The following is a 124,188-nucleotide window of genomic DNA, read 5'->3' on the forward strand; positions in this document are numbered from 1 at the left end:
ACGCACTGACGAAACCGCGCGCCGGTCACAGCCAGCAGGTCCGAAGGGCGGCTTCACCCATCGCAGCGCTTCCTCTGCACCTCATTGCCCTGGGGCCGGGCCAGCAGCTCTCGCCCCACAAACAAGGGTTCATAACCCAGAGCAATTAAAGCGCAAAGTTCTCCAGCCGCAGCTCCTGCTGCTGCCGGTGCCGTCCCTTCGTGCGCCGTGGCGGTGCGACAGAGCCGGAGCACGGCGGCCAAGCTGGCCTCTTATCTCCCCGCCGGCTCCAGCACCATAGGCCCATCCCAGGGCATTGTGCGTGCGCACGGTTATAACCCCAGGGAACCGACCAGCCGGGAGGAGAAAGAGGAGAGGAAGATACCTGAAACAAAATGACCCGCACATTTGTAGAACTGCTCAATATTTAGAAGTTAAATCCCAGAAATGAAAGGCAATCACGCTCACGCTCGGTGAGAGGCAGCACGTTCAAACGCTGTGACAGACAGGCTGATGCAGGTCTTTTCTGCTAATCAAACAAGATCCAAACGAGGCAACCACAGCTGCGCTTTCCTCGCTGCAACCCCGCAAGGAGCCTGCAATAAAACCCCACACAAACGAGAGAAAGCCTGGGCTTTTCATTGCATCCAAGAGCTTTCTGGAGGTCGCGGCTGGACGGTCCCGTCACACAAGCCGCCTGCCTCTTCGCCCGTGGGGCTGGGCAGCCACAGCGATGGTTATGCCGTCGGCTGGGGTCTGGGTAAAGAAGTCTTGCTCCTCCGTCGGTGTGGTGGCTCTTGAAGAAAATGGGCCAAGGGTAGCCCAGGAGGAAGTGCTGAGATGAAGGAGGAAAAGGCCACTGTGCTTAGCTAAGGAGATTTTGTTGTGGGCAGAGAACAAAGCAGCCGAAGTGAAGGGAAGGGACAGGATGTTGAAGATTGTTTGGCTCAGGACAGAAAGAAACCCTCTAATTGTTGTGACTGGGGAGTGCTCTGGGGAAAGGCTCAAGGGGACTCAGGACAAACAAAGGATCTCAAAGCTGAGGACAGCCTGGGAGGGAGGGGGGCAGCCTGAGGCTTTGCCCGCTGCCTGGAGAAACAGCCCTGCTTCACTGGCGGTAGTCCCCAGATCACTTTACTCCTGTGTCATTTGGCGTCAGAGACCAGCAGCCAGGCGGGCTGCCCCGGAGGACAGCCATTAAAACAAGCAAGCTCTCTTTTTTTTTTGAGCCCCCAGCTGTCATAGCGATGGGGCTGTTGCAGGGACTCAGAGAGACTCAGCCCGCCCTGGCCCGGTGACAGCCACATTCAGTTGCTGCTGCTGAAAAGAAATGGTGAGATTTGAAAGCAAGGTGTTTGCTCCCTGCTCTGGCTGAGCTGTACCTCGGGCTGGGCAGTCAGGCTGCACACAAGGCAGAGCCCAAGGAAGCCGTCGGCTCTGTGGAAAGACGCTGCCACTGCAGGACGAGAGACCCCAGTAACGCAGCAAGAGAACAAACGATGAGGCATGGCTGCGTGGAGAGTTGGCCTTCTGAGCCCTAGGAACAAACATTAGGAATACCCCAGGAAACTGAGGTTCCTTAGATGGTATTTAAGAAATGTAATAAATACAAAATTCAATATTATTAAATGGTCTGGGGTTAACAGTGCCATGAACATACATACATGTAAACAGTGTGGAGCGCTGCCAGCCCAGCCCCGAGGCTTTGATCCTCCCCAAGGATCCAGATCTGCCAAGCAATTTGGTTTGGCTGGGGGGAACTGCTGGGAGGGGCAAGCATCTTTTGTGTTAACTCATCCCTAAGTATCTGCACAACTGCAATAAGAGCTAAGCATATGCTTGCGCAGAGAGAGCTGGGAGGAGTACGAGATTTGCAGATCATCTAGGGTGCTCTGCATGGTGAACAGGGTCTGGAGGAGAGACTCCGTTGCTCACTGCTACCAGCCCGCAGCTCGTTCCAAGTCGAGGAAGGCACTCGCCATTATCCAGGCCCATACCAGCACCTGAAGAGACTGGCCATTTCCTTCTCTGTTGAGGTCAGACGGAAAACATGTCGACAATAAACAGGCCAGAGAGTACAGGTCTGGAAACTCAACTACCTGCCCCCACAGAAGAGGCACAGCGACTCAGTTTGGGACCGAGTTTGACTGGTGATTGCACATGGGGGGCCCGTCCCTCTCTGCACTCCCCTCCCAGGGGCCTGGCTGCCAGGGGCACAACCACTGAGCCAGTGGGGACAGCATAACTTTTCTCCCTGCTTGCTTTAGGATCTCAACAGAGCTCACGGGGCTACGAAACCGGCACCCCTCTCCCAGGTCAGATACCCCTGGACCTCGCTGGCCTCCCCGGGCACCGAGAGCACCAGCGCGGGCAGGCAGCGGGCTGGAGGGGCGGCGGCCTGCGCTCCCTCTGGCACAAAGCCCCAGCCAGCCGGCCTGCAGAGCCGCCCGCCGCCGCCCGCCCCCGGCCTCTGCCAACAGGGATTCCCTCCCGCCTTCCCCAGCAAGCCCGGCTCTCCCGGGGGCTGGAGGCAGCCTGGGGAAAGCGGCCCAGCGCTGGTGAGGAAGGGGAGGACGGGGAGGAAGCACCGGGCACGGGGGGGCGATGCTCGGCCCCCCACACCACGGCCCGCCATCTCGGGGCCTACCGCCCCCCTCCTGCCCCGCGGCGAGGCCGCCCGTGACCGCTCCGGCCCACCCGCCCTGGCCACTGGCGTTTCGGGGCGCTCGTTGAGGCCCATACCCTGGCCAGGCCTCTGACACCCCTCGCCCGCGGCCTGCACCGCGCTCCCGCTGGACCCCTCAGGCCCGGGGCGGGGGACGGCAGGGGACCGTGGGGCCTGGCGGCTACCCGGGGACGTGGCCCCCTCGGCCGGGCCCTCGGCGGGGCCGCCGCGGTCCGGGAACCCCCGGCCCCGGGGCCGGCCGGGCCCACGCCCGCCGCCCCGACCCTGCCACGGGGAGCGGGAGGTGCCGGCGCCGCGCAGGCCCCGGCCCCGCCCCCGCCCCTGCCGGCCAATCCCGGCGCTGTTGCTGGGGCCGGGCCGACCGCCTGACGTTGCCCGGGAGACGGCGGAACGTTGAAAACACACAAACCTGTTGACGTCGGTGCGTGGTTTCCGTAGAAACGGGCCGGCAACGTCATCGCCCTCCCCCTCCCTCCTCTCCCCGCCGGAGCTCGCGGGCGACGCAGGCGGCGGCGTCAGCCGCGGCGGGAGGGGCGGGGCCCCGTCGCCATGGCAGCGGCGGAGGGTGGGGCTCGGTCGCCAGGGCAGCGGGAGCGGCTGTTGTTTGTTTGGGAGGCGGCGGCGGCCGACGGCGGCCGGGAGCCTGCGGCGGCCTGCGGCGGCCCCGGCCCCGGCCCCCCTCGGGCCCCTCGGGCTCCCTGCCCCCGCGGCTGCCGGCGCCCGGCCCGGCCCGGGGCAGCCCCCCAGCCCGCGGGCAGGGGCGGGCAGTCAGGGGTGCGGGCTGGCAGAGGTCCCTCGCCGGCAGCCCCCGCTGAACCCCTGCCCGGCGCGGCGGGAGGGCGGCGGTTGGTAACCTGAGGAGGGAAACGGGCCCAGGGTTAAAAATCATCCCACTGGAAGGGAGCGTTTAGTTTCCACCCCGGTCAGCCGTGCGGCCCGGGAACATCCCAGCTGGAGACAGAGCCTGGGGCTGGGGCAGGCTGGGAGGGACGGATGGATGGACAGACAGACAGATGGATGGACGGATGGCCGCAGAAGGCCGCGCTGCAGGCAGTGCTCTGGGAGGAGCGGGTGGGAGCTCCTGCCCCGCTGCAGGCGCGGGCTGAGCACCCGCCGTGCGTTGCTGGGGTCTGTTGTGCTCGTCGCCTGGGGTGCCGAGGGGGGTGCGCGTGTGAAGTGGACATACAGGCAAACCTCAGAAAGGCGGCCTCGAAACAAAAAGAAAGAAGCCAAAAAGTGAACCACAGATGTTGCAGCGTTTTCTGGTCCATCTCTTGAGGAGAGGCCGGGTCCGTCCCCTCCCCTCCCGGCAGCATCCTCTGCAAAGCCTGCTCCGCCAAAACTGCCTGGTGGGCTTTGCCCGGTGCCAGCGCATGGCGTTGCTCCTGTGACCGGCAGCGGCGGCGCCCAGCGGAGGCCAGACAGACCAAACACACCAAACACTCCTCCCGGTGCCGGGGAGGCATGGGCTGCTCCCGAGAGCCCTGCTCCTGGTGCCCTGCTCCTCCCCAGCTGCCAGCCTTTGGGTGTGCTTTGGGTGTCTTTCCCTCTGACATCAGCTTCCTCCCCTACAACGCACGGCAGCCAAAGCCCTCCTAGGTAAAAGGCCTGGCGAGGAGACCCGGCTGGCGGGGGGACCCACCCACTGGCATTTCCCCCCCGTGCCAGGGCCAGGTGGGTGGGTTGCACCGGCCGGGGGCTCCCCTCAAACCCCAAACGCTGTCTTTGCACTGGGCGTTGCACAACCGCCACCGGCAGATGGGAGAGGAGGGAACCTCAGGGCCGCCCCGGCCTTGGCCACTGCGTCGGGTGCCTGCAGGGTGGGAACTCCCAGCGCCTCTTCCCGCCGCCGCCATCTGCTGAGGCCAGCAAACTGGAAACCAGCTGCTTGCCCAACCCTCACCAGCAGCCAGGCTGTTGTCATTGCTGTTTGCTTTACATCAGCTCTGTTTGGTTTGGCAGGCTGAGGGCAGCAGGTTCAATCCGGGTGATTTTACGAGGGCTGGTTCCTGTCCCACACCCCTGGTCGGTGAATACGCGTACGTTGAGGATACCCTCGCCCCGCAGCCCTGGGGCAGGAAAGGGTGCGGCTGAAATTAGTGTTTGCTTCTCAAGGGCAGGCCTGAAGTGCTGGTGTTTGGGAAGGTAATCACCGGGCGTGAGAAAAGGCCTTCTGCATGGTCATGGCAGCTCTCTGCGTGCTGCGGGTGCCCGGTCACCTGTGCCCAGGGACCGCTGGCCACATGGGAAAGTGTGGGTAGGTGGCCAAAGGGAGAGATCACGCCCAGGGCCTGGCCGGCTGCAATGCAGAGCATGTCCAAAGTCACCTGCCAGGGGACTGAGGCCAGCGGGAGGGATGTCCCACCAGGACGGGTGCCCTCCCACAGCCCTTGCCCCAGGCAGCGCCTGCTACTGATGCCGGGTACGCGGCGGGGTGCTCCGTTTCCCTCTGAGCCGCATCTTGTCCAGTGGTAAGGGGGGTGGTTTCTCCTCCACATTTCACACTGAAGTGAGAAAGGTAAAACGCCACTAGTTACTCTTGCTGCTCCCCTTTTCCCAGGACAGGCTGCCTGCCCTCTGGCCCTGCCCCATCCCAGGGTGCAGGCAATGAGGCTGCCGGCATGGGCGCTCACAGCTCCTGGGCTGCAGGGAGCCACAGAGGCCAATTAGCCCAGTGTTCTCCTCCTCGTTAGCGCCTGCCTCATCTCAGTCAACCAGGCAGCCTCAGTGCCCCATCCTGCCCGCCAGTGACACCCCTGCCCGCCAGTGACCCCGCCGGGGCTGGGATGCCCCCCCATTTGCCGCAGGACCTCACCCGCGGGGAAGGAGCAGCGGGGCAGAGGACAGAGTTCAATGCGTGGCAGCAGTTCAAGTCACCTCCGCCCAGCCCTGCCCCGGCTGCTCCTTCCCAAACCCGCCCTGCCCCACGGCGTGCCAGCCCAGCTGAGCAGTGACTGGGCCGAGAGCAAGCAGCCGGAGATTTGGGGGGGGAGGCAGCCATGCAGTCCTCTGTCACTCCTGGTCCCCTCCTGCCTGAGTCATGTATTTCTTTCCTTGTGCTGGCCATAGGGGCACACAGCTGTGTGGCAAGCCAGTTCAGAGAGCTGACCTGGCTGGAAATGGAGCATTTTATTTCAGCAGGTTGGAGGCCAGCTCAGGCCGCTTGCTGCTCAGGCTTGCCACGGGCTGAGCTGCTGCCAGGGTCCCCTCCCCACGGGGAGAGCCCATTCCTACTCCTTGCCAGGGCCAGCTCTCGGCCGTGGGGTGAGGAGCCACTCTTGTACTACCCTAGCAGAAAACCCTTTGCTGCCTTTTGTCAATCAGTCCTCTGCCAGTTTAGCAAGGTGAAATGGCTGGGAGCAAAGTGAGGAGTCAGCAGCCGGTGCAGGGAGAAGGCTGGGTCCTGTGCCAGGAGGAGTGGGAAAAGCCAGCCTACGGCAGCTCGGCTCGGACTGCTGCGGAGCTGCAACCTGGGCGGCCAGGCACTCGGCTGTGCAGGCGTGACACAGGGCGCGGTGCCAGCAGCTGCCCAACTCCCTCTAAATCAGCTGATCCAAATCTGGGAGGAACAGCCGGCACCTCCCCAGCTGAGCTGGGGTGCACGGCGCTGCTCTGGAGCCTTGCGGTGAGCTGCGCTGGCAGACAACTAACCCCTGGAAAACAGAAGATGATGGCTTTTCTGCCAGATCAGCTACTGGGTCTGGTTTGCCAAGCAGCTGCGTACAGCGTTGCACTGGCACAACAGAGAGGATGCGAGCGAGTGCCGAGCAGTTGGGATTGCTTAGACCACTTTGAACAGCTCTGGCACCAAAAAAGTGTAACCATGGCCACACAGATGACCCTGAGCTGATAGGACTCCAGTTGTCTGCAGAGCCTTTGTGAGTCCAAGCCTGGGACAAGTCCTTAGTGAATTGGCTCGCTAGGACAGGCTTTAATGAGCGCTGGATCTGAGCTCCAGGGGGAGGGCTTGGGAGGGGGGGTCACCTCTCCTTCTGCATAATATTTGAATGCATTCACATGCCCCTGCAGAACTGAGGGGTGGGTGGTTGGCTGTTCTCCCATTCCAGTTTATTGTGAGTCCATAACATTTTTGCTCCCTGAAGCATTTTAGTTTCTTTGTGCACTTCTTTGTTGCTCTGGTGCCAGTTCTGGTGGTTTTGGTGGCCTCTGCCCCCCAGGGAGCATTCACAGCGAGGTGCATCCGCAGCACCGTTGCAGGGGGCTGTGTAATAGCACCCCTCCTTTCCTCTCGCTTCACCCCGAGCGTGCACTGCCTGGCCAGCACTACAGGGGCTTACAGAGCTGCTGCGTTCTCCGTGAAGATCTTCTCCCTCCACACACGTCGAATCTGTTCATGTAATCTTCAGGATGCTCCCCTGTGTCCCAGGCTGGGCTGCACTCATTCACAGTGCTGATCGTCCTCTCCCTCCCCAGCAAGCAGGATCACTCTGGAGCGAGCTGCGAGCTGCGATCGTGACTGTTGTGAAACAGTTTAACTTCCTACGGGAGCGGCAGCCCTGGCCTGCCAGCCTGTGCCTGGCGCTCACAACGCCTCCAGCCCTCACAGCCCTGCTTCCTTCTCCCTGACGTGTGCACATGCACGCTCCTGCACGCACACCCGTCCCTCCTCTGGCATGCCTTCTGTGCCCGACGGTTTCCCAGCGGCCAGAACCTGCCCCAGGGAGCGTGCCAGCAAAGGGGATGTGTCGGCATGCCAGGGGGGCCATGGGTCCCAGAGCCAATGGAGGATGCATGAGGAAGATGGATATGGGTCCTGCCAGGAGGTCCCCAAGGAGGCAGATCTGCCACCCCAGCCAGCAGCTCCTTGGGTGGGGGGGGGTGGTTATATGTGGACCACAGCCCCCTTGCCCTCTTGGTTATCCCACACCCAGAAGTGCTTTCTCCAGAGCAGCTGGGTGGCAGGCATGGGCTTTCAGGCAGGCACACGCCCAGGGAGAGACATCGGATGCCGTGGCCGCCACGGAGGCTCGGCCGTGTTCCCAGGAGGTGACTCTTTAGGAAGTGGGTGCGTCCCACCAGTGCTGCCGCAGGAGGCCCAGCGGGAACTGTGTGGGAGCGAGGAGAGCCACGGAGGGGGCTGGGCCCTGGCCTGACCCCCCGGTCATTAGGGAGAAGGTGGCTTCGACGTGAGTCAGCAGCAGAGCTGGGCACAGGGGAAGCAGGGCCTGGAGAGCGGAGGAGCAGGGAGGTGCCAATTGGCATTGTGACACGTCCTAATTACTTTAGCTTCCAAACCCATGTTGCACTATTAAATTTGCTTGCTTGCACAAGAAACAAAAGCAAGAGGCATTCCCCAAAACTCCCTCCAGGCAGTGGGCTCCAGTGCCTAACCCAGATGTTGGCAGTCCCTGCCTGTGCAAGACAAAGGAGGAGGGAGTACTGGTCACACCACCTCCTGCCAAAAATTCCCAAACCGGCAAGCCCAAGGCTTGCTGCCCTGCCTCGCCAGCCTGGGACCAGGCACCGGATCATCGCTGACGAAGCCACTGCCCAGGAGGGCCAGGCGCGGAGGAGCTACAGCCCCTGCAGGCGAGTAGCCCTGCGTAATGCCTCCGCTCCCCGCAGTTGGGAAATAGCTATTGCGTGGAGGCCGGGCGCTGCGGTCAGCTAGCATGGGACAGGATCGCCACCAGCCACTTACCACGTCGTGCCTTACGTGCAGGAGGTCAGCCCAGGGAGCAGCCCCTGGGATCCCACAGGGGCTCAGCCACAGCGTCAGACCGCGGTACCCCAGAGTGCCAGGAAGCACAGGCAGTGAGGGCAGGAACCCCCCACATCCCCTCTGCCCCAATGCAGCACGTTGCCTGGCTCCCAGTGCCGGGTGCTGCGCTGGCCCTGCCAGGCTCCTCCGGGGTCCCACTGGCCTCCCTGCTGCTGCTGCTGCTGCTGCTGCTGCTGCTCCTGCTCCTGCTGTGGCTGCTGCTGCTGCCACCTAACGGAGCCGCTCCTCCAGCCCGGGTGAGATGAAAGCAGCAGTGCTCTGCACCAGGAGGCCGAAGCTTGCCCGCCCCGGGCAACCTGCTGCCCACCTGTGCCTGTGCCCACCTTGGCAGGGAGCATGGGTGACATGCAGGTGCTGGAATGGGTGAAACCCTTCAGCACATGGTGCACCACATGGCAGGGAGGAGACCCGGTCTGCCCCTATAGATGGTTGTCCTTGAATCTTGCTGACACGCTCTCTCTCCGTACGCACGCATGTACGGCACACCTGGCCCACGCAGCCGCCGCGCGCGTGGAGGTCTCGGCTGCCGGGAGCAAGCATCCGAGCCACCGGTTCGTGGCAGCTGAGATGGGGAAAGCGAAGAAGCTCCCGAGTGATGCAGGTCATGGCAGGATGCTTTATATAACCCACAGCCACAGAGAAAACCAAAATAGCTGCCTCCCTGCTGCTCAGTTCGTCTCTTCCATCAAACACGGATAAAATTAGAGCAAGCGGTGACGTGCACCTACGTCTGCGCAGGGACTCCAGGGAGATGGAGGGAGCCGGCTCAGGGCTCTGCCATTAGCAGCACAGCCTGCCAGAGCTTTCAAGTAAAATCCGTCAGCGAGGCTGGTGTGTGGCTGCAGGGGATAGATGTATGGAAGAGGAGGCGGCGGCGGGGGGGCACACGGCTACTGAAGGCGCTCCGGGACTGCTCCACGCCTCGTTGCTGCCTTTTGGGAATATGGGCTGAGCGCTTAAACACAAGCTGGGCTTTGCTGCCGCGCTGACCCTCGCTTTCCCAGCGCGGACACCACAGGGATCAGAGCAGGGCTGCTGGGAAGGCTGAGCTCTGGACTGACGTGTCTCAGAGGGCTGAGTCCCTTAGCAAGGGAGTGCCGGAGCATGCATACTTCTGACAGAGCTTTCGAGCAAACATGCCTCCTTGGGCTGGGGCCCAGAGCTGCCGGTGTCCCCTGGGCGGTGGGGACAGAGCTGGCCAGCCCCACTTCGTCTCTGCTGACTTTGCAACCTGGTGGAGCCCCAGGCTATGTAGTACTGGAGGGTGGTGAAAATCTGATTCAGAAAACACTGCGTGGAGACTCAGACCCCTTTAAGAAAAAAATGAACAGGAAAAAACAGCCAGGACAAAAGCCTGGGCTAGAAGATGGAAAACAGTCACCTACATCCCTGTATAGACACCCAGATGAGGTCTGAGCGTTTCACTGATGACATGAGAAACTGCAATTGCTGAAAGCCTCTGAATACCAGGTAAAAAGAATAGTGTCATTGTCCAAAGCACACGCAGATGGAGGTGTCTAACTTCAGCTCTCTCTTTTGGATGCGTGGGCTTTGATTTTTATTGATTGGTTTACTGGGTCTGAACAGAGGAGAGGGAGCCAGGAATGCGGTTGTCCGCTATGCTGTGACATTGCCCCAGTCTGCGACCTTGGGCACATCTTTCCCTGACGTCCACGTGTCTGCATGGGTGCTTTGGTGTCCCATCCTCTTCTCTGGGGCTGATCATCCTCATTCAGCTGACAGGGTAAGGATTTGGGAAAGTGAGCGAATTAATATTTGTCAAACACTGAAGATGACAAGAGCCCTGGAGAAAGTCTTTACCTTAACCTTTATTTATGGAAAAGCAACCAAAAAAAGAAAAAAAGGGACAAAATGTTTAAAATTGCTTTCCTGGTCTGAGAGACATGTGCCCGCTTGTGAAAGTAATTTATGCCCCGTCCCCTGCAGCTCTGCCACCTTCCCCCTCCACCTCTGTCACACGACAGTGCTGGATACCTCTGCTCTTGGAGAGGTAGCTCAGATCCCAGGCAGCTCCTGGAGGCAGGAATTGCAAATATATATAGCAGCACGGCAAAAAATGAGCTAGGCAGCCACAGCAGCAGCTCCTCACACTGGGCTCAAAAGACCCCCCAAAACCACACAGAGCAAATGAAATCTGTTCATCTCCCCCATAAGTTCCTGGACTTGAATAGCTCGACAGGGGAGAAGTGGCCAGATGAGAGGAGGGATACCTGTGTCATGCCTCGGGGTCCCTCCTCACGCAGTCCTGCCCTCAGCCTGCTGAGGCCACCTGGAAGTTGCTCACATTTCCTTGGGGACGTTGTTTGCTGAGTATCCATCGCTGCCTGTTATCTTATCTCACCGATTTCTGAGGAATTGCCCTGCAATCCAAATGTCAACAATATGGCGCAGAACAACCGGTGTGTCCCTGTGTCCTCTGTTATCTTCTTCTCCTTTGGCCCACAACAAGGCTGAGGGACGTGTGCGCACGCACAGCACACCAGAGCGTCTGAAGTGGCACAGGTTGCTTTTGCGTATTCAGTGAGGCAGTTCAGAAAGGGTGTCTGGGAATCCAAGGGCTTCATGTAACTGTACAGCAAAATCCAGCTTCTCTGGGTTAGTACCAAAGTCCGTGTGATTCCTCCTGGCCCCAAACCGCTGCATCTGCATCCCCACGACACAGCACAGCTTCGCACCCCTGCGATGCTGCTCCGAGCAGGCTCCTGCCCAGTGCTGCCCACACCGCCAACGCCGCGTGCAGGCGCAGCTCCTGGTGCTGCCTGCTGGCTGGGCAGGGGACATTCATCCCGTGGTTGCCCAGGTTACCAGGTTCCTTCATTTCACTGAAATCGCTGGTTTATTAGTAGCGGAAAACCTCTGAGAGAGCAGAGAAGACAGAGGTGGAAGGGAAAGGCCAGAAGGGCCCACACACCATGTCCTTTCCCCACAAGCCACAAATCACCCCTGCTCAGACCATGCTGGTTGTCGCTGAAGAGTTGCAAGACACCAAAGGCAGGTGAGACATCCATGGAGCAGCTGCAGGGAAAGCAGAGAGAGGGTCGCGTGGCTCAACAGCACAGAATATGTGAAGCCTTTGGTGCTTCCGCTGCACTCACACCTCACCCATGCCCTCTCCTGCACACCAGCTCTTAAGTTACGGAAGAAGTAACACATGAACACCGAGTATCAAATGTATTTCTTGCAGGCAAGGGCAGGAGAGCGCTATGATACAGTTTGGGATTCCCCTAGGGCTCTTGGAGGACTGGTTTTTACTAGTGGGATCTCTGCATGGATGAGATGAATGGGGAGCGAGATTAATTTGCAATCCCTCTTACGTCACTTGACGGAAGATTTAATGACTGGGATTTCCCTCCAGTTATCCTGGGGGAATTGGAGCTCATTTTACAAGCTCTCGCCCAGCTTCAGGCAACGAGCCATTCTCAGGTTGTTTCAGTCTCTTTAGAAGACGTCAGGAATAAAAATTGTTTCCCATGAGCAGTAGCAAGGAGCAGTCTGGCACAACTGTGGTCTGAAAAGGATACTTACAACAGGAGCATCTTTTTCTTCAAACCCTCAGCACATTGCTCTTTCATAACTGTTCTGTAGCCCAGAATAACCTGTCCTGGCAGCTGGTGTTACTTGCATAAAGAGGAAGCTGAGGCGCTCAATGAGGTCAAAGGGAAGAGCACCCTGTCTAGACTAACATCCCTGGGGATTTCAGCCCCAGCCTCCTGGAAACCCCCCTGCTCCAGAATTGCCCTGGTGAGTCAGAGCCACTTGCACAAAGCCAGCACCGAGACAAACTCCAGAGCTACCCCACCACCTCTTCTGTGACCTGCTCCTCTTGGGAAGGCTTCTGCAGGGCAAAGGAAATTTCCATGTTGCTCTCACCACTTGATCCTTATCAGCTCTTCCTAGCCATGCTGCAGGACGGATGAGAACCTGCAATTGCACATCCTATCCATCTTCATTGCCTGGTTTTCCCTTCCCTCCAGCTAGAAGGCCTTTCTTGCGCTGCTTACTAAAAGGCCTCTCTATTAACACTCTCCATGTCAGACGTTGCATGCAATGGTCACCCGTATCTTTGGTACTCGCTAATCCTGGTGCACCGACAGGGCTTGCAAGGCCCACCGGTCTTTGGTACGATGCTTAGGAGTGACTTCTTGCCTGTGGCCAGCAGTCAGAAAACCAATATCCCTGAGGTACCTCTTCCCTGGGTTTTGGGGTGCCTTCAGCACCCCCACTCAGCCCAGCAGCTCAGCTTGTCCTTGCAGAAGGAACTCCGCAATGCAGAAGTTGCCCATCTGCACCAAGTGGCTATGGAGGCTGTGGTTTGTGTGAGCCATCCTGCGCCGCAGAAGTCTTGCCGTAGAGGAGTTATTAATATTCCTGTTGCCCACGTGCCATGCTGACTAGCTTCCAGGGATAAGTGCTCTCCTCATGTGCCTGTGAAGAGAGGGGACTTCCCAGGCCTAATTCAATGCTTCCCATTCCTGCTTTCTTACACACCAATCTCTGCCGAGGCTATGAATATGTCCTGCTGAATCAGTGTTCATCCAGCCAACTTCCCCTTTTCACAAGGGGAAATATTTATAATCTAACACTCAAGCCACCACACAGTGCAGCTGGTGGAAGACATCCAATAAACATCCCATCTAACTGCTGCCTTCGCTGCCAAGCCTCCTCCCAAGAGTTGGCGACTTGAGTAGCATTCAGCTGAGCTGTTGTTGATATATAGGAGGTAATACTCATTAAGCCGTTCGTTAGATGCTGACCACTCTGACGAGTTGCATGAAGGAATGTTCTTCATGTAAATCTTCAAATAATCAGCAAGGGTGTTCTGAGCTGAAAAAAATCACGTCAGTCTGGAAGAATTCATTAAGGGTTGTCTTCAGTGGACAGCCTGGCTTGGTATTCTCCGTTGCATCTAGCATGAAGATATCTTTAAAATATATAGTGGCCATGTGCATAAATGTCCTCTGTTTATTATTGCCAGGCAATATGAGGATAATATCATTCAGAAATATTGGCTCTGTAGCTGCAGCTGAGATTAATTTTGTGTTTAAAATAGGGACTCGAGCTCTCTCCTGTCTTGGTGTTCCCTCCCCGGTGTTCTTGCACATATTTGCTACGTATAAAAAGGAAAGATCTGAGAACAGACAGATACAAATGTTAAATAGCTGAGAAGTTAAAAATAATTATACTTAGTCCTTGAAGAAATACAGCTTCTAGTTACAAACCTTTTTGACATTTAATCATCACCATAGTAGAAGAATTAAAACACTTCAGGCTTCCTACACAGTAAAAGCTTACTGCTATCATGTGCAAAGCCTACACAAGAATATTTATTTTTTAATTCCTAGGTATTTTTCACATTACTTTTGACAGTGAAAGTTTCTCTGGATGGTTACATTAAGAATTCAGTTCAGAATTTTTCTTTTAAAAATGCAACTGAAGTCACAACTCATCTTAACTGGGAATCATTGGGGAGAGTTGCTTTTAAACACAATCATACACAAGCCTTTCCTCATACCTACTCACATGTTTCTCTCAGTCACTGTCTCTCCTCCACCTTCCTTGAGAGCCAACTTGGCTACGTTCCCATCAGGTACAATTGGAGGACAAATTTTGTGACAGAGAAGCTTTCAGTTATGAAAAAGTGAAATTGATTTAAGGAAATACCTTCACAGACACTGGACAATGAGACTGGAAGGCATTTAATCAAGAATTCAGCAATTTTAAAAAGCATTGAGATGTATATGGCTGGTAAGAACATCCATATTTTTAAAAGTCAATGTATGTTTTAAAAAGGATAGTGAGTCTTCTTCTGAGGTCCTCTGGCTAGCTCTAACTAGTCAAGATTTGATGCTGGAGTAAATGTGTCATGTCTATCACTAGCCATTATCAGAGAGAGGACAGCGGAGGAGCAGGTCTGGGGGGTCTGGGAGCTGGTCTGGGGATCCCCAGCAGTTGGCAGGGATGAGGTGAGTGAGGACTCCACGTGATCTGCAGGGAGGTGGACCTAGCACCACCAACCACCTCTTATTTAAGGTGCTGTTCATTATAAATTGGCTTTATCTCTTCGTTTCACTCATCTGTTTCATGGGTGAGGAGACTGCTCAGTCAGACTTGCGCAGAGCAGCAATACACAATGTAACTGCTGGTTAGACCCCGTTTTCAGCATAAATTCAGTTTGAAGAAACCTGGGGTGGGATTTACCTCAGTAGATTTAGATGTCTGGTTCAGGACGAGATGACTTTCTCTCTAGAACAACCTCTTTCTCTCCACCACTTGGAAAGAGGATGCAGCCCCCGCGCCCCGTCAGATGCAGAGATGGGTGTTTGATCAGATGGATCTCAGCTCTAGTATTTTAAGAAAAAGTAACCGTAAGGTTATGCCCCAAACCTTGAAACCTACTCTCTTTTGTGTTGTCCCGAGCCTGCACTGAGTTTCACAACTGAAGAAAAATAATGGTATGACTTAACATTGGAGAGTTTGCCTGTTAAGACATGACAGTATCCCAAGCCTCTATTTTTTTTAGCGTTGTGGCTTAGGTAAGAAAATTGCATGCAGTGTTTAGTAGAGCTTCTTGAAAGTCTACGTAAACAGCAATTTCTTACACTCCCTGAGCAGAGGTGTGTTTATCACAGAGGTCAGAGGAGGACAGGACAGGGGCAGGGGGGTTGAGAGGAGGTACCGAGCCAGCTGCTTCTTGCAGAGGGTGAAGGTTTGCTGGGAAAGTTCATCCCGACGCAGCTGCTGGTGAGCAGGAGAGGCCAGTGGGCCTCTGCCAGCTGGGGAGCTCGCCTGGTGCACACTGCTGGGAACGTGGGAGAAGCAGGGCTTCGGCTGGAGCCGCCGGTTGGGAATGGCAAGGGGAACTGGCTCCCCTTGAGCCCCAGAAGGGCAGTAGGTGAAAGCTGCTGGGAAGTGAAGTGGGAGGTTTCCTCAAAAAGCTAGGAGGGAGCCTCGCGAGCCTGCCACGCTATTGCTTGAAAGTCAAAAACCTGCCTGGCAGCAGGCAAAGCGCTGGGGAGAGATAAGAGAAGTATCACGAACGCTCGCTTCCTCAAAGTGGTTTGTGTGTGACTGAACATGGGCTATCTTTGATGAAGGATGTTTTGCTTCCGTAAATGAACTCATGTTTTAGATCAAGCCCCATACACTTGATTTCAAGCAAAACCAATTCACCTTTATGCAGGATTTTTAATTACTTTAGGTAGAAATAACTTCAGTCACTGGGTGAAATGGAAACAGATACGTATAAATATATTGTAACAATAGTTTGTCTCCTCAAAGGAATTACCTTATATGCTTCTTGATGTCTGAAGGTTATTTTGTTCCATGCCTCTTATCCAAGCAGTATATATTTTAGCTATATGGCCAGCACACAGTACCTGGGGTCTCTGGGGCAGATTACAGGGGAGGCAGAGCAGCACGATACTGTTTTATGGCTGTTTAGCCACTGACTTATTTTTAGTTGATTGAATAACATGCCTATCTGGATTGCGATCACGATGGTGACTGTGATGGTTATATCCCAGCAATGAGTTCAAATATAGCCCTGTAAAAGAAGAGGACCTGCACTTCGCAGAAGAAGTGGATGAATAATTTTGCATGGTTAGTAAAAACAGCGATTAGCATCGTAAAGCATATGTAGTTTTTATAGAAGTTTCTTAGTAGCTTGTAGTGGATTGCCAGGTGCAAGGCAGAATGCAAAAGGATTAGAGCATAAAAGTAAGTCTAGACTCATTTTTAAGAAGGGAATTGTTTCAACTTTTTATTGTCTAAAAGAAGAACATGCAGAAATGCCACAGCAGCTGACGCAGAAACAGTAAAAAAAAGTGTAATTATATCATTCACACACATTCATACACATTGTTTCATGGAGACAGCAAATTAGTGTTGTTTTCTGCCATTTGCCGTAGATAAAAGATACATTTTGGTATGGCAAAAATCGACTACTGCCAACACTCTGCGAACTTCTTTGTCAGCTGGGAAAAAGTTAGAAATTTGGTGGGAAAGGCCATATTTTCCTTGATGGCCATTGCTGCCTCAAACTACAGAGATTCCCAAAGGTGTCCAGCACTTTGTTAACACAGGGCTGAAAGCTGAATAATTCATTGCTTCCTTCATTGTTTTCAAGGCAGCAATGAAACTGCATTAGCGATATTTGGAAATATAAAAAGTATAGATGACCAAAATGGTTTAAATTTTGGCAATGTATCATGATTGGCAGATGCCAAGGTAATATTTACTTTGGGGATACACCCATCTGTCCACGGATCAGCGGCAGTGAGAATGAATACCTGCTTTCGGCTAATTGCCGAGCTCCCACAACGCGTAACACAAACACAGCAGATTAGGCTGAAATAGGTCATCGCTTCATCTCGACAGTTGTGTAACGAGTTATCAATCTCTTCTTCTCCTCTGCTAAGTGTTTCAGAATTACAGGAAGCATTTCATTTTGCCAGCCTCTACTATGTGGAAACGTTAAGGCATGTCCCTGCAAGACTGTTATTTCTAAACCTGCAGCTGAAAGGATCTTAAAATGCTTTCCCTCTGCTCGAAGTTACTTTGCACACTCAAGGAAGGTTGCCCCATTGCATGTTTAAGTGCTTTAAAGAGTGAAAAGCTGGGGATTGTGAAGGGACTGGCAGCAGCTCCATACTACTTTCTTTCACAACACGCTAAAGCACTAAAGCATCTCTGATGGGGTTTTATAATTAGATCTGAACTTGCCTGCGTGGCAGTTTCTAGCATAACGCATCCACACGAGAGAAGGCTGCAAAAGAAACTGGGGAGTAAATTTGTCAGTCCTAAATGTAACTCATCTAAAAATGTACTGTGACAAAACGGCCACAATAGGAAGGGATTGTAGTCAGTTACATATTTGCTCTTCAATGGTTGACCTCACACTTTGATTTTAGAAAATGAGGCTACCTTAATATGAATAAGCCACTTTCTCTGATATTTGCCCCAGAAAATAAGGCATTATTGAATGTTTTAAACATGCTAGAAGGCTGGGTACGTGTCACTGGTATGAGGAATGTTCTGCACGGAGAGATTTGTCGTGCTGTGCATGTTTCATCAGGAATTCTGTGGTACAACATTACAACATTTCATATCTTCAGATTCTAGGAATCTAGGTTTCTTAAAGCTTGTGAAATAATATCTATTTCTGCCTTAAGTGCTGCAATGGAAAGAATGTTTTCGTTGTGCAAATATACTTTGACATATTGCAGAAAGAGCTAAATATTTATTTTGTTAAGGTTAAGCTTCCAAATAATTTAATTGTCCAAGTAAGGAAAGGTTTGTGAACCAATTAGAAAAAAAAAGATGTATTGAAATGTGCAAAAAGTGACCATAAATCCAATTTCAAAAAATAAACTGGAGCTTAAAGTAAAGTAATGGACCGGATATTTGAGCACAGTCAACCTTCGCTTAAAAGATACATGCTCTGCTAAGGAAAACTGTGTTCCCCAAAATGCCGTTTAAATGAAGGGCAAAGGTCTAGTGTTGGGAGGTTTTTTTTTTGTGAGGGTTCTCTTTATTTCGCTCTAAGCACTCCATCACTGTACAGTTGGGCTTAGTTTCTGTTCCTTCATACGTTGGGCTTCATCTCTGTAAATATGAGCACAAGGATGTGAAGGCACAAAGCTGTTCTTTGAAATGCTCTGGCCACGGCATGGCCTGTCTTGATCTCCACGTCAACATCCAGGCATTAAGTTTTCTGGTTTAAGCCTCTTAAGATTGAAGTTTGTACCGATTCCTGATTCCTGCTTGTCATTAAAGACATGTTTTGCACAACGAGAGAGGACATGTTTAAGAAATAAAAGTGAAACAATGGTGTAATATTTTTTTTAACTGAAGCTAATAGAAATAAAAGAGCTTTTTTACTTTCTAGCAACGTTACTATGCATTTCTTTCTCCCCACCTCTCCTTACGTCTCGACACACCCAGGCGGGTTGCTTCTCCCACTCGTGCACTTTCTGGCCAGCAGTGCCGCTCCCCGCGGTCCCTGCGGCAGGCCCGGCGAGGCTGAGGAGGGAGGGAAGCCGGTGGTGCGGTGCCAGGGGAAGCAGCGGTCCAGAGCTGCTTGGTGGGTTATTTAATGCCGTTTTCCTAGAGCGTAAAATAAAGCAAGAGGGGAAAAAAGTAGATCTGAGCATATGCTGGAAAGGGAGGGAAAAAAAAAACCCCTCCGAGTACCTTTAAAAATCATCATCATTTTATTTGCTGTCAAAACCACTCGCATACCACTGCCGCTATTGTATTTGCCGGATGCTGATCCAAAGAAGCCAGACATCTGACCAAACTGAATTTTCTTGGCTGAAGAAGACAAGAGGGAAATTACTCAGAAATTTAAAAAAATAATAGTTAAGCAGCAAGGGCACCTCCCGGAGAAGGGCCCGGGTAGGAAATTCGGGCCGCCCGTCCGTCCGCGGCACGCTCCCCTGCACGGGAGCACCGTTTGATTTTTTTAAATTTTTCCTTTCTTTAACGGAGGAAATTGTTATTAATCATTATCATCCCTTCTTAATGAATGAATGCCGCTGATCATTCACTACCCACCACGGAGCCCGCTGGAAGGGACGGCCCTCGGCGGGGCGGGAGGCGGCGCGGCCCCCACCCAACCCCCAGGTGCGCGGGACCCTGGGACGAGGCCCCGCCCCGCCCCGCGCGGCCCCGCCCCGCCCCCGGCCCCGCCCCCGCCGTGACGCAGGCGGCGGCGTTGGTCACGTGTGGGGGAGGCGGAGGCCCGGCCTGCCGCACCCGGAGCCGCCGCCATGCCGCTGCCGCCGCCCGGCCGCCCCCGCCTCGGGCAGGCCCCGCTCCTGGCGCTGCTGCTGCTGCTGGTGCTGGTGGGCCCGGCGCGGCCCATCTCCTTCCAGCTGCCGGGCAAGGCGCGGAAGTGCCTGCGGGAGGAGATCCACCGCGACACGCTGGTCACGGGCGAGTACGAGATCGGCGCCCCGCCGGGCTCCTCCACCGGACCCTCCGCCAACCTCAAGGTGCGGCGGCGGCGGCGGCGGCGCCCCGGCAGGCGGGGGGGGGGCGGGGGAGCGGGGGTAGGCCGGGGCGGGCGGCGTGGCCCCGCCTCCCCGCCCGGGCGGGGGCGGGGCGTGGGGATGGGTGACGTTTTCCACGCGTGACATCGGCCCCACGCGTGGGTTTACAGCCGGCCTGGCCTCCTGCCTGTGGCGAAGCTGGGGGAAGGATGGGGTCGCCTCGGGGCTTTGCCATCTGGGTACTGGGTAGCAAAGGGAGCGGGGTAGGATTTTCACTTGAGCCAAATACGAGCTTTTTTCCCCCCAAAGATCTCGTCGCAGCGGCCCATCCCACCGGCCGCCGTATAATCCTCACGCCGTTTGGCGTGCGGATTATACGTCGACCGGCGGGACGGGCCGCTGCGATAAGGCTGTCCTAAGGCTGCTGACACCGTGTAAGGAAGAAAGAATTACGGTGACGTGGCTTTCCAAGGGCTCCCTGCCGGCGCACGGCCTGGCACGGCGGGATGGAGCAGCAGGCCGCGGGGAAAGGGCGAGGTGAGGGCTCAGAAACAAGGTTTTGGTACGCAAAACGGCTCTTCCCATCTTGCTGTGTCATGGCTCGCGTGGATTTTAAGGAAGCAGGTGTTTGCTACCGGGGAAGAAAAGGATCCTAAAGGATCTTTAGGGAGTATAGGGGAAGGGTCAGCAGAATATCATGTGGCTAATACAACGATGTGACAAGCAGCTCTTAAAACTTCAACAGCTTCACTTTAATTCTGTCCACAATCTGCCTTCCCCAGGCTTTCTTCAGATTTCCCAGCTAGCTGGGTAAGGTCTGTTGCTAGGTAGTCAGTTCATAACAGCTTTCTGTCTGTCTTTTATTTCTGTCTAAGCTTCCAAAGGCTTTGAAAGCAAGCACACAAACAGAGACAGGATGGTCTGCTCAGGAGTCTCTGAACTCAGTGTTGTTGAGTGAGTATTTGAGATCTCCTGAAATCAAGTTGCCCTTCCAGCATCTGCCTACTGACGCCTGAAGGCCTTGGGTTGTTGGCAGTTATGGCTAGAGAAGGCTGTTTCTGGAGTCTTGCTTTTTTAAAAATCTTGTTCTGCTGTTCTTACAGCATTTGTAAGAGGAAACTTGTCTGTGTATAGGCAGAGCCAAGCAGCTTTAATGCTGTAAAATGTTGCTGTAGTATTTACCTGGTAAGGTGCATGTATTTCAGATCGAGTGCCACATTCCCATCTGTCTCCTACCACTTGGTGATCAAGCCTCCTGCTTCTCTGGTTGCCCACTCTTAGATCAACTGACCCCACAGTCTCTTCTAAAACTCACTTTTATGACAGAGGATTTGTCTCGGGAGGTGGTGAAGCAATGAATCCCACGCTTGGGTCTTAGTCTGGCTTTGTTGCTGAAGCTGGTATCCAGATAGGACTGCTCGTGAAAGTTCTATTTTATTCTAACTGCAAAATAAAAATTAAAGAGGAAAAAAAAAAGTCCTGTACTAGTTTGAAAAGCTACAAAGCAGAAATAATATTTTATGCAATTCTTGCTTTCCTTCTTATTGTTCAGGTATGCTGTGGCCTCCCAACATGCTGGGCCTATTGTAAGTGCTGTAACGCCTCTGCTAGGTGCATGCTTTCTCTTTGTGTCTGTGTGGGTAACGTTAGTTCAGGACATCGTGTCTGCTGGTGGTCTCTCTCCTTCTGCACTGGATGGTCTGCTTTGGTCCCCTGGGTCAGGCCACCGAACACAGGAGGTTGGTAGTCAATCCTGGCCGGGCTCAGTTCAGTTGCTGCCGGTGAGCTAAGTTTTGTGTGTGATACCCCAGCGCTAACAGTGGCAGCCTCTGTTTTGGAGGAATCCGCGGGCTCTGCCAGCTGGCTGCCGAGGGGCGGTGGCGGGGCGGCTGAGGTCTCACTTGGGCCCGGCCACGTGCCTCTGCCCCATTGTCGAGGCTGGCGATTTGGGGAACCGTCAGGCTGTTTGTCAAGGGCGAACAATGCCCTGTCTGTAGGGGATTGCGTTACCGTAAATAACGTTAGAATAGCATGAAAAATCCCTTTCAGGTCAACTCCCCCACAAGTCTTCTGGCTGGGCTATTAGCAGCTTCTCCTGCCCCCGCACGCCCAGCTGAATGGGCAGTGTATTTGGCTGATTTGGGTAATGCTATTCAGTTTTGATGAAAGCAGACAGCAGAGCTTTTACTGTCCAGAATCCTGTTCATGAGCAGGCTATTGCTAGAGCTGCAAAGGGCAAAAATGGATCAAGCTGCGTAATATCCTCTAGCTAAAGATTAGCTCTGGTGTCTACAAAGCCCTAAGGGGATAGTGCTCAAAATAATAGGGACATTTGAGAGCTTTCTTTACTGTGTTCTTGTCACCACTTCTTGGGATGGAGAACCCGGTGTGCAGATTATATGATATCACCCTGATGAGGCTAGTATCTTGGTTAATCAGGACCGCTCCATTGAACAGTATGCACCATATGGTGGCCAAAACACATGCTTTTGACAAGAGGAAGTGGCCTCAAGTTGCGCCAGGGGAGGTTTAGATTGGCTGCTAGGAAAAATTTCTTCACCGAAAGGGTAGTCAGGCACTGGCACAGGCTGCCCAGGGAAGTGGTTGAGTCCCCATCCCTGGAGGTATTTAAAAGATGGGTAGATGTGGCGCGTAGGGACATGGTTTAGTGGTGGACTTGGCAGTGCTAGGTTAAGGGTTGGACCTGATGATCTTAAAGGTCTTTTCCAACCTAAACGATGCTATGATTCTATGATTTTACACCGTGTCTGTGTGGTCAGATGCAGACAGTCTGGCATTCCAACAGGGCCTGCTGACTTGAGCTGGGTCCTTCTGACAGTCTGGTGGCTTCCAGACAGGAGGTGGCTTGTATTGGTGGCTTGTGGCAGGAGGATGGCAACGCAGCTGCCTGTGCCTGACTGCGCAGGCGTGCTTTCATCTGCTCGCTGCTTTAATACAGGTAGAGCTCTGAGCAGAAACTGCAGCGCAGGAGCAGAGCGGTGCTCCCCGTTCTCAGACGCTGACAAATACCATATGCTACAGGGGAAGCTACAACAAATCCCATAACAGACAATTATGGGATAATCTGTATGTAGAGGAAGCTTGTTCCTAAAGTCTTGCCTGCTATGGTTTATATCCTGAGGCATGAGGATCTATATACTTTATTATTTTTCCTGCCTAATGCAGCAACTCACACTGTCCACGTGAAGGTCTGCACCTGTTCCGAGTCCAGCAGGCTGCTGGCATCAGTGGTATCCTGTGGCAGGGAGTTAATTAGGTGTTCTAATAAGAAGAAAGAAGAGTGTTTCCTTAGAATAATTTCGGGTACATAGCCCTTTTGTGTGGCCTTTGTACAGGGAAATGAGGCTGTTCTTCTGTTATAAGATGGAGTAAAGGAGAATGTCTGACTTACCTTCTCCATACCACAAATTATTTTGTATACTTCTGTCTTATATACCTTTAAAATTATTCCGAAGCTTTTTAGTGTCTTCACCTCTAAGACTTTCAAATACCCCTAGTAACTTTAGCACTCATGCTTCTTCAGACATACCTGTTGAAGGGTAGAGTTGAGGGAAACTGGGAAGCATTCCGGTGGAACGCACACTGTTGATTTTCATGCAGTATTGTTATGCCTTCATTTTTTTTTCACCCCTCTCCATGGTCAGAGTATTTCAACTGGACGGAGCTTTTAATTGAGCACAATGATTCTCAAGTCTGTGTCATGAAATGTGTGTCCTTTTTTTTACTCTTTGTTGAAGCATTTTTGTAGACCTTCTACAGTTTTTGCCTATTCTTAGTAATTTCATAGACGTAGAGCAAGGCAGTCATTATTCTGTCTGTGTAGTCTGAATTGTCCTCTGAAGTGGGCACTTTTATGGATCTTGGCACCCAGACCTTGTATAACTTGGGGCCACACTGATGGTTCATTTCTAGAGGAATAGATGTGCCATCCTCCATTCCATCTTCTGGGGAATGAGTCTTTTTTTGTCCCGTAAATCTTCTCCGTATCTCTGTTGCTATGGGAGTTTATGAATTTTGCTTGCAAATAGAAGACAACGTGTAACAGTTCAGCTAGAGTTCCTAAATGTAGTCTCCATTCAGAGGTTATAGGAGGAAGAGGAGTTGGTGTGGTTTGGGGGTTGGTTGGTTGGTTGTTTTTTGGTGGAGTTCTTTTTTGTTTAATCTGAGAGTCAATAATTACCTTCGAGGCACTCTGACTTTGTCAGCTCCTGGAGTGGGGATGAGGAAGAGAGGAATTGATATAGTTGTGAGGAAGGAGCTGTTGAAAGGAGAGTGCAGCAGCTCCAAAGGGGATGCTACAAGAACTCTTCCCACGTAGCACAGGCAGTGTGAGCCCGTGGCAGTGAAGCACTGTGTTCTTCACCCTCGTTTCTTTTACAGATAACTGACTCAGCTGGGCACATCCTGTATGCCAAGGAGGATGCCACTAAGGGCAAATTTGCCTTCACCACAGAAGACTATGATATGTTTGAGGCCTGTTTTGAGAGCAAGCTTCCTGTGGGTAAGTGAAGTGAAAGGTCTGTTGTCTGCTTCTAGCTTCCAAGCAAGTTTATGTAGATGTGTGGATTAGGGGTATAGGCAAAGCGATCCTGAGTGTGATCCTCAGAGCACTGTTTGACTTTTAAAGCTGACCTTCAGGAGCTTGTGGGAAGTCTCACTGCAGAATATCTGCTGTCGGTGTTGCATTTGAAGTTAAGTAATCCTCTGTGGCTGTTGTGTAGAGCACTTGGGTTTCCTCTGAAAGGGAACACAGAGGGTGACCTCTGTGTTCCTCCCGCAGAGGTTACCACAGCTGCAATAAGTGGCAGTACCGGGGAGCAAACTACACCTCTTTTGCCCTTTTCATGCTTCTCCCCATCTTGCAGTCGAGCCAGGACAGAGCAGGATGCCATCATCTCCAGGACCCTGTCTTTCTCCCCAGCTGACCATCTCTCCCCATTTGGTGGAACGTGGTCTCTCCACAATGTGTACTTGGCAGCAATCCTGCTTTAGGTTAGCAACCGTTTTCTGGGGTTGGGGTGTGCGTGTGCGTGCGTGCGTGTGTGCGTGCGTGCGTGTGTGTGCGCGTGCGTGTGTGTGCGCGTGCGTGTGTGTGCGCGTGCGTGTGTGTGCGCGTGTGTGTAGAGAACGTGGCCTTGGTTTGCACCCGCAACTGCTCTCTAAGTGGTCGATAAAGGGAAGGGGAAATGAGCAGGACGTCAGCCTTGCATTTGTGCTGCAGGGATGGTTGCCTAACGAGCGCCGAGGCTCGTTTCCTGTGAGTGTGACGCATGTGCTGCTTTGAGTGGCTGGGCTCAACTTCAGGACGGACGTGCTGAAAACAGCCAATACATGGGCTCCAGTCTCATTTGCGGTGGTGTGAGTGCGTGCAAGTTCATAGGTGCTTGCATCTTTTCCACAGTCGCTGTCAGAGTTCTGCTTCCTGGACCTGGTTCTTCTTAGGTCTTATCCTAAAAGATCCCAGAGCATTTCACAGGGCAGTTACTAGCAGCATTCCTCATACCCATTGAAAGGCAGCCTCTGTTTTGCTGTTCTGCTCCAAGTATAAGATGCAAATAGTTTGCAAGTTGAAGAGAACTTTACAGAAAGAGAAGGCTATCTTTGCTGGGATTGGGAGGGATCGGGCTTGTAACGTCTCTTCTATAGTATTTTACGGATAAGACAGTGACCCCAAATGCTCAGGATTTTGCTTTTATTTCACTCCAAAGGTAGGGCTTCCAAATGCTCCTTAACGCATCAAGACATGTAGGCACTAGTGACTCATCTGGGAGTCACTCATGCTATTTACTGTCCAACACCTGGGTATTTGGGAAGTCTCCAGACAGTCCCACAAATCCTTTCATAGCTTCCATGTGATCACCCACGGAAGTGGGAAAGGCTTCTTTCTTTAGTTGTGTCTAGACTCTTATTTCAGTGCTTGTGACCAGAGGTTTCTTGCTTAGACTGAGCCCCTTATAGCTCTTTTGATTGTAGCAAATGTTTGTTCCCTGGCTCCCTTGTATTGTTGCAAGTTTGTTTTAAAGCTTTCAGTACTGATGAGGATAAAATATTTCTAAATGCAGCTTCTACCTGATGACCAGTGGGGTGTCGAGGTGCCAAAATCTAGAGCTGTTCAACTGAGCAGCTGGATCCTCTCTTCTGGAGGATTTCTCTTTAGGGGCCTCCAAGCTGTCCGTTTCTTTTTGGACCCAGGTGCCACAAATTCAATGCTAAAGAGAGATTCTGCATGGTGAACATCTTCAGATTTCCCATGCCTGTGCTGGAAATCAAGGAAGTATTAAAGTAAGGTAGGTGGCACTGTGAGGCTTGATCATCTGCAGGACTTGGTTAAGGTACTGTGGAAGAAGTAACCACGTCACAAGGAAATGCCTTGTTTCCTCTGTAAGGTCAGCATGGAAATGGGGGAACTGACCAAGTACTGTTTTATCCCCATGTTTCTCTTTAAAGGTTTGGGGTTTTTTTTCACAGTCTCATCAAGTACGTAGTCAGGACTTGTAGTGCAGCAGCCAAGGAGGATGTTGGTGGAGTGCTGGAAGAGAAAAACTGTTGGTAGAGGAAGCCCAGAGCCGTTGGGACCTGAGGGGTCTAAGCAACTGGGATTTCTCAACCCTTAACCACAGAAATGAGGAAGAGGAAGTGAGAGGGAGATCCTATGTAGAAGGTCCACCTTATCAGAGTGGAGGCGTTCTTGGGGTGCTTCTTGGAGCTGTGGGTGTTCGCATGACAGGCTTTTTTCCCTCTTCCAGGGTAGAAGGGTCCTGTCTTCCTGACCAGTGCTCTGTTCCCAGGCACACTTACTCTCACCCCTTGTGCTAATCTCTGAGATGAAGAGCCTGGCCTGCACTACCTGCTCCCCTGTAGGGCTCTTCCTGTGTGCTAATCTTTACGTCTTTGCTCCTTCTGTAATCCATCTCTTCCTGGACTTTCTTAAGAGCATTATGGCTAACTTTTTCTGGAATTCCTGTGGGAAAATTTTTTGACATCCAGTTCAACCATCCTGTTTTTCCTCTGACTTTGCAAATTGGGAGCTCCCCTAATCTCCCAGGAAACAGTTCTGTGCTCATGTGAGATGACCTCTTGAAGACCTCCTGGGGGATGTAGGCAGCAGTTTCGTTCAAGATCTCTGGGACTTAACTGTTTTTCTCTTTGCTGCTGATCCAGTCTGCTCCGGCGAGCCCTGGCTGCTGAAGGAGCACATAGTTACTGAGGATTTGATGAGCATGAAGGGAGCTGCCTAGTACCTTGGGCTCAGTAAACTTGTAGAAGAGCAGCTTGAGTTTTTCCAGGCCAGTCCCTGACATTGTTAACCTCTTGCAGAATGTCTGCTTTCCATCCCTTTGCACCCAGCAGCTCTAAGGTCTCTGCTTTCTTTTTGCCTCTTGGCAGCTTTCCCTTCCAGCCTGACAAATTAATCCTTCCAGTTCTGTTCTTCTGTTCACTGGCCTTTTTATCTTTCTCATCTCTTCCTGGAAGCTCCAGTTCTCCACCCAAGTTGCTGTAATTTAAAGAACTTTAAAAAAAAAAAAACTCTCACTGAACCATGTGCTTTGAATTTTCTTCTGCAGCTGCTGTTGGCTGTCCTACCTGCCAGTCTCCATGCAAGCTGGTATATGTATGGCATAAGCAGTCAAAACTTGTGGATAGAGAAAGGAGCACTGGGTGGTTGTATACAGCCTGTCTGTTAAACAGTGCTGGGATTTTGGTTTGTGTTTACAGTAACCAGTCTTCTATAAGAAAACCAAAAAATTCCATCCTAATCCTAATTTATCCATTGGGCTCTTATGTAGCTGGGTTTGAATTCTGAGCTCCTGTATCCCTCAGAAAATTTAAGAAACAGTTTGTAGTTGATATAGACCGTCTTGTCAGTAGGTTATTCCATGTTCTGCTAACAGTAGAAGGTGGAGATGATTCTGCTCTGGTGTTGAAGAGCTGCTCAATGGGTAGAGAGAAAATCTGGGGATGTTGTACTGAAGATATGGAGTATCTTCCTAGCTACGACCGGAGTGACCCAGTGTAACCTGTACATTGAATTTGTTTGTGGACTGAGGGAATGGCCACCTGGCAGCCTCCTAAGGCAAAGTGTGAGTATTGGACATGCTCCTGGATAAAGACACTGAAATTCATAGTATAAGTGAATTCAGACCTTGTGTTTTGCTGGCAGCCAGATGAGGACAACTGTATGCCCCCACATGCTGGGATTTGGGAATGTGTTATGTACAGACATTTCCTTGGTGAGTGGTATAGCCTGGAGAAGAGGAGGCTGAGGGGAGACCTTATTGCTCTCTACAACTACCTGAAAGGAGGTTGTAGTGAGGTGGGGGTCGGTCTCTTTTCCCAGGTAACAAGTGATAGGACAAGAGGAAACAGCCTCAAGTTGTGCCAGGGGAGGTTTAGGTTGGATATTAGGAAAAATTTCTTCACCAAAAGGGTTGTCAAGCACTGGCACAGGCTGCCCAGGGAAGTGGTTGAGTCCCCATCCCTGGAGGTATTTAAAAGATGGGTAGATGTGGTGCTTAGGGAGATGGTTTAGTGATGGACTTGGCAGTGCTAGGTTAAGGGTTGGACTTGATGACCTTAAAGGTCTTTTCCAACCTAAATGATTCTACGATTCTTCTATGATTCTATAGTGGAATATGATACTCGGGTCAGCTGATGTGCTGCATTCTTTAGGGTATCTTATATGCCTATCTTATATTTTTTTTTTTTTCTCCTCTTGTGAATGTTCTTGGATGTGACAGTTTGTAGCAGTTAAAAGAAGCTATTAGCCATAGTTGTTGCTAGCTTGGGGGCTACAGCCTTAAAAGATACCTACTGTGCTGTTGACTGCAGCCTTATCCTACTCACTGTTTGTGTGGCTCCAGCTGGCAGTTCTCTGAAGTGGTGTTTTCCCGGCTTCAGAAACCTCTTGCCATCTTGGGGTTTGCATTAGCAGTGTGGGTCTTGGACATCTGAGATGTTCTTTCCGTGAAAAGGTATGTTGGTAAAGGGATTACCTTCATTTTTGCAGATACTGCAGCATGCAAGGGTCAGTAGTCCCCATATGCCATATTCCTCAATTAGAGCAGTTTACCTTCTGCTCCTTTGAATGTAAAATCATTTACAACCCCAGTAACCTTGATGAATTGCCGGTGCACTTCTTGCTAGGAGGAACATGGGCTTCCCAGTTGAATATTTGTCCCTCTGGGTGACTTGTCTTTCGCCAGGCTGTCTCATAGCAGCTGGTATTCATCTTCTAATCCTCTGCAGTTTTTACAGTGATTTGCATCCTACACACACTTAGCGCTTTTAGTTACAGCTTGTTCTCATTATCTTTGGGAGGCTTTCCTTCAGCCAGGATTTATTGTGAAGTCTCTGTATTTTTAGGCTGGACTGTGCTGCCTCCGCAGTTAGCTGCAGACATGGAGGGAGGGGAGGGATGTTGTGAGTTCTTCCTCAGTGGTGGAGAGAGCTGGTGATTTCCTGGCAGGCTGAATGTTTCGCACAATGAATCCTTTCATTATGCTTCCAGGAACAGGGAGGATGCCGGACCAGCTCGTGATTCTGGATATGAAGCATGGAGTTGAAGCAAAGAACTACGAGGAGGTATGTCCCCTGGCTGCCTGCACTGCAGGCTCCCCTTTCCCAGCACTCACGTGATGCCATTTGTAGATCTGGGGCTCATGATGGGAAGCTGTTTTCCCAGCGGTGATGAAAGCCTGTCTGCAACCTATAATTCCAGTGAAGCTTTGTGTGTTAGGGGAGGAAAAAAAAGACAAACGTCAACTAAAATTAATTCTGTACTCTGGGAACTGGAGCCTAATGTGTGAATTTCTTTGCTAGGACAGCGTGACCCAGCTTCTGGGCGTAGGTATTAGAGGCAACAAGAGACTGAGATGTGAAGTTTCCCCAGCCCCAGCAGCAGAGGGCATTTTAGGTTAATATCAGATCCTCCTAAAGGTGAAGTTGCATTGTTACTGTTCTTACCTTCCTGACTGTAAGATGTACTGGCTCAACAGCCCTGAAATGGCACTTGTGCATTTCTAAGAACTAGCAGTGTTATCGATGTAAAGGTGTTTGGCAGAGTAGTAGCTGGTGTGAAATGGGTATTTGGTTTGAAGGCATGACATTGTGAACAGGCATAAAGCCTGAATGTTTTCATCTTAGGAGGACATAGCTTTCTTAGACCCAAGAGCCAGCTGTGTGGAATAGCAGTTGCTTTGTGGCTGGGACAGTCCTGGCTGGTTTGGATGCTGAACTTTGATGGCTGCTACTGTGCTTTTGGCTCGCTAGAATTTGAGGTCAGTCAGCCCCCAGCACAGAGCCTGTGCCTGAGAAAATGAAAGTTGTTGGTGGAGAAAGGTTCCTGCAAATGAGTGCTGCGTCCACTGCGCACAACAGCGTGGGAGATGCCTTAGGGAGGAGAGTGGGTAGCAGAGGAGGCTGTGTGTGGTGCCAATTAGAAAATGAATGAATTTCTGAGATGAGCATGCTGGAGTTTTTATATCCTTTTGAGCTTTGGGGTAGCTGGTCCTGCGTGGCTTAAGTCAGTCTAGAGCACATCCTACGTGGAGAATAAAAAAACACTTGGCGTCAGAGAAGACCAGAGCAATCGTTGGGCCAGCTGTCTGGCAACCAGCTACTGAAGGATTACAAGATGTTGAAATCTTATGGGATGACCCCTCAGAGCATAACTGGGAGAATTATGGTGACTACACTTAGAGAATGTCTTTAAATACAATCCCGCAGCATACTCTGAGTTATGTTACTGTAGTGCTACTTAGAAACATTGTCCCTGTGCAGAAAGGTTCTCTAATGCCCGTGTATCTATGTACTCACTGGTTGTACTGATAAAACTGTGTTCGAATAAGTATCCGTTATGCTCGTCAGTGTAGTTAGATTGATGGAAAAGGTCCATGGACAAACACAGGGTAAGAAGAATTTAGACTTGCAGTCCTACCTGATACCAAATGCAGATCTTGGCAGTGCTGGCAAGCATCCTTGACTTGCGAGGACCTCTCAGACTGGCAGACTGTGCTGAGCCTTGCTGAGCAGTGTGTCTGAAAAGGACTCAAACTGGTTTACTGTTTGTACAGCTGCTACGGATGTTTAGCCACACTGCTTTGCAGTGTGTTTTCTTTTTTTCATCCTCTCTCTCCCCAGGTTGCTGTAGTATTTGTGCGTTTTAACTTGACAGGTTGCTGTAAGGCCTCGGAGGGGAGGACTGTTGCTCGGGTTTCTCTCCTGGAATTGCTGCCTTTTTGAGTCTTTTGCTTGTGATGTTCATCTGCTGTAAGGTACCAGTGACCTGTCTTCCTCCCCAGTTCTTGTTGAACTGCTGCAAGGGGACTTGATGCAGGGAGTTGAACGAGGGTCACTGATACTGTCCTGCTTGTGCATGGATACATGCATTGAGAGGAGGGGTGATGTCCAAGTCTGGCTTCATAAGCTTTCATAGATGCAGACATTCTTGGAGCAAAGCAACTGGGAGAGTGAGCTCGGTTAGGAAACCTAACTACATGGCAGTGTCATCCCTTAGTTCTCTGGGGTAGGGAGGAATAACTTTCTTCATTCAATAAGTAGAAATGAAGGTAGGGAAAAGCGAAAAGACTTTTCAGAGGGCACCAAGAAGGCTTGGCGATCTAGGTTCCTTTCCAGATCAGCTACTCCTTGCCAATTCTTGGCTATGGTGTGGTGCTGGAGTGCGTCCAAAGAAGGGCAACAAAGTTGGTGAAGGGTCTAGAGAACAAGTCTTATGAGGAGCGGCTGAGGGAGCTGGGGTTGTTTAGCCTGGAGAAGAGGAGGCTGAGGGGAGACATTATCGCTCTCTACAACTACCTGAAAGGAGGTTGTAGCGAGGTGGGGGTCGGTCTCTTCTCCCAAGTAACAAGTGATAGGACAAGAGGAAACGGCCTCAAGCTGCGCCAGGGGAGGTTTAGGTTGGATATTAGGAAAAATTTCTTCACTGAAAGAGTAGTCAGGCAGTGGAACAGGCTGCCCAGGGAAGTGGTTGAGTCCCCGTGCCTGGAGGTATTTAAAAGAAGGGTAGATGCGGTGCTCATGGTGGACTTGGCAGTGCTAGGTTAACGGTTGGATTCGATGGTCTTAAGGGTCTTTTCCAACCTTAACGATTCTATGATTCTTTCTATGCTAGGAAGAGAGTTAGGCTTTGATGAATCTTTGAGTGGCCCCTGAGAAGTTCAGTGGAGTTGTTGTCTCAGTTGTTCTGGTGGTCCAGATGTTCCTTCTAGGATGATGGTGTTCCACCATTGCAGATGCTTGGTGGGCTTTTTACAAAATTGCTTGGAGCAGCTGTGCATATTGGCTTCACTAAGGATGAAAGAGGTTCCAGGATGTGCGTCTTGGAGTACATGCAGGACTGAAAGTAGCTATCAGATGTTTCTAGCTGTACCTATTAAGAGCAGCTGAATGGATGCAGGGTGGAGCAGACAAGCCTTGTTTTTTCCCAGTGGAACCTTTGTAGCCCTCTGTGAATGAGGAAAAGTGCCCTTCAGGAAGATAATGGAGCCAGTCAACGCAGGGTTAGCTCCTCAGTAGAGCTGCCTGAGACCTTGTGTGTGTTACAGACCTGCTGCTCTAGCTGTGTCAGCAGAGTCTGGGCCATAGGCACACTTACGCTGGTGCCAGTTTTTCAGCAAAGCTCCACTGGCAGATATGTGTCCAGGGTTTTGTCAGTACAACCTATTGGCTAGAAAGCGGGAGGGGTTTAACCTCCCGTTTCCTACCCCTCCTCACAGACTGACTCTGAATTGACACTGCTGTGCTGGCAGAGCTGTAATATACAGCTTGCCTCAGCAATAAAAATCCTCAGATGACTGCTTGAGGGCCTGCTGCTTGCCAGGATACGTGTCATGGGAGACCCTTCAGTGAAATGGCTGACTAGCTAGCACTGGCCTGGTCATGAGCATCTCTTCAGATGGTCTCTGACGCCCAGGCAGCTGCCTCTGGAAGCAGTGTTTTGGGGATGCCTACACCCTGGGTGCCCTGTTGCCTGCCTGTCGGCACCTGGACTGCTGAGGGATGCCATCCTGCAGCTTATGTCTGAGTAATCCTGTGTGGTGGTGAGACCAGTGGTGAGCTGCAGGTGCTCCATGTGTTTTCTGTAGTTTTCTGTAGCGCATCTTTCTTCTGCTGCATTACTGCGGGACACGGCATCTGGCCTTCATGGTCGGGGGTGTCACTCGTTGGTAATAGTGACAACTTCTGTGCAAGAACCACAGTTACCCAAACCCTACGCTGTAGCAGCAGCAGGAATTGCAGTTAGCTTCCTTTGAGTAATGTCCTTGTCACAGCCTTTACATAATGTATAGTCAGGTTACAGCCAGGACTGGGGCAGGGACACGTGTTTACACATTCAACTTTAAATAGCTGCTCTTGTTGACTGTGCTTTCTAACAGAATTTCCTGTGGATTTTTCTTTTTGGATACAAGTCTGTGACTTGTAGGACTGTGGGTTGCGTGTTCCGCACAAAAATGATGTCCTATAAAACCAGCTTTTACGAAGGAAGTGTATTTTTTTCCCTTTCAAACTGGCTCAAAGGCAGCCGGTCCTGTAAGTATTCCAGCAGCGTCATCTGGTGGCGTGAGGCAGGTGGAGCACTTTGTAGCTGCGTGGTCCCTACCAAGAGCATATGATGGATGCCCTTATCAGTCTAAGTGATAAAAGCCCTGAGCTCTTGTGGGGGTAATCAATCCGCTACTACTGGGAATTGGGCTGCCCGGGCTCTCTGGCGCGTGTGGCAACAGCTAGCAAAGTGAGTCTCAGTGCTAATATCCTGTGTGCCTACAGAACAATATCGTATGCGTATGTAAGTTAGTCACCTATATCTCAGTCTGTGACTTCTGTTCACTGGAGGTTTAGTCGTGTGGCGAGCTCTTCTACCCACTCCTCGGAAACCAACAGTGAATAAGCTAACATTAGGCCGAATAAGGAAGAAATGTGCTTGTATGCATACTGTGCTCCTCCGTTGTGTAGGAGGAGTAGTAGGAAAGTGTGTTTCAGAGAACAGGTGGGAGAAGTGATAGCGTTTTATGCAACGGTAGTTTCTGGCTTGTAGAGGTGTTTCCCTAGGGGAAGGATGCCCCAGATCTGTAGTATGTGAGGAGGAGTGGTTCAAACTGGCAGTAAAAGCCCACGTGGGAGCTTTTGGTTTTGGCTCAGTGATTGCCTGACTCTTCTGTTTTCCAGATTGCTAAAGTGGAGAAGTTGAAGCCTCTGGAAGTAGAATTGAGGCGCCTGGAAGATCTTTCAGAGTCCATCGTTAACGACTTTGCCTATATGAAGAAACGAGAAGAGGAGATGAGGGACACGAATGGTAAGAGACTGTGTGCTCCTTCAGAGGGATGGAGCTCTAAGACCCCTTACTTCTGCTGAATGTGTTATTAGGACAGCATTTGGAGATCAAGCAATTATAGCAGTCTCTGCCTGTTCTGTTCCTAGTAAGGGAAACCTGCTGATATTTCTTTTCTCCTGAAGCAGTCACTGAGTCTTGTGTGTCCCATCTCTAGAAAGAATGTCTTTCGTCTCCATTCCTAATGTGAATTACTCTGTACCATTTAATGTTGCTCATTAACAGCAGTTTCGCCTTGTTCCTTCTCATCCTTTTCGTTGCTCCCTCTGCTTTTATTCTCAAGTACTGCTGGTGCTTGGGTGCCCTTGCCTTCATGCTGTATGATATCTTGCCTTCAAAGTTTCGCATGGGTAGGGAGAGAAAATCCTGGAAACTTTGCCCTCTTGAGGTGCATCCTGTGATGTCAAACTCCTGTGCAATGGTTTGTTGTCTGTTTCAGAGTCGACAAACACCCGGGTTCTGTACTTCAGCATTTTCTCCATGTGCTGTCTCATCGGACTGGCCACTTGGCAGGTTTTCTACCTGCGTCGCTTCTTCAAGGCTAAGAAACTGATTGAGTAAAGGAGCAAGTCCTCCTCCCCCTCCTCTCAGACCCAGCTGGACACCGCTGGGACCCAGCCATGGCCCCCTGGAGCCATCTCACAGATGATACCCACTGACTGGAACTTTTCTGCAGATACTTGGACCCTAAAGGAGGAGGGGAGCCTAAACATTGGAGGCAGTGGGGGACTTGTGAAATCCTGTTGGATGTTGTGGGTGGGGGAGGTTGTGATGGGTTTGGGGATTCCTGGGGCAGCGATTAAATAAAAAAAAAAAAGATGTTTCCATGACAGCTGCAGCAAGTTTTTGCGCTGTCTGTTCTCCGTTTATAATCTTGGCTTGATGATGTCTCCCATCTGTCTGTGACTTTAGTGTTACTCTGAGCCACTTGACCCTGCTGAGCATTTTAGGTGCCATGCAGCTAGCAGCAGGGCAGAGCAGGGGATTCCCTGTTCTGACCAGCTGGGATCTAAGCCTCGTGCAAACGGAGGTCAGTGCAAAGCAATAGGTTTCATCATTCCAGCAGGGCCTGAGGATAGAGGGAGGTCCAAAGTTTGGTCCCTGTCGTGGACCTCTGTGTTTCTCCCTGTGGGAGCTGGTGTCTTTGTGCTGACAGATCAGGGCACTTGAGCATACGGTGGTTCAGCCTGGAGGAAGGGGAGCCTTGGAAGGAGGGCTTGGGAGCGTGTTTGGGCTTGGAAAGGAGAAGCCTGCTTTGCTCAAATAAGCTGTCCAGCCTTGGTCCTGCCCTTGCTCCATGTGTTTGTCTTGGATTTGCCTTTCTTGTTCTGAAATGATGCAGCACCTTTCCTGAAAGCTTTGGTCAGGGATGGCCTCTTGTGCAGACAGGAGGCCTCAGTCAGATACAGTCACAGAGCAAATAGGAGCAGGTTATGCTAGGGAACTTGGTCTTACATTGAGCAGGAGACTTTTCTCATCTAACAGTGTAGCGTTTATCCACTAGGCAGGTAGCTGAATCTCATTTTCTGAGACCTCAAAGCAAGGAGGACTGCTGCTCATGTGAAGCATGGGGGCCTGTGCCCTGCACTGGGGTCTGAGGGTGCAAGGGTGCTTAGCAGGTTGGCAGAGGAGTTGGAAGAATGTGGATGAACTCAAAAACAGCAGTGCAGGGTAGAAATAGGCTAATTCCAAGTCTGGGGGAGCCTGAACTGTGTCCTCAACAGAATTGTTATTCTCCTATGCGGTACTACAGAGAGAGCAAGCAGCTTCTCGTCGTTTCTCAGCCATTCAGATGGCATGATGTTAAATAAGCCAGGCTGGGAAAAAACAGGCAGGTTAACTTCCTGGGCTTACCTGCTGCAGTTTTTAGGCAGTGATTAAAATTCTTTCACCTTCTCTGCATTCCTTCAGAGTAAATGGTTCAGCAGCACAGCATTCTGATGTGCTGTGTCTAGGCACTTCTGGCTAGGGAAGGGGTTGTCGTGCCCCATGGTTTTATAATTTCTGACCTGAATCTGGTCTATTGCTGGGAAGGAAGCAGTTGTTCAGGGTGAGGCAATGGGAAAGAGGATGAAAAGATGACCTCCTGTCATCTGAATACCTTAGTATTTTGACTCCCCTTTGCCATTGCCAAGTTCCTGCAATTGTTAATTCCACTGGCAAGTGCTTAGATTGCTTTTAATTTGTTTCTTTCTTGACAAAGCCATATTAAAAACCCAAGTCCAGTTCTCTACCCTTGCATCCATTTTATCCTTGTACGTTTTTGAAAGCTGTTACAGTGCAGAACAGCAGTGATGCCACAGGACTGAATTACAGAAGTCATTTGAAGGTAGTTTTAGGTCCTACAGTTTGAAGCCTGTAGATCTGTTAAGGTTTTTGCTTTTGTTTTTATGTCACTTGAAAAGACAGTACAAGAAAGGGGCTTTTCCAGTCTCGTCTGTTTTGATATCCTCTCCTTGTCCTTATCCGAGTACAAAGATATCTTTATCTTAAAAATGGTGGTGAGGCCTTAAGTTCCTGAGGTGACTGTTACACTATCATCATTCTGGTGTTGCATTTTGATCTTCACTGTACTGATATGGTTACTGGGGAGCAGGTGTGAGGGACTGGTGTGGATTTACTTGTAATGACTGGTTGGGGGATTTTTGTCAACTTTCTCAAATAAAATTTCTTTGGGGAAAAACAACCCACCTCAGTTGTCCGTGTGAGTCTTTGTCCCCTTTGTGCACATTCCTACCGACTGCTGTTTCCCACAAGCTGACCTGTCGCTGGAAGCAGCAAGTACATAGATGCTCGCAAGCCTTTGGGTTTCTCTAGCAATGGTTAATTTCTAAAGAATTTGAGAATTCCAGGCTTGGAAAAGGTACCGGCTGCACAGGCTTCTCTGCAGAGCGGGACGAGCACAGCAAGCGAGGTGTCTCTAATACAGGTTACCATTTGTTGCCCTTCCTCCCCCCGCTTCCTAATTATACCCCTCTACGTGGAGGAATTTTGCAGCTGATAGCAAGACAGGACTGGTGCTCTATAGTGCAAGATCCAGTTTTTCACTGTCACCTCCCATGTAGGACATTAAGACAAATGGAATTGCTTTCAGTTTTGTACTTTAGAGGACATTAAAATTGTCGCAAAGATGAGTTGGTCCTGTGTGAGTGGCAGATGCTTACTGAAGAGATTGGTCAGGTATTTACCAAACTGCTGTCAGATCTCTGCTGAGCCTGTGAGCCTTTTGTCACGCAGTAGCCAGGTGAGATATGCCACATCTTGGGGCACGTAAGCGCTGCATAACTAGTTAGTATTGTCAGGGAGAATTTCAAGAAGGGAAATTCCCAGATCTTTGGATAAGGATTAGCCTCTGCAAGTTCTTGCCCGGATGAATATTTGAGTATGTGAAATCATACAGCTGTTCTCATGCGGTAGGTTGGCAGTGGGTCTGGGCTGTTTTACAGCACTGCGGATGCAGAGCTGCTGTCTTCATTCTATTTTACTTCTGGGAAATAGGCTAAAGTTGAGCTGTTGCAGATACTTGGGTTGGAGCCCATCTTTGTGTGTGACAGATGCATCACTGGTAAATCTATAATTGCCTGTAGCAAACTGCATCAGACATTTCCAGCCTCTTCCACCCACTTGTCAATGTGACTAACGATTTAATTATCACACTACTCAACACAGTGCGTGAACATTCCTAAGTAAGGTATATCTTCGCGTATTCCCCCTCCTGCTATGCCAACGTAGGCTGCACCCTGTACAAAGCGCCTGCTGCAGCTGCTGCATGCCTGCACGCGGGAGGGGATGAGCATTTTGCACACTCTGTTGCTCATTTCTTACAAGCTGCTCAGGTATGTGAGAAATAACCCAAGTGTACAACACCTGTGTTGTCTCCTAACTGGCAGATCAGGCACTTTCAACTCAAACTAGTTTGGCAACTGGTCGGCGAGATCATTAGGGGATTCCTGCCTGTGCATTTCATGGGGTCCTACAGCAGAGGTTTGGGAAAGTAGCGTGGCCTTTCTTCACCCCTGCCAGTTCGTATGATGTATTTCTGTCTCTCTCATATCTGTAGTTGTGTCCCTCTGCTGTACTTGTCTTTCAGATGCCTGCGATGGCCTTGCCCTTAGTGAACAAAGTCTCTGGGAAACGAACTTCCCGTACGTTGAAGGTGGCTTGTTGGGAAGGAGAGGGCACAAACCTGGCATGGATACATCTTTCACAGGAGAAAAAAAGTTGGGTCTGGTGAAGACTGCAGGAGTTCAGGGTTGGTAGTTTTGTCTGCTGCCCCTTCTCCGCCTGAAAAAATTGTCAGGCTTGTGCTTGTTCTGTTGTTCCTCCCCCAAGCCAGCGCTGGTGGTGGTGTGATGGCTCTGGCAGGCCTGCCTTTCTCTGAGGAAGGTGGAAGGAGCAGAGGATTTAGAAAAACTGCCTGTTGGTATTTCTCGGACCTTTTTGTAAACCTGAAACAGGTGAGCCCAAGCTTTTGCTGCAGCACTAAAATACTTGTATTTGCTCAGCAGTGTTTGTAGGAAGCCTGTTTTGCTTTGCACTGGCAGGAGTTGGGAGGTGCTCTGTTTCAGCTGCCGCTGAAGTGGCTTAAACTTTCTGTAAAATGGCAGTAGTTGATGGCGGATTACTCCTTCTGTTGCCAGAGGTCCATGTGGTTTACCACCTTAAACTCAATGCATCAGGCTCTGCACTTCCAGCTTGCTGACACAGCCTGCCAGAGGACCTGTGGTCTCCAGGTGTCCATCCCAGTGATCATAGCTACGAGGATCATTTGTTTAGCTCACGTTTGGAGAAAGCCGCTGTGTCCTGAAGGACCCATCTGACTTCTTCTGTTTCAGTTTTTGCAATAAAATGTACATGTTGAATAACTTCCTTTGGGGGCACGTTACTCAAAAAAGGCAACGACAGAACCATGCTCACATTGCTCAGTCTCACTTCTGTGGTTTCCTCTGTCACTTAGTTTCCTTTCACAGCTGATATTCCTGAGGTACCTTTTCCCTGAGCTTTTAAATCGGTTGCATTATGTGATCTTTGCATAAGCTGCACCAGGAGGTCCTGTTGGAGTTGTAATGAGGTGAACTTGTTTTTTCTTGGTTATACGGGGGATGCTGTTTCTACAGCCACCACGCAGCCGAGGCAGGCAGAGGGGAGGGCGTGTTTGTGTTTTCCAGCTAAATCACATTGCAGCTCTGGTCTGATCTGCTGCAGACCATTACGCTCTAGGGTTTTCTCACCCATACCAGCTGCTTGGTCTTTTCTTTTCCCCTGAATATACTTTGTTTGGATAATCTTCCTCCAGGTATAAGATACTTGTTATACATATGTAACTGGAATCTCATGATATTGTCTTTATTTATAATTAACCATGTAGGTGCCATAATCAATGTACTGTCTTGACTCTGAAATACATGAACGAGATCTTTGAACTGAGGCTGATACTTGCTATGATTTGGTTTAAATGACAGTGTTATCCAAATTCATCCTTCAGTAATGATTTTGCAGGAGACAGAATGGCACATTGCCTCTAGGTGGTGTGATTTCTTTAAACGCTTGAGCAAAAAATTCAGTGTGAAGTCGGGTGTGTATTCTTCAGTCATATTCCAACAAACCTGAGTGGGCAGCGGCTGTTACTTCCCTGAGGGGCGTCTTGCTGTGAGAATTACTGCCCTGCTTTTTAAAGCGTAGTAAAGGCAATGCTGTGGGGTGGCTAAACCTGATTGTAGCTACTACTGTGATCATTTTATGGAAGAATTTCTATGATACTGTAGATAATAATGGGCAAGAGAACTCTACTTTTCAAATTGGAAAAATTAAGATTGACTTTTTCAAGTAGTCTTCTGGTTTTCTACAACTGTTCCAGATTCCTTAATCCCATTTCTGTGAGATTTTGCCATCTAGATTTTTTTTTAATTATTGTGATTTGCCAGATGATAACATTTTGCCAGGTACTCCCCTTGCAGTGGATGGAGTGAATGATCCTTAGCGGAACACGTCTGAACTTTTTCATGCGTTCCTGCAAGCTCCTTTATTTTAAAACTGATGTGCTGTCTTTGCTGCTTGGAAGGACGATGCCTTTGTATGGAAATAGTTACGATGCACAGCAAATAAACTTTGATGGATAAGTTACTTTTAAAATAGGTGTGCATAATGCTGAACGGCTCTTTAGCCCTTACCACATTGCAAGGAACCCTGCTCGTTGTTTCGTGCTCTGAGCAATAAAGCATCTTCCCAAGGTAGCGGGATAAGAGATAACCAGGCTTTGTCGTCCCTGGTTTCAGGGCTTTGTGCTTCAGCTCCTGATGCCTTCTCTAAGTGTAGGATCACCTGTCCTGAAGGGAACGTTCCCCACCGTTCAACTCCACTTTCCCATGTGTGGTTGTGACTGCCGAACTTTGAAAACAAAATACTGAAATGATAATGGCGTGCGTTATCTCTGAAGAAAATAAATCACCTGAGGTTAAGGTTGCTAGTACTTCCTTATGACAGAGAAGTTATTGCAGCTCCAGATCTAAAATATTTATTTATGAAGCTTTCAGTTTATTTCAGAGAAATGTCGTGAGTGGCGCGGTATGGGACACTGCTACGTTTTACTAATGGTGCCAAATGTGCGTCCACCGCAGATGCCCTCATCTTCCCAGCAGATCTTTGAGCTTGCGATACAGTTGTGGTGTTCATCGGTGTGTTTGCCCTTGTAGCAATTATTTTTCAATAATGTATATTATGGGGAAGAAAAAGAAAAGTTAACGTGTGCAATAAGAAACAGTAATAACTTTTTTTTTTATATAAATCAGTTACTTCAGACAGTTTTTTATTACTAAAACACAATTTGGAAGCCTTTTAGGAAAATAACCTTGAACTCCTGACTTCTTGGGAAGCACGGTGACTTCCCTGCCAGGCGCCGAGGCGACTTCTGCTTCGCACAGGTTTTATCAGGCCCCGGGCCGGAGGAGGAGGAGGAGGTGGAAGATGGCTCCGGCAGCCTGCGCTCAATTCCACGCGTCGCACGGCTTAAAGCGCGGGTTTTAACCCGCTCCCACACGCCGGGTTCGGGGCGGCGGCGGGGCCGGGGCCCCGGGGCGGGGGCCAGGCCCCGGCCCAGGCGGCGGCGCGGGCCCCGGCGGGAGGCGGGAGCGCGGAGGTCGTGGCGGCGGCAGGAAGCGGTTCCGGGTCGTCGGCGGGAGCCAACATGGAGCCCGTCGGGTTCGCGGGGCCTCGCTGAGGGAGAGCCGGGCCGCAGCGGGGCCGCGCCGCCGCCATGTCGCTGGGCGAGTACGAGCGGCACTGCGACTCCATCAGCTCCGACTTCGGCAGCGAGTCCTCGGGCAGGGGCGGCTCCCGCGGCGGCGGCGGCCTGCCCGGCGAGCAGGAGGAGCTGCACTACATCCCCATCCGCACCCTGGGCCGCGGCGCCTTCGGCGAGGCCACCCTCTACCGCCGCACCGAGGTAGGCTGCCCCGGCGGCGGGGCGGGGCGGGCCGGGCCCCGGCGGCTGCGCCCGGGAGGGCCGCGGGGCGGTCAGGGCCAGCGGGGCGGCTTCCGCGGGCTGTGGGTGCGTGGAGGCCCCGGCGCCCCAGGAACCGCAGCGGGGCTTGCCCCCCGGCGTGACTGACTGACGGACAGCCCCCGGCGTGACCTACGGACAGCCCCCCGGGTGACAGCAGCCCCCTGGGTGACAGCCCGCGGCGGGAACAGCCTGGGTGTGAAGCAGCGACTTCGGCCCTCGGTGCCGAGGGGCCCAGGGTCTGGGTTTCGGCACGTTTGAGTGCTGCCAGTCTCTCAGTCCCCTAAAGTTCGGTGGGGAGATGTGGCGACTCTTCTGACGCTGATAAGTTCCTCATTTTAATATGTTTTGTTCCAGTCACAGAGGACACGGGGGCATCTTGCGCCACGGGAGATTTAGGTTGGATATTGGGAAAAATTTCTTCACCGAAAGGGCAGTCAGGCACTGGCACAGGCTGCCCAGGGAAGTGGTTGAGTCCCCATCCCTGGAGGTATTTAAAAGATGGGTAGATGTGGCGCTTAGGGACGTGGTTTAGTGGTGGACTTGGCAGTGCTAGGTTAAGGGTTGGACCTGATGATCTTAAAGGTCTTTTCCAACCTAAACAATTCTATGATTCTGTGATGTCATGCAGGTAACTCTCTTGCATGACCAGCATTTCAGCATAATCAGGGGAAACTGGCTGAAAAGCCAGTCCAAGTTGTTTAATCCCATCCAGTTTGATCGTAGTTGTGCTTTTTAGCGGTTGTCGAAGAAAAGCCCGAGGGAAGTTCTTTTTTTTTTCTGGAGGAAGGCCACCCTGAGGCGACAGGCTGGAATGGTTGTAAGTGAATGCTGTTCACTTAACAGATCGCACATAGCGTGCCTGACAATGTGGGTGGGCCTAACAAGTGCAAACTAAATTTCTTCTGTTTCCTTGATTTTTTTTTTTTTTTTTTTTTTTTAGGAATACCTGGGTATTTGTAAGGGTGTATGGTCTTGTACAATATCCTACAGTTATGGGATTGGAAATACGCTGTTCTTCCTTCATTGAACTGGAGTATGTTTAGTCTTTATTGAAACAAAACAAACTCTGTGTGTTTCCCTGGAAACCTTGTAGTGTGGGGTTTTTTGAGTTTTCTTTGATTTTTGATTTTTTTTTTTTTTTTTCACCAAAGCCAGTGCTGGCGAGCTAGAAAGATGGCTTCAGGCCATCGCTCTTCCTACCGACAAAAACAAACCCTCAAAACTCATTGTTGTGAAGAATCTTTGTCTGAAATCTCTAAGAGGCAGGGAAGTCTTTTTACCTTTCCTGAAATTTTAATTTCCTGCTATAAAGGCACATACTGTTCCCTTCAGAGTAGTGTGTTTTTAATTAAAAGATGTTTTTGTGTTTCAGGATGACTCACTTGTAGTGTGGAAGGAGGTGGACCTGACCCGGCTGTCAGAAAAGGAGCGTCGTGATGCTTTGAACGAAATCGTTATCCTTGCCCTATTGCAGCATGAGAACATCATCGCGTACTACAATCACTTTATGGATAACACCACGCTGCTGATTGAGCTGGAGTACTGTAATGGTGAGATCCCTACTCCCACGTAGAAACGGGCGGCTGCCATGTTGCTGAGTCACCCTCCTGCAGAACCTGCAGGGAGTATTCCTGGGGTGTCCTCTGGGGAGCGGAGGCGTGGAGGTGAATTCTGCTGCGTGGCTCCTGAAGAAGAGATTGAGAACCCTTCTGATTGATTTGTGTCTCAGGTGCCGAAGAAAGAAGCCCAGTAGTTAGCGCAGGCAGCTCAGGGAGTAGTAGATGATTTCTCGAGTCTTCTGAGTAGCTGGTGCAGTGGAAGAAGTGGGTTACTGGTAGTGTACGCTTCTAATGTGCCTTACTGTGTTCTTTTAGGAGGACAGTGGGAAAAGACCATGAGGATATTTGGGCGCCTCTGCCAGTACAGAGTGGGGCTGTTTTTCAGTAGTGGCACTTAAATAGACCCCCTCCAGTTGGCAATTATAAATCAAAGCTTAAAAATCTACTGGCACACTGCAATCAGGACTTTTTCCTGCCTTGTGCTATCAGCTTCTAAGTTTACTATTTAAAAAAAAAATAATCCGGTCCTTCTGGTCATGGAGAAAACTTTAAAGTTCCATCCAAGAGTAGATCAGATGGTATTATTTGGAGTTTGCAGGAGGAACAGTCCCAGCTGGGATGGAGAGATAGAAAGATTTGATGTGAGTTATCTGAGTTGCAGCTGCTCTTAGACAGCTGGAAGAGGAGGTCATACTGCTGGAACAGGACGCCAACCTAGGACTGCAATATGGTTCCTATTTGGATGAGTGGGACAGCTCCCCTGGCTAGGCATCCTATGTGTATTTGGGGGTTACATGAAGTCTTGGGTCATCAGCAGAAACTTTTTTTGGTGGAAAAGTCTATGATCATGTTGTTACCGTCCTAGATCGATTGTTTTCACTGGGACAGGTTGGGGAGGACAACAGAGTTGTGCAAAGTATTTTTGAAGGGCTTCAAACACCCTGGTTGGCAGGTTGGCCAAAGCTGGTTTTGCTTCTCTGGTTTTTGTTCTTATGCAGGGTGGCGTCCAGTGCAAGAGTAGGGGAATGTTAGCTGTTCGATGCACCATTTATTTTAGGAGTACTCCGTGTGAGTTATTTAGCTGTCCCAAAAAGACTGCATGCTTGGGACCATTATAAATTCATTGGAGGGCACAGAGAGAAGCTGCATAGTACTGATGTCTGTACATGTTTGTTAATGTCTCTAAACTGTTTGCTTTACTTTGGGACGATAACCAAGAGATGAGTATATAGCCTGTGTTGCCTGAATATGTCTGAATGGTACGGAACTATGGACATGAGAAAGAGGGAATCTCATTTCGACTTACGGATATTGGTTTTGCCAATGCGTTAATAGTTGTTTCTCTGGCTTTTTTTACAGTGTACAAGCCCAAGGTGATTTCTGAGTAGCTTTTAAAGTAAGGAAGGCTGGACTAGTCGCTATCAGGCACTCCTCAGAATCCAAAGTTTTTACTGTTTAATTGCCACGTCTCTTCTGGAGATCTAGGAAAGACTTTCAAATTTGAGTCAATGTTGTCCCCATTTTATAGAGGAGGAAGCCAAGTTATTGATTTATTTGCCTATAGTTCTGGATGTATGTCATGGTACCATAAGACTTGGATTTATCCAAGTGGAATAACATCAGTGAACACATCTGAAATAGATTTGGGAAGAAATAGCCTATAAAATACATTTGTTGAAGAGAGAATAGAGTGTCAGAAGGTTAGATGTGTGATTAGATGAAACAAAGCAGAAAGTAATTTGGTTTTCTTCTTAGTATGTGTGCATAGAGGTACTGGTTATCTGCGTCGAGCTAATTTGTCTCCTTGTGAAGCATTTTGGTGATGTAGTACCTGTCACGCTGCTCTTTGGTTCAGAAAAGCTGCAAAAAAGATGGCAAAAAATCAGAGATGAGGACTAGGGAAGAGGCTCATAAGACGAGGCAGAAGTGAATACTTCAGTTAAGTTGTGAATGTGAAGAGTGATTTGTAGATAATTTGCTAATGTGAACATAAGGCAGAAAAAAAAATTGTTGAGAGGTTATAGCAAGGCTGAATGAGAAGAAATTAAGCAAAGGGAATCTTAATCAGAATATCAGAAAAATCTTCCTAACATGGAAGTCTGAAGTAAGTCCCTCAAGGAGGCAGAGGAGCCGTTGCGACCTGCTTTGGACATCTACAACTTGACAGGCCCATGGAAATCGTACAGCAGAGAGCTGTCTTGCACCATACCTGTGGGAACTGGAGAGGGCCTGGTGTTCCCTTACTATTAGGACATGGTATATGATAATTGGGAAATGGAATAGCAACAGGATGTGATCAGAGATTTGGAATTCACTGGTAGGATGCTAATCTGGCAGGGAGTCTCACTGCCTGCAGCCCTCAGCATCATTTCTTTTAGCTCTCCTTGATTTTCAGTCTTCCGTCTTGAAATTGTGAGGTGCCCTGAAGAGTCTGCTGATTTCAGGCTTCTGTTGGTGGTGCTGCTGTTGTCAACGCTTTGTGAATTCTGCATTGATGTATTTGGCAGGGCGGCTGAAGGGGAGAGGCAGCTCAGAGCCGGGCAGTAAGTGGGGAAGGGCAGTAACTTGTGCTTTCAGGGACTACTCGGAACTTATAATTTCTTTTTTTTTCTCTTTTTTTTTAAATGTATTATTTATTTATGTGTAATGCTGAGCAGGACAATCTCATGTGATTTGGTGTACAGGTTATAAATGTGTACATATTCCAAGAAACGCTTACAGGTAAAAAAGCAGGGACTGCTAGCCTATCTTACTGATTCACGTTTCGGAGAGTATTAAGTGGTGGTGTTAAAAAAGAATCATCTCTGCTTAAGCTTAGATATGCCAGTGAAGTTCTTAGGGGGAAGAAGAACTTAATTTTGTGAGTGCCTCACCAGTTTAAGTGAAGAGTGCTGAGGGAGAGCTGTAATGATTCATGAGATCTCTTAGGGGATTTGAGTGTTCCCAGCAGTACCTGAGCAGAGTAAGTGCTGCCATTAACTAAGATGAACCTCTCTGTCTTTCTCACTCACTTATAATTACAGGAGGGAACCTCTACGATAAGATTCTGCGGCAGAAAGACAAGTTATTTGAAGAAGAGGTAATTTGGACTGGTTTGAGGGAGCAGTGGGGCTGGCCTGATGTTCCGGGGATCTGTCCGGTTATCTGAGTATTTATACAACATCTTTTCCCTAGTGCTGGTGGGGAATTTCTGTGTATATCTGGGGTCTGACATCCTTCGTCTCCTGTTGAATACTGCAAGCATTTATGGACTCTCAGAAACTTTTTGTTTTCCTTTTTGGCTGTCTATAAGCAGTATAAACTTCCAAGGGAAAAATAATGAAAGAGAGCGCTCAACTGACTTTGGTCACCTTATCTTCTTGGCTAACACTTAAGTTTAAAACCTCTTTCTGTGTTTCTTCCTGGTTGGTACTCAATTTCTCTCGCTCTTCTTAAGCAGTTTGTAGGTTCTTTTCTGACTAATTACTGTGAATCTGTCTCACCACATATTTTTTTTTCTTGTTCCTCTTTCTTTTATTTTCCTTTATTTTTTTTTTTAAACTTATTTTCTGCTCTCTGCTTCCACCTCATGCTGAGGTGGTTAATGATTACACTTATATATCTTATAGAATGACTTTTCAGGCCTTCTGGCTCATGGTGAATGTTAAATGGTCACAGTTTGTATTCCAGAGAGCCCAACTGTAGATCTTTCCCAGGTGTCCGTTAGCTGTCATTCCTAAGTCTTTTCACTCAGTGAATTCTGTGAAGATTGTCAGGACAGACACTATGAACTGCACTAGAACAATCTACCTTTTGGAATAGCTTTTCAGAGATTTCCAAAACAGGAAATTCTAAATTTTCATGCTCCTGAAAGAGCATCTAAATGGTATGGTCAGGGCCTCTTGATGTGCCTCTGTGTGACAGGGATATATGGGGTTTTGGAGGGTTTTTTTTTTGAGCCTCACATAAGGCTTTTATTCCTACCTTCACAGGTGGTGGTTTGGTATCTCTTTCAAATTGCATCAGCTGTGAGCTGCATTCATCGAGCAGGAATTCTTCACAGGTAAGTGTGGCATGTGATAAAGCTAAGGTAGCCAGTGCAGTTCATGGATGTGAGCGCAGAATTGAGTAGCTTCTGTGTTTAAAGCGAGCACTGAGCTTCTCTCCAAAGCGTAGCTGGACTGCCTAGATGTTAAGTATCACTCCTGTAAAGAATTTTTATTGGGCTAGAAACAGTCTTGTAATAAATGTGCAAGAAATTTTGTATATGAAAATGGAATTGCTGTCTTTGATGCTGCAGTTTTGTGAACAAAGAGTTAATCCATGTAGGAAGGAAGTAAATTGGGCCTTTATTGCCATAGCACGTAAATAGTGTTTGCTAAAGTGGGTAGGAAGAGCGGTTACCACAGGCCAAAGGTACTTCCTACCCACTCCACAATTAATAGCTTTAAACCAAGGTGTACATCCTTCTGTAATGCCTGGAGGCTAACAGTGATAAAGACTTCGCATTGGTGCATTGCTGTAATATAACCCGTGTGAAGATTTGTCCTGCGTTTGGCTGAATCTCATTTCTTTGGCCTGTTATCTAAGGAAGTAATACAGCTTGTTAGCCAGTAGTGGTAATTTTGACATTGACTCTGAAATTTTAATGAGTAGCTAATTACCTTTTTCCGTTGCTCTTTTCTGTTTGGGAGGGGTAAATTTCGTGGCTTATGTGTGCTTTGGGGAGGCCGTGATATTCTGGGGAGTACTGCACACACAGGCAGCTGTTCCAGCATGGCTGGGTTTGTGCTGCACACTGTCCTTCTCTAACTAATGAGCATAGCTGTGTGAGGATGTTTTCTGTGGGATAGCATCCTGGTTGCTGCCATTCTATATCTTTGGTAATTGGCAGGCCTTGCTAATGAAGGGTTGGTACCCTACACTCAACAAAGTAGTGCCTAAGTTTTTGACCTAAAGCAGATGTCGTGTCTGTCCTGCTTTTCAGTGATTTCCTGCTTACCACCTCTGTTGCCCATCTTCACAGCAGGGTTCACAATCTAGGAACATGTGTGGCCCCAGATCCTTCCATAATAATGAATTGAACAGTTATTTAAATGTTTGCAGTGATTTCCTTCTGCTGCAGACATTGTCAGAGTGACCTAGGACTTTGCGATGCCCCAAGTGGATGAATGCAAAGTGCTGCTTTACTTGATGTTGTCCTGATCTACACTGGGAAGTTGTTGATGGTACGTTAGGAAAAGGGGGTGTTATGAAGTGTTGGCCATGGGAAGCATATCATACTGCGGGGGCTTCCTCTCTGTATTTACAGCCTCTTGTGTTGATCTGTGAAACTACCTATAAATTATTCTTTCTGGGAGAAAGTGTTTTCAATGAGTTTTGGAATTCAGCATTTTTGTGGCCATCAGCCTTTTGATCTTTAGGGCACAGTACATCATGTTATAGAGAGTCGTTCTTGAGACGTAAGGTAGAGGGTTGTTATGCTTAAGTTCTAGAGTGGCATCTGTTTCACACCCTGTGTGTGTTTATATTTGCATACGTACATATTCATGCATGCATTTATGTTTCTAGTCAGCTCAGCAACTCCTGGCTTGGGTCTATTTATAAAACCAGGAAAAATAAGACCTGCTCAATGACCTTCATATGAGAAGAGACTGAGAGAGGGAAAAGAACTATCTTTGATCTGTGGCCTTTACATACGTGTCTGGAGCCTGAGCTTTTTAGACTGTGTTGTGTTTGTGTGGGGATGCGATAAAACATGAATAACTGCAGTTACCGCCTCTGTACTTGAGGTCAAATTGCCTTTGGAGAGCTCTGTGTGTGTGTGAGAGAGAGTGCTGGCAGACTACCAAGTACCTCATTTTGGGGGGGAGGTATAGTAGTGTGTGGAAAACTGTGAAATCCGGAAATATATTTGAGTGTCTGCATTTCTTTTTCTCTTTTCAGAGATATAAAGACATTAAATATCTTTCTAACCAAGGCAAACCTGATTAAATTGGGAGACTATGGGTTGGCAAAGAAGCTGAACTCCGAGTACTCTATGGCTGAGACTGTGAGTATCTGCCGCCTTTGTGTGCAAACTGAGGTGTGTTTTTCTTTCATCTCTGCATGCCTCGCAGAAGACCAGGGATGCTGTACATTCTTGCTGCTTGTTTTCTGTGGTTTTCCTTTCTCTCTCACCTCAACTTCCCTCAATGTTATCTCACTAGCATTGGCATATTTGCTGGTGTGTTGCAGCCTGCAGTTCTATCCAAAGGTACAGAGACAGCAGTGTAGTCACATCAGTACAGCGCTCTCCCTCTGGGCTAGTTAAGCCCAGCTTGGCAAGTTGAATTAATTTGGTCATGCTGCTGTGCTAACGAGGGCATTTTGCCTCAGCTGGATCTGAGATGGCTTGGGTGTGTTTGCCTGACATTGCACCGTCCCATAGGTATGTCTCCTATCTCTTTAATACTCAGGCTGTGAACTGAATTACAAAGAAGCAAGAAAGGCATTTGTGCTTCTTATGGTAACCAGGTGTATGGTTTATTGGTAATGCTCTTGGAGGGGAACAAAGCTTTGTAGGAGAGATTAATTCTACCAGAAGGCTGACGAGCTTGGCTTTGTTCCAGACCCTTCCAGAAAGCAGTTTCGAAGCCAGAGTTCATGACACAGGGTAAGCTGTATCGCAGGCACCTGAAAGGCTCAGCTTGAATTTCCCAGCTCCATTAATTTCTGTGGCGAGCACTAGGCTTGGAAAGGGAGACTTTGTCTGGAGCTCCTATCTGCTAAAGGCCTTTATTATAGTTTGGGATGCAAGCCAGCTTGCACTTCCCCTTAGCAGGCCGTATTATTAGATTTAATGCAAGCTATTGGTGTTCTGTTAGGATGTGTAGTTAAATACTTGCCAACCCCCTTCCAGAACATGAGCGCTATTGTGCAGTTGCAGAGTAAGTGGGAACTCAAGGCTACTGCATAAAACCCTCGCTAAGCTGGGCTGCAGCAGACCCGCTTCCGCCATTTTTCATGGCCTTCTGGCTTTCAGAGAAAGTGCAGCCTGTGCTATGAATTTCCAGGTTTGGTTATGCCTGTGTTGTGTGTGTTCATCTACACATGCAAGCTTTTTTTTCCTTTTCCACTTCTGAAAAACTTTGAACTACATACCTTCAACCATATTTCATTCTGTATATGCTGGCTGTGCTCTGGGCTAGTTACTCAATTTGTGATCTAATGACCAGTGGTGGTCTGGAAGTAATTTTTTGTGAAATGAGTGCAAAACACGTTATTGTCAGTATTTGTAATTGTAACAGTCAAATTACGATTTTGTAAAATGTTTACATCTTGCTTACTAAATGCTGATTTCTTAATTTATCATTCTTTCTCCCATTTACCAAGGAAGGTAGAGAAAATGTGTCTGTGTCTTTCTTCCAGAAAGCTTACATTATCCTTTGCTTAAAAAAGGTTTAGGTGCAGTGTCCTAGTTCTCCACATGATACTCCAACTAGGTGGGCTTCTAAACCTTCCCGTGGCTAGGACTCGCATAGCTCTGTAGCTGTCGCGCTCTGTAATGGGAAATGGAAGGGAGATGGCAGATTCTGAATGTGCCCATTAGGTTTCTAGTGTACTAGCAGAGCCTAAAGAAAGGCAAGCTTTGCAGTCCCTGGAGCTTTGCTGAGAGAGTTGAAAAGAGGGCAACTATAAATATTTCTCCTTCTTCTAAATTCTGTCTCTTTCATTTTATTTCACTGTCTAGTTCCTTGCTAGGGAATGAGCTCCATTCATCTGGAAGCTTCATTCTTACACCTTTTATCATGTTTGTTCTGTGTCTCCTTGTTGTGACTTTGAGCTATGCCGCTATTTCTGTTGGAGCTGGGAGGGCTTCTGTATTTAAATGCTGGAATTTGCAGTTTTGTGTGGGGTGTTTGTTTTAAACCAGTTGTTCAGGAAAGCCCACTTCTGAAGTGAAAGCCTTTCAGGTGCCAGCTTTCTACTTAGTGACCCAAAAGTAACCCCTCTTTTGTTGGAGGCAGAGTAGCCTTTGTCCTGGCAGTACCTTGTGATGAGACAGAGTGGCTCCATAGCCATGGGCTGGCATCTGTGTTTGGAAGCTTTGCTAGATCCCTTTTACCTCAACCTCTTATGAGGGTTTCCATATGCCTGGTCAGTACATAAGCCCCTGATTACCTCTAAATGGAGTATATTTAAGAGAGGGACAAGTCCTTGCTGCGTTCTCATTACTGCTGCTCTATTGAGAAGTATGTACCACATCAGGATCTGAGCAGAGAGGTGTCCAGGATCTTCTAAGAAATGCAGGCACAGGCTTCTGGACAAGAAGGGAAGAAATGTGCTTGTTTTTCCCATCCCTCCAGCATGTTGGTGGGGTGTGTCATCTGTATCACTTCAGTGCTGTGTTCTGGCTCCTGATGCTCATGGGCCTGTGTGAACATGATGGATGCAGAGCTCCTGAATTGAAGACTGCTGGATCATTTCTGATTTTTAAATGTTATTTTTCCTAGCTGGTGGGAACTCCATATTACATGTCCCCAGAACTCTGCCAGGGTGTGAAATACAACTTCAAATCAGATATTTGGGCTGTGGGCTGTGTCATCTTTGAGCTGCTTACTCTGAAGAGGACCTTTGATGCTACTGTAAGTCTGCAAACCAAGATGGACCGAGTAACCTTATTTTTTATCACCCTGAGATTCACACTTGGGTCATAGCTTTCTTAACTCACTTCCCCCCCCCCCCCCCCCCCCGCCTTGTTGTTTAAATCTGCTGATTAAGAAAACAGTGGCCTGGGAGTCCCAGCTATAGCCAGAGAAAACGTCTGCATGATTTCCCCTACCCTGCACTGCAGGTGCCTCTCTGGCTTCTGCCAAACCCACCCTTGTCTGCAGCCCTGGGTTTACCAGATGCACAATACAAGCTGTGCTAATTTGTATCATGGTTGTGAATGAAACATCCTTTTCTCTACAAGGAGGAAGTTTGTGATTGTGTAGTGTTTTTGGGTTTTTTTTAGCATTACTAGCTGTGAGTTTTCTGTGCAGCATTCTGTAGCGAAAACTTCCAGCCTTTGGATTTCATAGGGTTTAATCCTGTTACCGTTTCTCAAAGTTTGGGCACAAGAGAAGTGTGGTCAGGCTGGCATGGAGAGGGTGAAAGGGAGCATTGCTGGCTGGCATATGTGATTTGCCAGCTTGTGCCATGAGATGGCAAATGCTGCTGCCTGCCGTGGTGCAAGATTTTGTAACCCTTAAAGAGCCAATGTGAAAATAGAATCCGTTCCTGACTTCCTCTCACCATGGCTACCAAGTCCCCAGTAACTTTGCTGCTGTGCAGTGTTTCAATGGCAATATGCTGTGTAGGAGATTCCATGCAGAGAGAAACCTTCTCCCTCCACTGTTAGGGAATTTGGTGAGAAGCTGGATGTTGCTACCAAGTCCTAGCTATCAGAGGTACCATTTCTGCAGGAATTATTATTAGGTTTCTGGAGAACCTGCTAGGCAGGGAAGAAGAAGGATGCGTCCTGATCAGAGAAGGAGGAAGAAAATAATGGTGGCCTGTAGCATCTCTCCCCATTGGACGCATTGTCCAGTTCAGTTCCCTTACAGCTGGCTTCTGGTTTCTGCCTAGAATCCCCTGAACCTTTGTGTGAAGATTGTACAGGGAAATCGCGCCATGGAGGTTGATTCCACTGTCTACTCCCGGGAGCTGATCCAGATGGTGAATTTCTGCCTTGATCAGGTTGGTGAAATACTTCTTTAATTTTCAGACACCACTTCCCAGCTGCCTAAGCCACGGAATTCAGGGGTGAAGGGGAATAACATGCCTGTTTCAGCATGAGGGCTGTTGATGCAGGGTAATTTCTGTAAGGCCTGAGGCATCACTAAGGCTGGGCTTCCTCCAGTCCTCTGAAAGCATTGTCTCAAGATGCCCTTCAGTCCTGCAGGCTGTGGAGGAGTGCTGGGTTTACTCTGATGACAATTATTTAATGGGCTGGCAGAAGCAATTATTTTGTAATGCAGTGCTGCAGAGGTGGGAGCACTGTCCCAGTACAGTCTCTTAAGGTTCTGACTTTCTGACCGTGACTCTGGCTTTCTGTAGGCAATTAATTTCTTGAAAGCAAACATAGCATTGATACATTCAGAGCGTGGAATTCCCTCCTGCACATCCTTGGCATTTATTCCTGTTCACTCCAAATATTTGAATTAATTCCTTTCCCTTCTGAAGGGAGTCTGGGAAGGAGGTCCATGCAGGCTTGAATGAGGTCTTCTGGCCCAAGATTTCATTGTAGATGATGAGCATTTCCCAGAGAAAGACTTGTTGCTTGCTTCTTTCAGGATCCAGAGAAGAGACCCACTGCAGATGAATTGCTTGAACATCCCCTTCTCAGCAAACGCAGGAGGTAATCAGATAGTCTTGCCTGAAACCTGGACAGGTGTGGGGGACAACAGGAGGGTTTGTGCAGACTAGTGGCATTTATGCTTTTGTAGCAAAGTCCTTAAGTTAACTTGGCATGACGTGAGGCAGTTGTTGAAGTACACTTCATCCTCTTTAGGAGAGAAGTGCATTCTTGCTGTCTTGTCTTCTGATCAATCCCTGTGTTCTGTTGGTGCATGATTATGGTGAGAAAGGTCCCTGCATCCTTTGTCTTAGAAGCTGTTGTATTGAGAGCCTTGAGGCATCCCTTTCTGAGGCTCCTTTGAGGAATGCTGGTTCCCGCTCTTCAGATCTCTGTGAACGAAGGGTCACAGAGATCCTCCTATGGTCATTGGAAAAGGCCTTTCAAAATATACATATCATGCAATATAGAGCCCCTTGCTTTCTCCCTTTGTTGCCTCCCTCTTCTGGAGAGAGTTGCATTGGAAGTGGCCCATTTTAGCTTAGTTTGGCCATCAGCCTGCACACACTGTCTTTTTATGAAAGGTGGACCATAATTCTGGACTGTTTGGATCCTGCATTTGTTGCTTTGGGGACAGCAGACTTAGTCCTTTATACCAAGATTCTTTTACTTGGTGATCAGCAAAGCGTGAGTTTTGTCTTGCTGTATGCACTGGTAAAAGCCCAAATCCTGATAATATTTAGCCATTTAAGGTCATTCTTGTGCAATATGGGTATTGGTTGGCTACATTCTGGTATATATGTAGTTTGTTGTCCCAGCTGTCCTGGAAGTTCATTAGCTATAGGGTACATTACTTCTGCCCTACTTACTGTGTATTGCTGTGAGCTGGTAAACAGTCGCTGCATTTCCTCCAAGAGGGAGCAGCATTTTATTGGAAAGGAAAGCAGTCTGTGTGTGCTGCTTGTCAGTAAATTGCTTTGGTCAATGTTACCCTTTCCTAAAATGCTTTTTCTCCTTTGGCAGGGAGATGGAAGAGAAAGTCACACTGCTTAATGGGCCAAGTAAGCGACCAAGGTAATTGTTTGGGCATGTGTTTGAAAGGAGGTCTGGAGAGAACAGCTCCCCAGAGAGGAACTTTGCTGAGAGTGTTAGTCTGTGACAACCTTAATGGAATAGTGTAGTTTAGAAGATCCCTAAATGCTGGGAATTTGACATAGTCATTACATGGTTATTGTCCCACGTTTTACTCTGCCTTTATATCCTGCTTATATGTACGGCTGGAGCCTTACCTCAGCAGGTACCATACAGCTCTAATCTGTCCTACTGAGGATGTAGTCCTTACAGCCTACATATCTGAGGATGTAAAGTAGATCCCTGCTTTCACACAGATTCCCTTGAGCAGGAAGAATATGACTGTCTGAATGTTGAATATTAAATGAATGTCTTTCATAAAACTGGATATATGCAGAGGTTCTCCACAGTCCCCAGCGAGCCTGTATGCAGGGTTGCTCCATAAGGCAGATAGCTTCTGTGACATGTATAGCTGTTTTTCTGTTGATTTGTGAGATAGAATTTGACTTTTTTTCTTCATGAACTTGGAAGTACTATCTGAGCGCTTATGTGAAGTTGTTCCAGTTCATGGGTTGCTCGCAGTTTGCTCTGATTACAACTTTCATTTTGCAATCTGCTTGTGAATCGATTCTTACCTGCATCGAAGAGTTATATTTTTGCCCTCAGATGGAAGCCTGTAATTTAAATAAAGAGGAGAGAGGGAAGTTAGAAACTTTTGGATGTTTCTGTATTTTGAGCAACATTTCATGACCATTTGTAAGGCTTTCAGTTTTCACAAATGAGAACGGCTCCATGGCCATTCAGTGAAAGCCTGGTCTTTTTAAATGGCATAAAATTGGACTGTAGGCTTTTTAAAATGCTTCCTGGAGGCTGCTTTCTCTGCTGCTCTGAGACAGGTTTGATCCTGAGTCTCTCTATAGCAGTTGAGGCCTCACAACCACTCAATAAAGAGAACAGTTTGTGAAAATAAAAACCATGAATGATTGTGAAGGGGAAACTGACAGACAACAGTAGGAAAATGAGTGATGACAATGAATGCAAGCTCATTATTAAAAGCATGTGTGTTTCGTGGGGGGGTCTTGTGCAGGTCAAGTACCATGAATGAGGCTCCCATTGCAGTGGTGACTTCGCGCACTAGCGAGGTGTATGTTTGGGGGGGCGGGAAGTCCACCCCCCAGAAGCTGGATGCCATCAAAAGTGGCTGCAGTGCCCGCCAGGTGTGTGCTGGTAACACTCACTTTGCTGTGGTGACAGTGGAGAAGGAGCTCTACACCTGGGTGGTAAGTGCGAGAAACTGCGGGAAGCGGGTAGGGGTGGGAGAGGAAAGTCCAGGTCCACTGCTGACTGTTTGTGAGCCTGGTAGAATCAGATGGGCAAGCAGCTTGGAAAAGGAGAAATCTGGTTGCAGTGAGGCCATCTGCTTTGGGGCTGACCCAGGTCTCCCAAGGCAAGTGTGTTTTTTGGGAGTTCTCCATCATGACAGGAAGTGTATTGGAGACTTGCTGTGCATTGAGGGTTGTAGGTGGTGGACTTGTAGGCCCAGACACTGAGTCAAACATCTCTTCCTCCCCTTCCCGACTACGAGAAATGCACTGGAGGCTTTGTGATGCTCTGTTGGCTTGTGTATTTTTGAGGAAGGTTTTCCGAGATCAGAATGGGTGGGATGAGTGACCTCGTTGTAACACAGATGTCGTCTGTGAGGCAAATTGTGGATGAAACCAGAGATGTCTTACACTAAACAACTCTGCTTTTTATGATGAGTGGAAATTCTGTAATAGTTTAAAGTGAATAAAAAAATGTTGGCATATAATGCATTTAAAACAATTGAATGCAGTATTCTTGGGCTTAGATGGTCAGTTACGTGGAGGTATTCTTGCATCTCCAGGCTTCCACAGGCTTTTGTATTGATGATACAGAACCTGTTAAGACAGATTAGAAAATACAGGAAGGTGGGTGAGAGAAGAGAGAGATCCAAACGGGAGGAGAGCAACTTGAAGTCATTTGCTGGATGTTCCTGCAAGAATGGCCACTGAAAACTTTCAGCTGGCTATTAATACTTCAGTTTTAGCTTCAACACTACTCAGAGTTGTTTTGTTTTTCCTGTAGAATTGGTAGGTGTGGTCACTTCAGTGACATTGGTTTCATGTTATGGGTTTCTTTGCAGCCATTAGGATTTAGAAAAGTAGGTCAAAAAGCTGAAGGATGAATTTGTCCTGCAGCAGGGAGTGGGTTCTGTAGCCTGGCAGATGAGAAGGAAGCAGGGGTTCCTCACCAGCTGGTGGCCTGAGACCGGATCCCTCCTTGTTAGTGCGTAACTGCCTGAAAGCCTGTGCTGCCGTTTAGAATGTTGCCTGCTGTTAAGGCACACAGCAGATAGCGGTCTCTTCCCTAAGGTAGCTAACACGCTTTCTCTTGCTCTTTGCTGTCTTCTGTTGTTCATTCGAGGTGCTGTAATTATTGGCACCATCTCTGGAGTTGTGGATACATAACCTTACCAGATGTTTCTGCCTTGCAGAATATGCAGGGGGGCACCAAGTTGCACGGGCAGCTGGGACATGGAGACAGAGCCTCCTACCGGCAGCCAAAGCATGTTGAGAAGCTTCAGGGAAAAGCCATTCGCCAGGTGTCCTGTGGAGACGATTTCACAGTGTGCATCACAGGTGAGAGTTGGAAGGGGACCACCGTCCCCTCACTTTGCTGTGCTGTGGAGATATTTGCTGTCGCAATAAGATTAGCAGAGCAGCTTCGTGCACAAAGGAGGAAGTCCCGTATGTTACTCGCCTCTCAGTTTTGAGGACAGTAGGTGCGGTAGTGGAGATAGATCAACATTATTATACAGAGGAAGATAATGACTCCTGAGAAGGCTGGGTGTTTTGCTAAGGGTGTGCTCCTTTTTGGTGGTGAAGCTGGGTGTTGAGCACAGCTGCTTGTGGCTGTGCAGAGTCCCTGCTCTTAGCAGTGCATGTGTTGCCTCCATACATGCTTGTATTAAAGACAGAGGAGCCTGAAGTCAAGAATGTAAATGTGTTTGAAACTCGTTTTGGACTGTGTGGGGAAAGAGTCACCCAATGATAAAAGAAGATGTGTATCTGAGATTTGCTGTTTAATGCAGAAAGCTTGAGACCTGGTAGCTGTCTCTAGTTCTAACCCTGCTCATACTTTGAAAGATGTGTTAACTGTGGTGTTGTCTGTTATGGAAGAATTTGAATCTTGCTTTACCCATGAAAATATAATTCTCAACAAGGTAGTTTCCAGCTTATTTTGCCAGTGCCGGAAAAGCAGAGATTTGACAGAGAGAAGCTCAGATGCTCAGTGTGCTGGAGGAGTGACTTAGGGAGCCACAGGGTCAATTTGTGGGTTTCTGTTAAAGAAAGTGACAGGTTCAACCCAAGATTTTTTGACACTGGTGGCCTGAAATAGCTGCAGGTTGTGGTGTAAGGTCATCCGTCTCAATGTGAACAAGAAAGGACTCCATATTCTCCTGATGACATTCTTTGCACTAAAAGGAGGATGATTACAGAAAAGAGGTTGCTCTGGCCATGTTCTAAGAGGTTAATATGCAGCCTAATACAAGCTCTGTGTGCTGACTGAGCTTCCCTTGTGTCCTTCAGATGAGGGCCAGGTGTATGCCTTTGGCTCAGACTATTATGGATGCGTTGGCGTTGACAAAGCTTACGGCTCTGAAGTGCTTGAGCCCCTGCAGCTGGATTTCTTTCTTACCAACCCTGTGGAGCAGGTCTCATGTGGAGATAACCACGTGGCAGTGCTGACCAGGAACAGAGAAGTTTACACGTGGGGCTGCGGAGAGTATGGTAGGTAGAGTCTCCCTGGAACCTAAAGGCACTGGGGCATGCCGGCTCCAGAAAGGGGCTTGGTGCAGGTGTGTAACACAGGGCCTGGGTGAGGGCTGTCTCGTATGTCCTGGGGGCAAAGAACATTGTTTCTTTGGGGCTTTCTTTCCTTGTAAGAATGGGGAACTGGGGACTGAGCCCTTGGGACTTTACTCTGGGATGCTGCTTGGCTTCCTTGTGGGTAGGGCAGTGGTTCTGTGAGTGGGGTTGGATTACCTTGAGGACTGGCAGGCAATGATGCATGTAGGGGAGCAGGTTTCTAGGTCTGTAGGGAGATTTCTTTGGAACTATGGAGAGACAATACCATTTCTTAGGGGCGGGCACCTTGTGAGGCCATTTCTAACTGCAGTGTTTTCACTGATGCAGGGCGCTTGGGCTTGGATTCAGAAGAAGATCACTACACCCCTCAGAAGGTAGGGCTGTGACTACTTCTTCTCAAAATCTGCATGGGCATAAACCCAAATTAGTTGCGGTTTGGAAATATTAACTGTCTGAGGTTCGAGTGCTTTTTCTGAGGTATCATAGAGTTTGCGAGGGTTTTAACTTTACTTCCTCGCTTTATTTTACTTCATTTGTCCATAGAGATCATGGCAGAGGGACATGCCACTCCCAAACCAGGCAGCATCATGACTTAGAGCTTCATTGCTCTGACCTCCAAGCTGGAACTGGAAGTGCCAAACTTAATGTTGTAGAAATCATAGTAGGAAATACCAAATTGCATCCTGGGGTCTGTGGAGGAAACCCACAGCAGTGCAAACAACTGGGAGTCTTTGACATAAGGAGTTAAAGATAAGTTGAAAGTAAAACCTGCTTGAAATACAGCTGTCAATACAGCTAGGGGTAACTGAGGTAATCTAACCCATTGGGATGTGCCTGGAAGCCAAGTATCTGTGATAACACAGTATCGCACCCACGCAGCACAGACCCAGCCCTGCTCGGCTAACTGGGTCTGGTGCTTGTAGACGCCAGCTGGCCAGGATGTCTGTGCACCACATTTCTGGTTCCTGTGCTGGCTCACCAGTGTCTGCATACAAGGTCTAGAATGCCTTGAATTTCTGCATTGTGACTGGAGTTTCAGTATGCTACAGACTTTATGATATTCTTGCACCTTCATTCAAAATAACTGCATTGGGTATTGTCAGTGCCCAGACGAGCTGAACCACTGCTCTAACCCCATGTTTTCCATGTGCAGCTTCTATGTAGAAGATGTTGGGATTTTGATTTTCTTCGGATATATTTCTTCATATAGGTGGATGTTCCAAAGACCTTAAACATTGTGTCTGTTCACTGTGGCTGTGATGGGACATTCCTGCTCACCCAGACGGGCAAAGTGTTGGCATGTGGACTCAACGAGTTCAACAAGCTGGGCCTGAATCAGTGCACATCAGGGATAATCAACCATGATGTAAGTGCATTTGGGTCCCTGGCTCCAGCTCCCAGCAGTCAGTAGTATACGGGGAAATGGAGGTCCAGTGACACTGACAAAGTGTTTATTAGCTTAGTGCCAATTTGTTAGTTCCAATCCAAGACAATGGATACTGGGATTATGGGAAGAGAGAGGCAATTTGTTCCTCAGTTTCCTGTTGGCCCTGTGGGTTTATGTCACATCTGAGGTAGTGAAACAGATAGCAAGCTGCTCCAGGGTGACTTAGCTAGTGATATGGATTCTGGCAGTTCTTTACCATACCTGCGTTAGAACTGTCTAGGTTAATGTTGTGGTCTGCCAAGACCTGCTTGAGTAGGTCTTAGCTGATGAATGTGTGGTTTTTCACTCTGTGCTTACCCACATGTCTTTTTCTCAGACGTACTGTGAGGTGCCGTACGCCACTTCCCTTACTTTGGCCAAGCAGCTCTCCTTCTACAAGATCCGTACCATTTCTCCAGGGAAGACACACACAGCTTCCATTGATGGTGAGCCCTGTGCATTAAGAAGTGAATACTGGTTGCTGGATTACTTTACATCAGCTTTGCCCTTTCAGCCTGGCCCGTGATATTGAGGGTTGTGCTCTTGGTAGCAGGGTTCATGCCTGCTCCAGGAATCCAGGATTCCTGTTCCTCAAGCAGTGTTTCCTCCTGGCCAGCTGAAGCAGCAACATCAGCTGCTGGGTCAGCCTTCCTTTTTTTTTAAAGGGAAAAAAAAAAAATAGTCTAGGGAAGAATCATGCTCTGGGATAGCAGAGGAATTGTTTGTGACTGAGTTAGGCTTTGCCCAAGTGACACCAGTCAGAGGGCTGTGAGGAGTCCCAGCCCCCAGCATCAGAAAAGGGGAGCAAGGGGAGAAGGAATGGGGGGAGGTGTTTCCAGGCTGAAGCCATTCCTCTTGGCTGGCACTGTCCCCTCCCAGCCTGGCTGGCTTCTCAGCAGAGTCCTTCCTGGCCATGGGCTGTTGCTGCTAGTTCTCTGCACGCGTGGCTGCTTCCAGAGTTGGGCCCTCGCTGTGACTGTCTCCTCATTCCTCCTCTCAGAGCGAGGCCGCCTGCTGACCTTCGGCTCCAACAAGTGTGGACAGCTTGGTGTTGGGGACTATAAGAAGCACCTGGGAATTAACCTGCTGGGAGGCCCCTTGGGGGGTAAGCAGGTGATCAGGGTTTCATGTGGAGATGAATTCACCATAGCTGCTACTGACGGTGAGTGGATCTTTGCGATGTTGTGGTGGGTTCCTTTGAACTAGATCTGCAGGGTGGTTAACTGGCTCCCACTGATCGTTTCCTAGGCCACCCCCTCAGCACTGCACTGAAACAAATAAATCCTCCTAGACTGGGGCTCTCTGGCCCTGTTAGTTGTCCCAGTGCAGCGCCAAGCATTTGCTGTCCCTGGGGCTGCAGAGTGCTGACTTGGTGGCTGCCTGTTAGATTCGATACCGGTTTGTTCTCCCACTGGCAAGATGGAGCTGGTGGATTAGGTACTTTGGGATAGCAGTTACAGCAGAGAGGCTGCCATCCTTGTAGCAATTACAGGCCGAGAGGAAGGGAGTGAATTGAGGCTCCTGAATCTCTCTTTCCTCAGACAACCATATCTTTGCCTGGGGTAACGGCGGGAATGGGCGTCTGGCAATGACATCGACCGAGAGAGCTCATGGCTCGGACATTTGTACCTCATGGCCTCGGCCAATATTTGGATCGTTGCATCACGTTCCAGACCTGTCGTGCCGTGGCTGGCACACCATCATCATCGTTGGTAAGTGTAAGATTAGGGTGAAATTTTGGGATCTTGGTTATGATGATGTGTTGCTTGCCAGGACCTAGACTATAAATCCTGCCTGAGAACAGGCCAGGATGCTGTGGGGGAATGTGGCAAGCTGCTCTGAGCTCTAGGCCTGCAACATTGGCTTTGTTGCGTGCCTTTGTAGGGGTTGTCCTGTGTTCCATGTGGCATTCTAACTGAAAGCATGCTTCTCTCCTTGCAGAAAAGGTGTTGAACTCTAAAACAATCCGATCCAACAGCAGTGGCCTGTCCATTGGTACTGGTGAGTAACCTGCCCTGAGGAGCTGTGGTTAAGTCCATTTAGGGGTTAGTTTGATTGGGCGCAGTTTGGTCCTGCGGCATGGTTTCTCTGTGTTTGAAAGGCCTCACAGAAGAGCTCAAAGGGAGGAAATCTAGTTGGTGCTTTGCATGGGAAGGCATGGCCCAAAGCTGGGAAAGAGAGAACTGAAACAGACGAGGAAGAACATGGATGCAGCGAGGCCTTTGTAGCTGAGGAACTTCAACTCGACAAGGAAAAGCTGAGAGGAATTCACCGAAGGGAGCTGATAAGGGAAGGGAGGCTATGGGGCAGCTGCTGGAGAGATGGAGTCCAGTTTCTCAGACCTGTGGGAGGGCTGGGGCCAAGAAGCTGCAAAAGACTGCTGCATACAAGCCCTTTTGGGGAGGCTTGCAGGGAGCATTAGGAGATAAGCTGTTGAGAGAGATGCTGCTAGCATGTGCTCTCACCATGGCCGTACAGCCCAAATTCCTGCAGCTTCTCTGCTCCAGCTGGCGTTTGGCAACAGGAATAGCAGAGGTGGTGAAAGTATAAAGTTTTCACTCTTGTTTGCTAGTGGCTCAGAGCTGCACAACTGGAGGAGGAGAGGAAGAGGATAATGAACAGGAAGCGGAGACCCCCAATCCCAGTGGAGGCTTTCGGGGAACCATGGAAGCAGATCGCGAGTTGGGGGGCTGGATCAGCACCACAGAAGCTAAGGGAGGCAACAGTGCTGACAGCAGCTCCTGCCCTGGCTGGCTGCGGAAGGTAATGTGGTGTCTCAGAAATGCCTTAAAATGGGGATCTAGGCTGGGGCAAAGCAAGTGGCCCCTTTCCGCCTTTAAAGGATGCTCTGAAAGGTTCTGAGCTGTGCTGCGTGGGGAGCCCTTTAGGCCTTGCTGCCTTTTTTACCACAAGAGGGTGTTGGTGCATTGGTTGAGGAGATGAAGTCAGCTGCAGGAAGGCAGGCAGGCCTGACAGTGCTGCTTTTGTGTATCCAGGAGCTGGAGAACGCTGAATTCATCCCCATGCCTGACAGCCCCTTTCCTCTGAGCATGGCATCTTCAGAGCCTGAGAAGGAGACTCTCCCTTACCAGAAACTTCAAGGACTCAAAGTGGCCTCTGAGGAACCTGTTGGATTAAACAAGCCCAAAACAGAGCCTTGGGTAATGTTATCCAGAGAATGCTTGGCCAAAAGCTCCTGGGGACCATAAATGGCAATGTTTGAATTATGGGGAGAGCTGAGAAGAGGGTGTTGGATTGGCCTAATTCATCTGGATGAGGAAAAGAGGGCTGTTGATAATCAGAGATGATGCTGCAAAGAGAACAATTCACAGGAATCTAGAACACAAAGCTGGGGCTTGGTCAGATTGAAAATAATGAGATTGGTTCTGTAGAAAAATGCAGTTAATGTAACTGGGAAAAAAAAAAAAAAGAGAAGCCTAGGGCCCAGAAGCCTAGCAGAAGATAGAAATTTAGAAAGCAGAAATGGCTGTGAGATAGGAAGAAGAACTGATACAGGAAATCACTGAGAAATTACAACCTGTGAGACTACCTTATTCCAGGAGTTTTCTGTCCCAAGAGGAGGCACAGATCCCAGGCTTAGGGAAAGGGGGGAAACCAGATGGATTTTGGTGATAGGAGGACAGGAGCAGCTTTCCCAGAAAAAGGAGGAAGTTAGTGGCTTTGTACTGAAGACGTAATGACTAGTAGCTTGGTGACCTTGGCTGCTAGAAGTCTGGGGAGTTGGGAAATGAGCAGGGGTGACACTTTCTGTGCATGGTTTCTTCTTGTGGCATACACAACTCCTGGCCTTGCACTCAAACCTGGCCTGACTTCCCTCTGTGTCTCTGCAGCCTACTTGCCTGAGTCCGACCTTGCCGTGCGGTGAAGGGAAGGCTGCATCTCCTGTTACGGGCTGCATGTGCAGTGCTCTGCAAATGGAGGTGACGCACCTCCGAGGCCTGGTTTTGCAGTGTCTGGATGATCAGAAGAAGCTGCAGCAGGAAACCATTCGTCTGAGTGCCCAACTCCAGCGGTTCTGCAAGGGGACGGAGGGGATGCAGCAGGTGAGGACCCATCACCTAGGTGCACATCCACGCTCAGGGCTCACTACGCTGATCCTGGCTCCTGCATCAATTGTGGAGGCTGCGCAGAAGGAAGCAGCTCTTAACAGACGTCTCTCTTCGAGCAGAATGGAGGGTCTGAGCATGGTGCCTGTCTCTTGTTTGAGCTGCTGATGCAGGTTCTGGTAGTAGCAATAGGAATGAAGTCAAGAAGACAGTACGTTGGGAGGACAGCCCAGTCCTTGAGGGACCTGGGATTCCTCTTTATTTCTCCTGGTGAGAAGGGATGGGCAGTCAGATGTCGCAGAGAGTCCCAAATGGCTGTGGAGAACAGGAACTGTGCCCTGTGAGGCTCGTAGCTTCTTTGCAGCTAGTCCTAGAGCTGTTTGGATAACTGTTGTGTGTTTTGGCAGGTGGAGGTTCATTCCAAAGGAACACAGACAGCCAAAGAGGAGATGGAAGTGGATCCGAAACCTGACTTGGATTCAGATTCCTGGTGTCTCCTGGGAACGGACTCGTGCCGCTCCAGTCTCTAGTCTCCTGAGCCCACTGGGATCCATCTAACTTCACAGCACACTAACCGAATGCAGAGAGCGGCTTTCCTGGCTTCAGGTCACTCGCAGACAAGGAGCGAGGCCGGAGGCTCCAGAGCAGCACCCATGTACGTTTGATATGAACTAGGAGTGAGTTTGAGAGGGGAAGGGCCCCTGAGCTCTAGGCCAGCTCAGTGATTGAAGCAGCAGCAGCTCCTCTTTGTACCTTATCTGTCAATTCTGCACATGAGGCAGAACGGCCCCATTACGGCGATGGCTCCAGTAGTGGCTTGTGGCCCTTTCATTGTTTCACTGCTTCTTGGGAGCTGCCTTTGGGACCCCAGTACTCATCACTGCATCTCTAGATGAGAGGAGGAGACATGTTTTGTACTGAAGCTGGCTGAACCCTAAGACTCGCCACCTTCACTTCAGAGGGGTGAAGGACTAGGATCCTCTCCCTACCACATGGTAAGGCCCAGCCGGTGAGGATGCTCCCCTCTGCTCAGGGGCAGAGGGAGCAGAGAACGTCTCATTCTGGAGGCAGCGGAGATCTTCCTGTTAGGGAGATAACGGTAGACAGCGTGTCCCTGGCCTCGAGGCACAGCTTCTGGCCGTATGGCTGTGTCCAGTGGCCTGTATAGACAGAGTTTAAAGGCTTTATTCTGGGAGCCTAGAGCTTTCCAACTTCCAGGCAACGCACCGAGATGAGTGAATCAGGTGGCGTTTCCAATAGCAGTAGTGAGGACTGTCTGAGATGGGATCTCTGGTTCTCGGTTTCAGACCACCTGCTTCCCAACCAGATGACAAGCGTCCGGGCCTCAGACTAAGTCACCCATTTCTTGCTCCAGCTGTTCAACTTAGTTTGGGTGCCAGAGCTTCTGGTTTCTTGGCATAAGCCCGTAGCTGCTCCCTGCTTGGCTTCTGTTCTGCTCAGCCCCTGGTGCCCACGGTCTGTGTGGGTGTGGGAAGAATCAGTGTTTTTCCACTCAGTGTTTTGATGAAGCTGGAATGCAGTTTCCTACCCAGAATAGGTCATTAATGCCGTGGTCACAGGATGCAGCCTTCCCCAATGACCATGAATGATCAAGTCTCTGTCCGGAATTTACCTTCTTTCTAGAAGCGAGAGGCTTTCCCAAGAAAATTGGAGATGGGAAGAGGCATGGTCTGATGCTCAAGATTTCCTCATTTCCTGTTAGAGAATGAGGTTAATTTTATTCCCCTTAAATTTATTAGCAAACTGACTTTGAACTAAGCTTTTGGGATTGGTAGGATCCCTGGGAGCAGCTAGCCTCCCCTGCCTTACGTGAAGCTTCTAAGGAGTCCTGAGTCCCTCTCACCTTTGCTGTGAGAGTGGGGTTGTGATTTCATTAGGCTTAAACCATCCCCGGCGATGGCATGTCACTAGGATTGCCTTAGGTCTATTGGAGTTGGATGTCCTGTCGCCTCTCCTAGACTTCTTTTGAGAGACTGTTACAGGGGAGCCAGCGTTCCCCATTTGTCTCTAGAGGTGGATGCCAAACCATTCTGCTTGTAACGTATGCTCCTTAAATACTTCTTTGGTGCCTATTGCTAGTATCTTGGAGCTGAATCAAGTGCAGTCTCTCCAGTGCAGTGTCCAGGGCAAGGATCGTATCGGCGTCCCGTCCATCGTTACCGAAGGAAGGCTGGGAGGACAGCCCTCCTGGGAGGTGGTGAGCGTCGGGCACCCTGGCGTGGCCGCGTCGCTCGGTTGCCCTTGTGACTCTGCTGTCCTTTCCCCCGTGTGCGTTGGAGCCAGTTCTCAGGTTAGGGTCCCGGCTTGAGGGTTGTTGTTGCGGTTGGAAACGATTGAGTTGGTCACGTTGCGGCAGTGCCTTTGAGGAGTGAAGAGTTGAGCCTGAGCCATGTCCAATAAGCAAGCACCAAGGTGATGGGAGTCGCTCTCCTGCAGTGCACTGCTATCCTCATTTCTCAATGCTCTGCAGTTGGGAAGCTAGGTGCACAGACTGGATTCCCCTTGGATCTAGCGGAGGATTAGGGTCCCTGACAGAGGATGCCCTGTGCTCCGCAACCTCATATGTGCCTTAGAGGATTCACGCTATCCAGGTTGTGCCTGTTACAGACCACAGATTTCACACCAGCCAGCTATGCAACCAAAAAAGCAGTTTAAAGCCAGCACCTTCGTCTTGGGCTGAAAACGGAAGGGCAAGTGGGCAGAAGTGCCTTTGAGCAGTTTTAAACCCTTTTTACTTCTCCCCTTCTTGCAGTGCTAGCTCTGTACGTGTTGGTCTCCTGCTAGTATTGCTACTGAGTTGTTATAGTGGAACACAACTTATGCCTGCTCTGACACTCTGGCTGAAAACTAGTTTGTTGTTGTCTTTTTTTGAAAGGTTAAAGGGTGTAGTGGTTTGGAGTTTCTGTTTAAATAAATGTTTAAACTCATTCTTCTGTGTTCGGAGTCTTTCCCCCCCCCCCCCCCCCCCCCCCGCAAGACAGGAAGGGGAAATATGCATATAGTCAGCTGGCTTCATGGCATTCTGTTGTGTGATTATTTCTTTTGCTTACGGAAAGAGGGCCAAGGGGCTTGGATGTTCTTTGCTATGGGAAAAAAAAATGTCAGGTTCTCTATCCCTTCATTAAAAAAAACAAAACAAAACAACTCTTTTGCTCTTGCTGCTACATCTCCTCCTAGTGACGTCAGGGGGCTTTTGTGTGTGTGTTTATTTCAACAGTTTGAGTGCCAAGTGGGAAATGAGTAACGGGAAGAGAGAGGCTCAAAGGGAAGAAGTACCTGTTTCTCTCGGAACAGCTTCTACTGAGCATTAAGGCCTACAGAAGCGAGAACCTGCCTGACACCTGCTCGGCCAACTGTTCCTGCGCACTGTACTTAACGCCTGTCGCTTCTAACTTTTTATCAGGGTTTTTAGTAAATTGTGAAATGTCTTGAGAGGCAGAGCTGGCTGAAAGACTTGAAATTCACCAGAGATTTGGAAACTGAAAATGCAGCATGTCTCTGAGAAGGGGATTGTACTGAAGCTGAGCTGGGGTGAATAACATAGCCTGAGTAGTGCCAGGGCAGCACTAACCAGGACAGCAAAGCAGCAGGGCAAATCTCTGTGCTGAGCCTGATGCTTTGGCTAAACCGTTGCTAGATTTTAAACCGGTTATCAGAGTTTTTCTGGATACCGCTGTCTGTCTTCACCTGAAACAATAGCTCAGCAAAGAGGGGTGAACTGCCCATGGTTAGCTCCGAAACAAAGATAACAAATAAAGCCTGGTGATTTAATTTCAATAACTTTTGTTTAATCTACAGTTTCAATCTTGGCGTTAGCTGTTTGCCTCTCACTTAAGAGAAGTCCCCAACAGATGGATTTATTTTACAGTATCAAAAGCTTTTCTGTGTGTATATACCCCAGCCACCATTTGCACTCTGCTGACTTTTAGGTCCGCTAAACGCAGTCAATAAAACATAGTGCAAGGGAAATGGAGTTAGTATTGCAAGACAGGCAGGGGTACTGAATTTCTGAACTACTCTCTAATTCAGTTACACCTTTCATTAATTCAAGGAGGCTGGCATAAAGCTTCTAGTTTACCTCTTTCCTACCTCTTGTCACCTCTTGCTACCCTGTATTTTGAAGCTCTCTTGCTTCTCTGATACGTTTGCATATAGCAAATTATTTTCCCTTGTTTCGAGTCTGTTTTTTCTCTCCTCTCTAGGTCTGTATGCTCCTAGACCTGGCTGGCACAGTGCAGCACTGACCCTTTCTGGGACCTTCCTGCTTTTCTGGGGCGTGCCAAGGGACTGGGATTTCTGCCTACGTATCTATAGGGCAGAAGCTCTCCAGCTTCTTTCAGGAGTGTGGTCCGCCCATTGAAGGCTGGAGTCTTTCTTCATATTCAGCAAAAGCAGGGGTATATTTTTGTGACAATTCCCTACCATTGCAGCAACTAAGATGAAAATAAGCAGATGACTCAAGGAAGGGTGCAAGCCCTGTGTTTGAGAGGTCCGTAGCAACTTGGCCTGCAGGAAAACTCCAGTTTTTCATATTAAATCTAATTGTTGATTTAACCCTGACCATACGAGTGAAACAGCTAACAGGTTTTATGATGTGAAGTTCCTTAGTGTACTGTCTGGGGGTGGGTGGCTTTTTTTAGCTGTAGCAGTTCTTAAACATTCTGCATAGAAATTTAAAAATAAAAATAAATCAGAAGCCAAGTTAGAAATTGAGGGAAGGTTGCCGTGGGAAGGAAATTCCTTCTCAGTTCCTGAAAGTGATACACTGAGGCACAGAACTGTCACTCGTCTGTCCTTCACACTTTATACGGGAAGCCTGGAGATAGGAACAAATGCTCTGTATCGCTATTCTTAATTTCTAGCTCCTGCCGTATGCTCCCTTCCATGATCTTCTCCAAGTCCATCTTGAAACGATGTAGGTTCCTTGCCTGTGCTAATCTATTTGGAAGGTTTTTCCATGACCTCACTCCTCTCCTGGTTAGAAACCTAATTTCCAGTCTGAGCTTATTCATGACCTATTTTTGATCTTGTGTGGCACTATTCTTTCATTAAGTATTTCTTCTTCCGCCCTTTCCCAACTCTGAGTCCCAGCTATTGTACGTGGTAAGTACCACGTTGGGATGGTTGTTCCGTTGCCTGAAGGGCCTGGCCGGTTCAGAGTATCATCTCTGCTGTTCTATGCGCATGAATTGACATATGGACTCAAACAGTAAGTGCCTGCTACTGCTAGCTTTTCTAACCCCCTGAATTTCTGATCCTGAGCTTCCTGTGGTGAGGAAGCATTAAATAACAGTCCTCCCAGTTCTCTTCTAGTTCAAACAATGTCACACCAGATTTCTAAATGGTAACGTTACAGATCTTCAGCTGTTATGATGTAGCCCCAGGATTGTCACCAGCATTCTTGAAAAGCATCTAAATAAACTCTTGGGCTGCTGCAGAACAAGCGTGGAACAAACCTACCTACACAGCTTTCATTGTTCAACTGAACAGTGCTACAACAAATAGGACGGAGCACGAGCAATGAACAAGCAGCAGCTCTGGATCCTGTCGTCTAGCACAGATACCAAGGACAGGAGAACACAGCAGTGTGCGTGCTGCCAAAGAAGGTAACTGCTTACACAGCTTCCTGCCCTCCCTCTGACTTTCCAAATGCCTTGTCTAAATGCTAAATAGTTTTGAAGAACGTAGAGCCCTTTCTATGGCAAAAAACTGAGGAACCCCTCGCACCCCAGTCTTTCGTAAGTAGCTACAATAAGAATACTATGCCAGCTGGAACCACTGTCACTGTTAGCGCGTTCAGGGGCGAACATCTGCACCTACAGAGCAGTAGAGCGAACAAAAGGCAGATGCTCTGTTTGGCCCAGCTCTTCTCATGAACAGCACTACTCTATGCTTTTGAAGAAGGAAAAAAACCTGACTCTGCAGCCACTGATGAGCTAAAGGAGAGCAGCTCTCTTCACATCAGGCACCACTAGTTTAAAAAAAAAAAAAAAAAAAAAAAGCTGAAGCCTCCCTAACCTACGGGCAAAATAGGATTCTGAAGAACAGCCCCTGTCTGATGGCTGGTTTGCTCCTCGCTGCTGTCCCACTGACAGCCTGTAGCGACAGCCTTTCTTCCCTGCTCAGCTGACTGAACAGCGACAGCCTTACACTGACACTGAGACTCCACGTTGAGCTCACTGGATGGGATACGCGGCCCCCAGAGGGGGACCAAGGGCACAGGTCAAAGTACGCACGTCCTGGTATTCTGCTTCGATGTCCTGAGCTGTTCACTTGCTGTACCTACAAGCTCAACGCTCACAGCCGGTCTTGAGACTAGGGAAGGCGCCACTGTCTGTGGCTAGAAAACGGGCAGAAAATGGGCAGGGACTCACAGCAGCAGGAACGGTTGGACACTGCCTCAGCAGCGCCTCCGCTGCGGTGGGGGCGGGGGCCTATTCTTGATGGTTTTGCATTTGGGAATATGTCTCTCAGCTGCTTGGGGAGCAAAGCGGCGCCTGCAGTAGGGGCAGGCAACGTAGTCTGGGTTTTCGATGGGAGGCAACGGGGGCAGGTCAGACACCTTCCCTCCCTTGGAGAGGACTTGCTGCACCTGGCGGGCCTGGCGCAGGGTCTGGATGAAAGCCTCGTGCTTCTGTCTCCAGTTGTTCCTTCTGGCTGGCTTATTCTGCAGAAGGGAAAGGCAGTCAGAGCAACTGGCACCACCGTCAGCCTCCATTCTCAATCTTGCGCCCAGGGTCCTACTCGGGTCACCCGTCCCTGGGCATTCCCTGTTGATGTAAAACCCTCCCTGAGAAGCTGAGTCCCACAAAGGGGATCAAGACGACCAGCCCCAAGGAGGATTTGAAGGAAACACCGACAGAGACATCAATACTTAGAGAGAGCTTGAGAATAACCAGAAAAGCAAGCAGCAGGGCCAAGGAACTGGAGAGGGTTGCCATAGCTGCTTTGCAGGAACAAAGCTGCATGTTGGCACTGCCTTCGTTTTGACAGCCTGTGTTATTACCTGGATTTTCGGTCAGTTGCCTGCAGCCCCTAATGCCACAGAGCTTTACTGCAGCAGACCCAGCCTGCATCCTGAGCATCCCGACTACAGCAAGGAGGGAGCTTTCTCCAGGTGTACACCCTCGACACATACAAAGACAAGTCAGTTAGGACCCCCGCCCCCATCTATTAGATTTGAAATGGATCTATTTATCCATTTGGCAAGAACCTTTCAGAGGCGACAGCTGGATTGTATCCCTTAGCCCCCGTGTACACGTGAAGGTGCTCGCGTCTCGGTCAGAATTAGATGTCAAGGTGGAAGGAACGTGAGCAGTAGATGTGGATCGAGGGAGGCAAAGGGACTGCACGTTACCTGAGGCCTCTCTGAGCTCTTCCACTGCTGATACTGTTCCAGTTCTGTGCCCCTAGCTCTGGCCCTGCTGGAGTCAAACACTTTTCTCTTGGAGCCTTGGCTCTTGCCGCAGATATTTGCATGCTTCTCAAGCCTGGTGCAGAGAAACCTACGTCCGCAGAAGCTGCACTGTCCGAGCCCCTCCTGCTCCACAGCGCTGGCAGCCTGCACGTACAGCACCTCTGCAGACGGGGGCTCACCAGAATCTCGGTCTGAGGGACAAGGGCTACATTTCAGGGCCAGCTCTGAACAAGAGGCTAAACGTTCCACAGGTCCACGGTCTTGAATTTTGCTGTTGCTGGCCACCAGCTGCTCCTTCTTGAGTTTCCCCACAGCCAGCTCTTGGGGGTGGAGGGTGGTGCCAGGCTTGGGGATAGCGGCCTCTGCAGACTGCGCCCCACCGAAGACATCCCCACCATCACCTGGCCTGACCGCAACTCTGAAAGTTTTCTCTTCGGTGCGCCTTGCAGCCTTTTGCTCGTGGGTCCACTCCGCTTCTCTGTCTCTTTTCTCCTCTGCCTTGACAAGCTCCTTCTCTCTTTGAATCCTCCTAAGCTCCTCCTTTGTTCTCCTCAGCTTCTCCCTGAGGAGGGCCTCTTTCTTTCGAATTTCCTCTTCCAGGTTCCGTCCATCTGCCTCCAACTTTAGGATGTAGGCCAGCTCTCTACTGTTCAGATGGGAGGCTGACTGCTTAGGCACTGCTGTCCAAGGAGAGCACCCTGCAGCTAGCGGAGACCTCCCTGCTGGAGGCTTCCCTTTGCTCATTGAGCTAGGCCTGCTATTAGGAGCTTCCTCCATGTACGGGGAGCTTCCGAGCTGTGCTGTGTTGACCACAGGAACACTCACACCCTTGTGGTGAAAAATTGGTTTCAGGGGACATGCACGGTCCACTCCTTCTTTCCGTCTGGCTACTGATTTAGCTGGCAGAGTCTTGGTCTGGCTGGTGAGATACTTGCTCTGCAGTCCAGCTGAACAGAGGCCTCCATGCCTGGAGCTGTGTTGACTGCTTTCTGCAGAAAGAGAATAAGAGTAGCTTCGGCTCTTTCGGGCATAGAGATCCTTTAAACTTTCCTCTCTGTCAGGTGTGAGTCCATGCTGAAAGTTGTTCTTCTGGTGTTCCAGCTGAGAACTGGAAACAAGCTTAGTAGCTGCCACCACAGAATCCACTGGTGGAAACAAAGCCATTCAGTGCCTGAGAAAGAGCCTGAGGTTAGAAGCAAAGTCGTTACAGACTATCTTAGCCAAAACTGGGCAAATTTTCTCCTAACAGTCTACACCTAGAGGCTACAATGAGAGCCTATAATAAGTATTAGCAGAGCTTTTGTAACTTTTCTGGGTTCTGTAAATCTTTACATTCCTTCCATCTAGGGAGCTCCCGTGCTGCCTCTTGCAGTCCCAATCGTTCATGCAGCCAGAAACAAGATGCACTTTTATTTCATGTTCTGTCTGAGCCCTGTCTTACCACAGTAGCAGCAGAAATACGCTGTACCGCCAGAGAAATTGTTGTACTCCCCCGGGGTGTTTCCCATAATGTGTCCCTTCAGTTTTGACGTTGTAGACCCATCAGTGCGGCACACAGGTCTGACACGCAGGCGTCCGGTAAAGGTCAGTACAACCCTCCCGCGGCTCGTTCCGCCACATCCCCCGAGCGCCTCAGGTGCCCCGGCCCCAGGCCGGCCCCGCGGGGTTACCTGCGGGGCTGCGGCCGGCGCTCCGCCCGGCCTCCTCGGCGAGCCGCGTCGCCTCCCGTTTCGCTCATCGGTCTCCCATCGCCCGAGAGCCCCGACGCCTCCGCCCGCCCCGGGCTCTGCCCGCCGCTGCCGGCCCGGGCGCCCTGTTGACGGCTGTTGCCTGGAGACAGGCACGCGAATGCCAGTTCCTGCGCCGCTCTCGCCGGCGAGCGGCCTCTCGATGGTTTACTCCGCAACGCTCCCCTTCCGCTCCGCTCTCTGGAAGACCCCACCTCTATGGCCAGGTAAGGGCGACGGACGGGCGGGCGAGCCGATATGCATTATTCACGAGGCGGTTAACGAGGGACCGGCCGCGCGCGGGTCCCGGCTCTTCATTGGTCCCAGGGGCGGGCGAGGCCACGCCCCCAGCGCCGGGCGGGGCCACGCCCCCAGCGCCGGCGGCGCCGCGCAGGCGCAGCGGGGTGCGCGGCGGCGGCTGCAGGCGGCTGCGCCATGGCGGAGGGCGAGGGCCTGCTCTCCGTGGACTACGAGGTGTCCGGCAAGGTCCAGGGCGTTTTCTTCCGCAAGTACACCCAGGTGCGGGGCCCGGCGGGGCGGGGCGGGGTCCCGCGGCGCGGCCCTTCCCGGGGGGTGGCCTGCCGGCCTGCCTGCCGGGGAGCGCCGTGCCCTGTCAGCGCCACCGGGGCTGCGGCGCCTCCGGTGGCCGCCTCGGTGGGGCTGAGCCACGGGCACGGCCCGGGTTCTGGCCGCGTCTGGACGGGGGCTGTCGCCTGCGGGTGCTGCTGGCGGCCCGCGCTGCGTTATGTGGGCGCCACTGGGACGTGCGTTTCAGCCCTGGGTTTTCATGCGGATGAATGTAATGAGCAGTCGGGTGAACGCCCTGCTGCTTTCCTGCTGCCGGAGCCATAGCCACTGCCGTGGAGGTCCGTGTCTTGCCTATAAAACTGGCTCCTGTATGTGAATGTCGTTCTGTAGCTCTCCTACAGTTCGGATTAATCTCATTTTGCTCTGCATTGTCTTCTCAGGGCGAGGCGAAGAGGCTAGGACTCGTTGGTTGGGTCCAAAATACTAGCCACGGCACCGTGCAAGGCCAAATTCAGGGTCCAACGGCCAGGGTGCGGGAGCTGCAGGAATGGCTCAGGAAGGTGGGAAGTCCCCAGTCCCGCATCAGCCGAGCCGAGTTCAGCAATGAGAAGAAGATCGCGGCGCTGGAGCACAAGGACTTCCAGATTTTGAAATAACTTTGTCCAGGGAGAAGCAAAAGCTGGCGCGTGAGCTGCCCTCCCAGAATGTTTCCCCTCTTCCCTGTTTGTTCAGTCAGCCAACGTTCAGCTCTAGAGAACTTTATTTTATTACATTTCTAATTTATTGTTTGTTGTGCTGTTAGTCTGACTCTCAGCCTCTCACAAAATTGTGGCAGGTAGAGGAAGAGCTGCGCCATCTTTATTGAAGGGGCTCTTTAGGGACACAGCCTCTTTATTTCTGAACCGATGCGCAGAACGGGGTTTGAGTAGCTGTCCAGGAGTAAAATTTGTCATTTGCCTAGTGTTGCGCTTGCGTCAAGGGAATCACAGAATCTATGCCAATACTAAATATTGCTAAAAACATTATTTCTGCGCTGTAAATGCCTCAGAAACAATTTATTTTGTTCCAGAACTTTATTTTTTCTTCAGAATAAAATTGCTTGGAGCTTCTTGTGTGGAATGGATGCATCGTATGGGGGTCGATTGGGCCCTTCGAGCGTGATCCTGTTGCCGGTAGCTGTCCCTGCGGGACGGTGCGGCGTTAGGAGCCGCCGCTGGGAGGGAAAGGCCGCGGGGAAGGCGTGCGTCCCCCCGCCGCTCCCTGCCCCGCTCCCCTCTGGCCGCCGCGGGCCCGGCTGCGGCCCGCCCCGGGGCGGGAACTACAGCCCCCAGCATGCACCGCCCGCGGGCGCCGGGCCCGCTGGGAGCCGTAGTCCCCCGCCCCGCCCCCTCCTGCGCAGGCGCCCTGCGCTCCCTGCCGGGGCCGCCGCTCGCCGTTGCCCTCCTGCAGCAGCCGCGTGCCGGCCCGGCACCCCACGACGGTTGGTCTCGCGCCGCGGCCGTTGTGGGGCCGCCCCGCCGCCAGGCCAGCGGGTACCGAGGGGGTGAGGCGTGGGGGGGTGCGACGGGGACACGCCGCCCCGCGCTGCCGGTGGAGCGGGGCCGCCTCTCCCCCCAGCGCCCCGTCCCGCCGGGCGCCTGCCTGCGGAGGCTGCTTGGGCCGGGAGGCCCGGGCGGCGAGGGGCCCGCTGCTCCTGCGGGCCGGGGCGCGGGTCTGGGCTGCCCTCCCCTCCTCTGCCCTGGGGCCAGGGAGCCCCTGGGTACCGGTCACACAGCGGGGCACCGGATCCCCAGAGGGGGCGGTTAGCGCTTGCGAAGCTGCACGGGGAGCTCTGCCTGAGGGGTGCAGAGGTGTCCCCTCGAATACCAGTAAGAGACCAGTAGTCATCAAGGACAGGACTGGAAAATAGCGGGGTCTCTTCCGCATAAACGGCTTACTCAGTATCCCACACCCATTGCTAAGTCCGCTTTATTCCTTTCTTGGACAAATTGCAGCAGATGCGCTTTGGCCAGAATGAGGCATTGTGAATTTCTGTGAGGAGACTTGAGCTAAAAACGAAAGGAAAGCAGCTCTGTGCCTGCTTCTTGGTGATGCCTTCTATGTATTTTTGATATAAATGGAAGCAGAAGCGTTTTGCTTGCAGGTCGTTTGAGTTTAGCCTTATCATGGTTGGAGTTTGGTTTAGGTATGTTAAGTCTGAGAATCACGTATGTTGTTAGTAAGGAGCATAGACTCAGATTCTGGCCATTTAGCCTGAAGGCACCAGCAATGTGTAGTCAAAGCCTGAGCAGGAAAGTAATCACAAAAAAAGCCTCCGAATACCAGGAAAACTAGCAAAAGTGTATTTATGAGAATGAATGCAATAAATGAAAGTGTTTTCAGGCCTTTAATTTGTATTTATTTTCTTTTTTATTTTTCTTTCCCCTCCACCCAGGGAGTTGTTTTAAGGAACATGGAGGAGTGAGCTCCCTGCAATTTCTTGAGTTTCTCATCTATCTGATTTTGACATGATCAAATGTTTGGTGGAAGATGTGCGAGCCAGGCTGCGTTCTGGAGTGACTATCGGCTCACTGGGGCAGTGTGTTGAGGAGCTTGTCCTCAATAGCATCGATGCCAGAGCAACATGTGTAGCTGTCAGGGTGGATTTGGAAGCTTTTAAGATCCAGGTGGTGGACAACGGCTCCGGGATGGGGAGAGAGGACTTAAATGCAATGGGAAAGCGGTACTTCACCAGCAAGTGCAGCTCAGTGGGAGACTTGGAGAACCCGATGTTCTACGGCTTTAGAGGGGAGGCTGTGGCAAGCATAGCCAACATGGCCAGCATAGTGGAAGTTTCATCTAAGACCAGCAAGACAGCAAAAACATTTGTGAAACTGTTTCACAATGGGCAAGCACTGGAAGTCTGCGAAGCTGAATTGAGCAGACCGAGTGGCGGAACTACGGTGACCGTGTGTAACCTGTTCCATCAGTTACCGGTGAGGAGAAAGTGTATGGATCCTGTGTTGGAATTTGAGAGGGTGAGACAGAAGGTAGAGGCTATTTCGCTGATGCATCCCTCTGTTTCACTTTCTTTAAGGAATGATGCTTCTTGTTCTATGGTGCTTCAGCTCCCTAAGACAAGAGATGTATACTCTCGGTTTTGTCAAATTTATGGACTGGGCAGATCGCAGAAGTTACGAGAAATAAATCATAAGTCTAGGGGCTTTGAGCTTAGTGGTTATATCAGTATTGAAGGACATTACAACAAGAATATGCAGTTCTTGTATGTGAATAGAAGGCTTGTTTTAAAGACAAGGCTACACAAACTAATTGATTTTTTATTAAGAAAAGAAAGTGTCATTTGCAAGGCAAAAAGTGGCCCTGTGAGCAGACAGGCTAGTTCAAGTCCTGGTCGCCATCGTTGCGGCCCAGAGTTGTACGGGATCTTTATTCTCAACGTGACCTGTGCGTACAGTGAGTATGATGTGTGTCTGGAACCTGCAAAAACTCTAATCGAGTTCCAGAACTGGGATGTTCTTCTAACTTGCGTAGAGGAAGGAGTGAAAATACTTTTGAAACGAGAGCATTTATTTATTGAACCGTGTAGTGAGGACATCAGAGAATTTAATGAAGACAATGACTTTTGTTTGTACAATGCTCCAGTTCTGAAGCCCTCGCTCTCTGATGAGAAGAGCATCCAAGACAGTTTTAAGAAAGCATGTGATAAAATTGTGGATTCCTATGAAATGTGTAACTTGCAATCAAAAGATGTCAAAAGGAAATCCGTGACTGGAAAAAAGTCTTCAAATCTTATAGAGTCAAATAAAAATCTACAGGAGACTGAAATCGCCCCAAATCAGAAGATTGCTGAACCATCTGATCCATGTAGAAGCAACAAAGTGGAGATTCCACTGCCCAGCAAAGATGACACAGCTTCTGATTTCATTATATCAAATATCTCAGAGCAGGAGCCCAAAGACACCAATCGTTCCCAAAAAGCGTCTGATACTCAGCTAAAACCTTCAGGAAATCTTCGTTCCTCTTTTAGTGGAGAGCCCAGATCAGAAACAAGAAAAAAAGGCAGTTGTGGTGACCTGCAGCATCGTGCAGAGAATTACATAAAAGATGTGGGAAGCCAGCAAGGCAAAGTAGTGCAGAAAAGCAATGCAGTCCATCTCTTAAATAATGATGTTACTCAGTCGCCACCTGAGAGAGAAGACCCTGCCGAAACAGCAATGGGACCAGAAACTGTCTCTGGAAGTTCATTGATGAGACTTTGTAGTGCAAGAGGAGGAGACAGGGAAACAGCTGAAGTGATAGACGATGCTGGAAGAGGGGCTGTTAGTTCAGTACCATTAAAATTGTGCTCTACAGGCCTCCTAAGACGTGTTGTGCAAAATGAGCCCCCACATGAATGTGAACAAACAGAAACAAATCTTGCATTAAATACGCAGTGTAGACCCGGCCCTGTCAGTGCCAAGGGTATTTTTGGCCACAAAGTGAATTTTCCAATGCAGTCTTTAAATGCTAAGGATATCTCCAGTAATACAAATAAAGAATATACACCTCCCTCCACCAGAGAAGTATGCGTGGCTGATGGTAGCGAGTGGTTAGAGAACAAAACTTTGTCACATCAGGTGAGTGAGGGGATAGCTATACCTGTTGCCACCAGTAAAAGACATTATGAGACATCAAATGTTACAGAATTGCCGCTGGCAACTTCTTCGGGTATTCCTCACAATAAAATTATAAAAAGCACTAGAAGACAAATAGCTGTGCCAAGATCTCAGCCCTCCAAGAAGCTGAGCTTGTCCACACAGCTGGGTTCGTTAGAAAAGTTCAGGAGATACTATGGGAGAATCAAGTGTACGCTACCAACACCGTTGTCAGAGCAGAGTGAATTTGGTCTCCCAGTTTTTAATTCACAAGCTAATTGTGACTTTTCAAAGAATGAGAATGACGACCATGGTAGTGTGAGCACTTGTGAAACTCCAGCTTTGGAAGATACGGATGCTAATAATAGTAGCCAAGTTTGTGGTTCTTTGGAAGAGACGTCATTCTGCAGTGGAGAAACTTCACAGGACAAACGAGCCCTTTGTCAGAGTCCTGTGACATTGTCTGATTACTCTCAGGTTAGTAAAAAAAATACAAGTTATAAAAGATCTCCAGGATCGTTGTCATCCAAACTGTCCAGAATGAAAAGTGACCACAAAGAAGTGGAACAACTTAGTGAACAATTCCAAGCAGATTCAAGTAGAAAAGAGGACTACTGTTTTGATCTTGAACCTTCAAATAATGATTTTTTGTACAATGCTTGTCAAACATATAAATCCTCAGTGGAAAAAATGAGGGAATGTAATTACAGCATTTCTAAGGGGGATGCGTGCTTGCAATCGGACGGTATGAGAGCAGAGTCCCTGAAAAGTACTGTCAGCCCATCACCGCTCAGCAGCATAGAAGGGGACTACACAGTCTCTTCAAGCAGTGTTTTATCATTACCTGCTGGAAAGGATTGTACTAATGTCATCTGTAAAGATAAAAGTACATTAGGTGAAGCCTCAGAACAAAATTTGAAAGATACTGAGGTTCCCCATATGACCTTCCTAAACAACTTGGAATTCTCTGCAGACAACACAAGCGCAGGCGATCCCAGGAATGATTTGTGCCGTTCTGACTGGCTGCAAGATTTTGATGTGTCGTCGGGTAAGACCATATACATCAATAAAGCGACTGGGCTGAGCACCTACAGCACTCCTCCTGCTGAAGGATTTCAAGCTGCCTGCATTCAAGATATAACAACAATGGCTGTGAATGTTGTCTCAGAGAATGGTAAGAGGGATGGGGTGGTTGTTGTACAAATGGGATGAGGAAAACTGGTTGTGTTCTGCTAGGTGCACAAAATATCTTGCTGACAGCACCTGGCAGTTTATACCGAAATATCCACTGCCTTACTTGTAATGGCTGTATGAAGAACAGGAAAGTGTTGGAGACTATGGGGACAGTAACATATTAACATACAAGATATTAAAAGATAGTTTTTAATAAGACAATAAAAAGAAATGTCAACACCTTGTCAATTAACAGGCAGCTACCTGAGCATCATGACGTTTACTGTGATCGCAGTTATATATAATTGTTGTCATATATAAAGTGAGGGACACACTTTAAAATGTACTAGAAAAATGTTGTGGTTTTTAAAATTTTGCCCTAACTGCATACAAAATTTAAAACGACCCTTGAAAAATGAACAAAAATCTAACTTTTTAATTGAGAATGTGTTGTTTCCTTTCCACAGATTTTGGAAGGCTGTTCCTTCATACTTAGCTTTGTAGGAGATGTTGTACAGCAGTGTTGGTGGTTTGATGATGGAGCTTTTCCAGGGGTGACAGGACACTACCTTGTATTGTTTTTTCAGCGGTGTGGTGTTCATGAGTGTTCATTGATCTGTCTGTCGGGTTTGGCTTTCTGTGTCCTCCTGATCTGGCTCGGCAGAATAGTGTCTTTGATAATTTTCCCTTCCATGGATATATCTTTGTTCTAAGTTGTTCCTCAGTCTGTCTATAGGCAGAATTTATGAGTGAAGATGCAGCCATTCGTCATGTAGACCATATTTTCTACTGTATAATTTGGTTTGAAAAAGTAGTTTCGATTTCTTTCTAGATAGTTCTCATGTGAAATATTTGTCTCATCAATCACGATAGCCTCTGGTTTGTTCCATTTTTGTTTGTTACTTCCTTCTTTATCACTAGTCATAGAAACACCGGTGCAGTAGGTGTTTCGGTTGTTAAGCTACTCCCTTGTAAGTATAATAATTGATGCCAATAATTCTTAAGATCTGTTGTGTTCCACTGAAGTAAATTTGTTACAAGGAGAAGAACATTTCTGTTTTTATTAGGTAAAATTACTTGCAAGCACAAATGTACTCTCCTTGATTAACACTTTTAATTTCTGTAGTTTACCAATTTCAGTTGCCCACAGTGCTCTTTAGTAGCCAGCCAAAGCGCTGACATGTGGAGCTTGACCCTCTGTCCAAAATGTTTGGATAGTGCATTCATGTTTATGAAGAGAATACCTCACGTAACCCTTACACTTTCAGATTATGTATAGTCTGTAGTCTTTGAAGAAGTATATTGTGTTGCACCTTTTTACCTCCAATGGCATTGTTCTTTCTTAGCCTTATCACTGGTGTTACTCTCCATCGCATCAATGGTGCCACTCTTTCCTAACTCTGTCAATGGTGGTGTTCTTTGGTGAGATGTCTACTGCAGCTTTTTTGCTTTTCTTAGGTTGAAGGTCGGACATCCCAAACCTTCACAAGGTGTTTGGACTCTGGCTAGGCCCTATAGATCTTAGATTTTCAAAGTTGAACAAACATGTTCTTTCACATGTTTTTCAAGCAAATGGTATTCATTCTCTTTAGTCATAGGAATAAACATAACTGTGTCCTAACACAGCATTCATGTCTCTTGATGTTGAGCACTGTTTTGGACTGCTGTTAAGACCCAGGAGTGGAATAATTCCTTCACGTGCCGTGTATGCTTTCATTTTGCTTTTTAGAGTAGTGTCAGTAACCCCATGGTGTTGACTTAGAATTTCATAACCCCATGATTTATTAAGAACAGCATCTAATACGCAAGTTTAGGGAAATTACACTGGTTGGTGGCAGGTGCAAGGAAGTAAGAATAATCCATATCCTCTTTTCCATGACAGCAGTGGCCATCTGCTGTTTTTTCCAGTCATATGCCATGTGCACAACAGAAATGCTAGATTTTGTAGGTTGGACTCGGGCATCTTTGTAGTGATTAAACTGATTGGTGCAGGAAAAATTATCAGGCGTCATTCCACCATCAGATGCCTTTTCGAATAATCTAATGCTATGCATTTGTAGTAGGTTAACATCCCAGTTCAACTTGGTCTTCATTGTTATGCCAGCTATGTTTGCATTTTTTGTTACTTTTATTACATTATTGACTGATAATATGTCATTATACCAGTGTATTTTAATGATCTAATTGAGGCAAGTGGAAACGAATACTCAAGTATGGTAACTGTATGTGGTTTGCATGTATAAAGTAGATACATTATTACCCTCAGCACCTTTTCTGATGTTACTTGTCAGAAAAATCATATTAATAATATCTCTGCCAGCTCTGAATCTTCACTGGCCTTTGGGCAAGAAAATCCTAGCTTTATGAAAAAGGTATGTCCTGAACAAGGATTTTCCCTGCAGCAAGAAGCAGGGAAATGGATCTTTGTGTATGATTCTGTGTATAAAATACTGGACTTCTGTTCACATAGATGATAGATGCTTCTGTGAACTTGAGAGATAGTGTCTTTCAGTGATAACAGCTATAAAAGTTCTGTCAAGGTTTGAATTGGGTAGCATTCTTCAACTTGCCACAGCCTACCAGGAACCACGTCAGGCCATCTTGTCCTCTGTTCTGGGTTTTGTGACAATGAGATGCTGAGTTACTCTCCCAGGCTGGGCTGCCAGTTTGGATTCTTGAAAGGATTCTTGGTCCCCAGGGCAGGACCATCATTGGTCCTTGCTGGAATGGAGCCAACAGTCAGGAGTCTACAGACTGGCCTAGGATCTTGTAGAGCCTTTTCATAAGGAGCTTATCAGCATGCAGCTGGTTTTCTTTGGCATTATCACTCTGCCACTTTTCCTGAATGCACACCCTTAATTTCTTAGTAGAAAGGAACTTCATTAATTCATTATTATTTCACAAAGAATAGAAGTCTGAATTGTACCAAAGGAAGGGTGAAATGTTTACCACTGTGCTGGAAATCTGAGCCATTTTTCTTAATAATCTTGATAACAGTGCTGGTTTGTAATATCATTAAATCATTTCTGGGTGGGTAGGAACATGTTGTTAGGCTTACTCTGATATCTCATGTGGTCTCACTGACTTGTGGTTTTCAGTTTTACAAGTTCCTGATAACTGTGTTAAGTATTGATAGGAGTGGTGATAGACTGACAGTTTTGCCACACCTTAGCAGATGGAGTCAAAAGTGTTTTTGATATCTGACAGACTTCACTGTATGCCTCCTCTTTCCTTTGGGGATAACATTTCTGATTGCACTAATTCTGGAAATAATTCTTACATGATTGAAGCAGCAGCCAGTTTTTAAGAAGGACAGTCTTGCAGAAGCCACGGTAATATTTTAAAATAATACATGTCCTGATGCGAGCGTGTCTGATAATTCTCAGCTTTTTACATATGTGCTGTTATTTCTCAATGTTAGGTTGCAAAATCTGTGGGATGCTCTAATTTGTACATGGCTAAGCACACACTTATTTATGAGAATATAATAATTGTATAGCTTTTTGTAATTTTACATGCTGTTGAATCTGCAGCAGTAAATTTATATTGTGTTTAGGGATTCAGTTCAGGTGCCATCCCTTTAGAAGTGAGATTGTGCTACCCTTCCTTCCTAGACCTCGAAAAGAGAAGACTCTAACAAGCCAGGATCTGAGAGGTAGGGCCAGCTTTCCAGGACACAGTGTTCTGTGGTAAAAAAAAAAAAATCAAAGAATTCTCCCAGATGTACCAACAGGAACCCAGAATTACTCAAGGTCTGTTAACAATGGGACTGTGTGAGTCATCTCAAATCTAGAACTGGAAAAAAAAATCTTTTAGGGTTGAAGGCAGGTTAGGGGATACTTATTTACAGGATGAAATACCCGGTTCTTTGTTGAATTATGTCAGTAGTTTAAAGAATAATTACCTACTCCCTTCTTTGTACTCGTTCCAATCTTGGAATGTGAAAAATAGCTTCAATCCTCACTTTTTTTTTGCAGTGGAAAGAATGAAATCATCTTTTTGGTATGTGGCTTTGTCCAGAGGGAGTGGGTAGCTAAACAGGTCTTTCTTTGCCTCCCCGCTGCCCCCCGCCCCATTTCCAGGACCTGTTGAATTGTGCTGCAGTGTGTTTAGGAGTCAGAAAGCTGCACAGTGTCCTTCCTAGTTAAAGCAGACAATAGAGAAGCCCAGTCTCATGTTCTATTATTTATTTCTACATTCTCCCCTTTTTATGATAGAAAAAAATAAAATAATACTTGTGTGAGGTAGAGGTACCCAATGCACCTTCTATTGACAGGTGGTGGTAGTCCCTGTATTATCTATGTGTTCTTTCCTAGATGCTGAAGGGGAGTCTCTCCAGTCGTTGCTTTCAGAATGGGATAATCCTGTTTTTGTTCCCTGCCCAGAGGTAAATATTATCTCGCATCTCATGCTAAAATACGAGTCAGTTTAGCCTTCTGTTATTTTCTGACAGGGGGACCAAAATTGCGAATATTGTAACGGTTGCATATAAGTTATTCAGTGATATATTAGACTATAGACCTGGCAGTTATGTGTTTTTATAGGCTGTTTATATGTAAGTCGTTGTTGTGGATTTATTCAAAGTCAGAGAAGCAGGTATCAGGCTAATCTTTTCCCTTACATCATTTCAAAAGCAAGACATCATTGTAAGCTGTCTGTCCCTCTACAGAGATAATCATCTTAAAAGTTGAAGGATGGCAAAATTGTAATACAGTGTCTGTCCTCTTTGTGGACAGAGATAAAATAACCCAGCTTTCTTCTCTGGGATGCAACGGGTCTTAAAAGTGTATTTTACTATACTTGTTTTTATAGCCTGGCAGGATTATAGCATGTGAGAAGGAAACAATGTTGGAGCTTTTAGAAAAACTTCCTTTGTTGTCATGAGGTAGCATTATCTTTAATCATCATGTTGTGTGTGTGTAAACATATGTATGTAACCATTTCCACCTGCAAACAATAGAGATGGAGCAGCAAACCACCTGCTGGTGAGCTTCTGAAAAGGAACAGTTCTGTTCAGTTGTTGCTGTGAGCATACTCTGACTCATTTCAGGGTAATACATCTTTTGTAATGCAATCCATTGAGAGCTCGTGTAGGCTGATAATTAACTTCAGGTTTTCTGATAGGTACTTGGAATGAGCTAAATGCATTGAAGTTAGCAGGTAATATCCAGACGGGACAGTATATGAGGATGGAAGCAAAGGGAGTGCCGGATGGTGTCTTTAGCTAGTGCTATTCTTGTGTAGAAAGCTTGGTTTGTCAAAATACAGAGTTATTTCCAGTTTTTCTTAAAGCTGGTTTCTTGGGGTTATTTTGTGTGTGTTTGGGTTTTTTGCCATATCCTTTATAGCCTGCTTGATCTGTAATTCTGTTTTTACAGATTGCTGTTGATGTGACCAGCAGTCAGGCTGACAATCTGGCTGTGAAAATTCACAATATCTTGTATCCTTACCGTTTCACCAAAGACATGGTTCATTCAATGCAGGTACAATATGATCTATTACTTGTGTCAACCCCAAATTCCCACTCAGCCAATGGGATTTGCTGGTAATTCTGCCTGGTGGGAAAGAGGTATCCAGGGAAATAGTTCATATCCCTAATTTTCACAAGCACAAACAGAATTCTTGGTTGCTGTGTGATACCGGCAGACACGTATGTTATGCCAGATCTTAGTATCATCTCATGGTTAATCAGCTATCTGCAAGTGACCCTGAAATCCTTGACTGCATTGGTTAAATCAAATCAAGAGGCAGCCCTGTTACTGCTGCTCAGAAACACTGTGAACTAAATGATACTTCAATGGGCAGGTTTTTATATTTATTGTAGGCATTTGCTTAGTTCATATTCCTCTGAAACCTGTGTCCTGTATCTTCCATTTTTATTGACCTCAGAAATTCAGTTCTTCGGCAGAGTGGTTTTAAAAGCAAATCCCAGATTTTGTGGAAAGACTTGAAATTTCACTTTAAGATTTATGTCTGCTCTGAAAAGTGATTCTTAAAAATGGCATCATAGCATCAAGTTTAACTGTTTTAGTGCTTCTTCATTAAATTTTTTAAATGTTAGCTTAAAAGCTAATGTAAATGTATGGCTTCAACTTACATTCTTTGATGGTTTGCCTGGATAGAAATGCCAAAGTGGATTCTCTCCGTCTCGCATCCCAGCGAAAAAAGGCTTACAGGCCCAGTTAGCATTAGTCTCATGCAGTCACGCTGCAGACTTTGAGACTGCAGGTTCTGACTGCGTGGGGCATGGTAATGTTGATCTCCAGGGTGGACAAGGATCCAAATTATTCCCTTACTTATGTTGTGTGTGCAAGAATAGCAGGAGTAAATAAAGTTGTTACAGTAAACAGATTATGTTTCAAAAAGAGAGGAGGAAAGCTGGAAAATGGAAGGTACCATTTTTCTGTTCACTCCTCATAATAAGAACTGTTCTTTAAAACTTACTGAGTGGTTCTGTGATCAACTTCACCTGCGTAATGTTTTCCTTTGTATGTTTTTAAGAAGGTAAAGCTAGAAGAAATTACCACTTCCCATCTCTGAAGAAGCTAAATACTGCCTGCAGCACCCTATAGCAATTTGGAGAATCTCTGTAGAAAAGACCAAAAGCGCAAAATGTGGCATCATGCCACAGGAAAAGAATAAAAAAAATAATTAATGTTTTGCATCCCTGCAAAGAAATAGGATCATCTGTTCATTTTTACCTAGGAGGTGAACAGTGCGCATGTTGTGAGACAGAGAATTCAGAGTGAGCTCTATCTATGTGACTTGGGGAGAAATTCCTCCCTAACACCACATCTGTTAATTTAAATCTAACAATGAGATACTGAAAGCATTGTGCATCCCTGCTCAGTATTCCCTGTAGCTCTGGTTGATTTCTGATGCTTGAGGGGAAGGTGGAATCGGAGGCAAATTCTACAACAGAAAAGGAGGGGAAAAAAATGCTTCCTGGCTCCTACAAATGATCAGCACAAGTTGTTAAACACAGGGCAGGTTAAAAAAGGTTGTTTACATTCTCTTTTGGTGATATCAGCAAATCAAATACTCAGAGTCGCTGTGCACAGCTTTAATTCCCAACTGAAGGAGGCTGCTACACGAGCATTTAATCCATTCTGTAAATTTCCAGCTCCCCCTTAGAACAATTAGAGCTCTTGCCCTTATGACTCTCTTTGAAAGAACTGATCCAGAATTATTTTCTTGGATATTTTGAAGCTTTCTCTTAGTTCCAGACTAAGCTGTTCCATGACCGATTTATAGTCATTTGACCTTCTGTCAGTATTGTCTTTTAGCTTAAAAAATTGCTGCCTTTCCCATATTTAGCCCCCCACTGTATTTATAAAGAATAATTATATACCTTCTCAGTCTCAGTTTTGCTAGGCCAAAAGAAAAGATGTGGTTTCCACTCCCCTAATCATCCTACTAGCTATTTGTTGCGCTCGATCCATTTTGATTGCCATCTTCTTTTGTTTACCTTCATTGTAAAAATAATTTTACCACTGGGTAATGATTTTTCTGAGTATCTTACAGGTTCTTCAGCAAGTGGACAATAAATTTATCGCTTGTTTAATCAACACTAGGAATGAAATGGATAAAAAGGCAGGTAAGAGTGGTTATTAACATGAAGTTGAAGTGGCTGTCAAGTGCAGTTAGACTGCAGGGGGAACACTGTCCTGTTTGTATTCTATTCTTGCCTTGGGATGATATTGTGAGTAGAGGAAAATGTTAGTCTTCACTTGAAATTTCCTGGATCTTCTTTATCTTTATTTTGGACCTTGTTGAATGTTCCTACTGCCTTCAGAGTAGTGTTACAAAAATAGATTGTTCTCAAATTGCTAACATCTCTCTGTTCACAGTGTCTGGACATATTCATTGTTGAAGCTTGCTGAAGCTGTACAAAAAAGGCATTCAAAACCAGTAGTTTTCGTAACATTTTTAAAGACTGTATTAAACAGAACAGTTTGTGGGTGACCTCAGCTCTCATTCTGAAGTTAGATGAAGATGTCAATAGACAAGAGTTTCTGACTCAGTCTAATTACCTTAATTTAAATGCCACTTTGGATCACTAAGTTTCTGTTCTGTAGTGACTTTTTGTTCTGCCAACACAGCCTTCTCCTCATTTTATTTCTGTAAAACTGGCTTATAGTTATCTTCTAAATGTGGCCTCTAGAGAGCGGTCATTCTTCTGAACCGGTGCAGTTGTCTGGTACAAAGCTGCCTATTTCTCATCTCTTGTGGTACATTTTTAGATGGAAACCTCTTGATTTTGGTGGACCAACATGCAGCTCATGAACGGATCCGCTTGGAGCAGCTTATTGCAGGTGAGGATTCAGATAGTCTTAGGAAGCAGGATCATCAGTGCACAGAAAAGTACAAACAAGCTGTCTGAAAGGGAAAGCTTGCTGCCTAACTTATCATAAGGATAAATCTGGGATGTATGGAACGAATAGGATATTAATTTGACATCTTTATCCTGATCCCTAGGAGAGTGCAGACATTCAATACCTGTAGCAGTCATAGTATTGGTAGCTGAAAATTGTTACAGCGTTTCCAAAAATAGAAGATATACTCCCTACCCACAGAATATCAAACTAAAATAGTCTTGACATAATGGAAGAGCAGGAAGACTGATAGGAAAAACAATGAAGAGGAAATAGAACAACATCAATAAGGTTATGTGGTTATGCTGTGAAGAATAAGACATGGGATGCAGAGTAAAGAGCATAGTTCATTTGGTTCCTTTTTAGCTGAATACTGTGTTTAAAGCCTAAAATTTCCACAATCTGAAACTGTTTGCAAAGGGATAATGGTCTTCTCTGTAAGCTCATTAGCCATTGGTTTCAGTGTTAAAAAGCACAATAGCTGTCCATCAAGTACTTAAAAATCATTGACCTTCTCTTTCATCAATAAACACTGTGCAGTTCCTGAAGAGAGGGTTCCAGGAACTCTGCTCCTTTTGGTCAGGTACTGAAAAAAGTTAAAGACTGGAGGGAGAAATGCTTAATGAATAGTATTTTAATGCCATTTATATCAGACTTTTCTGTGGAAAAATTGCTCTCTGTGAGTTGGACTAAATATATCAGTAGGTTTTTTTTGCTATTTAGGGTGACTCTTTTTTGGAACTGGTGGGAAAAAAACAAAGTGGCATTAACCAACCCTTCCCCAGAGACTAGATGTCTGGTTTGTGACATTCCTAGTCCTCCACAAGTTTCAGTAGAAGGCATTCTGTGGTCACTTTTTAATCCAAACAGAGGATTACATGCCAAACCATAGGGTCATTAAGGGTAATGCCTGCGTAAATATTCTAAGAGAGGATACTTCTAAATGATTCATTCACAGATTCCTATGAGAAGGAAGCTGCAGCATGTGGCAAGAAGAAATTACTGTCCTCCTCCATCTCTCCCCCTTTGGAGATTGAAGTTACAGAAGAACAAAGAAGATTTCTACGGTTAGTAATGGCCAATAGCTCTCAACTTTTGGGAACGGCTGTGTTTAGCATGAAGATCTCTATATATTGCTAGGTTACCATGAAGCTCAGGAAGGAAGCTGTTGATTCTTTCCTGACCCTAGACCGATCGGCTGTATCTGTGCTGAGGAAAATAGGTGTGTTTCTCAGGCACATCGTTACAACATCTTAAGACGAAACGCCGTGGTGTGCCATCTCTGTGCCTCTACAATTTGCTCTGGTTTTCCTGGGAAAGTAAACCTTCCTGTGTGGGCCAGAAGTGTGCCAAAGCAGTCTCCAACAGATCCTACTGTCTGGGGCTCCGGACCTGGGAGTGCACACCAGAGCGCAGTGCCCATAGTGTCAATCTAGTCACTGGTTTAACAGGTACTGTTTGAGAAGAGCAGGAGGGGGTATGGAAAGTTTGTATTGTGAATCCTTCAAAAATGCATTCCTTAATCCTAGGTGCCTGCCAAGAGTAACTAATGAACACTGTTTCCCAAATGTTTCAGAATGGTGGTCTAGCTACTATTAGGATATTTAACTTCTTTACTGCAAGAGTTGAGGTACAGATTTGTTGTTGGATAATTGCAGACCTACTGGACACTAATCAAACTTTTTTCCCCAAAATCCCTCTCTGTCACCTGCCACATGCATTTGTGGTTTTTTTTCCCTGCATTGTTCTTTATTTTCAGATGAAGTTCTATCTTAACATTTACAGGACTACTTCATTATTCTCAAACTGCTGTCTTTTGTGATGCCTGGGGCAAACTTGACAGCTTTTAAATCACTCCTTGTTAAGTTTGTTGCCTATTATAGGGATACGCTTGTTTGGTGCAAAGCCCTTTTTGGGTGTATTCCAATCATAACAGTATCACTGCTGTATCCGCTTGGTAACTCTTTTGTGTGACAATGGCCAATACCAGAAATTCCAAAGGAAAGTGTAAAGCACTGTAATGTTCCACCTGCCTTAGGGAAAAATGTGAGAACATAACCATTGCTGTTCATAGTTCAGTAATATTTGGATGCCTTTGTTGTTCCCACCTCTTAATGATGTTCTTGCTAACATGACAATATTTGTAATGCCTCTTGTTCAACTTTGAATTATTTTTGCACTCATCTTTGAATCTCTTCCATTTCATATCTACTTTTGAGACTGGATGGCCAAAATTGAATACAATATGCCAAGTGAGGGTATCCCATTGATTTGTACAGTAACTTTGCAGTTTTGCCCATATTTTCTGGCTATTATATCCACATCTGGTATTTTGTCTGCTTTTTTGGCTACTGCTGCTTGCATGAACTGCTTGTTTATTGAATGGTCATGACAATGAAACACAGAGTTGTGGGGTTTTTTTTATTTTTGCTGTTTATGTAGAAGCCAACAAAATGTACAAATAGATCAAATTATTCCTGATGATAATTTGCATTTATTTGTTTTTAGGAGCAGTGAATTCAGTTTTTCTGTCCATTTTTCATTATACCTTTTTCATTCATCCTACTGATTTCATTCATCATTTTTCTACTTGTTTTAAGTTCTGGTTGAGTTTAACATCATCTTTAGTCTCAGCTAACCTAAATAATTTTGTTTTCTACAAATTTGCCTGCTTGACCATGCCCCTTCTTTTCCACATTGTGAATAAAGAATTACGAAGATACAGATCAGGACTCATGTCATGTTGGACACTGACCAACTGTTGCGCGCATACCTTTTTTCCATAGTCTCTAAATCATGACAAATGTTACTTCTCTATCCATGACAACTTTTTGCATTTGCATTTCTAGCCACTTTTAAGAGACAGCATCAAAGGCTTTTTGAAAGACTAAATAAATTCTGTGACCTACTTGTCTTCATCAGCTATATCACAACCATACTACAAAAATCAGTAAGATAAAGTAAATCAGAGAGGCATGGTTTTATTTTAAGGACACTGGTTAAATTATTCAGCACAGTGGGATGCCAGTTGTGATTTTCAGTTATCACTTAAGATAATTGATTCAAGAAGCTTACTGGTGCTGGCATATACTCGTGCTGGCTTACTGGTGCTTTTATTGTGTTGCTCTTTAATTCATCGGTATTTATTGGCAGTTTGTCGCTTTACAATCACTCTGTGAGACTATCCTTACTAAAAAGTTACAAATTAAAAGTACTATGTAAAAACCTAAATTCTGTTGCTATTGTTGCTGGCAGAGTATGACTGTATTCTGTGGTAAAGTTTGATGTAATGAAATAAATTAACTTCCCTAAAAGACCTTTCTCTTCAGCTATGCTTGCTATTTCATAGTTCAGCTGGACCTCTAGTTCACCTGCAGCTTTGATTCTGTTATTTGTCTACTAAGTATTGTAGTAATGCATTGTTCTGTTGACTCTCTTGAACTTCCTTCCCCCCCCCTTAAAAAAAAAAAAAAAAAAAAAGCCTGATTGATTGACTTAAATAGCTGCTTGGATTCTGTCATTTCACCACAATGGGCTTTTTCTGTCTTTCTCTGCTCTTGCTGAAGGCTATACATGTCTTCTTTTTTTTGGGTAGAATTACACAAGTCATCTCCTTATGAAGGCTAATAATTGTATTATTCTCATGACTGATTTTAGTAAGTTTAGATTAGCTTCCTTTTTGTTCAAAGGATCTCTTTTCTAAAACTGACCTTCACCACCTTTGTTTTAAGTGAATATTCCCTGAGTTAATAAAATAAACTATATATTGTTACAGTTGTTTTCATTTTGAAGACAAGTTCTCATCTGACTGTGAAGTCCCGTTTTTGTGGGTATTTTTCCATCCACAGGGTGACATATGTCAGATTAACTAGAGGTGGTTCTTTCCTGGGTTCTCTTTGCTTAATGGCATATAAAGTTCATTAAACCAGCATAAATTTCTTACGATATTTCTTTCCATTTTAAGTCTTTGCTATTATGTGTCAATCAATCAAAATCATGGTTTTTTAGGTTAGACTTAAAGGAGTCTTTGTGCTGTGTAATTTCAATATTTGGAGTGTTTGTGTGTTGAATCAGACACCTTTTGCATCTTTAGAAAAGGTAGATTTATAAATCTAGACATAAAGTTTCTCTCCATATAATACAGGAACTCTTAGATCTTGTGGTTGTGGAACATGAAATATGCACAGTTGATTGGAATGAAAAAATGTGGCTGAACGTAGGCTGAAAGGGCAAAATTACTTGAAATCCCATGATGCGTGGATTTTGAGACTGGAAACTGTTGTAGGAAGAAACATATATGGGCACTACAGAAATAGTTATGTATGGTGTGGAGACACAGCTACTGTGATTGATGTCTTGTGTCTGCTATTTTTTTTCCTCAGATGCTGCTACAAAAATTTGGAGGACTTGGGTCTTGAATTATCATTTCCTGAGACCAACAGCTCCTTGATTCTAGTGAGGAAAGTGCCACTGTGTTTTATAGAAAGAGAAGCCAATGAATTACGACGGAAAAGACAACCTGTCACTAAAAGCATTGTGGAGGTCAGCTGTGGATATGGGTGAAATTGTGATACTGGGTCTTGTTCTGTGTTAATAGCCCAGGGTATTAGAGTAGCTATCTCTGTTATGAGGGAGACAATGAAGTCCCTTGGAAATGTGGGTGCCATCCCTTTTAGTAGCTAAATAGTCCCACAACTGAAATCCCTGAATTATAACAGAAATGATAGGAGACTGTTTCAGACTTGGACTAGTGGAGAAGCTAAGAAAAATAGTATATACTGCAGATGTTTCAACAGTTTACTTCTCATGAGTGCTTGAATGAACAGTAAATGCTTGAATGAACAGTAAAATGATTAATATTGCTGATACAGAAATATTATTTGTAAGGATTTAAAGTTGTTTTCATGAAATCTCTACATGGGCAGTGGAGCTTTCTAAAAGCTGCTGTTCCAGATGTTCTGCAGTTTGAGGAAGAAATTGCTGAACTGATTACTTGCAGTTTCCATTGTAAACAATTCTCCACAATCGTAACTGCTTCAAGGACTCCTTAAAAATTGTTTCTGAAGTACCATATTCAGCCACTAGGCTAAGCCATTGTGAATCGGTCCAGTCTTGCCATACATCTCTCTTGATATGAAAAGAAGAATGAGTGCCTCAGGAGCACTCATTCTTAGCTGACGCCTCAAGATCTCATGAGCGTTTTGGCAGACCTATTCTGCAGTCCTTTTTATTTTAACTAGGACTGGTAGCACCTATTCATGATTGATTATGAATTCATTGCATTTTAGACATCAGAAATTAAATCCACATGGACTATTATCCAAAGAAGGGCGGGCAGCTATTCAAAGATAACACGCATTCATTGCACTCTTAAGAGTTCCATTATACCCATTCTACAGATAGCAAACTGATGCAGAGAGAAACTAAGTGATTAGTCTACTTGTGAGAGGTCAGGACTTGCACCTAGATCTTTCTTGTGGTCGGTGTACTAGCAACAGCGTAATTTTTCCTGGTTCTGCCAGTTACACAATAAATTATTTTTTATTATTTTATTTATATTTATAAAATATATTTATATATTTTTATATTTATATATTATTTATATTATATATTTTTATATATATATTTATATATTTTTATATTTATATATTATTTATAAAATAAATTTTTTAAATATTATTTATAAAATATATTTTATTATTTATTTTGTCCACAGATGTGGACAAAGCAGGGTATGGGCAATGAAAGGCAGAAATAGCAACTGATGATATTACCTTTTTTCTTTCCAGGAGCTTATGCAAGAACAAGTTGAGGTGAGTTGCTGTCTGCTTCTAGAGTTGACTATAATAATGCAAAGCTGACTGCATGAACCAAAGGGAGTAAGCATGTTAAGCCTCAGATGAGAGAGGTGGACTAGATAACCCACTAGCTTTTCCTCATTTTTAGTTTCCTTTGTGTTACAGTTCTTCCTTTTTCTCATATCAAATGGAAAGTAAGATGATGTTCCCTTGCTACTTTTAGCTAGTGCAGACCACAGGAGGAGGAGCACGAGGGACACTGCCTCTGACGTTTCTGAAGGTGTTAGCTTCCCAGGCCTGTCATGGTAGGGGAACTGTACTTGTCTTTCATTCTTTTTTATTTTTTTTTAAACCTTTCTGTCTCTACACAGCATCCTCCCTGGGGCAGTGGTTTCAGAATGTGTTTGCAGGATTACAGACTGTGTGTTTCATAGGGATGAGGAGATAATGGTCTTTTCATGGACAGCACTATGAGGGACAAGCAATGCTGCTCTGATTTATTCGTCTATAAGCCTAACATACTTTCCAACCCTGACATGAAGGACAGATAGAATACAGTTCTGAGATGCACTCATCTTTGTGAACTCTAAACCATTCCAATAACGGCTCTGTGAAGGGGCAAGGGGAGGTGCTGGAACCTGCTTGAAAGCAAGCAGGAAAGAAAACTTAGACACTCTTCGGAAAAAGCATTTTTAATTTCAGATAGGTATCAAAAGTGCTAGTTTAAGTGTGCCTGTGGCCTTTCAAGTATTTTTGGAAGGAGTGCAGTAAGAATTTACATCTTCTAAGGGACTATGGCTTTCCAGCACCTGAAAATGAGCAGACCTTACAGGTGTAGACTGCAGTAGCTCTAGCCTCTTGTGGCAGCTCCTGTGCTATACACATTATTAACAAGAGTACACTGAAGCGGTAAATGTGAACCAAAAGCATCTATGTTCATGAAGTGTCACTGCATTCTACACATGGCAAACAATATGTAATTTTTTTATATCTAAAAAAGTGCCATGGCTGAAAGGCAGATTGCAGATGGTCTTGTGCATCTGTGAAGGCTAAAGATTGCAAACACCTCTGAAATGACTCCCTAATGTTCTGCTTGGATTTCCTCTGGATGCCATTAAGTGCTCACTTGTGAGAAAGGACTTAGTGGCAGGGCTAGCATTTGGTCTTGGAACTGATGCCTGTCAGTGGCAGGGACACAGAACTGATAAAGCCTATGGAACTGGTATTAGCTGTCATCTTGGTTTAATACTTTTTGATTTGTGAACTGGTTGCATCTTTAGCTGTAACATGCACACACACAAAAAAAAAAGGGGAAAAAAAAAAAGCCCGTTTGCCTCTTGCAATGTCATCTGAAAAGCCAAAACCTAATAATCTTAACCATCCATCAGACTTGGGTTAGGTGAAAGTTTAGGCCATGGAAAGGCGATCCTTATGCAGCAGGCTGGTTAATTGAGCTAAGCCCCAAGTCTGCCATACTGCAGCCGTTGGGCTGCCTTTGCAGCCTCCCAGCTAATCTTTGGGAGCTGCCTTGTTTTCTGTGAAAAACACAGCTGTGGAGGGAAGTCTGCTGGGTGGTTTGAGTTCTCTTTGGCAGCCTGTGCAAGAATTTGTATCATCTTTTTTTCAGGAGCTATTAAGTTTAACGAGCATTTGACTTTGGAGGAGAGCTGCAGGCTAATTGAAGCTTTGTCATCTTGCCAGCTGCCCTTCCAGTGTGCTCATGGAAGACCTTCCATGATGCCTCTTGCAGACATAGACCATCTACAGCAGGAAAAGCAGGTACTATGTGGGACACAGATATGCCTCTGATAATCCACGCTCTGGATTATGTGTGTGTTAGAACTAGAATGGGCCAGTTTGAAACCATCACCGCTGGCTGTATCTTACTTGAATTTTTACATAGCTGTTACCAATAAAATAAAACTTTAGAGCATTAAACCTGTGTCCTGCAAACTCTTCAGCAAGGATCTTAGCATATTTCATTTGAATGGTCACACTGACTTGAATGGGGTCCACTAGTCCTTAAAGTTAAGCATGTATTGAAAGTGTTTGCAGTTTTTAAGTGTAAAACGTGGAAAACATGTAAATTCTGATATTCTGCTAGTGGCAAAGATACTAATTAAACAAACGCCTACTTCCCCAAAATTTAAGATGCTATAAAATGGGGGAAAAAAGCAAAGAAATAGCAACATTTAAATTAAAAAAAAAAAAAAAATCATTACTCCTTCCCTTTTGCTATTACTGTGCTATATTAAGTTATGAAATTGGATTCTGTTGAAAATCAGGTGGGACTTTGAATTAGGTATTAAAAAAACTTGGGAATGACTGTATTAGGGCAAAGAGCATAGAGGCCTTGAAGCTCATTTACTTCGTTATGATTTAGTGCTTCTTAATTTTTCTCCCTCCAGCCTAAACCTAATTTGGCTAGACTGCGGAAGATGGCGCGAGCATGGCACCTATTTGGAAAAAAAAGACCCTGATTAAAAGAAGTTAAGACTGTAAGCTGCAACCACTAGAAATGTTGGTATGATCCAGGTCCCCCTGTTGTTAGACAACAATATCCTGTGTGGAGCCAAGTTTCTGAGCCAGTGCGGTCACTGAAGTTCTGCTCCGAGTACTGACCCAAGAAGCAGCGACCAGCCAGGAGAATATGGCAGGAGGAGCCCACCCTTGCAGCCTGGAGAAACGTCTTCAACATTAAGGCATTACATTGTAAGCCTGGGCCTTATGTCAGTGCTTGACTATTGGAGGCAAGAAGTTGCAGCCACTTGCCGTTACTAAAGTGCTTTTTCTCTGCAAGCACAGCATAATTCTGCATAATAGAGAGGAGACTTTTAATTCATGTATTTTATAGTGCTTTGAAAATGGGGAGGTATTTATTAATAAAATTAACACTAGACTCTTTCCTTGGGCTCGTGGCAGTGACTGGAATGAGCACCGACCAGCTTCATAGTATACATAGGCCGACTTAGGATCAAAAAACATTCTCTTTATTTAACTAGGCAATGAATGACACACCCAGCTGTTTTCTCCAGCTCCCTGCAGTTTGCATTCTTGAGTGAGAGATTTCTAAATCCTAGCATAGCCCCACATTCTCAGGATACAGAAACTTACCCCCACAGAAATAACTAAATAGCCCACAGCATTTTTTTTACAATAGGCAGACTTTGTTTTACAAGTTCCAGTTCTATTTTGTGTCTCAGTCTAAGGTAGAGGAGTAGAGTTTGTTTCAGGATGGCAAAAGAAGATGACATCTTTGTTTAATCACAGACATCCAACTTAAAACCAAATCAAAGAGATACATCTGCTGAATCAAAAGTAAAACAAGGAATAGAAACTACTTTCATTTGATGCCTTAACTGGGGTGTAGTTATTGCCATACATTGATAAAAGGGACTAAGGAAAAGTGATCTGACTGACCTGCAAGAGCCTGAGACTTCTACGCCATTCCATGCTCTCCCTCACAAAAATCAAGAACTTTCAGAAAGAGACAGGAGGTCCATCCAAGAAGAATAATCACAGTCAGTCAATTAGTGCAGCAGAAGACAGACCCTCAGACAACAATAAGCGAAGCAAGAGCTTGAGCTCTGCCTTCTGACACGGAGGTGAACAAGCTAGCTGCCGGGACTTCTGAAGGTCTGCCTTTCATCAAGAATGGAATTTCTGTTCCAGCATTGTACAAAAAGCTGGTTTGTATTTCAGCAACTCGCCAAAAATTGTCAGAAAATTCTACCAAAAAAAAAAAAAAAAATCCATTTTGAAGCCAATTTCCAATGGATTCCTATCACATTCCTATGTGAAAGCACACCTGAAAGCCTGCTCCTGCATCATAGGTGCGGGCAACTCACCACACAGGTAAAACTCATGCTTGTTAAAGAAAAAAGTAACTGTATATGGAAAATGTGCTTAACAGTGAGATCACTGTGAATACCCTTTATTACAGCATACTTTGACATAACAGCTTAGCTGCCCCAGAGAGTTACATGTATGCTTTGCTGTTTCAAAATCAAAGTGGGTTAGCAACTCCACGTGGCTTCTAACACAGCACAGAGATCAATACCTGTACAAGAGCTCTGCCTTCTGTTCCTTTTGGGTAGGAAGGACATTGCTGAGGGAATTGCCCACAGCGACCCATCTTTGCACCATACACTTTAATTAGCTGTTTTATCTTTCTAAAGAGAAAGACGGGAAGAGTCTGGAGAGTGACGTGCTTCATGGCATTGGAGTTCATAGTCATCTGGATGGTAGAGCTCACTCATGAGGCGGTAGATGTAGGAAGGCGCGTTACCCCCGATGTTAGAAATGAAGAGAGTGATGAGCTCTGGAGGGACGTAGTCAAACACTGGGCAGTGAACGTTGATCTTTGCCAGGATCTCCCCTGTAAAGTGAATGGCAGCAATATTAGACAAAGCAACTCAAAGTGCATTTAGCTGCCTGCACGTCTTCCTGAGCCCCTGAAGAAACTGGCTATGCACATGCCACCCTGAAGTCAGTACCGGAACATCCTGATTTCTTTCCAACTTTCTCACTGATGTCATTGAATTACAGGTATACAGCAATCTTGGATGAATGGCAGCACTCTCTTTTGGTAGTTTTTACTGATAAAAACCCCAGATCCCCTCTGATGTAGATTTACGAATAGCCAAAATACCTGCCAGTATGTAATTAGAATACAAGAATCCTGATGCTGCCAAAGTTAGTATTTAAAGGAAAGCTCAGAACGCCAAAACCAAAAACCTGTGCCACACCTGCTATCTTCATTTCAAAAGTCTTTGTCACATAGAAACGGGGCTTTGAAAGAGACTTTGCTATCTGAAAACGGGCTTGGGAGCTGACACCATTCTAAAGATGGTGCTTGTGTGGGCAGCCCACTGCAGAGATACTGAGTTTCAACAAGTGGATCACATAACGAAGCTTCAAGAAGTTTAACATGAGTTGTAGGAAGGAAAGGAAGCTGCCCTCGGTGTTGGGCATCTGCTCTGTCCCACAGGAAACTGCCACCTGCCTGGCACCATTATCACAATCCTATAATAAAACACTCACTATTCAGAGCAGAAGCAAAAGGGCAAAGATAGTGTTCAAAGGAAATCCTTTTTCTGTACTTTCTGTAATAGAAAGTTATATATAAAATAGGATGGTTCCTAGCACTTTTTTCTGCTTAGAACAATAGGAAAGGCTTTTCCGTCTTGGGTTACAGGACACTCTTATGTTTAAATTAAATGTGAGCTATTAAACAAAATTTTAAAATTATAGCCTGAACCAGCTTGACCAGCCTGTATAAAGAAGAACCAGTACCTTCTGTGAATGGCAGCACTTCCTGTGGTGACACAAACTTGTGGAATGAATCTTCTTCATTAGGGAACTGAATGAGAAAGAAAGAGTACAAGAAGGTCAGGAAAAAAGACACTGTCTCATTCTCCTGGTGAAAACAGATCCTGGATGCTAGAAGGAACTAAAGCAGAGGAAGACAACTTGCCAGGTGATACTACATCTGTTTACAATAATTACATAGTGCCTGTGCCTAGAACCTCTGTAACAGCTACAGGTGAAAGGTTTTTCCTCAGAGCCTTTAGAGCCTTCTATGACCTGGCTGCCCTTCTGCAAAGCCTAGGGAACTGGAGCAGAGAAGTGACTTCCTCAGTCTGCGACTTCATCTGACAATACTGAAAAAGTACTGAGTGTAAGAAACAGTTTAGAGCATCTCCATCTACCTCCTGTGTCAGTACAGAGGGTGCTTCAACACTAAAGACATAAACTGAAATCCACTGTGATTGAAGAAAAATAAGTATGGTGACGTCAGTTTCTAGTAGGCAGTGATCTACATCCTTATACCCAACGCATTGCTTACTCAGCACATGTGGCAGAGGAGAGTGCTTCACAGAGATCCTGAGGCGTGTCAGATTTGGGTGAGGATCTCCAGTCTGAACTAACAGCGCTAGATGGGGGAGATGGCTCATTTACCAGCTTTGCCTTGGGACTGGTGGTGCTCTCCACCCTAAGCTTCCACAAGCATAAAATCACCCCCACCTCTATGCAGAGCAGGTGCAGCCCTGAAGAGCCGCTGTACTTACCTGCGGCGAAAGCTTGAACATGGGGGCACACACGATGAGCGGAGTGGAGTGGTGCTTAGCTGCCAGTGCCAGGGTGTGAGTCCCACTCACAGCAATCAGGGCACCGTTGGCCAGGATTGTCTTTGTACCAATGATGACCTTAAAAGGCAGATCAGCATTAGATAGCATGTTCCACGGCAAACTGGGGAAGGAACGCTTCCTGGCCTGGACCCTGCCGGATGAGCTGGAGGAGTTTGTCAGGCCAGCCAGCCAGCCAAAGGCGGGAGTTACAGGGCAGCGGGATGCCTGATCTGTTTCATCTGGCACTGGCTCTGCACTGAGGCGTTCCGCTCTAACAAGAGCATGACTCCAGCATGGTGAGGCCAGCACAGAGAACTTCAGAGGACAAATGTATGTTCTACTGCAGGGAACACTGAGCAGAAACTGGGCTGTGTTCCCTGTTGTTCTACGAGCCTGCAAAGTAAGCTTTGTACAAGTAACTGGACTGCTGGCTGCCACAATTCCCTTGCTGTAAAATGGGAATAATGTAAAGCAGCTTAAAATACATAAATAAGCAGCAGTATGGTTGGATTTTATTATGTTACAAGTACTTTTTTTTTTTTTTTTAGTTTGGGGTGCTAAGTCTTCACCTCAGGTCTGTTCAAAAAGACACACCTCGGCGATTCCCTTCACCACCCATCTTGTGTTCCAGGCAAGGGGAGTTTCTCCCCTTTAGAAATGCTGCTTTTTGTTCTGTCTTCTTTAAAAACTGAGGTTAATCCTTTGAGGCTCTCCTGGCTTGGTTTCTTGTAACTGTTCTGCCTGTTTGTTAGCCACTAAGGCTGAAAAACCTATCACTGCGCAGTTAGTCATCGTACTGACTTGGGGCTCCACGCTGCATCTCCAGCCCAGCTGTAAATAGGGACTGTTACAATTTTGAGTCTTCAGTGAAGAAATGCATCCATCCCTGCTGGGACCTGCAGCTGGGTTGGGAGGCCTAAGCACCCAACCTGCTGTGAACTCCCTCCTCCAGTACAGCCCTCCTTACCTTGTTGACTCGAGACATGACGGCAAAAATAGCTGCATCACTCATGACAGTAGTTTCAATGTTCTCTTTGGATAGTCGGACAGCCATTTCGTGACCCTAAGAAGAGGGAGAATCCAATTGGTCCCCTTGGACATAGATCCTGCAGTGCAGTTGTACAGATACTAGCACTCAATTCTTGTCTGAACTGCAAAAATACCAAGCGACGGAGTGCAAATACAGCGCTCCGACTGAAGGACACAGGGTAGGATAACACGCAGTCTTCAATATCTCAGCTGCAGAGGAACTTCTGTAACGTTCAGCTTGCCTCCAGAGACAAGAGTTCAGTAAGAACGCGCGGGACAACGCGGCGCCTGGAGAAGACAGCCAGCCCGCGCCTCACCTGGCAGAACGGCGCACACTCCGCCACGATCACCTGGAACTTCCGCTTGCGGGCAGCTTCCTTCAGGAAGGCCTCGACGGTGCGCGAGTAGCCAATGGTCATGATCACCTCATTGGAGTGGATGTGCTCCAGCGCCTGCATAGCGATGTTATCAGTGGTGCCCTCTGTAACAGAAGGACACCGTGGGTGGAAAAGCAGCCAGGAAAAGCAGCACTTGTGCTGCTAGGGCTGTCCCCCAACAAGATCATTTTTTACTAAAGCAATGCTATGAGCACTGGTACAGCAGGAGCAGCTTTTCTCCCTGTTTCTTTTACTAGCGGAGAGGGACTAAGAAGCCGGCCCTTGAATGCTCCGTACTCCCTAGCTACTTATAGAAATAGCTGTATTGAAAACTGCATCATGAAGGGAGCGGACTGTGTCAGCACTACTCCAGATAACCACCATGCCCACACAACAACTAGTGACAGAAATCCAATTGTTTTACAGTCCAATAGCACTAGAAAAGGGAAGGCAGGGCAGCCTGGGCCTCAGAAGGAGAGTCAGGTGCCTGATCTGTCACAAGATCGCAGAAAAAGAAAAAATGTATCACAGTGCTTTGTGCACAAGGGCCAGGTTATATGTGCACGGGGATTAAGTCCAACCTTGGCATATTTTTGATACTCTTCTTCAGAGGACTCAACTCAAGACTTCCCAGAAGACCAAGAGCACAGGCCAATAGGCCCCCACACTCTTCCCTCCACAACATTCCACCCATCTCCCTGTAAGCCAAAGAGGACTTAAACGAAGTTCTGGGAACAGCAGGACTTCAGTTCCTTAGTTCCTTCAGATTAAGCCTCCCAGATCCTTGCTGTTTTCTTTCCACCTAAGAGGAGGGGGAAGCATCAGTCCCATCCCATAAGAAGCTCCATTCATGGGGCAGTTCAGACCCTTCCATACCTAGCTCTATTAGCAGCTCGTTAATAGCTTCAATAACGTTAGCTCTGAGGAGAGGATAAGGGGTGCTGAAATCTTCATTCAGTCCTCCAGAAGTCAGGAGTTTGTGCAGGGATTCTTGCTGGTCGCTTTCCTCACTGCGCCCGTGAAGCCTGCGGAGAGACGCAGCCCTTCAGCCTCGGGAGAGTGCGCAGGGGCACGGCCAGGCCGAGTACTTGTCCCCACAGCGCAGCACGCCTGGACGTGAACAGAGAGGAAGGAAAACCACACGCAGGAGGCAGGCCATGCCATGCCAAGGGGTTTCCCTAGCTGTCTCTGGCAGAAAGACACCCGAAGCTCTGCCAGGAAGCGCCTTCCCAAGTCGCACGCAAACGCTGCGGCCCACAGATGAGGAGCAGGCTCAAGGCTACTGCTCCAGTGGGATGGACCCTCCTGGGAATGCAAGGAGAGAGCAGCCCGAGGTCAGGGCACAGACTGTTCTCACGCAGCCACAACACATGCGCCAAGCGGAGTTTCACTAGAGGAAATATTGTATAGAATCTATGATTCCATGAAATGTCATCAGCTATGCTGAAAAGGACAGGTTTCCTCTTCCTAGGTTGGACGTTAGGAAAAGGTTCTTCACCCAGAGGGTAGCGGAGCACTGGAACAGGCTCCCCCGGGAGGCAGTCACGGTGCTAAGCCTGACAACATGTAAGAAGCATTTGGACAACACCCTCAGACATATGGTGTGAATTTTGGGGTTGTCCTATGCAGGGACAGGAGTTGGACTCGATGATGCTTGTGGGTCCCTTCCAGTTCAGGACATTCTATGATTCTATGAAATGTCATCAGCTACGCTGAAAAGGACGGGTTTCCTTTGATGTTAAACTCGCTGAATCCCTCTGTAGGAGAGGTGGGAAAAGGGGGTGATGGAAACGAAAGGGGTCTCACAGACGCAGCAGAACACGCTGTGTGGGAGAGCTTTTCTGGGCTCCTAGGAGGGGCGCAGGCAGCAAGGGAGGGCGCTTCACCTGCCATACTCTTCCCGAATGACCTTCAGCACTCGCCGCACCATGTTGCCCACGGTCGTCTCAGACGGCTGGGCTGCCGTCATCCTCCGGCCCTCTGTCCGGATCAGATCCATGAGCTCCCCTGAAAGAGGGGGAGGCCTCGGTTATCGCTGCCCACATCGAACCCGCGCCAGCGTCGAACCAACGCGCCCGCCCCACGCCGCCCTACGGCCGGAGGCTGGCGCTGGCAGCGCGACGCTGAGAAAAAGCAAAGCGCAGAGAGGTGAGCGGAAAGCCACTCGCGGAGCAGCGGGGTCCACAGGGGTTTCCGTAGTACGAGCCGCTTCGGGGAGCCCGCAAGCGGCGGGTTCAGCGCAAGGGGAAGCGCTGCGCTGCTGGAGCGGCCAGCGCTCGGACTGGCGCCGCCGAGGCGAGAGCGCGGCTGAGGCGGGGGGGCTCCTGCAGCTCCTCACGCCACGACACCCGCAAGCGCAGCAGGCTGTAAAGGGCTGCGGTGCGGCACGACAGGTACGGGGAACCCAGGCCCACCGGCAGCCGCTACCGAGGCTCCCGGCTCCCCCGGGCCGCAGCGCCGGCGGCACCGCCCCGGGCCTGCCCCGGCCTTGCTGCTCCCTCGGCACCCCTGGGCCGCGACCGGCGCGCCGGGCCCAGCGGCAGCAGCGCGGCCCGACGGCCTCGAGGCACCCCCGACGCCGCCCTCCCGCAGCTCCCCCCGGCGCCGGACGGGGCCTTGCCCGCCGCCGCCCGGCCCTCACCGGCCCGGCTCCATCGCCCGTGCCCGATGATCTTCCGCAGCAGCGACAGCGTCTGCCGCGCCGTGTCCTCGGAGCGCGGCCGCTCTCCGCCGCCCCGCAGCCGCGCCACGAAGGCCTCGATCTGCTCCGACAGCTCCGAGCCGCGCTCGGCGGCGCCCGGCATGGCGGCGGCGGCGGCGCTCCGGTACGGCCGCACTCCGCCGTCGCACGCACCGCTTCCGCTGTCCTGCTTCCCCATTGGCGGAGGCTGCCAACGTGCTCCCACCCCCCGGCGGCGGCGCAGCCAATGAGAAGAGCGACCTGCGGCTCGCAGGGGCTGGCGGGGGCTCTCGTAACCCGGGAGACGGGCGGTGACCCCTGACCCCGCCCGCCGCGCGGGGGCTTGTGGGACGGCGGCGGGCCGGGCCCGGAGGGGCGGGTCACGGGGGGGCGGCGGCGGCCGGGCCTCGGTGCCGGGGGGCGAGGGCTGGCGGGGTGCGACGGCGTTGGGGCCGGCGAGCAGGAGGCGCCCCCCGAGGCGGGCCCCGGCGCGGCTCGGGAGCGGTGTGCCGGCTGGCCGCGGCCTGGGGCCGGCGTCAGGAGGGGCCCGGGCCAGGGAGCGCAGCGGCCGTGCCGCGGGGCGGGCGGGCGGGGCCCGGGCCTGGCCGAGCAGCGGGGAGAGCCCTGCGCTGGGATTTGCTTTGGACCGCGCGGCGCTGTGGGCGCAAAGAGCCAAAGCAAACGGGGCGGGAAAGGCGCAGTTCCTGGCAGCCCGATTGTTCTTGCTGGCGAGGCCAGAGCCGGCCCTGGATAAGGCAGGAATGCAGCTCCTTTGTGTCCAGTTCCTGGAGCTCTCTGTCCAGGGAGCAGGCAGGAGCCACGGCGTAGTTCTCATTGCGGCGCTGCTTTACTCTGTGGCTCTGCTCTGTGTCCTGTTGTTGATGATAAGGAAACCAAAGCTTTCAGCGAGTGTTTCCTCCAGGGGCCTGCAGGGCCTTGGTGCTCATCGTGCCTTTTTTGTGCTTGTCTGATTCTCTTAGGGCTGGCCCCACAGCCAGCTACCACCCAGGGCCTGTGGGGTCTCCAGCAAGATGCCAACAGTTTGTGCGCTGGGTCTCGAGGATGTATTGCAGGTGATTTCTCACCCAAAGCGTGGGCTGGGCTGAGAGTCCTTCCACCCCTCTCTCTTCCTGCCCCTTCCCCAAGTGTCCCTGTGCGCCTGGAAGCCAGAGCACCTGCCAGCCTGGGGAAGGAAGCTCACCTCATTCCTTGGACTCCTGGTGAAAGGACATGCGCCTGGGTTTGCCTGGATGTGCTTGGGGGGTGCCGCTGCCCTGGCTGGAAGTCAGAGTTCCCCTCCTCGATGAGCCTGTCTCATCCTTTGCCCCTGGAGAGAGTCAGTAGAGGGTAACAGGGTTTGCTGTGCTGTTGGCTCAGCTGTACCAGGCCCCGTTGTGCTTACCAGGCCCGTCCTTGTTCCCCGCTGCCTCCTCTCCCCCTTCTCCCCAGCTTTAGGTGTCTGTTTTCTTCCATCTTGCGTAAATTGGAGGCTCCCTGAGGCAGGGCCTCCCCGGCTCCGCATTTGCGCAGGGTAACGCAGTTCCCTTTTGCCCCTCCGCACAGCTGCGTTGCAGGCAGGGCAGGGGACGGCTGCCCGCGCCCATCAGCTGCCTGCCTCTGCTGCTGGCCGTCCCCATGCATTGTTGTGTGCCGGCCGCCATGGCGTGCGGAGACCGCTCCCACGCGTGCACCCTGGGACTGGGGCACTCGGTGAATTGGCCAAAAAAAAAAATAAAATCATTGCTTTGGAGCTTTCCTTTGTTTGTTTACTTATCTCACTAGTAAACAGAGCAGCTCTTGGAGATTAGGCAGGAGGGAGAAGAGGAAGGGAAATGGGACTCTAAGGTTATGACCTCCTTGTGGATGCTGGGCTGTTTACATTCCCTGCTCTGGTCCCAGTAACTATTGCAGGGCAGTTTCTTCTCAGTGCCTTGCCAGGCTGCAGAGGTTTTCCCTGCTCGTGCTGTTCCTGCCCTGTTCCCTACAGCGCTTTCCGTCGGGCACTGCTGCCACAGCCGGCCAACGACGGCTGGCAGTCCGGTGTCCCTTGAGGGGCAGAGTCCTGCGCTTGGTCTGCTGCCTTGTATTTCATGAATGAAAGCCTCTGAATGGTGATTTCGGGAGCTGTTAGCTTCGTGTAGCAGAGCTGAGCCAGAACCTGCAGCTCTCTGGAGAGCCGAAAGGCAAACCCTGGGCTCTGGCTGCTCAGAGGGACCTTGGCTACGAGACATCTGGTTGTCATTAGCCAGCAGCTGCTGCCAGGACCCAGTGAGTTAGGCAAGGAGTGCCCAGGAGGACTGAAAAGGAGGGAGTGGGGAAGAGGAGTGGCAGCGAGGGCGGCGCAGGGAGCGCGGGGCATGTGGGGAAGGCAGCTGGAAAGACGCCTCGTGCTGTTTTGGTGTGCTTGGCTAAAATCTCGCTGCCTTGCAGGCTGTGCTGGCCAAGGCAATGTGGCGGGGGCTGCGTGTGTGCATCCCTGGGCAGCTGGAAGGAGACTCACCTGGTGGTCCACAGCTGCTGGGCATTGCGGAGCGGGACCCCCTCTCCTGCCACAGACAACTGCCTCCTGCACAGCACGCCCTCCTTCCCTTCCCAGGTGTATCCAGGTCCCCTGGGGCAGAGTTGGCCGCTGCGGCTTCTCATCTGGTGCGTGAGCAAGCGCAGAGGCTGACACGACTGCAGACGGTGCTGGTGCTGTGGGCAAAAGAGCTGAGCAGGGGATGAGCTGGCCGGCCGAGCAAGGCAACGTGTTTTCTGGGCCTGCAGAGGAGCTGAAATCCGGCTCATCTTGGAGAGCCGCCAGCCTGCCCCGGATGGCGTCCCACTCTGTACCGTCAGGGATGGCTGCTGGAGACACTGCTTCCCCTCCACCCAGTGAATTCTGCATCCCCGGGGGCTCAATGTCATCCCCCAAGTGCTCGTGTGAGGGAGGAGAAGGCAGGACAGAGGCTGGGTAGAGCCTGGGAGCACTGGAACATCGTGTGCTGGGAGGCTGTTTGGATTAGAAACTCTCGGTGGATAAGTGGGCTGGATGAAATGCCAGGGAGGGGAATCAGAGTTTGCTGAACTCGAGTAATTGGACTCGTCTGCAACACCCGGGTAAGCAAAGTGAGCTGCTCACACTCAGCACAGGCGAAAGGAAGGAGGCAGCAGGCGAGAGCCAGCAGAGCCACAGCCCAGCAGGAACAACAGGGCAGGCTGTCAGCACAGCACGGACCGTGCAGACTGGATAGGTGACACGGGAAGAAGCAGCATAGGGTCATCGCCGTTGCCTAAGCCACCCGCTGAGCATGAGTGACTGAGGAGCAGTTAAAGATGGTGTGGCATGTGGGAGTGGGGGGAACATGAAGCATGGTCTAAGGAGAAGGATGCACCAAAGGTATCTTTGGTGTGACATGATTGCTCATTGGAAGGCCCGTGCCCAAAGGCCTGAGATAAAAACAGAGGGGACGACTCCAGCCCGAAGGTCTTTCAGCCACAGACGTGGAGGCAGGGCTGTAAGGAGGCAGGAGTGAATCTGTTGAAGGGCCCCAAACCGGTGTTTTCTTTGTGCTACAGGGGAGAAAGTATGTCACTTAGTAAGTGAAGGGGATGGAAATGACGGGCTGAACCAAGTGCTGAATGTGTGTTTAAAACTCAAGCTTCCAGGGAAAGAAGGCAAAAAAACCCAAACAAACAGCCGGTGATCAAAAGCAGGTACGTGAATAGCTGGAAATCTCAGCTCTGTGGGTCTGGAGGCGCACGCACGCATTGCCTGAGTCATCGGCAGTTTTAACATGCTTGAAATTCACAGCTGACTGCAGGTACCAGAGCACGCGTTCTGCTGGTCTTCACTGATGACCCTGGTAACAACTGTCCCCTAAGCTGGTCATCCACAGGAAAGAGTGGCTGCCGTAACCGCCTGCGCGGCCAAGGAGAAACAGGCAGGGCTTGCTACGGGGAGTAACAGGACGAATTCAGCGCCTCAGGTTAGCAAAGGATTTGATGCAGCTCCTTGCTTGGCAGCCTGTGTGTACGTGCTCCTGTCTCTGCCTAGAAAACGGCTGCTGGCTCATCCTCACGTCAACGCAGCGCCCACGGGCAGGCTGAGCCCATGGCCAGGCCCTTGCGGAACCGAGGCTGTCCGCGATCCTACGGGAAACGAGTAGGTGGTTCCGAATCTGGCCCAGCGGCCATCTCTCCTGCCAGCAAGTTCACCATTCGCACCCCCTTCCTTTTTGGAGCCTTAAAAATAGAGAGCGAGGCCAGGAAGCAGGAGGGTTTTTCTAGGGCTGGTTGTGGAAGCAGCCCAGGCTGGACTGCTGCTCGCCCTTCCCGGCCCCCGGGAGAGGCATGGGAAGCTGGCGTCCAAGCGCCTCCCCTGGATGTGGAGCCTCACTCGTCGTCTCGTTCACTTGCAGCGGTTCCCCAGGTCTCCTCTTGGGATGCAGGCAGCTGGAGGCAGCCAGTTCAAAGGCCAGGCTGGTCAGGAAGAGGCGAGGGAAGTGTGGGAAGTTGCTGCATGTCATGTAGGAAAACAAGCCTCAGTGAGGGACGAGGGAGCACGGTGTGGGGCTGGGCGGGAGGTGCCGGCCCCGGCATCGCGAATGGTGTGCTGGGCCTTCGTATCCGGAAAAGGCATCGGCTTTGCTCGGTGCCGCCAAAGGCGCGAGCGGCTCGGAAAGCTCGGTGGCACCACGCAGGTGTTGGCCGTGGCTCTGTCCCCGCTCAGAGGGCGTGCGGCAGGCTGGCTGGGCCGGGGAGGAGGTGATGCCGGGGGCCCGTCCCTCCAGCCTGGCTTCGGAGAAGCCCCCAAGCAAACCTGGCGCGGCTGCAGGAAGCCAGGCCCTTGGGGCGAGACAAAGCGTGGCCCGGCCGCTTTGTGGTCACCGAGGGGTCCGTGACACCAGCAGTCTGGGCTGCTTCCTGGTCACCGGCCAGCTCCCCGCAGTTCCTCCGCTCACGCGCTCCCGGCGCTGCAGCTGGCCCGGGGCTCGCTTTGCTCATTGTCTGCTGCGGGTGATGGCAGCTATTCAGCAGCTGCCAGGTTTCAGGGAAGGGGAGAGATGAGCCACTCCTCCGCCCACGTTCTGGGAAAGCCTCCGGGACGAAGCCCTGCCGATACACACGTTCGCTCCTCGACGGGGAGAGCGTGCTGCGGGGCCTGCATCCCCCTCCGCCTGCATCCCGTGTCCCCCCCCTTTATCAGCAGGCGTGATGCCGGGGAGCAGAGCTTGGAAGCAGCCCAGACTGCTCCCCCGTCCCGCACAATAGCGGAGCCTGCTGTTCCCTGTCTCCTCGCCTGTTTGCCTTCCAGAGCCAGGCAGAGTCTTGCCATCACTATTATTTTGCTTTGTGTCAATATTATGACAGCTAAAAGCAGGAGAACTGCATCCACATGATAAGCGGCCAGAAGCTCTGGGCTGGGCGTGGATCGGGTTCGAGTTTGGCAGGGGAGAAAAGTGCCTGGCAGCCCCTGCCTGCCGGCTGGCTGGGCCAGGAGAGCTGGGAGGCGAGGGACGGTGGCAGAGCAGCGGGTGATTCATGCCCGTGTGCCTCTCTTCTCCGTTCAATGCTCGCTGCCCTTTTCCCAGGGGAGATGAAACATGATAGATGTGCAGGATATGCCTGGTTCTCCGGTGGAAAAGTAACCTCTGTCTCTTTCTTGGGGAGAGGGGCTGCTCTGCTCCTGCTGGGAGAGTCCCGTCCCTCCTGGGGCTGCCACACCCCATCCCTCCTGCCCCGTGCGGGCCTGGGGTGTTTCATCTCTGCCGGTGGTGGAGGGTCACGCACATGCTGCTGCACCAGTCTGTCCTGGTCGCAGCCTGCTTGGGCCTTCCCAAGCGCAATGCTCTGCAGCTGCCGAAGGGAAATCCCTGCAGGGTTTCTGGGGTTTGGGGGCTCTGCCCCCACCCAGGGCTTCAGGAGAGGAGCTCAGGTAGAGCAGGGTGAGCTGTGCTGTGGGTGCTGCGTCTCCGCTTCCCGCTCCGGACTCTCGGCACCTTGTGTGCGAGGGGCTGTTTTGGTGCAGTAACTGCGGAGGCTGGTGACGCACTGCTTACCTGTAGGCACCCACGTATGCTTGGGGCTGCGGTTTGGCTCTCCTGTGCCTCGCCCTGCTCCAGGACCGTGCTCTCCTGCAAACACCCATGGCCCGGCCAGTCCCTGCCACACGGGGCTGCCTCGCCGGCTGGCCACCGAGCACTGCGCCCGGCGCTGTGTGCTGTCCGTCACCTCCCCACCGGGCACAGCTGACTGACGGCTGGGCTGGGAGACGGCTGGTCGTCATTAACCCTCCTGTCTGCTGCCGGCATCGTTTTGCCACCTGCCCACAGCTTTGCCCTGGTGCGAAGACGACTCTGTCCCCTGACCCAGGCTCAGCCTCGGCGCTAAACTAGGCCTGCGCTGAAAGACAAAGCGCCAAGCTGAGCGGCGCTGGGTCTGCCAGCTACCGACCTGTTGCTGGAGCAATGGCTGGCTGAGGGCCAGGGCGTCCCAGGGCTTGGGTCCGACGGTCTCAGGGACCTCCTCCTCAGTGGCATCGTCCCTGCGCCCGTGCGGGATTTAAGCCATGCCCGGGAGCAGCAACCAGGCTTGCCGCGGGTTCCCCTCACCCAAGTCTTCCGCCTTGAGTATTCTCAGGCAGCCCTGGTGCCCGTCCCATGCCCCTCTGAAACTCTTGTCTGACCTGGGCTGGCCCTGGTGCCTGTGACCCAGCGAGGCCAGACCCTGCTCTCCCCAGGCACGAGGCTGGGCCATCAGGTGCCTGCAGTTTTGGTCGCGGTTCCCGGGGGAGGCTGAACTCCCCTCCCGAGGAACCAAAACAAACAGCAGAGTTCCTGCCACGTGCGGCCGGGGCTGACTAAGGCTGGACGCTTCCGCCTGCCGCGGGCAGCAGCGGCCGGGGCCGCGAGCCACCACCATCGGGGTGCGCGGCACGGCCCATTTCCCCCTATTGTCAGCCTCCCCCTCGGCAAACACATCCCCCTGCGCACCTGGGCTGGGAGGAGGCACTGACGCCACAGCCGCCAGGAGCGAGGGATGTGCTGCCGCCAGCGTCTCTCGCAGTTGGAGCCGCCGCGGCATGGCTCTGGGGAGCCCTTCAGGGCCCAGGTGCCCAGGCAGGTTGTTTGCAGGTTGTTTCCTTGAGGAGCAATGCTGACCAGGGGTCACTGGTGCAGCCCTGCTTGCCTGCAAGGACACTGGAGAGCCCCGTGTTTCCCGGAAGAAATCAGCAGCAATCTCCTGGCGGAGAGGCCTGGGTTTTCCTGTGCGGAGAGGCTGGTGCCGGGGAAGCGCCTGCCAGACCATGCCCATCCCCGTTCCCACTCTCACACACAGGTACATGCAGCTCCAACCAGCCAGTCTCCAGCCCTCCGCCTCTTGCCTTCCATCCCCACTGTGAGACACAACCTGCAGAAGGTTGAGCTGGTTTATCTCCGCGTTAGCCATGAACCAAGTCCTCCACGCTCAGTGATAGGGGAGCTTAGGAGAGTCTAAGAGCTGGATCACAGGGCCAGGGAAAGCAATCGGACGAAACACCAAGGTGAAACATGGGCACTCTGGGATGAAGGGCAGGCACAAGGAGCCCAGTGCCTTGCATCTTCGTGCTGCTTTGACCTTGGGAGTCCCATCACAGCGCAGGACGTAGGTAGCTGCTGGGGGGACTCTTGCCTGCTGGGCAGGAGCAGCAGCAGCAGCCCAAGGGGGTGGCTGTGCCAGGCGCTGGAGCACGGCGGGTTTGGCACTTCCCCCAGCAGAAGCCTCCAGCCCTGATCAAACTGACCCCGGTGTCCTAAATAGCAGCAGCACTAAAATAATGCCCTGAGGATTTCAGGGGTGTTCTCCAAGGGCTTCAGGGGTGACGCAGGAGGTCCTGGTTGGTTACAGTCAGCTTAAGAGCGATGCAGGGACGAGTTTTTGTTGGGTTCTTTTCATCTGAGATGCTGAAGGTGGGATTTTGCAGGGGACAAGATGCCAGTGAGGGGATTTTGATGCTCAAATGGGGCTGGTTTATGGAAAAGGGGACTTAGAGGGACCTCACCTGCAGTGAGCAGGGTGAGGTTTCATGGGGGAGGGTGGCTGCCTGCAGTGGGCTCCTTCAGTGCTCACGGGCAGCCCGGGCCTTTGCTCTTGACCCTCACCCAGAAGGTGTAAGAGGCACGGAGGTGAGCCCTTTCCCCAGCAGGGCTGTGCCGCGGCGTGCTTGCAGCCGGCTGCCGGGGCTGCCCGTCCCCACCGGACTGGCAGGGCTCACCTGCAACAGGGATGCACCATCATTCCCCACCCGCCTCCCTCCCTAGGGCTGCAAGCGGGGCAGGGGGCTGGCACAGGCGGGAGGTGGCATATTCGAGGCGATGCTCCCAGCCTGCGGCCGCCGCATGGGCTCACCGTGGGGGAGGCATCTCCCCTTTAAGGAAATGTCTCTATTTGCCTTATGTCCCTGGCCGGTCCCTTGAGCTTCCTCTGTCCCTTGTTCCCAAAGTGCGTAGCTCTGCTCCCCAGGGTCCGGTGAGAGGCGGTGCGAGGGACACGCCTGTGCATTTATAGCATCGACCTCCAGCCCTGTCCTGCAGCTGGGGAAGGGTAGGCTCAGCCCCCAGGGAAGGAGCGCAGCAGAGGGGAAAGCGAGCGGCCGCGGCCCCAGCCAGCTGGATGTTTCTCCCATTTGCAGGAGGATGTTGCTGGTCACAGGTTACCAGTGTCCAAATATTGTTTCTCTGCTCCTGTCTCTGCTCCGTGCTGCCTAGAAAGGGGATGCTCATCCCAGGAATGTAAACTCTGCCCAAGGCCTCTGAGGAAATGGCTTCAGACCAGGAACAGGATTGCACTCGGCAATTAAGGGCTGGTCTCCCCAGCCACACGGCTCCGGGGGGAGAGCCCTTTGCTCCAGCGCCAGAGGCTGGCCTTGTGTCTGAGAGGTGGCCCCGAGGGACCTTCCTGCAAGGACAGGCGTGAGGCCCCATGTGGTCACGGTCTCTGCAATAACAGGATTCTGTCTGTCCAGCAAGTTGGCAGCAGCTGCTGCTCAACGCGGCCTCTGGCCTGGGCTCTCGGGTGGGAGGAAACGCTCCATTTGCCCCCCATCTCAAAACCATCCCTGGGGTGGTGGTGGGGGGTCCCCTTGGCCCAGAAGGGTCTGTGGGGCGGCAGAGGGAGAGCACAGGCGTGCTCCAGCCATCGCAGTGGGGACATTACCTGCTCCTTGCTGCCCAGCCAGGGGCGAGAGCGTGAACAGGCACCGATCGCTGCCGCGGCAGCCCCTGGCAGCCGCTGCGCTGTGCCGCTGAGTGATGAACTGCAGCGCACCCAGCCCCCCGGCAGGGCCAGGGTTTCTGTGTGCTTATCTCTGCAGCATCTCCTTGCTAATTTGCCAGGCCCCGCTCTAGCAGCTTTCTCACGCGCTCAGCGGTACCGATGCCTGGAAGCTCCAGCCAGAGCCCAGCTCCCGCTGATGCCTGAGCCGCTGCCACCTGCATGGCCCGGCAGGGCTGGGGACAGGCGGCTGTCATGTCCCACATCCCCTGGGGACAGACCCCACGGGGCTGGGGACAAGCCACTGGCGTCCTCACGCCGCAGGGACGGACCTCACACAGAGGTGGGCAGGCAAGCCCTGGAGCAGCCTCCCCGCTCTCCCAGGAGGACAGAAACGTGAATCCTGGCAGGGACACAGAGCCCGTTATTTCCCTGGGACCTGCGGCCCACAGGGGATCGTGTTGCCTGCTGGCATCTCTTCCCTTCCCACCTCCCATAGCTCCAGCTTCCCTGGCCGCTGGGGCTTAAAAATAGAACAGAAAAGGCCACGGAACTCCTTTGGGTTTACCCTTGGCAGCAGGATTTGGCCCCAGACCTGCTCCAGGGAACCGCTGTGCCCCCTTCCCTCCCAAGCTGGAGGGACCCCCCATGGCGGACAGGACCGGGATGCTGTCCCTGGGGCTGAGGGGGCTGGAAACCCCCTGCCAGGGCTCCGACGGCAGGGGCTGGCTGGGCAGGCAGGGGCAGCTTGGGGGGAGCGGGGTGGGTGGACAGGCGTGGGGTGCCTGGGTGGGGATGGGGTGGGTGGAAGAGCATGGGGTGCCTGGGTGGGGACGGGGTGGGTGGAAGAGCATGGGGTGCCTGGGTGGGGACGGGGCAACAGCAGGGGAGCGGGGTGGGCGGATGGGAAAGGGGCTGCTGGGTGGGCACAGGGCAGCTGGGTGGGCACGGGGTGGCCGGACAGGCGCGGAGCACCGCACGCCGACCCTGGGAGAGGTGGACGGGACCCGGGGGAGCCCAGCAAGCCGAGGAGCCCCGGCACAGCCCCGGTGCTTCCCGCCCCCCGGGGATGCACCGGGCACGGGCCGGTCCCTAGAAGCCCCGGGGCAGCCCGATGGGGAAGCGGCCGGTGCCGGTGCGGGGGGCTGGAGGCAGGGGAGACTCCGCCGCGCCCGGGGACACCGGCCGTCGCCGGGGCCGGGCACCTGCTCCCGCCCCGCGGCGGGGCCGGGGCGGGCGGAGGCGGGGCGGGGCGGCGGCGGTGAAATACGGCGGCGGAGCGGGGCGCGCTCCCATGGCCCGGCGGCGGCGGCGGAGGCGGCACGGCGGGGCCGGTGGCCCGGCGGCGGCGGGGCGGCTATGCCGGGGGCGGCGGGGCGGGAGCGGCGGCGCTGAGTCGGTGCCGGGGCGGCGGGAGCGGCGATGCGGCTGCTCGGCGCCTTCCTGCGGCTGCTGGTGGCCGGGGCGCTGGGGGCGCCGCCCGCCCCGGTGAGAGCCGGGGGACGGGAGCGGGGCGGGAGCGGGGGCAGCCCGGCCCCGCCGGTGCCGCTGCCCGGGGTAGCGGCGGCCGCCGGGGCAGCTCCTCCCGGCGCTGGGTGGGGGGACGGCGGCGGAGCCCCCCGTGCCGCCCCCGCCAGCGCCCGCCTTTCCCTCCCTGCAGGCCCCGGAGGCGCGGGGGACCGCCAGCGCGGAGCCGCCCGGTGAGTTGGCAGCGGGCGGCCGCCGGTGCCCCGGCTGGGAGGGGGCGGCAGCCCCGGGGAGGGCTGCGCGCAGGGCCGGGGGGGGGACCTCGGTACCCCCGGGGCCGTTATCCCCCCGGAGCTCCGCGGCGATGCGCGGGGGGCAGCGCGGGGCTGTGCCGGGGCTCGGAGCAGCCCGTTCCCCCCAGCCCGCCCCGGGCGCTTGCGGCACCGGGCACCGCCGCGGGCCGGAGCGGAGCGCAGCCCTGCCCGGGGCTTGCCGCTCCGCCGGCGCCGGGTGCGGGGTCCCGGGCAGGAACGCTCCGCGTCGGCTCCCCTCTGCTCTCCGCGCTGGGAAACCCGAGGGGACGGTTGTCTGCTGCGCTGCGGGGCTGGGCTCCGTGCCCGCCGGGGGAGGGCAGGGGAGACGGGGGGAAGCGGGGTGCTTGAGACGGAGGAGACGGAGCTGGCGGGCAGGTGGTGAAGGAGCCCATCGGGGTGCATGTGGTGGCTGTGTGAGCCCCCGCACCAGTGCAGTGATGGACTTACTGGGGGCACAAGGGGGTCCTCTGCATCCCTGTGCCCCTGTGATGGATGCAGGACCCCATTGCGGCTGCTGCACCTGCCCCAGCAGTGGCTTGGCTGGGCTCAGCCTCTGGGGTGCCTCCTTATAGCCCCCTGCCGCGGTCTCTTGCAGTCCTGACCTTTCGGGAGATCTGGAATCGCAGTTTCTGCCGGCCTCTGGAGCAGCTGGTGGATGTCATTACTGAGTTCCCCAACGAGGTGGAGTACATTTTCAGACCCTCCTGCGTCTCCCTGCAGCGCTGCGGAGGCTGCTGTGGGGACGAGGGTCTCCGTTGCGTCCCCGTGGAGACAAGCACGGTCACCATGCAGGTAAGCACTGCCGCTGCGGGGCTGTGGCTGTGCCAGGGAGGTGGTGGGCTCCTTGCCAAGCACCAGGAGGGTGAACTTACAGCTTCGCATCCTCCAGGTGTTGTAGCAGCATGGATAACGGAGGAGGGGGCTTACTCACAACTGCTCAAGTGCATGCCAAACCAGGAGGGTCCCTCTGCCTGCTCTTTGGGCTTGTCCCTGAGGCCAGGTTACACCCCGGGTGGTACTGGCCTCGCTCCCTGCTTCCCTGCCCTCTCCTCTCTGTGTGGTCCGTCTTGCTGACTGCCATCCCCCTTCCAGACCTTCCCTCTCCTGTGGTGGGGCTGGGGGCATCCCAGTTGCCTGTGACCCTGCTTGCTGTGACAAAGCATGCGCTGCCCCTGAATCGCAGGGAGAAGCGAGGCTCTCGTGTGTCAGGAGATGCCTGCGGTGGTGCTGACAGTGACCCTGTACCGGGGGAACGGTGAACGTGAAGGGCTGCACCAGCCATGTTTCCAGTCCCCACTGTGGGAGCTGCGCGAAGTGGGGTGGGAGATCCCGGGCTGCGAACAAGCTGCTGGTCGGCTCTTGCCCGTTGCACCAGGCAGCCGTCGTCCTCACACTGCAGCCTTTGTGCTGCGCTGCCGGAGATCAACCCGCTGCTGCTGCAGGGAGCAGGGAAAAGCTCTGCTTTGCCACGGGTGACAGACTAGAGAGTGCCTGCAATAAATCACCAGTGATTTTGGTCCCTCCGGGGTTGAAAGCGTGTTGGAAGACAGGGTGGGAGTCTCCAAAAAATCTAGACTGAGGTGGAGCAAGTGCCTGACATGAACGGGAGGCAACTTCCCAAGCACAGGTCTCCTTCCACGAGAGGGATCCCGCTGCCATGTGTGGGGTGGCAACGCCAGGCACTTCTGCAGGGGTTAGCGTGGGTCACACCAATGATGAACATACCTCGTGGAGCCCCTGGATGTCCAACCCGAACTCCGGACTGGGCTGTGGACTGGCACGTGACAGGGCAAATCCTGCACCCCGGGCTCGGGAAGCACCGTGGTACTGACTCCAGGCTTGGTGCTGCAGGAAAGGGGGCCAGGAGGAGGCAGCAACAACAGGAATGGTCTGGGAAACATGACTAAGGGGATATTTCCATAAGAGAAGGGACATGTGCAAAGCGGTCCAATATGTGAAAGCTCTCCACAAAGGCAGAGACAGAAAAATCTCCTCTAAGGCTGGGAAATCCCAAGACCACGGGAGTTAAATTAGAGCCCTGAAGTCACAGGGCAGTATACTAGCAGAGCCTCCCAAGCTGCCGGGGCGGCTGGGCCTGGCCGGTGCTGCGGAGGTGGAGTCTCCGCTGCCGGAGGTCCCGAGGAACAGGTTAGACACGCGTCTGCCCGAGAGGCTGGGGTGTCGAGGCAGCGCTGCGGGAGCCCTTCCAGCCCCCTCCTGCCGCCGGCCGGGAAGTAACCTTTGCTCTTCTTTCAGCTCCTGAAGATAAAACCAAATGGGGAGGCACCCTATGTGGAGATGGCATTCACCGAGCACAAGAAGTGCGAGTGCAGGTAGGGACCCCTGGGCTCATTTTGCACCCCTGTGCCTCTCCAGCAAGAGTGACCCTGCCAGCTCACCCTGTGTGTGGGACAAGGATGCCCTGGGGGCACCCCAGCCGTGCCGGGACACCCCCACTGTGTCCACTCTGGGATCTGCCGGTGCTTATGGCCCTTGCTGAGCTGCAGGCTGCACTGTGCCTCTGCAGCCTGCTCCCCACAGCCAAGGGGGTGCATAGCATTGTGCGGCCAGGTCAGGCACCATGCGCTGTGTGCAGGGCTGGAGCTGCTGCGGCACCCTGGCTCTGAGCAGGGATCTCTGTGCCCCCATCCCTGCGGCTGCTGTGGCATGCCTGGCGTGTGCTCCTCTGGCCAGAGGAGCTGCCTGTGGGTAACGGAGCAAGGCTGGTGGCTCTGAGGCAGGCGTTTGGTGTGGGGCAGCGTGCCCAAGGTGGCTCAGCAGGGAGCTCCATTGCTTGGCATACGTGAGCGTGACTGCGGCCCAAAGAGAAAGCTGAAGGGCTGGGCCTTGGGCCTCCATTTAAGGGAGGCTGCCCCATCCAGAGCTGGGAAGCAGGGGTTTACATCCAAGCCGACAAATGAAAGCTTAAAACGTGCAGCACCAACCTGGCGTGGATATGCAGCGCTGGCCCGGGATGGATGCGCAGCACCAACCTGCCACAGGCTCCTGGCACGTAGTTAACCCCTTGGGGTGCTCATTGCGTCCCAGAAGCAGTGAGAGCTTGGGCAGGACGGGGCCTCTGCCCGGGGGCTGCAGTGCTGTGGGAGCAGGGAGCGGCTCCGGTGCTGCCCGCAGCTGGTCCCCACCGCAGAGCCTCTCCAGCACCGCCTGCATGGGGGTCCTGGCATTCGCTCTCTGTCATGACCCCAGGGTGATTTAGTATTGCGAAAACTGGGGACTGAGTGTCCTGCTGGGCAGCTATTAGATGTGATCCTTGCCTGGAAGAAGAGCCTGAGGATCCCTGGGTTGGTATTCCCCTGCAGTCGTAAGAGCGGCTGTGCTGGAGCAGACCCAAGGCCCATCCAGCTCCACGCCGTCTCTGGAGCATCTGTCAGTGGATTCAGAAGAGGGAGTGGGAAAAGGCACATGTGTTACTTCCCCTCCCTCTGCTTCCAGCTATTTTCCGTGCAGGGAATTTCCTGAGCCTGTTGTGGTTTTCCTACCTTGGGTAACTCCCAGGGGATCTCCTACGAGTAGTTGTGCAGGCTGCCTTTGAATCTGTGTAAAATTCTTGCTTCTGCAGCACCTTTTGGCTTCTCCCTAAGCCACCTTCCACACCTTTACATCGCTCCCCTTTGAAGTTTAGTGTAGGCGTGGTGGATGTCCTGGCCCTTGGCCCTTGTAGAGGATGCTTAAGCCAATTATGTCATGGCTGTTGTCTGAGAACCACTACTGAGACTTTGCAGCAGATCCCACGTGTTACTCAGGATGTTGCATCTTGTTTAACCAGCTGAGCCATGAAAGCTGTCACTGAGAGCAGCTGAAACTGAACCTGTGCTTCCTGGCCTCATGAGCAAAATGTTGCATCCCCAGGGAAGTCAACAACGCTGACCATCCCCTGCCCCTTTGCTGTCTCTGCCTTCTCTCTGCCTACTGCAATCAGGTCCGGGCTGAGCAGCTGATAACATGGAGAGAAGTCATATTGGGTCTGTTTTAAGCATGAATGGTAACAGGTAGATTGTGCTGCGCACTGGGGCGTCTCAATAAACCACCTCCAGCAGCTCAGCAGACAGCATTGCCCAGGTAACCACTTCACTCTGTCCTTTTCCCGCCCCGCAGGCCCCGGCAGGACCTGATGAGGTTGGGAAGGTAAGTGACATCGGGGCGGCGCTACCAGCTGGGGTTGTGGGTCTCATCTCCCACACATCAGCCTCTCTTGTGGTACTTTCCTTTCAAAGGAGGAGGCCCAAGGGGCGAGGTAAGAGAAGACAAGACAAGAAGAGACGTAAAGACTGTGAACTGTAAGTGAGAAGGGGCAGGTATGGGTGGTGTCTTCTGGGTTCATTTCTTTGGGATGAGCAGCTTCATTAAGCCTTTAGGTCTTTACTGATGCTGCGAGCAGTGAGGGGTTTGTGCAGAGCAGACACAGGAGAAAGCAGGACGGAGGGGACGGTGGGCGGCTGTGGAGAAATGGGCCTTTTACTGAAGGCTCAGTAGGTGCTCGGTAGTCTCCAGGCTCAGCTGCTCAAAGCTGGCCAGTCCCACCCAGGGTGGGGATGGATGGGCTGGGTGACTTGATGGTGTGTAGCTCTATCGCCATCACAGACCACACTGGGTTTCCTGGATCCATGAATTTCCAGTTTCAGCCTCATCTTGCTGCCAGCTGTGTCCTTCCTGCAGTCCTTGGCTACTCATTGTTTGGGTTACTCTACCCTTTCCCTCCTTACATTTAGCTGACTGTCTCGAACCTCTTGCTGTAACAGCACAGGCTGGACTCTTACTGCAGACACTTTTGGGGTATGGTGCCTGCGGCTGGCACCTTCCCATTGTATTTCCCTGTTTTGTCTGAAGCTTGCTGCTTGGGGCTCAGCCAGCACCTACAGCCCCGTTTTCCTCGCTCCTCCCTGTGAAGAGGCTGCCTGCGGTCCCTACCTCATGGTTCAGTGCCAGAGAGGCCAGGCACAGGGAGGGGGGACCCGGGGCAGAGCGGGTGAGCCTGGAGGTCCTGGTGTCCCTCGCCATGCCGTAAGCACTCACCCCATGCTGTGCTCTCTTTGCAGATGTGGCACACCACGCAGGTAGCCTCCGCTCTGCCCCCAGCCTTGCTCCTGCTGCCTGGGTTTGAGCCAGCTGCGTTCCCCCCCGGTGCTGGGGACTTGCGGAGCTGTGCCCCTCCAAGCAGTGGTGGGGAGCAGGACTCTGGCAGGGAAGAGCCAACTGGACTCTTGCTTGGCCTTGGCGGGAACGCAGCCTCGAACCGAGGACTCCCTTGCCCTGTCTGCACTGTTGGCAGCAGGACAAAAGGACCCATGACCAGGCCTGAGGCTGAAGATGAGGAGCTCAAGCAGCACATTGGTGTTCGAGGGCATCATGGAGGCAACAAGGAGCAGAGCTGGTGGACGTGCTGCTGGCGCTGGCTGGGGGCAAGCGGAGAAGGCTCAGAGGGCTGCAGCTGCAAAACTGCTCTGTCCTGCCAGCACCCTGCAGCTGGGGAGGAAGGAAGCCTGGGGCAGGCAAGGCTGCAGGGCTGTGTCCGTCCCAGCCTTGGCACGGGGTAGCCCAGGAGGGTGCCAGGGAGTTTGCCTGGGAAGCCCTCCTGGAGGGGAAGGGGAGGGAATTGGGGTTGCCAGGGCTCCTCACGTAGTCACGGCCACATCCCAGCCTTGCCCTGCTCAATAAAACCTGATGGTCAGACGCAGGAGCTGGCAGTGCGAGCACTCCTATCTGCTTTCCAGCAGCTGCAGGCAGGGCTCTGCCCCATGGGCACCCACCCACCTGGAGGAAGACGGTCCTGCGGTGGCCCAGGGCTTGTTCCCAGCACCGACCCCTGCAGTCCCCAAGGGGCTGCCTTTGGTGTGATGCTGGAAATGGGCAACCAGCAGGTCAGGACCAAGCTGCTCCCCAGGCTGGGGGCTACCCACATGCTGGAGCTCAGGTGGGTACTGGGAGACCCTCGGGGGAACTGCCCTTCTCCTCCATACCATGGCATGGGGCTGGTACCTCTCCCTATTCACCCTCCCCATCCTGTTCTCACCCCAGTCCAAATGTCTGGCTCGCTGTCCTGTGGCTTTCCTTCTCCCTGGCTGGGCTGATGCAAGGCCACGGCGGGCAGGCTGCCCGTGGGCTGTCCCACCCAAGAAACACCCCACCAGGGCTCATTCATCTAGCATGGGGGCAGGCTGGCCTGGGGGACCCGTCTCTTGCTGGGAACACCCTGGGGTGTGTAGGGGCTGGTGGCCCTGGCTGAGGTGGCTGCGGGTGCTGCTGTTTCCCGCTTTCCCCGCTCGGCCAGGTCTGTGCCCAGGTCCTGGGGGCAGCCCAGCCCTTGTCTCTGCAGCCCTTGTGCCTTAAGCAGTGCCCCTGGGGCTCTTCCTCTCCCCTTTCCCGCCCCCACTGCAGGGGGGCTGGGGCTGGCTGCCAACTGCATCCCGTACTGCTCTGTGGAAGCTGTACCCTGGAGCAATGCACGTAGCTGGAAACCCTAAGGGCGTGCTGGGCACCAGCATGCTTGTGGGGCGCCCCTGGCATGGGATTAAAACAAAATCAAGGGTTATTCTTGAAAGCTTCAAGTAAAAGGCTGGAGGGCAAGATGTGCAAAGACTTGAACGTTGCCATCAAATGAGGTGACCTGCAGTTTATCCTGCACTGAGGAACAAGAGCAGAGCCTAACGTAGCAGGTGTTGGGGTCCAAAGCAGCTCCTCCCTGCATCCGACACAGCAGCCTCGAGCCAGGGCAGGTCCCTTCAGAGCCATCATGCTGGTGCCGCCTGAGGCTGGCACAAGGACGTGGGGACAGGGCAGGTCCTGTGGCAGCGGTACCCTGGCAGGGAAAGCCGGTGGTGGGTGTTGAGGCAACGTGAACTTCCATGCTGCCACCATGCAGCATGGCATGGACTAGGTGAGTTGCACCTGTGCAGCTGGGCATATCCTCCAGGAGCTTGCTGGATTCTTTTTGGACCCCATTTCCACTTCTGGCATCCACAGTGTCCTGGGGCACAGCCTACGTGGGCTCTGCCTCAACAACGGCCCATGAAGCTCCTCCTTGGTTGCCTCATGGATGAGGGGACCTCGCTGCTCCCCTTCCCATGCTGCTCAGGGTCTGCACGGGCCATGTGGCACCCCAGCTCCGGTGGCCTGTCCTGGTCCGTGCAGGCTCTCCCCGTCCCTGCATGCCATTTCAGCCTGGCTGGTTGTGCTTTGAGGATAAGGAGAACTATGGGCAGCACTTGAGGGATGTACGTGACGATTTCTGTATTGTTTTTAACAGTAAAGTTTCACCATGGTAGTATTAAACCTTTAAAAAGGAAGTTACATAAACCTAAGGATGTTAATTAATAAAAATAAGTTTGTCAAGAGTGGTGAATATGGTTAAAAAAATTCAAACCAACTCCAGCCCAGCAGCTTTTCCTAACAGTTACTGATGTCTGGCATCACCCCTTTGGCTGCTGAGATTTTTTTCAGGCAGCTCTGCCCAGAGCCGGTGGGGCTGGGTGCCTGCCTTGCATAGCCACGCTGTGGCGCTTTTCCCCCTGCATCGCCTGAGCCCCCTGGGTGCTGTCTGTGGCCTCATCCCCTGCTTCTCCTGTGGTGTGGGGTGTCAGGGTGGATGGCAAGGACATGGGTGCCTGGGAGGGACGTGGCTGTCCTGTTGCAGCAGCGACAAGAGAATCAGCTGGGGCAGGGCAGGAGCAGGGGAAGGCACCACTGGCACGGGAGGTTTGGGAGGTGCATCTCCAGGTGTCAGGGCTCCCTCCAGCTCTGGGGGATGTTTCACTGAGGCTTCACCAGTGAGGGGAACCCAAGGAGCCCTAGCAGCTCCCTGATGCTCCCAGGGGAGGACTGGCTCCCTTCCCTGCCCCTGCATGTCAGTACCAGAGGGGAGAGTCCTGGGACCCCCAGGACCCTCTTCATCCCAGGGTGGCAGGGACTTCCAGCAGAACATCACACCCAGTGGTGACATAAGGGTCCCAGTTGTGCCTTTTTTGGAGGCTTACACCAGTAGCTCCTGTCAGCCCTCCCTGGTCACAGTGGCCGTGTCCCCTGAGCACCCTGACAAGGTCAGCTACATCTACAGAGCCCCACGTCCCCCAAGCGCTGCAGAGCAGGGCTGTAGGAGGGGACTGGTTCTCTTGTAAAGGGACCGGGACAGACCCCAGCCCCAAACCCAGTGGGGAGCAGAACAACCCCATGCTGGTCCTCCACAGACAGGCAGCAAACGTGCCCCAGCCCCAGTGCTCCCAAATCCCCCATTCCCCTTGCAGATGGGCAGCTGTCTCACGGGAGCAGCATGCCACTGGGTTATCAGCGTCCCTGGGCTCCCTGTGTCTCCCAGCCTTACAGAGCAAAGGTTTGTTTAATAAGGCTTTAGGAGACAGAGATGCAGCAAGATGGTTTAGAAGGAGAGTTATAGGGGAGACAAAACATAAGTTGGGCTCCAGGCTGCACTAGGAACAAAACATCACGTATTTTTGCCGAAGTACCTGAAAAGGTGATGTGGAGATCAGCCCAGAGATGTAGTATCATAGCTGATGAAGCCTTGATGTTAAAGCTTCGCTGGTAACCTCCGGCGTCCCCAATCCTGGGATGCCAGCAGAGTGCTGCCTCCCAGCAGCTTCTCCCTGCACATGCTGGTGCAGGTCTCCCATGTGCCTTCGTGCAAATAAACATGCGTTGATGTCCTAGCCTCTCACTTGTGACTTACAAGATTTTGCATCCTCACAAAGTTGGGCATAATCTTTCTGCTTGTCGCAGCCAGCAATGCAGCCTCAGTGTGTTTTAAGCTTTTGCCAGCTCTCATGCATCTATTTTAGGCTGTGAGACAAAGGGCAGCTCTCACTCCCCTCCTTGTTATTTGTCAGTGCTGGTCTTGCTTTGGAAATTCCCACTTCCCAGCAAGGGCCGCAAGCTCTTCAGCAGGTTAACCTAAAAATAATGCCCCAAATTTGACATCCTCCAGACAGCACTGACAGGAGAAACTGGAAGCCCACAGGTAAGGGCCGCTGTGCCTCAGGGCTGGTACACATCATCTCCCCTTGCAAGGGTCTTCCTCGCAGGCCGGTCCTTGGGGCACTTCTTGCCGATACCTTTGGCTCACTCTCTTCTGCGCTGCCCCTTGTCCCCTCTGCCTTGCTGGCCCCGTAGTGCAACTGGTCAGGTCTGAGCAACCTCAGCATCGCCCAAACTCGGCCCCGCTCAGCTCTGCAAAGCTCCGCTGTGGGCTCCTGCTCCCTCTGCCTGCCTCGGGGCACAGGTCTCTCAAACCACCGCCTTCCAGCTCCTCGCTTCCCATCCAGAGGGGACACCGCTTTAACTGTGTGAAGCAACAAAACGCTTTAAATACAGTCCTGATGTGACTTTGGGTAACAGCCAGTTTATCTCTGCGAGGGCTAAAGGAGGTGTTTGGCAATGAACGCACTGGAGTTTTGTTCCCCTCCTGGCGAATCCTCTTCACACATCTCTCCATCACCATCACCCTGATATCCAAACCCCTGTACAGATCCCTTACACTGGGTTATGTAGTTTACCTGTCCTCTCTGTCCTCTCCAGACCCACATAGATCTGCTGAAGTCAAGCAGGTGAGTTGTGCTGGCCGAGTCCCTGCTCTCCTCCCGGCGCCTGCTTCACTTCTTGCCTGCTCAGACTTTTCTCTTGAAGGAGGAGCTCCCGGGCGTTGGTGGGAAT

At 50.2% G+C, this 124,188-nt stretch overlaps 7 protein-coding genes and 1 long non-coding RNA gene across 21 annotated transcripts; 5 read left to right on the forward strand and 3 right to left on the reverse strand.

Moving 5' to 3' along the window:
- Positions 1–16,300: 16,300 nt before the first annotated feature.
- Positions 16,301–19,269, reverse strand: LOC309593741. Of its 2 annotated transcripts, none has more exons than XR_014228929.1 (3): positions 19,185–19,269; positions 18,621–18,740; positions 16,301–18,533 (listed from the first exon to the last, which is right to left on the reverse strand). It is a non-coding gene; the product is annotated as an uncharacterized lncRNA (long non-coding RNA). The 2 variants fall into 2 exon arrangements; XR_014228930.1 differs by lacking the exon at positions 19,185–19,269 and adding an exon at positions 18,984–19,071.
- TMED10 (transmembrane p24 trafficking protein 10) lies at positions 19,175–36,471 on the forward strand. 2 transcript variants are annotated; one of them, XM_082318787.1, is made up of 5 exons: positions 19,175–19,423; positions 23,822–23,942; positions 28,950–29,023; positions 33,626–33,752; positions 34,228–36,471. In XM_082318787.1, exons 1-5 carry the CDS (start codon positions 19,199–19,201, stop codon positions 34,347–34,349), a joined length of 669 nt encoding a protein of 222 aa, XP_082174913.1. In that variant the 5' UTR covers positions 19,175–19,198; the 3' UTR covers positions 34,350–36,471. The 2 variants fall into 2 exon arrangements, with proteins under 2 accessions (XP_082174913.1, XP_082174912.1); XM_082318786.1 differs by lacking the exons at positions 28,950–29,023; positions 33,626–33,752; positions 34,228–36,471 and adding exons at positions 24,307–24,433; positions 25,634–28,943 and having other exon boundaries at positions 19,185–19,423.
- A 4,254-nt stretch (positions 36,472–40,725) lies between these two features.
- NEK9 (NIMA related kinase 9) lies at positions 40,726–67,383 on the forward strand. Of its 6 annotated transcripts, none has more exons than XR_014228713.1 (23): positions 40,726–41,229; positions 42,662–42,839; positions 45,872–45,927; positions 46,820–46,890; positions 48,774–48,879; positions 51,323–51,454; positions 52,440–52,550; positions 53,147–53,211; positions 54,172–54,222; positions 55,307–55,499; positions 56,735–56,879; positions 57,831–58,031; positions 58,437–58,483; positions 59,320–59,475; positions 59,873–59,981; positions 60,536–60,697; positions 61,077–61,247; positions 61,477–61,536; positions 62,108–62,298; positions 62,532–62,696; positions 63,387–63,599; positions 64,010–64,257; positions 66,841–67,383. XR_014228713.1 is itself a non-coding variant. In XM_082317182.1 (23 exons), exons 3-23 carry the CDS (start codon positions 42,797–42,799, stop codon positions 64,130–64,132), a joined length of 2,571 nt encoding a protein of 856 aa, XP_082173308.1. In that variant the 5' UTR covers positions 41,286–42,106; positions 42,230–42,322; positions 42,662–42,796; the 3' UTR covers positions 64,133–66,550. The 6 variants fall into 6 exon arrangements, 5 of the variants coding, with proteins under 5 accessions (XP_082173306.1, XP_082173308.1, XP_082173309.1 ...); XM_082317182.1 differs by lacking the exons at positions 40,726–41,229; positions 66,841–67,383 and adding exons at positions 41,286–42,106; positions 42,230–42,322 and having other exon boundaries at positions 64,010–66,550; XM_082317183.1 differs by lacking the exons at positions 40,726–41,229; positions 66,841–67,383 and adding exons at positions 41,286–41,685; positions 42,230–42,322 and having other exon boundaries at positions 64,010–66,550.
- Positions 67,384–69,640: 2,257 nt separating this feature from the next.
- ZC2HC1C (zinc finger C2HC-type containing 1C) lies at positions 69,641–73,053 on the reverse strand. Of its 2 annotated transcripts, none has more exons than XM_082317134.1 (3): positions 72,983–73,053; positions 70,981–72,211; positions 69,641–70,290 (listed from the first exon to the last, which is right to left on the reverse strand). In XM_082317134.1, the coding sequence occupies exons 2-3, from the start codon at positions 72,202–72,204 to the stop codon at positions 70,024–70,026; spliced, it is 1,491 nt and encodes a 496-aa protein (XP_082173260.1). In that variant the 5' UTR covers positions 72,205–72,211; positions 72,983–73,053; the 3' UTR covers positions 69,641–70,023. The 2 variants fall into 2 exon arrangements, with proteins under 2 accessions (XP_082173260.1, XP_082173261.1); XM_082317135.1 differs by lacking the exon at positions 72,983–73,053 and adding an exon at positions 72,711–72,907.
- A 116-nt stretch (positions 73,054–73,169) lies between these two features.
- On the forward strand, positions 73,170–74,414 carry ACYP1 (acylphosphatase 1). The gene is made up of 2 exons (XM_082317271.1): positions 73,170–73,286; positions 73,736–74,414. Exons 1-2 carry the CDS (start codon positions 73,203–73,205, stop codon positions 73,949–73,951), a joined length of 300 nt encoding a protein of 99 aa, XP_082173397.1. The 5' UTR covers positions 73,170–73,202; the 3' UTR covers positions 73,952–74,414.
- A 312-nt stretch (positions 74,415–74,726) lies between these two features.
- Positions 74,727–96,840, forward strand: MLH3 (mutL homolog 3). 6 transcript variants are annotated; one of them, XM_082317174.1, is made up of 12 exons: positions 74,727–74,838; positions 75,730–79,103; positions 83,419–83,489; positions 84,481–84,585; positions 86,627–86,699; positions 87,346–87,417; positions 88,436–88,544; positions 91,860–92,019; positions 93,267–93,290; positions 93,499–93,580; positions 94,903–95,054; positions 95,684–96,840. In XM_082317174.1, exons 2-12 carry the CDS (start codon positions 75,803–75,805, stop codon positions 95,753–95,755), a joined length of 4,221 nt encoding a protein of 1,406 aa, XP_082173300.1. In that variant the 5' UTR covers positions 74,727–74,838; positions 75,730–75,802; the 3' UTR covers positions 95,756–96,840. The 6 variants fall into 6 exon arrangements, with proteins under 6 accessions (XP_082173300.1, XP_082173299.1, XP_082173302.1 ...); XM_082317173.1 differs by having other exon boundaries at positions 74,727–74,827; XM_082317177.1 differs by lacking the exon at positions 74,727–74,838 and having other exon boundaries at positions 76,215–76,270; positions 76,372–79,103.
- A 184-nt stretch (positions 96,841–97,024) lies between these two features.
- On the reverse strand, positions 97,025–103,656 carry EIF2B2 (eukaryotic translation initiation factor 2B subunit beta). The gene is made up of 8 exons (XM_082317185.1): positions 103,454–103,656; positions 102,699–102,819; positions 101,689–101,837; positions 100,753–100,916; positions 100,374–100,469; positions 99,347–99,484; positions 98,571–98,637; positions 97,025–97,653 (listed from the first exon to the last, which is right to left on the reverse strand). The coding sequence occupies exons 1-8, from the start codon at positions 103,614–103,616 to the stop codon at positions 97,448–97,450; spliced, it is 1,104 nt and encodes a 367-aa protein (XP_082173311.1). The 5' UTR covers positions 103,617–103,656; the 3' UTR covers positions 97,025–97,447.
- Positions 103,657–114,112: 10,456 nt separating this feature from the next.
- On the forward strand, positions 114,113–120,011 carry PGF (placental growth factor). The gene is made up of 7 exons (XM_082317759.1): positions 114,113–114,214; positions 114,387–114,426; positions 115,103–115,299; positions 116,764–116,840; positions 118,627–118,656; positions 118,746–118,808; positions 119,568–120,011. The coding sequence occupies exons 1-7, from the start codon at positions 114,149–114,151 to the stop codon at positions 119,587–119,589; spliced, it is 495 nt and encodes a 164-aa protein (XP_082173885.1). The 5' UTR covers positions 114,113–114,148; the 3' UTR covers positions 119,590–120,011.
- Positions 120,012–124,188: the final 4,177 nt, after the last annotated feature.

This window comes from Platalea leucorodia (genome assembly GCF_965183815.1).
Source record: "Platalea leucorodia genome assembly, chromosome: 7".
NCBI lineage: Eukaryota > Metazoa > Chordata > Aves > Pelecaniformes > Threskiornithidae > Platalea > Platalea leucorodia.

Excerpts from the sequence above, each read along its gene's own strand:
- TMED10 (XM_082318787.1), top strand. The coding sequence starts at position 19,199 with ATGCCGCTGCCGCCGCCCGGCCGCCCCCGCCTCGGGCAGGCCCCGCTC. Across the intron at positions 23,943-28,949 it reads TGAGAGCAAGCTTCCTGTGG|GAACAGGGAGGATGCCGGAC; the intron begins GTAAGTGAAGTG and ends TTATGCTTCCAG. Across the intron at positions 29,024-33,625 it reads AAGCAAAGAACTACGAGGAG|ATTGCTAAAGTGGAGAAGTT; the intron begins GTATGTCCCCTG and ends TCTGTTTTCCAG.
- NEK9 (XM_082317180.1), top strand. The coding sequence starts at position 41,041 with ATGTCGCTGGGCGAGTACGAGCGGCACTGCGACTCCATCAGCTCCGAC. Across the intron at positions 62,299-62,531 it reads GCCCTGGCTGGCTGCGGAAG|GAGCTGGAGAACGCTGAATT; the intron begins GTAATGTGGTGT and ends TTGTGTATCCAG. Across the intron at positions 62,697-63,386 it reads AGCCCAAAACAGAGCCTTGG|CCTACTTGCCTGAGTCCGAC; the intron begins GTAATGTTATCC and ends GTGTCTCTGCAG.
- ZC2HC1C (XM_082317134.1), bottom strand. The coding sequence starts at position 72,204 with ATGGCTTTGTTTCCACCAGTGGATTCTGTGGTGGCAGCTACTAAGCTT. Across the intron at positions 70,291-70,980 it reads AGAGCTCAGAGAGGCCTCAG|AATAAGCCAGCCAGAAGGAA; the intron begins GTAACGTGCAGT and ends TCCCTTCTGCAG.
- ACYP1 (XM_082317271.1), top strand. The coding sequence starts at position 73,203 with ATGGCGGAGGGCGAGGGCCTGCTCTCCGTGGACTACGAGGTGTCCGGC. Across the intron at positions 73,287-73,735 it reads TCTTCCGCAAGTACACCCAG|GGCGAGGCGAAGAGGCTAGG; the intron begins GTGCGGGGCCCG and ends TTGTCTTCTCAG.
- MLH3 (XM_082317174.1), top strand. The coding sequence starts at position 75,803 with ATGATCAAATGTTTGGTGGAAGATGTGCGAGCCAGGCTGCGTTCTGGA. Across the intron at positions 92,020-93,266 it reads TCACTAAAAGCATTGTGGAG|GAGCTTATGCAAGAACAAGT; the intron begins GTCAGCTGTGGA and ends TTTTCTTTCCAG. Across the intron at positions 93,581-94,902 it reads AGCTTCCCAGGCCTGTCATG|GAGCTATTAAGTTTAACGAG; the intron begins GTAGGGGAACTG and ends TCTTTTTTTCAG.
- EIF2B2 (XM_082317185.1), bottom strand. The coding sequence starts at position 103,616 with ATGCCGGGCGCCGCCGAGCGCGGCTCGGAGCTGTCGGAGCAGATCGAG. Across the intron at positions 102,820-103,453 it reads CGGGCGATGGAGCCGGGCCG|GGGAGCTCATGGATCTGATC; the intron begins GTGAGGGCCGGG and ends CCCCTCTTTCAG. Across the intron at positions 100,917-101,688 it reads CGAGCTGCTAATAGAGCTAG|AGGGCACCACTGATAACATC; the intron begins GTATGGAAGGGT and ends CTTCTGTTACAG.
- PGF (XM_082317759.1), top strand. The coding sequence starts at position 114,149 with ATGCGGCTGCTCGGCGCCTTCCTGCGGCTGCTGGTGGCCGGGGCGCTG. Across the intron at positions 116,841-118,626 it reads CACAAGAAGTGCGAGTGCAG|GCCCCGGCAGGACCTGATGA; the intron begins GTAGGGACCCCT and ends CCCGCCCCGCAG. Across the intron at positions 118,809-119,567 it reads AGACGTAAAGACTGTGAACT|ATGTGGCACACCACGCAGGT; the intron begins GTAAGTGAGAAG and ends CTCTCTTTGCAG.